The sequence below is a fragment of the Dendrobates tinctorius genome, unplaced genomic scaffold (genome assembly GCF_039654945.1).
Source record: "Dendrobates tinctorius isolate UK_male_01 unplaced genomic scaffold, ASM3965494v1 ptg000011l, whole genome shotgun sequence".
Lineage (NCBI taxonomy): Eukaryota > Metazoa > Chordata > Amphibia > Anura > Dendrobatidae > Dendrobates > Dendrobates tinctorius.
Genome location: NW_027361679.1, coordinates 99471908 through 99616086, shown reverse-complemented (window position 1 = coordinate 99616086; position 144179 = coordinate 99471908). Strand labels below are relative to the sequence as shown.

Genomic DNA, 144179 nt, shown 5'->3' with positions numbered 1-144179 from the left:
GTGATCCTACTTAATCGCCAATACACCATGGACATCTCAGTGTTTTGGTTGGAATTTCATTTGTAAAGTTGAACTGTCATCAAAAAATAGATTTTGTTTAAAGAGTACCGCAACGTTTTTTTTATTTATTGATTTATTTTTAATTCTGTCATGCTGTGGCTGCTGGCCACAGCATGACAGTAAGTTTTGTGCGGCGGGACGTCTGTCCACCAATGCCGCTGCACCGGTCGGGGGACCCCCTACCCCCGCCGAATCTGGTGAGTGGAAACCATCAATGACCTGGTGATGAACCAGGTCATTAGGCATAACGCCCACCGCCGCTGAAGCCCGCCCACCCACAGCCATTGAATGTGCCAAGAGCCGACATCACGTGACGCAGCAGTCTGCTGCATCATGTGATGTTGCATGGGGTGTGGCCTTCATTCCAGGAAGTGGCCTGGCCTGCCCCCGGCGCGGGGACCTTGACTCATTTAGCATTTTGCCAGATCAAACGATTTCTGGCTCTGGCGGTGGGAGGAGAGGGGACGTTGCATTTGCAGCAGCACGGCGGGCTGCAGGAGTCCTGGAGCACAGCTGCAGCTGCACACAGTGTTCTGTCATGCTGTGGGCATCAGCCACAGCATGACAGCATGACAGAATATAGAGTGAAGATTCAGGTGCTCTTTAACGCTGTGTCCATGCTCACAATTTTTCCCCATCAATGACTGCCATCATGGCAGGAAAGAAAAAAAGGTGAGGTGATAGTCCGATTCAGAGTGAATGGGACCATCATTACAATTTTCTGTTTCCCCACTACTTCACCGTCCCGTCATGTCATTGTAAGACTGGGTGGGAAAGTAGTGGGGAGAGAATGCTGCTAGCAGCATTATTCTTGCCGTCATTCACTGACGGTCAGAGCACTGCCTGTCGTCTGCCCCTCAGAGAATTAATAATTTTCAATGCAGTTTCAGGCCGCCGACTCTCATTTCTCTGGCACCTTCTCCTCTGGTTCATGAGCTGGAGGTGGTTGGATCGCTGACATCTGGCACACTCTTGTGTACTTGCAATTTGCACACGAGCCTGCATGGAAGTGAACAGTGCCAGCAGGGGAGATCATCAAGTATACTGGATGATGTCCGCCATCTGAACACATAAGCTGGAGGAGGAGACAGATGAGATAATTAGCTGCCTCAGACTGCCTGCCTCTGCACACCCATCAGGCTGGGAATGCCTCTTTAGTGGGCATCATGCTTCTTTTTCTTTTGGATTTATATATGTTGGTGTGCTTAAAGGGAATCTTCCACCTAATGCTACCCTATGCAGCTGTCAGGAGGCCTGTATTGTCCTGCAGACACACAGAATAATGACACCAGTGGCGCTCCACTCCGAGGTGCCGTCTGGGTGCTTTAGCACCCAGAACTAGGCGCATGCCAGCTATCTAATAGCACGACAAGGCTGGTCATGTGGTCACTAGCCCAGCTCTGCTGCCAGTTCTCAGCATTTCAGTGAAGCATTCAACACTCGTGTGAATGACTAATATCCTATATATGAATAAATTGGCCAACACAAATAACGTAATGGGGAGGCTTGAAGTTAAGGACTGGTTTGCAGCTACTTGGCACATTTTCCTATTGTGCACTTATGTGCTTAAAGTGGGATTTAATTTCCTAACACACGGCTCTCTACATCCATTCTCCTGCCGCCATCCATATCTGCATACATTGATCAGCAGATCCATACACACACTCATGCACGGATAGGACAATTACACACAGCAGATCAGACCTTCCTGCATAGAAATATGCCATACATAGGAAATCAATACCGACCTTCACATTTAGTGATCACACTTGTACGAGGATGTGTTTCTCTGCCTGCTCTTATGACTAAAGTGAAGCTGAACATCCAAAGAAAAGGGTCACACACAGGGTCAAACAGAGGGTGGGATCAAAATCACTCAAAAGTGGAGACATGGTGTTGATAAAACTACATGCAAATGTAAAAGGAGCTAAGTGGGTTTTCAAGCCATTGCCCCACCTGGTTTTTCCACATGTGGTTTTCAATGGCATCATGCAGTGCTTAGGGAGCTGATGAGCATGTGATCGGCTCCATCATGCTGCGTTCCTCTGTTCCGCCGCTATCCCACCTGTTGCTTTTCCTACCCTGTATTTAACTTTCAGGTAACTTTTGATGTCATAGAGGCATATCAAGTTTATATGCTGACGTAGGCTAAGTTCATACTGCTTAAATATGACACCTGTTTTGTCTGACCCGGAATTAAACTGAATGTGGTACTGCAGGGGTTCCTTGGTGTCTCCTGCTGGCGGGGTGACGTCGCCCCTCCAGTGTCCTATGCCAGGGAAACGCCAGGGAACCACAGACAAGTCCTGCAGTACAAGACCCACAGGTAGCCGACAGCAAGGGAGGCCGTGAGTACCCGTGCCGCTGCAGCGAAGCGGGAGGATGATGTGCAACGGAGCACTGCTCACCGGCATCCCTCTGTTATGGCACTGTAAGGATTCCCTGAGCTTTCCCGCTGGGGGGTGACGTCACCCCACCAGCGTTCTGCAGCCTGGGGAAATTCCAGGGAACCCCTTCAGCACCATACATCACATGCTCACATTGGATTACAGATCAGCTACTACCAGGGGTCAAGTTCTGGGAAAAAAATGTGGGAACTCACCCAAGATTTCCTACTTGCCCCCACTCTGATGAGAGTTACACCAACGTAGTAATGAAACAATACTGCCATACTGTGACTGAATAAAACACCATGCAAAGACCAATATTACTCCTATACAGTGACCATAGATAGGCAGAAACTAGCTACACGGGCGCTCTGCAGACCGCACTAGTGGTTATGTTACCTTTAGGCCTCTTTCACATGATCATATGCGTATTGCGCGCGTTAAAAATGCAGTGTTGTCACTGCGCATTTCCCATCATATTTCACGCAGCCCAGTGATTTGTATTAATGGGCTAATCGTGTAATATGCTACAGAATAGAACATCCTGTAATTGTTATTTTTTTTTACACGCATTTGCGTATGCGTGAATCTAACGAATATCTATCAGAATCCATCCAAAAAATGGCAAATTTCAAAGTTGGGGGGGCTAACCCGTACCTAACACCCCACCTGACACCCCCAATATCTCGGGAACGAAAGGAGATCTAACGTTAATTTTTGCTGATCAAACTGGATCTAACGAATATCTATCAGAATCCATCCAAAAAACGGCAAATTTCAAAGTTGGGGGGGCTAACCCGTACCTAACCCCCCACCTGACACCCCCAATATCTCGGGAACGAAAGGAGATCTAACGTTAATTTTTGCTGATCAAACCAGATCTAATGAATATCTACCAGAATCCATCCAAAAAACAGCAAATTTCAAATTAGGGGGGGCTAACCCGTACCTAACCCCCCACCTGACACCCCCAATATCTCGGGAACGAAAGGAGATCTAACGTTAATTTTTGCTGATCAAACCGGATCTAAAGAATATCTATCAGAATCCATCCAAAAAATGGCAAATTTCAAAGTTGGGGGGGCTAACCCATACCTAACCCCCCACCTGACACCCCCAATATCTCGGGAACGAAAGGAGTTCTAACGTTAATTTTTGCTGATCAAACCGGATCTAACGAATATCTATCAGAATCCATCCAAAAAATGGCAAATTTCAAATTAGGGGGGCTAACCCGTACCTAACCCCCCACCTGACACCCCCAATATCTCAGGAACAAAAGGAGATCTAATGTTAATTTTTGCTGATCAAACCGGATCTAACGAATATCTATTAGAATCCATCCAAAAAATGGGAAATTTCAAATTAGGGGGGCTAACCCGTACCTAACCCCCACCTGACACCCCCAATATCTCAGGAACGAAAGGAGATCTAATGTTAATTTTTGCTGATCAAACCGGATCTAACGAATATCTATCAGAATCCATCCAAAAAATGGGAAATTTCAAAGTTGGGGGGGCTAACCCGTACCTAACCCCCCACCTGACACCCCCAATATCTCGGGAACGAAAGGAGATCTAACGTTAATTTTTGCTGATCAAACCAGATCTAATGAATATCTATCAGAATCCATCCAAAAAACAGCAAATTTCAAATTAGGGGGGCTAACCCGTACCTAACCCCCCACCTGACACCCCCAATATCTCAGGAACGAAAGGAGATCAAACGTTAATTTTTGCTGATCAAACTGGATCTAACGAATATCTATCAGAATCCATCCAAAAAACGGCAAATTTCAAATTAGGGGGGGCTAACCCGTACCTAACCCCCCACCTGACACCCCCAATATCTCGGGAACGAAAGGAGATCTAACGTTAATTTTTGCTGATCAAACCAGATCTAAAGAATATCTATCAGAATCCATCCAAAAAATGGCAAATTTCAAAGTTGGGGGGCTAACCCGTACCTAACCCCCCACCTGACACCCCTAATATCTCGGGAACGAAAGGAGATCTAACGTTAATTTTTGCTGATCAAACCGGATCTAACGAATATCTATCAGAATCCATCCAAAAAACGGCAAATTTCAAAGTTGGGGGGGCTAACCCGTACCTAACCCCCCACCTGACACCCCCAATATCTCGGGAACGAAAGGAGATCTAACGTTAATTTTTGCTGATCAAACCGGATCTAACGAATATCTATCAGAATCCATCCAAAAAACGGCAAATTTCAAATTAGGGGGGGCTAACCCGTACCTAACCCCCCACCTGACACCCCCAATATCTCAGGAACGAAAGGAGATCAAACGTTAATTTTTGCTGATCAAACCGGATCTAATGAATATCTATCAGAATCCATCCAAAAAACGGCAAATTTCATAGTTGGGGGACTAGCTACGGGTTAGCCCCCCCCTGGAAAAGATCGTAAATATCTCATTTTGTAGGGGTGATCTAACGTTAGTTTTGGTTGATCAAACCGGATCTAACAAAGATCTAACGAATGTAATCATTTTTTACTCAAATTCTCACTAAGGGGGGGCTAACCCGAGGGTGGTCAGGAAGCTGGGCAGAGAATTTCTGAGGCAGAGGACAAAGTTATTCAGCTAGAAAAACAAGTCAGTGACTTAAAGAAACAAGCCTCCTACACTGTGAATAAACTAGAGAATCTGGAGAATAGGTCCCGCAGAAGCAATCTGAAAATGATAGGCCTCCCAGAGACAATAAACACACAGCAGCTAAATGATATCTATGAGGTGGAATTGCCAAAAGCACTGGGACTGTCACATAACTGCAGAGTGGAGCGTGTACACAGGATAGGCCCCCCAGAGAGGCCTCTGAGGCTGAGAGGGGCAGGAACAAACAGAATAACAAGGAAGCTCAGAGACCACGCCAGGCAGTGGCAAAGTACTTGAACTTTAAAGATAAGGAAGAAATACTCAGGGCTTATAAAGGAAGAAGGCGACCACTGATAATTCAGGGACATAAAGTCCTTTTATTTGGAGACTATTCAGCAGAGGTGACACGGAGAAGAAGAACATTCAGCGAAGCATGCACTCTGTTGTTTAAACACAACATCAGATTCCAGCTAAACTATCCAGCAACGCTGCATTTAATGACAAGAGATGGTGTGATGAGGTCATTTACAGATCCTAAGGAGGCCAAGAAAATTATGTCCCAGCAGCAACCTTCATCTGGCCAACAATCACCTGAATATACCAGTCCGCCGAGAGAGGAGACAGGGGAGATGCTGAGGATGAGAGGGGGAGACCCTATCCATATAGCCTGAGGTCAGATTTGCATTTGGAAGGAGATAATGAAAGAGAGACAATGGCTAAGGAACAAAGAACCCCAATGACAAGGGCGTTCAGGAAGAACCAAACAAGACAGAATACTAAATGATCTAATGCTTATGAGATTGTGTCAAGATATATCCTGGGGGTCAGCATAAGTGAAAAGTATGACTGGAATACCTCACATGAAGATGAAAGGGAGAAATTTTTGTGGTCCAGGTTGAGCTACAGAAAGACTACTTACACTCCCAATCACCTCAAATAGGAAGACGTACAGTAATAAGGGATATCATCTGTGAACCACATGGTGGTGTACAAAACTTACAAATTTACAGGTATATTCACCCGACCGGGTCAATATTAGACGGAACTATGTATGTTCAAGGAAGACTACAGGACAGCTGGTGGAGAGATCCCCCTTCTCCTATGTTTTTTTTATTTCCCATCTTCTTTCTTTTTACAGGTTCTGTTGGACTGAATGGAGAATTTGGGGTGCTGATTTAATTGGTCTACAAGCTGATCATACTGGCTGATGGCGAATTTGTGACTTCCAGGTTTATGGACATTGTGAGGTTTTCACAACAAAAAGACATATATAAAGTTAGGATAATGATGACCAGATGTGATGTATATACTAGGTAGAAGACAAGATCTTCATTGAATGTTGATGGGAGTATTTTGTGTTAAGTTAAGATATCTTCCAGGGGGAAAGTATCATACAAATGCTAGGTTCACATTGGGAGATATTGCTTGGGAGGATGAAGGGGGTGGGAGTAAAGTATTTTTATACCTCTCTGACATCAAAAAGGAGAGACGGAGAAGGACTTTAAGATAATATGGTTGTGAATATTAAGATGTTAGGAAATTGATAAGATAAATTAAGAGGAATAGATGTTGATCTAAGATTTCAGAGTTTCAAGGTTACATGAGGGTCAGGGCTCAGATAGAGAATGGATATAAAATAGGTACAACATGATAAATATGGGATAATAGGGCGGGAAATTGTTTCTCTTTTGGTTTGAATAATGGCGGAAAAAAGAGGAGTCAACAAAGAGGTTGTTATATGGAGAGAGGGTGAGATGAGAAGGGGGGAAAAAAGGGAGCGAGGGAAGTTAAAGTTCATGAGCCCACTGCTATTGTACTAATTAATTTATTACTGACGGAGATGACATTGACTGGCAGTCCATACCTGAGAGGGAGAAGCTTCACACGTCCTCGCAGAAGAAACCATTTAGCAATTAAAAATGGTTACATTAATAACATGGAATATAAAAGGGTTGCGCTCACCACATAAAAGGATGATGATACTTCGTCACCTGAAAAGATTGAAAGCAGATATAGCCTTGCATCAGGAGACACACTTGGGTAAAGAAGACATTTAGAATGAAGAAATTATGGGTGGGAGAAGTTTATGGTTCTAGCTCGGTAGATAGAAAAGCAGGAGTCCTAATACTTATACATAAAGCATTGGCACACAGAGTTTCATTCGTAGAAATGGACCAGGAGGGTAGAGTCATCCGTTTGAAATTAGAGATAAATAATGAAAGTATTACCCTGTACAATATATATGCCCTGAACATAAATCAAAAGAAATTTTATATGTCCTTACAGAACAAAATACTGGCTGATAGTGGCAACAACATAATCATAGGAGGAGATTGTAATTGGGTGCTTAAGGAGGAAGAGGACAGAAAAGGGAGCTTAATAAGATTAAGTCCAGGAGAAGGGAAGAGATATAGGGGGGAAAAAAGGTTATTTGGAAGATATGATATCGAATTGGCAGCTGAAAGATGCATGGAGAATGTCACACCCTATGGATCGGGAATTTTCACATTACTCTCATGCACACAAGACATGGTCGAGAATAGACATGTTCTTTGTGTCAGATAAGATACTACACAAAATGTGTGATGTCAATATTGAGGACATGGTGATATCTGATCATAGTCCTATATCTCTAGACTTAGCTGACGCACATCAGAAAGGGACGGACTATTTATGGTGGTTTCCAGGAAACATGACAAAAGAGCAAGAGTTTGTGAAATGGATGGGGGAATGGTGGACAGAGTTTGCAATGTATAATGAGGAGCACAAACCTAACCCGAGACTATATTGGAAACAGCGAAGGTGGTGATAAGGGGAAACATCATGGCTTACACGCACAGAATAAAAAAACAAATGAAAGAGCAGTACTTAGCAGCAAGCAGCGAAGTTAGGAGCACCTATACAAAATATAAGAACTCACTACTGGATGAGGATAAAGATAAATGGATGCGGGCCAAAAAAATTTTTGAAGAATGGGCGGAAAAGAGAGCAATTATATAGAAATCACTGGGAGATAGAATTAAATAGGTATGGTGACAAAGCAGGGAGAATACTGGCTAATTTGGCTAGGGGAAGATATGTTGGTACATCTATAATGGCAATTAGAGATAAAAAGGACAATGACTGACTAATCCCAAAGATATAAACAGAGTGCTGGGCAAATTCTATGCTAGGTTATACAAGGATGAGGATCATCAAGATGTAGTGGGGGAGACATGGCTGGGTAGAGTTGATATCCCTAAACTGACGGAGGAGGAATTACAGGATTTAAATGGTTGTATCACGGAGGAAGAAATTAGTATGGCAATAAAAGGACTGGGGGCCAATAAGGCTCCACGGCCCGATTGATTTAATGGTTCATTTTATAAGGCGCTGAGTGAGAAAATAGTTCCCACGCTTAAAGTTTTATATAATCATATTTTGCAAGGGGAAGCTATGTCAGAAGGGATGAATATGACCTACATAAAGCTTCTCCCGAAGGGAGGGAAGGATTTGGAAGACCCTTCAGGATATAGACCGATATCATTAATAAATCAAGATGTTAAACTTCTCTCAAAAATAATGGCAGACAGGCTGGCTAGGATACTGCCTAGATTGATATCAAAGCAACAAACAGGTTTTGTGAAGGGAAGATCAGCCGTTACTAATATAAGGAAAGCCATGTTATTGCTAGACAAGATTAGAGGGAAGCATTTGGATAAGGGAGAGGATCCAGCTATGGTCACACTGGACGCAGAAAAAGCGTTCGATAATGTGAGGTGGCCATGGCTGGGTCAAGTGTTGGATAAAATAAATCTGGTAGGTCCGTTTAGACAATTTTTGGTGGTACTATATCAGAATCCCAAAGCAAGGGTATACACACCAGGGTTTCTCTCAGATGCCTTCGAGCTGAGAAAGGGAACGAGGCAGGGGTGCCCGCTGTCCCCCTTACTGTTTAATTTGGCGATAGAACCTATGTCGAGATATTTAAGTGATTGCATTTCCTACAAAGGGATAAAGGTGGGAAATGAGACAGTCAAAAATGCCATATTTGCAGATGACAAAATTCTGTTCATGAACAACCCAGAGGAAGATCTCCCTATGTTGCTGCTTGAAATTGAAAACTTTGGAAAATTCTCAGGCTTTCGTTTAAATAAGTCTAAATGTGAGATTCTGTTCATGAGGAGTGAGGTAAAACGTGGCCAGGAGAGTAATATAATGGGTATCCCGAAAGCGACAACATCTATAAAGTACTTGGGAATTTATTTGGGGAGAACGCCGAAACAGACTTATGATCTCAATTATAAGCCTATCATAGACAAAATAGAGGAGTTGGAGAGGTGGGGAAATCTACCCCTCTCGCTGCTGGGTCGCTGCCACCTAATCGGGATGACAAGCTTTGCGAGACTACGGTACCCAATGCAAACTATCCCAATGTTAATTCGTCACGCAGATGTTCTCAGATTAAACAGGACCTTTTCTAAATGCATCTGGAGTGGTAAAAGAGCGAGGTTGGCTATAAGAACTCTAATGCACACAAAGGAGGGAGGGGGAGCGGGATTGCCAAATATTAGGGGATATAATTTATCGTGTTTAATGAGGAATGTAATAGACTGGATTAAAAAAACGGGGCGATATACTGACTACAAATTGGAAACAGAATTTTGTGGTTTATGGGACCTGACGGCGCTGCTACAAACGCCGCTGTCACACATACCGCCAAACATTAAATATTCGATAATATGTAAAGATACCATTGCCACATGGAAGGCAGTAAGAAAAAAACTATAAATGTCGTGGAGAGTGTCGAAACACCTGAATCCTTGGGCATTTCCTGCCTTTAGATTAGGAAGAGAAAATAAATTATACACAGAGTGGTTGGGGAAAGGTATACAGACGTTAGGGGACTTACTACATCTACAAGAAGGCCGCTGGTTGACGGGATTGGAAGTGATAGACAAATTTGAGCTGCCGAGATTTCATTTGATGTTATATAGTCAATTAAAGCAGGTGAAACAAGCCATCCTTAAGCTGCAAAACAGAAAAAAACCATCCGAGAAATTGCTACAACATTAGGAGTGGCAAAATATACAGTTTGGTACATCCTGAGAAAGAAAGAAAGCACAGGTGAACGTCCTGTTCCCTCTGGTCTGGACGATTCTATGTCATTAGCCATTCAGGTTGATCGGCGTTTACGTGAACGCAGGATTGCACGAGAGGTGTTGCCACCGGTTGAACAGACGTCTGAACCTATGCAATGTGATAGAGTTTTGTCTAAGGCGCAACGTCAGGAGTTCAGAAGGCGTAATAAGCTGTGTTTTTTTCTGTGGAGATGCCTCGCATATTATTTCTGTTTGTCCTAAACGAGAGAAACGCTTTGCACACACGTTTTCTGTTGGTGGTGTTCAACCTAAGTTTCTTCTGGCAATTACTCTGATCTGCTCCCTGTCCACATTTTCTGCCAAGGCTTTTGTGGATTCGGGAGCAGCGCTAAACCTAATGGACTTGGATTTTGCTAAACGTTGTGGATTTCCGATGACACCTCTGCAGACGCCTATCCCTTTGAGGGGGATTGATGCTACTCCTTTGGCTAAAAATAAACCTCAGTTTTGGACCCAGGTGGTCATGCGGGTCGCCCCAGACCATCAAGAACATTGCAGATTTTTGGTATTGCATGGTCTGCATGATGCCGTTGTTCTGGGGTTTCCCTGGTTGCAAATTCATAATCCAGTTTTGGATTGGAAATCTGTGTCTGTGGTGAGTTGGGGTTGTCGGTGTGCCTTTAGTGAGGCTCTGGTTTTTTCCACCTCTCCTCAGTCGCATGATGTTCCTGACTATTTGGCGGACTTTTATGATGTATTTAGTGAGAATGAGTCTGCGTCCTTGCCTCCTCATAGGAGTTATGAATGTGCAATTGAACTAAGCCCGGGGTGTAAATTTCCCAAGGGTCGGCTCTTCAATTTATCTGTACCCGAGCACGAGGCTATGCGGTCCTATATTAAGGAGGCGTTGGAGAAGGGTCATATTAGACCATCCTCTTCACCCTTAGGTGCCGTTTTTTTTGTGGCCAAAAAGGATGGTTCTTTAAGGCCTTGTATTGATTATCGTGCCCTCAATAAAATTACTATTAAATATCAGTATCCGTTACCCCTGATTTCTGATCTATTCTCTAGAGTTAGAGGTGCTTGCTGGTTTACCAAGCTTGACCTCAGGGGGGCGTATAATCTTATCCGCATTAAGCAGGGGGATGAATGGAAGATGGCGTTTAATACTCCGGAGGGACATTTTGAGTACCTGGTGATGCCTTTTGGGCTCACTAATGCCCCTTCTGTCTTCCAGTGCTTCATGAACGATATTTTCCGAGACTTTGTCGATAAATTTTTGATTATTTACCTGGATGATATTTTGATCTTCTCCAAGGATTGGGATTCTCATGTGGAACATATTCGGACTGTGTTCCGGATCTTGAGGGAGAATTCCCTGTATGTCGAAGGATCGAAATGCCTTTTTGGAGTAAGGAGGATTTCATTTTTGGGATTTATTTTGTCTCTGTTAACTATTGAAATGGACCTGGCCAAGGTACAGGCCATTTATGATTGGGTTCAGCCTACTTCTTTGAAGGCCCTCCAGAAGTTTTTGGGTTCTGCTAATTTTTATCGGAAATTTATAGCAAAATTTTCTAGTATTGCCAAGCCATTGACTGATTTGACTAAGAAGGGTGCTGATGTGTTGAATTGGTCTCCTGAGGCTGTTGCTTCCTTTCAGGAGCTGAAGCGAAGATTTACCTCCGCCCCGGTTTTGCGGCAACCTGAAGTCTCACTCCCGTTCCTGGTAGAGGTGGATGCTTCTGAGATTGGTGCAGGAGCTGTTTTGTCCCAAAAGGATCCTGTAACATCTAAAATGAATCCCTGTGCTTTCTTTTCCCGAAAGTTCTCTCCATCTGAACGTAACTATGATGTGGGGAATCGGGAACTGTTGGCCATGAAATGGGCATTTGAGGAGTGGAGACATTGGTTGGAGGGAGCTAAACATCAAGTTGTGGTCCTCACTGACCACAAGAATTTGATTTACCTAGAGTCGGCTAAACGCTTGAACCCTAGACAGGCCAGGTGGGCCTTGTTTTTTACACGTTTTGATTTTGTGGTCTCTTTTCTTCCTGGAACTAAGAATGTCAAGGCAGACGCCCTCTCTAGGAGTTTCTTTGCTGATTCTCCTGTGGTGACCAAGCCTGCTACCATCTTAGGCGAAGGGGTAGTTCTTTCTGCCATCTCGCCCGATTTGAGACTTGCTCTGCAAGAGTTCCAGGAGGACAAACCTGAGCGTTGTCCCAGTGGAAAGTTGTATGTTCCTGACCAGTGGAAGAAGAGAGTGATGTCTGAAGTTCATTGCTCTGCATTGGCTGGTCATCCAGATATTTTTGGTACTAGAGATCTGATGAGTCGCTCTTTTTGGTGGCCCACCTTGTCTCATGATGTCAGGAATTTTGTGCAGTCCTGTGGGACTTGCTCCCGGTCTAAATCTTGTTCTCGCTCTAGTGGGTTGTTGATGCCTTTGCCGGTCCCCAGGAGGCCATGGACCCATATTTCAATGGATTTCATCTCTAATATGCCGGTCTCTCAAAGAATGACTGTTATTTGGGTGATTTGTGATAGGTTCTCTAAGATGGTTCATCTTGTACCACTCCCTAAGTTGCCATCTTCCTCTGAGTTGGTGCCACTGTTTTTGCAACAGGTGGTTCGCTTACACGGGATTCCTGAGAACATTGTATCTGACAGAGGAGTTCAGTTTGTGTCTAGATTTTGGAGGACTTTCTGTTCCAAGCTGGGAATTCAGTTGTCCTTCTCCTCTGCTTTTCACCCTCAGACCAATGGGCAGACAGAGAGAACAAACCAGACCTTGGAGTCGTATTTGAGATGTTTTATTTCCGCTGATCAGGATGATTGGGTTTCTTTTTGCCCTTGGCCGAATTTGCTTTAAATAATAGAGCTAGTTCTGCCACTTTGATGTCACCTTTTTTTGTAACTTTGGGTTTCATCCTCGATTTTCTTCAGGGCAGGTGGAGCCTTCTGCCTGCCCAGGTGTTGACACTGTGGTGGAGAGAATGCACCAGATCTGGGACCAAGTGGTGGATAAGTTATCTCTCTCCCAGGAAAAGGCCCAGCGGTTTTCCAATCGACATAGGACCATTGGTCCCCAGTTTAAGATTGGTGATATGGTGTGGTTATCATCCAAAAATATTGCTATGAAGGTGGCTTCTCCTAAGTTTAAGCCTAGATTTATTGGACCTTACAAGATTTTGGAGATTATTAATCCGGTCTCTTTTCGTTTGGCTCTTCCTGTCACATTTAAAATCCATAATGTGTTCCATAAGTCCTTGTTGAAGAGGTTTGTTGAACCAGTTGTTCCTGGGGTGGCACCTCTAGACCCTGTATTGGTTGAAGGTAACATGGAATATGAGGTAGAGAAAATACTGGTGGAAGGGTTATGGTCAGGAGGATAATTCCTGGGTCTCTGCCTCTGATATTCATGCCAAAAGATTGGTGTGTGCATTTCATCGGGCTCACCCTAATCGCCCTGGTGGCGTGGTTGAGGGTTCGGTGACCCCTCCTCAAGGGGGAGGTACTGTTGTGAGTTCATTTTCCCCTTCGTCACTGGGGTCTGGTGAACTCCCTATTCTGGTGAAGGAAGGTAGTAAGCCTGATTATCAGGCACCTGAGTTTAATGAGGATGACTGGCTGAGTGGAGTCACAGACTGGATATAAGGCTGCCGGCGCCCTTCTGCCCTGCGGGCGAGTTCTCTGTGGACTTCTAGGACACCAGTCTGATTCCTGCTCCCTAAAGCTAAGTTTTCTGTTTTGGCTGTTAGCCTTTTTGTTTTGTTTTTTGTTTTCCTTGCTTTTCAGTATTCTGCCATCCCCTGCTGGGGTGAGCTGAATCTCCTTTTGCCTGTAGCTCTGTCTTCAGTATATTCCTGAGTGCTGACATAGCTTTTTGAAGCCTAGCGTCTTCAGGGCCTTTTTCACTGTCAGTTTGTTGGCTCCTATTTTCATAGGGTTTTTCACGGATTGCAGACAGCAGCCTTCCTGTCCTTTTCTATCAAGTTAGCTTGGGCCCCTCTTTGCTCAGTCTATCTTTCTGTCTGTGTTAGTATTTTCATCTTGCTTCACCGTCATTATATGTTGGGGGCTGCCTATTGCTTTGGGGTCTGCTCTGGGGCAGTTTAGATTTCCCCTTTCTTTCTTTAGGCCTATTTAATTCTCCGGCTGTGATCGAGGAGTCTAGGGCATCGTAGGAACCCCCCACGGCTACTGCTAGTTGTGTTGATAGGTTCAGGGGTCTGCAATCCGATAGCTGCCAACTTCTCTGGTTTTCTGGACTTAGCTAGCATTTCTGTTTTTGCCTCCTACGGTGACTCAATCATAACACCATAATATTTGGGCAGCCAGTGCAATGATGGCACAGAGCGGAGGCGTCCAAGTAGCGATTAGCCAGATAGATGACCCTGCGGAGAGACTCCCCCCCCATCTTTGTACTGCGCAGCCAGGGCTCACTGCAATCAGGCAGTGTTTACATTATTATGCCTTGGAGATCGCAGTCATACAGATCAAGAGTTGTGGACAGCTATCCATGCAAAGTTTGAGTAATGGCTGTCTCCACTGAACCTGGAGCCAGGGAAGGCCATGTGCAATAATGGTGCAGACCTGGTGCAACCTCACACACGTGCCTTTCATGGCTCACATCCTCAACCTGATGGTACAGAAATTCCTCTGCCACTGTCTCAGCCTGAATGCGCTGTTGCAGAAACCAGTCGTTGTTTGCTCACTTCCACCATTCCACTTACGTTGGTATATAGATTTTTCTGCCTACTGGTTAACCGGTTGATATGAGATGTGACCACGCCATCGAATTCAACTCTGCACATGTTGCAGCAGCGCCGAGACCTGGTGCAGTATGACATTTTAGTAGTAAATTTTTCAAGTTGCATCCCCTTGGAAAGGTACGCACCCATGTTGCAGCATCAAAACATGGTTGAAGACAATCTTGACAGTGGCTTTCCCCAACAGAGCAGTGAGGCACATACTGTGTATTGCGGTGATGGGCTTCCAACCCCGGGATCGTTGAGTTGTCAACACTAAAACATTAGCACCCCTGCGGTGCTAGAGTCCTGGGTTTCAATCCCACCAAGGACGACATTCGCAGTTTGCATGTTCTCCCTGTGTTTCCTCCGAGTACTCATTTTTCTTCCCACACGCCAAAGACATACGAATTGGAAATTGTGAGTAATGTCAGTAAATATCTGGAATTATTGGAGCTATGTGAGTAAAAAAAAATAAATAGAAATTGATGCGACTTTGTTAGTGGTATCTGGCTATAATTTTTGGAAACATTTGGTCTCCAAGTTGGGTCTCCTTCACTTGTGTTGCCTGAATTTGGCACAGCTCTCAGAGCACCATGCCTACACCTGTCTCTCATCTACCAGTTAAACTTTAAGCAAGAAATACTGGTCCAAACTCTGTCCAATGCTTAAATGTGTCATGGTTTAAGGTCTACGCTGTTAGCACAAAGAATTTATATTGTGAGATGTGCACTCATGACTGAAGCAAAATACCACAATAGGGTAGCACGGTGGCTCAGTGGTTCGCACTGCAGCCTTGCAGCGCAAGGGTCCAGTGTTGTGAGCTCATCTGTTCATTCATCTTTTGTGTCCGAGGATCTCCCTCTTCTGGTGAAGGAAGGTAGTGAGGCTGATTTAGATGAAAGAAACCAAACACCTGATCAGGTGGATGGTGACTGGGTAACGGGAACTTCAGACTGGATATAAGGCAGCTGACGCCCTTCTGAGTCGCTGGTGATTTCTCTGCTGGATTCTTGGAGACCAGTCTGATTCCTGCTTCCCAAAGATAAGTTTTTGCTCTGCTATTGAACTTATTAGTTTTGGTTTTGTTTACTTTGTTTTTTAGAGTTCAGCCATCCCCGGCCGGGGGTGTGCTGGATTCTTTTTCCTTGATCAGTGTTCTCTTTTGCTCTGCTTCCAGAATATTCTGAGTGCTGATACAGGGTTTGAAGTCTAGTGACTTCAGGGTCCTTTTTGCTTATCAGTTGTGTTGGTAACATTTTTAGCAGGGTTTTCTCGGATTGCAGACAGCAGCTTTTCTGTCCTGTCCTTTTTAGTTAGCTTGGGCCCCATTGTTTGCTCAACCTATCTTTCTATCTGTGTTAGTGTTTTCATCTTGCTTCACCGTCATTATATGTTGAGGGCTGCCTATTGCTTTGGGGTCTGCTCTGGGGCAGTCAGTTTTTCCCTTTTCTCTCTTTGGGCTTATGTAGATCTCCGGCTGTGACGAGGTGTCTAGGATCACTGTAGGAACACTCCACGGCTACTGCTAGTTGTGTGATAGGATTAGGGGTCTGCAATCCGCTAGTTTCCAACCTCTCTGATTTTCAGGGCTGAGCTTGTGTTTTGCTTTTTCCTCCTCGGTGACTCAATCATAACAGAGTCACCAGCCATACCGCAGATTCTAGGGTACTCAAAAGCAGGAAGGAATTGTTTAAAAAAAAAAAAAGGGTCAGAATTTTTTTTTTGTGTATATTTTTTCCTCTTTTTCTCTGAGGCCATAGGAGGAATATTTTTTTTTTTCTGATGGAGTTTAAGCAATTGTCTGATCATGTGGAGCAGCTTGCTGCTGAAGTGCGAGGAATTTCCGCCTATCTTGCTCATTCACACGCTGCTGAACCAAAAATCCCCACTCCTGATGTTTTTTGGGGATCGGACTAAATTTTTGAATTTTAAGAATAATTGTAAATTATTTCTTGCCTTGAAGCCTAACTCATCGGGGAGCTCTGCGCAGCAGGTTAAAATTGTCATCTCCTTGCTGCGCGGCGATCCCCAGGATTGGGCATTTTCTTTAGTACCAGATGATCCTATTCTAACTAATGTGGACGCATTTTTTCAGGCCTTGGGGTTGTTGTATGATGAACCTAATGCGATTGATCAAGCTGAAAAGACCCTGTTGGCATTGAGCCAGGGTCAAGATTCTGCAGAACTGTACTGTCAAAAATTCCGAAAGTGGGCGGTCCTCACCACTTGGAATGATGGTGCCTTGGCAGCTCTCTTTCGGAAGGGTTTGTCAGAAACCATAAAAGATACTATGGTGGGATTTCCTGTTCCCTCTGGTCTTGACGATTCTATGTCATTAGCCATTCAGGTTGATCGGCGTTTACGTGAACATAAAATTATATGGGAAATGCTGCCACCTGTTGAACAAATGTCTGAACCTATGCAATGTGATAGAGTTTTGTCTAGGGCGCAACGTCAGGAGTTCAGAAGGCGTAATAAGCTGTGTTTTTTTCTGTGGAGATGCCTCTCATATTATTTCTGTCTGCCCTAAATGAGAGAAACGCTTTGCACACACATTTGCTGTAGGTGGTGTACAGCCTAAGTTTCTTCTGGCAATTACTCTCTGTCCACATTTTCTGCTAAAGCCTTTGTGGATTCAGGTGCAGCCTTGAACCTAATGGATTTAGATTTTGCTAAACGTTGTGGTTTCCCTATGACACCCCTGCGGACGCCTATTCCTTTGAGGGGTATTGATGCTACTCCTTTGGCGAAGAATAAACCTCAGTTTTGGACCCAGTTGGTAATGCGGGTCACCCCAGACCATCAAGAAAACCGCAGATTTTTGGTGTTGCATAATTTGCATGATACCATCGTGCTGGGGTTCCCCTGGTTGCAAATCCATAATCCAGTTTTGGATTGGAAATCTCTGTCTGTGGTGAGTTGGGGTTGTTGGTGTGCTCTTAGTGACACTCCTGTTTTCTCCACCTCTCCCCAGTCGCATGAGGTTCCTGACTATTTGGCTGATTTTTATGATGTGTTTAGTGAGAGTAAGTCTGCGTCTTTGCCTCCTCATAGGAGTTATGACTGCACAATTGAGCTGAGTCCGGGGTGTAAATTTCCCAAGGGTCGACTTTTTAATTTATCTGTACCCGAACATGAGGCTATACGTTCTTATATTAAGGAGTCGTAGGAGAAGGGTCATATTGGACCATCCTCTTCACCCTTGGGTGCTGGGGTTTTTTTTGTGGCCAAGAAGGATGGTTCATTAAGGCCCTGTATTGACTATCGCTCCCTTAACAAAATTACTGTTAATTATCAGTATCCGTTACCCCTGATTTCTGACCTATTTTCTAGAGTTGAAGGTGCTTGCTGGTTTACCAAGCTTGACCTCAGGGGGGCGTATAATCTTATTCGCATTAAATATGGGGATGAATGGAAGACAGCGTTTAATACTCCGGAGGGACATTTTGAGTACCTGGTGATGCCTTTTGGGCTCACTAACGCCCCTTCTGTCTTCCAGTGCTTCATGAACGATATTTTCCGGGACTTTGTGGATAAGTTTCTGATCATCTATTTGGATGATATTTTGATCTTTTCCAGGGATTGGGACTCTCATGTGGAACATGTTTGGACTGTGTTCCGGATTTTGAGGGAAAACTCCCAGTATGTTAAGGGATCGAAATGTCTTTTTGGTGTACAGAGGATTTCATTTTTGGGATTTATTTTGTCTCCGTCAACTATTGAAATGGACCCGGCCAAGGTACAAGCCATTTATGATTGGGTGCAGCCCACGTCTTTGAAGGCTCTCCAGAAGTTTTTGGGTTTTGCTAATTTTTATCGTAAGTTTATAGCCAATTTTTCTGTTATTGCCAAACCATTGACTGATTTGACTAAGAAGGGCGCTGATTTGCCGAATTGATCTCCAGAGGCTGTTTCTTCTTTTCAGGAGCTGAAGTGGAGGTTCACTTCTTCTCCGGTTTTGCGACAACCCGATGTCTCACTTCCATTTCAGGTGGAGGTGGATGCTTCAGAGACTGGTGCAGGAGCTGTTTTGTCCCAAAAAGATCCTGTAACATCTAAAATGAACCCCTGTGCCTTCTTTTCCCGAAAGTTCTCTCCTTCGGAACGCAACTATGATGTGGGGAATCGAGAACTGTTGGCCATGAAGTGGGCATTTGAGGAGTGGAAACATTGGTTGGAGGGAGCTAGACATCAAGTTGTGGTCCTCACTGACCACAAGAATTTGATCTACCTTGAGTCGGCTAAACGCTTGAATCTGAGACAGGCCAGGTGGGCCTTGTTTTTCACACGTTTTGATTTTGTGGTCTCCTTTCTCCCGGGCACTAAGAACGTTAAGGCTGATGCCCTCTCTAGGAGTTTTTTGGCCGATTCTCCTATTGTGACCAAGCCTGCTACCATCTTAGGTGAGGGGGTGGTTCTTTCTGCCATCTCGCATGATTTGAGACGTGCTCTGGAGAAGTTTCAGGAGGATAAGCCTGAGCGCTGTCCCAGTGGTAGGTTATATGTTCCTGACCAGTGGAGGAGGAAAGTGATGTCTGAGGTTCATTGCTCCTCGTTGGCTGGTCATCCAGGTATTTTTGGTACTAGAGATTTGGTGAGTCGGTCTTTTTGGTGGCCTGCCTTGTCTCGTGATGTCAGAAATTTTGTGCAGTCCTGTGGGACTTGCTCCCGATCTAAGCCTTGTTCTCGTTCTAGTGGGTTGTTGATGCCTTTACCGGTGCCCAGGAGGCCATGGACCCATATTACAATGGATTTTATTTCTGATCTGCCTGTCTCTCAGAGGATGACTTATCTGGGTGATTTGTGATAGATTCTCTAAGATGGTCCATCTTGTACCACTCCCTAAGTTGCCATCTTCCTCAGAGTTGGTGCCCTTGTTTTTGCAACAGGTGGTTCGCTTGCACGGGATTCCTGAGAACATTGTATCGGACAGAGGAGTTCAGTTTGTCTCTAGATTCTGGAGGACCTTTTGTTCCAAGTTGGGAATTCAGATGTCCTTCTCCTCTGCATTTCACCCTCAGACCAATGGGCAGACGGAGAGAACAAACCAGACTTTGGAGGCTTATTTGAGATGTTTTCTATCTGCTGATCAGGATGATTGGGTCTCATTTTTACCCTTGGCCGAATTTGCTTTAAATAATAGAGCTAGTTCTGCCACTTTGATGTCACCCTTTTTTTTTTTAACTCTGGGTTTCATCCTCGATTTTCTTCAGGGCAGGTGGAGTCCTCTGCCTGTCCAGGGGTTGACACTGTGGTGGAAAGAATACAGCAGATTTGGGACCAAGTGGTGGATAAGTTGTCTCTTTCCCAGGAAAAGGCCCAGCGGTTTTCTAACCGGCATAGGACCATTGGTCCCCGGTTTAAGGTGGGTGATATGGTCTGGTTGTCATCAAAGAATATCTCTATGAAAGTGGCTTCTCCAAAGTTTAAACCTAGATTTATTGGACCTTACAAGATTTTGGAGATTATTAATCCGGTCTCTTTTTGGTTGGCTCTTCCTGTCACATTTAAGATTCATAATGTGTTTCATAAGTCCTTGTTGAAGAGGTTTGTTGAACCAGTGGTTCCTATGGCGGCACCTCCTGACCCTGTGTTGGTTGAAGGTAACATGGAATATGAGGTAGAGAAGATACTGGATTCCCATCTGGCTAGACGGAGACGCCAGTATTTGGTTAAGTGGAAGGGTTATGGTCAGGAGGGTAATTCCTGGGTCTCTGCCTCGGATATTCATGCCAAAAGATTGGTGCGTGCTTTTCATCGAGCTCATCCTGATCGGCCTGGTGGCTTGGATGAGGGTTCGGTGACCCCTCCTCAAGGGGGAGGTACTGTTGTGAGCTCATCTGTTCTTTCATCTTTTGTGTCAGAGGATCTCCCTCTTCTGGTGAAGGAAGTTAGTGAGGCTGATTTAGATGAAAGAAACCAAACACCTGATCATGTGGATGGTGACTGGGTAACGGGAACTTCAGACTGGATATAAGGCAGCTGACGCCCTTCTGAGTCGCTGGTGATTTCTCTGCTGGATTCTTGGAGACCAGTCTGATTCCTGCTTCCCAAAGATAAGTTTTTGCTCTGCTATTGATCTTATTAGTTTTGGTTTTGTTTACTTTGTTTTTTGGAGTTCAGCCATCCCCGGCCGGGGGTGTGCTGGATTCTTTTTCCTTGATCAGTGTTCTCTTTTGCTCTGCCTCCAGAATATTCTGAGTGCTGATATAGGGTTTTAGTGACTTCAGGGTCCTTTTTGCTTATCAGTTGTGTTGGTAATATTTTTAGCAGGGTTTTCTCGGATTGCAGACAGCAGCTTTTCTGTCCTGTCCTTTTTAGTTAGCTTGGGCCTCATTGTTTGCTCAACCTATCTTTCTATCTGTGTTAGTGTTTTCATCTTGCTTCACCGTCATTATATGTTGGGGGCTGCCTATTGCTTTGGGGTCTGCTCTGGGGCAGTCAGTTTTTCCCTTTTCTCTCTTTGGGCTTATGTAGATCTCCGGCTGTGACGAGGTGTCTAGGATCACCGTAGGAACACTCCACGGCTACTGCTAGTTGTGTGATAGGATTAGGGGTCTGTAATCCGCTAGTTTCCAACCTCTCTGATTTTCTGGGTTGAGCTTGTGTTTTGTTTTTTCCTCCTCGGTGACTCAGTTATAACAGTCCTGGGTTCAAATCTTATGTAAAGCGTTGCGGAATAAGATAGCGCTATATAAGCAAAGCATAATAAATACCAACCCAAAATAATTAAAAGAAAATGTAGCCTGCTTTATGTAGCACTGTAATAACAGAAAAAAATAGTTTTACTGTGGACGAGCCTTGGATACAGCAGAATCTGAGAACACAAGAATTACAACCTCAGATATGGCCACATTTTTGGAGCACGGTAGTAACAAATTTATATTTTATTATGTGTACCCATGTATGGAGAACAATATCAGCAGCAAAGAATGAAAAGATGAAATGCAGCCTGCTTTAGGTAGCATGATAGTAAGAAAACAAATTTTGATTTTAATCATGTGTACCACTGTATGGAGAACAAAATCAGCACCCAAAAATTTCAAAATGTATAAATTTACTAACAGAAGAAAGTACTTTTTAACTGAGGATGAAGCCAGTATACAATAGAATATATGGTCAAAACAATTTCAAACTCAGATCTAGCCTGATGTACAGATAGGTCCATATATATTTGCACAGAGACAACATTTTTCTAATTTTGGTTCTAGACATTACCACAATGAATTTTAAACAAAACAATTCAGATGCAGTTGAATTTCAGACTTTCAGCTTTCATTTGAGGGTATCCACATTAAAATTGGATGAAGGGTTTAGGAGTTTCAGCTCCTTAACATGTGCCACCCTGTTTTTAAAGGGACCAAAAGTAATTGTACAGATTAAATAATTGTAAATAAAATGTTCCTTTCTAGTACTTGGTTGAAAACGCTTTGTTGGCAATGACTGCCTGAAGTCTTGAACTCATGGACATCACCAGATGCTGTTTCCTCCTTTTTGATGCTCTGCCAGGCCTTCACTGCGGTGGTTTTCAGTTGCTGTTTGTTTGTGGGCCTTTTTGTCTGAAGTTTAGTCTAACAAGTGAAATGCATGCTCAATTGGGTTGAGAATAGGTGACTGACTTGGCCATTCAAGAATATTCCACTTCTTTGCTTTAATAAACTCCTGGGTTGCTTTGGCTTTATGTTTTGGGTCATTGTCCATCTGTAGTATGAAAAAACGACCAATCAGTTTGGCTGCATTTGGCTGGATCTGAGCACACAGTATGGCTCTGAATACCTCAGAATTCATTCAGCTGCTTCTGTCCTGTGTCACATCATCAATAAACACAAGTGACCCAGTGCCACTGGCAGCCATGCATGCCCAAGCCATTACACTGCCTCCGCCGTGTTTTACAGATGATGTGGTATGCTTTGGATCATGAGTTGTGCCACGCCTTCGCCATACTTTTCTCTTTCCATCATTCTGGTAGAGGTTGATCTTGGTTTCTTCTGTCCAAAGAATGTTCTTCCAGAACTGTGCTGGCTTTTTTAGATGTTTTTAGCAAAGTCCAGTCTAGCCTTTTTATTCTTGATGCTTATGAGTGGCTTGCACCGTGCAGTGAACCCTCTGTATTTGCTTTCATGCAGTCTTCTCTTTATAGTAGATTTGGATATTGATATGCCTACCTCCTGGAGAGTGTTGTTCACTTGGTTGGCTGTTGTGAAGGGGTTACTCTTCACCATGGAGATTATTCTGCGATCATCCACCACTGTTGTCTTCCGTGGGCGCCCAGGTCTTTTTGCATTGATGAGTTCACCAGTGCTTTCTTTCTTTCTCAGGATGTACCAAACTGTAGATTTTGCTACTCCTAATGTTGTAGCAATTTCTCAGATGGGTTTTTTCTGTTTTTGCAGCTTAAGGATGGCTTGTTTCACCTGCATGGAGAGCTCCTTTGACTGCATGTTTCCTTCACAGCAAAACCTTCCAAATGCAAGCACCACACCTCAAATCAACTCCAGGCCTTTTATCTGCTTAATTGAGAATGACATAACGAACGGATTGCCCACACCTGTCCATGAAATAGCCTTGGAGTCAATTGTCCAATTACTTTTGGTCCCTTTAAAAACAGGGTGGCACATGTTAAGGAGCTGAAACTCCTAAACCCTTCATCCAATTTTAATGTGGATACCCTCAAATGAAAGCTGAAAGTCTGAACTTCAACTGCATCTAAATTGTTTTGTTTAAAATTCATTGTGGTAATGTCTAGAACCGAAATTAGAAAAATGTTTTCTCTGTCCAAATATATATGGACCTAACTGTATCATGTTTGTAACAGAAAAAAATAGTTTTTTTAATCTGCATGAGCTCTGCAGACATCTGAATTTCACCGCCACTAACTGAAAAGGTGGGTTATGGTGTGCTGTATCACGTTAGCAATCGCCCCCCCCATTTTTTCTTACTGTGCAACAGCTCTGCACATAGAACAATTTATTTCACCGCCACAAAATTAAAAGGTGAGATATGGAATGCTGAATTACGTTAGCAGCTGACCAAAATATTATTTTTTACTGGCCAAAAGCTCAAATCACAGAACAATGTCACCACCACTACATAACAAGGTGACATATGCCTTGCTGTATCACATTAATCAACTGAAAAAATAAGATTTAGAATGGTGTACTTGTGCATGAAGCACAATAGAAGCAGTGCACAACACACTTCTATCAAATGTCTGTGGACCTCAGTAATGGCACAAAAAATCTGCTGGAAGGTCGATTTCACAGCCACACAGGACAGTAGCTATCTAAACTATTTGACTTAGCAACAACCGCCTAGCTAACTAGCTAAAATATTTCAGCACCCAGGCCCAGTGTCAGAAGCAGCCTCTTTGTGCTGTGCTAGTGACAAAATGGCGTTAAAACAAAATGTCCGCTCTTTATTTAGAGAGGGACATGTGATTTCAGCAGCCATTGACACAAACCGGTGTGACTGGACATTGTGGATGTTTCCTGTGCCCTGATGGCTAGCCGCAATGTGCACACATAAAATTAGAACAAATTTTTTTATACATCCCTTCCTCTCATCATACACTACCCATATCGTAGCCAAAGTGCTCAAAATACTTTAGTGGCAACGTAAATATTTTCCTGCAATTTTTAACGAATGTTACCAATTTTTTTCCCGATTTTATAAAAATGTGCTCGTGTTTCCGATCACGAATCCACATGTGCCATATTCATGCCGAATTTATGTTTCGTGATAGTTTTTCGAACATATTCGCTCATCTCTAAATATGACCTCTTTGTATTTTAATATTTTTAATATATGAAAACTGGTTCATGATCTCTGGTATGCGGTAAATAGGTCCGGCACCATAGTAAGAGAAACATGAGCATATCCTGATGCTTGCACCACCATGCTTCACTATCTTCAGAGTGTACTGTGGCTTGAATGCAGAGTTTAGAGGTCGTCTGATGAACTGTATGCGGCCCTTGGATCCAAAAAGAACGATTTCACTTTCATCAGTCCACAAAATGTTTCTCGATTTCTCTTTAGGCCAGTTGATGTGTTCTTTGGCAAATTGTATCCACTTCAGTACAAGTTTTTTTTTTTTTTTCACAGTGGGACTTTGTGGGGACTTCTTGCAAAGAGATTAGCTTCACATAGGCGTATTCTAACTGTCACAGTATTCACAAGCTAATTATGAAAATTGTCTCTTCAGAGAGGAAGAGGACTAGAACTCTAGTGCCACCTATTGGAAGTAGCAATCCTAAAAGTCAATGTTGACCCTTTAAAGAGTATCCACAAGTAACTGGAGACTATCTTTGATCATCCTGGAGCTGATCATTGGCTTCACAGAATGATAGGCCTCACTAATAGAACTGCTATTATTTTGAACACACACTAGGTGATGATTACAACCCACAACCTCAGATCCTCACAAGTGTTGGCAGTCGGTGGGGTCACCTATCTCTGGACTGCATACCAGGGAAAGTTACTGATCTGTGACTTGTCAGAAGAGATGACAGACTCCATCCAAAAGAGGCTCAGTGAGGAGGAGCTGAGAGCCCTTTGCTCAGAGAGAGCTAAAGTGGTTGCGGACAACAACCGGGCAACCCTAATACAACAATTGGATGACTGGGGCCATGAAGAACACACATGAGGATGGCAGAGGATCGACCGACTGAGCTGACATATTGATAGGGAATTTAGATTGTGAGCCCCATCGGGGACAGTGATGATAATGTGTGCAAACTGTAAAGCGCTGCGGAATATGTTAGCGCTATATAAAAATAAAGATTATTATTATTAGGTGAATGCTTGATGAGCTAGAAGAGCGGGCCACAGAGATAAAGCGGGCAGCAGTGTTAAGCAAATATCTGGGTATCTGGGTGTTCATGTAGCAGTACCCCTACCGGCCCAGAGGACAGTAGATAACAGGAGAGAGGGGCCCACATCTTTTAAGGTACCAGGATGTACCACAGTTCAATGAGGACACCTCGAAAATTCATAAACATCTCCGGTTATTTGAGAACTTCTGCCTACGGCATGAGGTGTTAGTCAGGGACTTGCCCAGATTTCTGAACATTGGCCTGACTGGAAAAGCAAGAGGCGCTTTTAATAACTTGTATTCTGGGGATCTGAGAAGTTACTTTACCATTTGCAGTGCATTACTAGAGAGGTATGCAGTCAAGCATGAAACCAGCACATTACTAATGAGGTATGCCGTCACACCTTAAACCAGCACATTACTAGAAAAGTACGCCTAGGAGCAGGGTTGGTGTGCCATTGGACCAATATCATAACCTGAAGCCAAGGAACGGTTCCCACTGAGTTAGTTGAGAGGGAACAGAGGGATTTCAGCATGCTGACTAACCCATACCAATGGTAGTACACAAAATGCAATGACTGTTGCCGTAACGAAATGTAACCTGGGGGAGGAAAATGACATCAGGGAGGAGGCCCAGAGACTTTGGGACACTGGGTGTATCATTACCCTGGTTAGCCCAGATATCCCCCAGAACACTATTACCAGGCCGCCAAGTGACCATCCCCCTAGCTGGTGGTCAGCACCCTGAGGTTGGATGCCATGGATACAAATTCGGTTCTATCGGTATGTGTGGAGTTTCCCAGGACAAACCGGGGATCAAGGGGTGGATATGTAGGACCCCGCTGGAGGAAGAGACCCCTGTCCCAGCGAACTTACAGAGTCCTTGTCTCAGGGCTTTCCAAATTAGGGAGTTGGCAGGATCTGAAAGATCATATGAGGAAAGCTGGAGATGTATACTATGCTGATGTTCATCAGGGTGAAATGGGGACTGTGGCGTTTTTGAGCAGGGAAGACATGGACTATGCTTTGAGGAAACTAGATGATTCAAAGTTTCATTCTCATGAAGGTGAAACCTCTTACATTTGTGTCAGTGCTGAAAAAGTGGGGAGGAGCGTGAGGAGCTGGTCACTTACTAAGGACTATAGGATGAATGGACGTAGAGCAGACTACACTGCTCTACGGGATGAAGACTTTTTCCAGCACAAAGCACCAGTTATGTCGATATTATTGTGTTTTAGTAGAGATTTACTTGCTTTGTCTTATTACAGATTAGCTTGCTCGTCAGTTCATCCTCAGGACTTAATGTTTCCATTCAGTGACAGCAAGCAGAGGAAGACGTGCTGGATGGATCTTATGTATACAAAAGGCCAGACAGAAGATTTCTAAAGGTAAATGTAAAGCAATCATAATCTCATCAGTAGCTCAGGGTCTCAAGCCATTTTTCTCCCAGCCTCTAGGCCCCTTGTTTGGATGGGGATAGCAGACCCAGGGAAGCAGTCACCACAGAGGGTCTCACATGCAATCCCAGGTGATGGGTCTCTGGAATATCCTTTGTTGTTTGAGCTAAAAGCAAATGTTTAAGGGGGAGGGTGTGAACACTTCTGCCCATTTAGGGGGCTGATCCCAGGGAGAGGGAAGAAGCCACATGTTTAGTCAGAAAGTGGGGAGAGTGACATTGAAGGGAGAGGATCGAGGATGTCGTCCTGGAGCACATGGATGGATGGCCTATGGAGCTCTGGAGATCAGTTGCCAGCTGGGCTGGACACAAAATCTGTGGGCCAACCAAAAGTTGAGAGACAGCGAGTATCACCTGGTACAGGGGCAGTGGGACTGTTGGCCCCAGGGAGGGGATATTGTGGACTAGGGACATTGTATTTTGGCCATATTAAGTTGGAGTTATTGGAAAACCATGGACATAAGGAATAAAAAAAAAATAGTTGCAACGTTACCCTGCCTAGGCGATTATTATAACTCACAACCTCAGTTCTTCACAATCAACCTTCTCCAAATTCTGAAGCATTTGACAAGGATCTTTAGGGTTAAGGTCCACAACAGACGGAGCTGAACAGGTGCAAAGTGATGTTCTTCCTCCTTTCTCTCTCTGAGTATTTTGCCAAGATAAATATTATCGTGATTACATAGTTGATTCCACGTTTCCCTATTGACAAATTGGGTCCACCTCTTCAAAAGGGCTTCGACATGCATCCCTCATCAGTTGTCAATGTCTGATCTCAAAGTCATATCTTTACCCTGTTTATGCACACATTGCAACATATAATGTTGAATTCCAGCAGGTTATGACTTCACATACTAGGTGAAGCTCTGGCAGCTTGTTTTTTTTTCCTGCAAGTCAGGAGGGCATGCTTTGCAACATAAGATCTATTGAAGTGTGTTGACACTTTTCAGTACATGCGTAATTGAGGAAGGTGGTGGCTATTTGTGAAATAAATATTGCACTATTAAATTAAGGATATGGATCATACATCGAGCACAAGTTACTTTGTCTGACAGTAAGGTAGCCACAATGTGTTGGGCATTATCTCTCATGCAGTAGCATAGCTACCAGGGGGGCAGAGGGTGCAGTCACCCAGGATGAATATATATGATAAAGAGCCAAATAGAAGAAAATACAAACAGCCAGTATGTGCATATAGATGATCACATGTAGGTGTAGGCCCCTGAACGTATAATCGGTCTGGACAACAAGACCCCCCCAAAGGCAGAAAAGGAAAAAAAAACAGAAGACATACCAGGGGACACACTTTCTTCTTTACATGAGTAATATTTTACCTCCCCCTCTTTTTCTGATTCCCTCTTTCTTTCTGTTTCCCTCTTTGGGATCTTATCCAGAGAAGAAAATTTCTTTTAGGGTCACCTGAATACATTCAGGGAGCTATACCCATATGCTGGCCTCTATACGCACCCATTAGCTGTTTCTATTTTCTTCAATTTAGCTCTTTGTCATATACAGTGGGTAGGGAAAGTATTCAGACCCCTTTAAATGGTAGAAATTTTTGCAAATTTATTAAAAAATAAAAACTGACATATCACATGGTCATAAGTATTCAGACCCTTTGCTCAGAGACTCACAATTAAGTCGCATGCTGTCCATTTCCTTGTGATCCTCCTTGAGATGGTTCTACTCCTTCACTGGAGTCCAGCTGTGTTTAATTAAACTGATAGTACTTGATTTGTAAAGGCACACACCTGTCTATATAAGACCTCACAACTCACAATGCATGTCAGACCAAATGAGAATCATGAGGTCAAAGATACTGGCCAAGGAGCTCAGAGACAGAATTGTGGCAAGGCACAGATCCGGTCAAGGTTACAAAAGAATTTCTGCAGTACTCAAGGTTCCTAACAGCACAGTGGCCTCCATAAACCTTAAATGGAAGAAGTTTGGGAACACCAGAAGTCTTCATAGACCTGGCCGTCCAGCCAAACTGAGCAATTGTGGGAGAAAAGCCTTGGTGAGAGAGGTAAAGAAGAACTCCAAGATCACTGTGGCTAAGCTCCACAGATGCAGTAAGGAGATTGGAGAAAGTTCCACAATGTCAACTATCATTGCAGCCCTCCACCAGTCAGGCCTTTATGGCAGAGTGGCCCGACGGAAGCCTCTCCTCAGTGCAAGACATATGAAAGCCCGCATAGAGTTTGCTAAAAAAAACACATGAGGGACTCCCAGATTCTCTGGTCTGATGAGATGAAGATAAAACTTTTTGGTGATAATTCTAATGTGTGGAGAAAACCAGGCACTGCTCATCACCTGCAAAATACAATCCCAACAGTGACATGATGGTGGCAGCATCATGCTATGGGAGTGTTTTTCAGCTGCAGCGACAGGACGACTGGTTGCAATTGAAGGTAACATGAATGCGGCCATGTACAGAGATATCCTGGATGAAAACCTCTTCCAGAGGGCTCTGGATCTCAGATTTGGCTGATGGTTCACTTTCCAACAAGACAATGACGTTAAGCACACCTCTAAAATAACAAAGGAGTGGCTTCAGAACAACTCTGTGACCACTCTTGACTGGCCCAGCCAGAGCCCTGACCTAAACCCAATTGAGCATCTCTGGAGAGTCCTGAAAATGGCTGTCCAACGACATTCACCATCCAACCTGATGGAACTGGAGAGGATCTGCAAGGAAGAATGACAGAGGATCCCCAAATCCAGGTGTGAAAAACTTGTTGCATCATACACAAGAAGACTCATGGGTGTACTAGCTCAAAAGGGTACTTCTACTGAATACTGAGCAAAGGGTCTGAATACTTATGACCATATGATATTTCAGTTTTTCATTTTTAATAAATTTGCAAAAATACCTACATTTCTGTTTATTTTTTTAAGTCAAGATGGGGTGCAGAGTGTACATTAATGAGAAAAAAATTAACTTTTTTTGAATTTAGCAAATGGCTGCAGTGAAACAAAGAGTGAAAAACTTTAAGGGGTCTGAATACTTTTCACACCCACTGTATATCAGGTCTGTGCAATTTGTAGCCCACAGACAGGGACAGACAGAGACCAGAATTAAAGAAATGGGAGCTACAGCCAGGGCCATTATACAGCGTGAGAACTAATGTGGGGGCCAGTATACAGCATGTTAGCTATTGCTGGGACCATTATACAGCGAATGAGCTCATGCGGGGGTCATTATACAGCATGGAAGCCAATGCCAGTGGTCATTATGCAGCATGAGAGCAAATGGGGGGGGGGGTTATTATGTAATATGCAGATGCTGGGATGCAGTAACACAAATGCTGCAGAGCAGGGGTTAACTAAAATTATTTAACAGCAATGAACTCCTCACAGGGAGATAGCAGGGGAAAAGGGGTACAAAGAGAAAACTAAACTGAATAACGGTTGTTTAACTAGACAGTCTTTTGAGAACTGTTCAGTTATTGTGGCTCCGCAGCCTGTCACTATCTGAAGGTCCCGTTGGTAGTACAATGCCGGCGGCGGTCGGTGCATCGTCTTCAGGCTTCCTCGGCCCAACACACGGTCCTGCTTCTGGCGGCAGCAGGCGGTTTCCGTTTTGCCCACTGAGCCCCTAGTCCATTTAACTATGGAGCAAAAGGGTAGAGCTCTCAACAAGGTTCCACTCAGCGCGTGTCTCTCTGAGCAGCTGCCGTCACCTGAATGGCTGCTCTGCACGGCTCTGCTCGGCGTGCGCTTTTTCTGTGTGCCAGCCAACACCCGGATGTCCGTGCTGTGATTCTCTGCCAGGCACGCGTTACCCGGCACACCCGCTGATATCAGTAAGTCTCTCAAGCAGCTGTCCCGTCTGTGTACGCTGCGGCTTAACGTACACCTCGCTGTATGGAAGCTAATGCCGGTGGTCATTATGCAGCATGAGGGCAAATGCGGGGGTCATTATACAGTATGGGAGTTAATGCGGGGGCCAGTATACAGCATGTTAGCTATTGCAAAAGCCATTATACAGTGTTAGAGATAATTCGAGGACCATTATACAGCAGACGAGCTAATGTGGAGGTCATTATACAACATGAAAGCTAATGCAGGGGTCAATATACAGCATGAGGGCAAATGCGGGGGTCATTATACAGTATGGGAGTTAATGCGGGGGCCAGTATACAGCATGTTAGCTATTGCAAAAGCCATTATACAGTGTTAGAGATAATTCGAGGACCATTATACAGCAGACGAGCTAATGTGGAGGTCATTATACAACATGAAAGCTAATGCAGGGGTCATTATACAGTATGGGAGCAAATGTGGGGGGGTCATTACACAGTACCGGAGCTAATGTGGGGGCCAGTATACAGCATGATAGCTATTGCAGGGGCCATTATACAGTGTTGGAGCTAATGCGAGGGCCATTATACAGTACAGTTTAAAGGCTAATGTGGGTGCCATCATACAGTATGGGTGCCTATATACAGTGTAGTGTTGGAGTTACTGTGGGGGCTGTCATAAACTGGGGTTTATATACAGTGTGAGGACTACTGTGGGGTCCTTTAGACAGTGTGGGAGCTACTGTGGAAGCTACTGTGAGAGCACAAAAGAGACATTCTACTATGTAAGGGGCAGAGTGGTGGGCATTAGTATGAGGCAGTAAGAAGTTACCTGCTTTTGTAACACAGAGCAGGTGCAGTAATAGGGACACATACAGCAGCAGCGGCTTAGTATTGGGGTGACAGCACGTTTATTCATTTGTACAGGTTGGGGATAGATGGGGGACGTGCTGGAAATGTGAAAGTCAAATGTGTCTTTGTTGTAACCTTTGCAGACAAGGTCTGGATGGAGAAGTTGTCATGTTGATCTGCGTAAGCTGTAAAAGTGAACGACTATCAGAAAGAACATCACCTGTAAGTTATCATCTGTAACTGTATTGTAAACGCTCGTATATTTGCAGGACTGGTATCTACAACTATGGAGTCACCATATGGCGGTAATATCAGTATTGGCCTTTGTATAGAGACTTTTTTGAGTTACAGTAGGATCATCTACTAAGATTCCCACTTCCCCTATACCCACGACTAGAGTGCGCCAACTGAGTTGTAATCAGGGTTACCGATTATTGGCCCACTCAGAATTCCCCCCCGAGCTGAACCCCTAGCTACGCCTCTGCTCTCATGACAATTCCAAGTTGCAATTCATGGTAAGTCGGCCAGCAGCAGAGTGTTCTGCTTGAAGGAGGGCAGTAACTATTCTGCAGTGACTTTTGTTGGGGATGGAGTTGTGTCACTTGAATAGTATACAAATGTGTAGGAGGAGAAAAATTTAGCTGCCAATCGCAGAGCCCTCACTACCTGTCAAAGAAACAGTGGTGAATCGCGGCCACTGAAAACATTGCCAAAGTTGTGAAGTACAGTACTCAGATGTACGGGACATCTTGTTCTCCGGGATCCATCTTTGTGCTTGCGACGCCATTTTGCTGTTTACGAGTTAAATTTTGTAACTTAACTAGATGAAAGTTCACGGCTGTTATGAAACCAGACTGTTCCAGCTTGTACAGGATATGAGATATGAGATGAGACCCTAAAAGAATGTGCTATTGTTCTATATTCTACGTCACGCAGCTAGGGACATATTCTGATTTTCTTGCAATACTATTGGCTTAAATGTATTACGACTCTATTGGTAGCTGTATACTTTGCATTATTAAGCAGAATGCTATGTAATGTGAGATTCAGTAAAGGGGCTCAGTGATCTGCCTCGATCCTCCCGTACAGAGACCCCCGTCTCCGTGTGGTCATTCCCAGTTGCTAGCAACGCCCTGTGAACTAACTTGGAAATCACTGGCTCAACCGTGAAGGTTTAATTTAGCCCTACCTCAACAGCTTGGCGCCGAACGTGGGGCCCCGGAACAGGGACACCTCTGCCCCCAGAGGACAACAAGACAAAGGACCCTCGGAGCGGACACAGGTGCTGGAAAATTGGGACTGATCACCCCCCCATGACAACCACGGTAAGTTGGCAGTTATACTGTTCAGACTGACCGTTGGTGTGGTTTTCCTGTGCTTGTTGCTGCAAAGAGGATCTGAGGTTTGTCCCCTGGTGGGGTGATTCATGGGTGGAATCATATAGAGGTGCAGTCCCGTTGGGGGCCCAGTGCTCGAACCATACCTCCTAAGGGACGGACACCCCGGATTGACCAGTGATTGTGACTCTCTTTATAGTCAAAATATCCTGAATTCCTCATCATTGTTAGTAATCAGGCATGGTCATGTGATCGAAGATGGGTAGGATACGTAACTCAGGTGTATATATATATATATATATATATATATATATATATATATAACCAGAGGTGTCCAGAGGGATAGTCTGAGACGCCCTCCTCCTTTCACTGAGTACCGTGAATTTTGGGCAATCCCTGAGGGGGATTATTGACCTGGTGGAACAAACTGAGACGGCCGCTCCAGTATTGTGCACAACTAAAGGATATTTAGCTCTAAATGAGAAAATCCGTGGAAGGAAAAGAAGAATTTTGTGGCTTGGCACATGAATTGTGTGACAAAGGTGTTAGGAAGAACAGAGGAAGTGAATTCTGATATTCTGATTGTTTCTGCTACTGCTATGTTGAAGAAGGAAAAATTGTCTATTATTATGGCAAGGACGGGATGTATTGAGGTTCAAGCAAGTGACTGTGGTGTGACGAAGTGATTAAAAGAAGGAACTGAGATTAATGATACTAATGTGTTAGGCAGACGAATAGTTAAAAGTGATGATTTGAAAGAGGTCTCCCTGCTAGATGACAATTGTACAAGAAGACCGAGAGGCAGCCCCCACCTTTTCTTTGTTAAATGCTCACAGTATCTATTATCAGCCACCGCTGCCAGCCTCAGTCCCCGCTAAAAAAAAAAAAAAAAAGTTTTCAGAAGAATTTAACCCGTCTGTTCAGCGTACAGAGAAAAGAAAAAAAAGCAAGCTAGCAGCTGCTCCAGCCCCCACCATTGAGCCCAGCAAGGCTGCGAGTTCACAGTCCCTTATCAGTATCAGTGTGCCCTTCAGCCCACACAGCAAACTGCCCCCCCTCAGACTTCAGCTACTGGGAAACCTGCTCCTCAGCCCCTCCCTGCTAATGCTGGCGCTGTGCCAGACTCGAACACTTTCAGAGATTGTCATTCCCCTGCTGTTTTAATCGGAGTAGATGGTAGACCCAATTAATATACTTTTATAAACCCTATTTCTGTGGGACCTTTTCCCAAGCTTACTGTTCAGTTAGTAATCTCTCCCATATGTCCAGTAAATTTACTAGGGGCAGATTTATTATCACAGTTCCGCTCCAGAATACAATTCCAAGATGATGGTCAGATGGCTCTTACATTATATAATCCCTATGTAGATGAAGACAGTGAGGAAATCTGTATTTTGCATGCCCTTCCTACTGTTATGATGGCCCTGATAGGCTCAGATCCACCCCCAATATTTCCTGAGGATCAATGACTCACCCCATACCTCTCAGAGATACCATCTAAACTCTGGTCAAAAGGGCCAAATGATATAGGGAAAATGCCTGTAGAACCAGTAAAAGTGTTTCTCAAACCTGGTGCCTAATCCTCATACTCTTTTGTCCCAAATACCCCAGGATGCTGCTTGGTTTACAGTTACTGATCTTACCAATGCCTTCTTTAGCATTCCGTTACACCCAGACTGCCAGTTTCTATTTGCATTCACTTATCAGGAACGACAGTTAATATGGACAGTTATGCCACAAGGGGCCCAAAACAGTCCCAACCAGTTTGCAAAAAAATATGAGCAGGTGTCTTTTGCCATTTCTGCCACTGTTAGCCTCCTTAAGTATCTGGCAGCACTGAACTGTCGGGTTTCGGCCTCGAGACTTCAGTTCTGCCTTGGTCAAGTGATATTCTTGGGTCACTATCTCCTTCAGGGTGTAAGACACCTCACAGAAAAAAGAAAAATAGCTGTCAGCTCCCTTCCTTTCCCGAAAGATGAAACTGAACTCCAGCGTTTTCCTGTGCACTTATTGTTGTCAGTGGATACCGGATGCATCCCGCATAATGCAACCCCTTTACAACGCCTTGAAAGACGGTATAATGAACTAGAAGGAGAGATGGCAGTGATGAGGATTACCTCCAATATGATTGTTCCCAACTTCTGACTGAAGAAACAGCTACTCCACCAAATGTCAGTGAAAATCCACTCCCAAATCCTGGTCTGGTGTTATACACGGATGGTTCAAGATATGCTGATGAGTTTGGTAGATTCCACACGGGATATGCTGTTACCACAGAGACAATGTAGTGCACGTAGCTGCACTCCCGCCCTCACAGTCAGCACAAGAAGCTAAACTCCAGGCTCTGTCTACTGCATGTACTTTGGCCAAGAACAGACGGGCTAATATATACATGGACTCACGGTATGCATTTGGTATTGCTCATGATTTTGGGACTCTATGGGCCAATCGAGGGTTTATTACTACTGCTGAAACCCCAGTGAAAAATGCTGAAGCTCTTAAAACCCTCATGGACTCGATCAAATTACCTACTCAGGTGGCCATTATCAAAGTTAAGGCACACGGTCTTAGGACCAGTCCTCAGACTGTTGGCAACGCATTTGCGGATATGCAAAAAGCCGCCGCTCTCTTACCCGTTGAACCAACCATACCTACTATGGTGACCACACGCTCTCAGCGTAAACAGTTACAAGAAGCACTGACCCTACAAGAACCTGATGATCTACAACAGACTGAAGTTTTCTGTCGAACCCTGCGAGACCTCTTAATGACGATGCAGAGAATGTCTCCAAAGGAAGAGGTGAAGCAATGGAAGACTGATGGGGCACGAATGGATAATGGTCTCTGGAAAAAGGACAGACTTGTGTGTCTCCCTAAGCGGATGTACCCTGCTATTGCCATATGGGCACATGGGCCTACACATAGAGGAAAGAATCAGGCCCTCGCACTGGTGCAAAAATTCTACTGGGCTCTGGGAATTTCCACAGTTTTGACAGCGCTCAACCGTTGTAATATCTGTCAGACTTGTAATCCCAGTCAACTTCAACGTGTGCCCCCGAAGCATCTTGCTAAGCCCGACTATCCTTTCCAAAGGTTCCAGGTGGACCATATCACGTTGCCTAAGTCTGGAAGGTATGAATACTGTTTGGTTGTTGTTGACATGTTCTCCAGTTGGCCGGAAGCATTCCCTGTTGCCAACATGACTGCAAAAACCACAGCGAAGAAACTGGTGATGGAAGTTATATGCAGATATGGGGTTCCAGAAGTTGTTGAAAGTGATCAAGGTCCGGCCTTTTCTTCTCATGTGTACCAAGAAGTTTTGACAATGCTTGGATCCACTGTAGCCCTCCATACTCCGTACCACCCACAATCCAGTGGGGAAATTGAGAGGCTGAGCGGCACACTGAAGGGACAATTGACCAAAATGATGCAGGAGACTACGGCTCCATGGCCAGAGCTCCTACCCATTGTACTATACCACATCCGTACTACCCCTATTGCAAAACCTGGCCTGTCCCCATATGAGATATTGTTTGGTGCTAGGCCCCCAGTTGCAAACTTCCAGCCTCAGCAGTTATCAGAAGAAACTGACCGTGCTGTTCAATGTGTTATTCAGCTTAGCAAGAATTTTTTACTAACACCTATGTTCTAGTTTCCTCTTCTTTTCCAGATTCAGCAGAAACCGACACCTGTTATAACCTGAAGCCTGGTGATTTGGTAATTGTGAAGAGACATGTCAGAAAGCATGGACTAGAACCCTTGTATGACGGTCCCTATGAAGTCCTCCTCATCACCCAACAAGCCAATAGCAAATAAAGGGGCATAATGTTTTGGTTTTTCGCATTTTTCAAATTATTATTGGTAACTGCATGGGACAGCCTAAATTCCCCAACGTCCTTGAATAATAAGTTTACACAACATCATGAAAAATTACTGAGAGATTTGTTGGACAATTCCCAGTCTCTAGCAGACTGTTGGATTTGCACGTATTTACCAGTGTCAGCCACAAGCATCCCCTTTTTGGCTATCCCTGTTCCACCCGAGGAGTTATTTGCTTGGACTGACTATTCTGACACACTCGCTAATAATGCCACACATAATGCTAAATTATGGAATTTAACTGTTGGTATACCTATTGTGGGATGGGTAGGATACCCCTGGTGGCAAGGTAACCTTTCAGGAAGTAATACACAACTTCAATATTTGATCTACAAAGGGGGGCTTGGGTCCCTAAGAATAAGACTAGTCTAACCAATCTGGGGCAAGTTCCAACGTATGGTCTACAAGTCAGTTTCAATGTAACTTCACACTCTACTGATGCCTTCAAACCAATGTTGCTAGAAAGAAGGTTACATAATACATCATGGGAATTTTCTAATTTGTTTCCCCAGGGTTCTAACGAAACCTGTGCCAGTATTCCTGGCAATATATCTTGTAATGAGTCCTCTGAATATGTGCCAGGAACCCCCACTTGTGGAAATCCTGATGTAGGTTATTGTAGTCCTTTAGGACAATCTCCAGCTTGGTGTATGCTTCAGAATGCATCTGCATTCATAGACTTAGTTCATAGATTGGTACTTCAACATTCAGCCCTATGGGATTTACCTGATGATATGTTCTGGGTATGTGGAGACAATGCTTATAAATGGTTGCCAGTAGGGGTAAGAGGTACTTGTACTCTGGGTCGCTTGACCCTGGCCACCTTTGTTATTCTGAACAAACAGTTGGATACACAGGCTATACCCAAACATACATTATACAAAAGAGCTGCGGCAAATTCACCCCGCCCTTCAGGGAGACCACATATAGTGCAGATGAGTGTGGCCAATAAAATTGTCAGTTCTATTTTCATTTACCCAATGATTACACAAATGTGGGATAAATTGGTTAGGGCCACAGACTATCTAGATGATCAAATTTGGGATATATTGGACATACTTAACTCTACTGTTGCTGTCCAAAATCAACTTATTATAGTCACTAATCAACATACAATAGTGCTGGACTACTTAACAGCAGCACAAGGTGGTATGTGTCAGGTCATTGGACCCGCTTGCTGTCATTATATAGATCCTAACAGTACTATGAAGTTAAAAGTTAAAGTTAGAAGATATTCAAAGACTCAGAGATCAATACGATAAACACAATGATCGTAATAAGGACAGTTGGTGGTCAGACACCTTCTCCTTTCTCAATCCAGCCAATTGATTTAAGGGAATTGGGGATCTTACAAAGCTTGTTACACACCGCTGCCTGTATCCTTGTTGTATATGTGATACTAAAACTTGTTCTTTGGTGTATTTCTGTATGTATTAGGAAATTCTACACTAAGACAGCTAATGATGATACAAAGGCGTCGTTGCCCCTGTTCTTCTCTGCACCGATCTCAAAAGGTTACTTGATGAAGATGTTGAAGCCAAGCACATGGCTACCTACAAAAGATCTCCACCACCGTCATCAAAAATTGTTATTCGTAAATTGTAGTATACAGGGGGGACGGGTGCGCCGCGACAGCCATGACTGATAACACGGCAGTCAGTCATGTGAAGACCAGTACCCCTCAAGCTGTTAGCTTGGGATAGCACCTCTGATGCTGCATATGTGTTATCAAAATTTATCTAGGGGGGAATTGTGAAGTACAGTATTCAGATGTACGGGACATCTTGTTCTCCGGGATCCATCTTTGTGCTTGTGACGCCATTTTGCTGTTTACGAGTTAAATTTTGTAACTTAACTAGATGAAAGTTCACGGCTGTTATGAAACCAGACTGTTCCAGCTTGTACAGGATATGAGATATGAGATGAGACCCTAAAAGAATGTGCTATTGTTCTATATTCTACATCACGCAGCTAGGGACATATTCTGACTTTCTTGCAATACTATTGGCTTAAATGTATTACGATTCTATTGGTAGCTGTATACTTTGCATAATTAAGCAGAATGCTATGTAATGTGAGATTCAGTAAAGGGGCTCAGTGATCTGCCTCGATCCTCCCGTACAGAGACCCCAGTCTCCGTGTGGTCATTCCCAGTTGCTAGCAACGCCCTGTGAACTAATTTGGAAATCACTGGCTCAACCATGAAGGGTCAATTTAGCCCTACCTCAACAAAGTGATCTGTGAAACTCATGTATTGTCTTTGGCTATAGTTGCTGCTCCAGGTATTTATAGTAAAGGGCAGAGCTCAGAGGCAAGTCCAGAGTGAAGCCTATGTTCTCCTGCACGTGATACAAGAGAGTGGGCATTCCTTTCTGTAAGAAATAATGGCAACTTGATATCCTTCAAAGAGGCTGAGCATACACTATAATTTCTCAAAAGACAGCAGAACTCATAAGCTGATAAGGCAGCAATTACACTACCCTACCAGTAACATGACAAACGGCGAAACAATAGATGACTGGGAGCGTACGCTTGTTTCCTTGACACATACCGTAATCGGGGATGGATATTTGCCATTATGCCAGAGGAGGAGGCGTACTTGAAGTGCAATGTCGATAATGATATTGACCAGGTTTTACTTTAGGGTGCACTTCACTGGTAGAAAGATGAGCGTGGCAAAAAGGGGAAGAACGACAACTTGAGACTTGATTTGATTCCTGGCCATTGTACAGACCTTGCAGGCACTATAGTCTCTTCTACGAGCAGCATGTACGTTATCATCTGCTCCAGAGGTAATGGCAGAAAAAGATGACTTTATGCCGTTGGTCCCAACTTTTTGTGAATTGGGATTATACACTACTAAAATCTTGAGTCTGCATGAACAGTGTTTAGCATTCTTGTAAGGGCAATGGTAATGATGCAAAAATAGATATCAACAAAACAAACACCAAACCTTCCTAGATAATTATAAATGTTATTTGACTGGACTAAGTTGTGCTAACAGTGTACAGTGGCTTGCAAAAAAATTCACTCCCTTTAGCATTTTTCGTGCTTTGCTACCTCGCTTATGCGCTAACTCAGAGAGACCCAGCAAAGCTGGCACCAAACCAGTAAAGGTGCAGCCACAGATGCACTTAGCGCAAGCTGCTCTGCTAGGTGAGCCCTTGAGGTCTGGAAATACTTTAAACCCAGCTCACAAAGATGGAAGGAGGACTCTGGCAGAGCCGTTCCCAGGTCCACTTGTTGTGAATTCCCTTGCTCGGAGTTCTGAGCCAAAGCTCCCTCTGCTCCCTCTGGTGGTTACGGAGGGTAGTGGAGCTGGCCAGGTTGATGGAAGTTCCCCACCTGACGACGATAATTGGGAACCTGGGATTACTGGCTGGGAGCATATAATTGAGTTGGCTGCTCTTGAAGGTTGCTGGTGATTTTTTCCTCCTTGTGCATTTGGAGTTCTTTTGTCCCCTGCCTGATCTGCATGGTTCAGCTAAGTGATTCTTTGGCTAATCCTTTGCATCTAATCTGGTTGTGTCTTTTTTGCTTTCTGCTTTGTTGCTAGGGTTCAGTGTGCTTCCTGCTTCATATGTTACAGTTTGTTCAATTCCCTGTTATGTTAGTAAATTTTTGATTTGCTTCCAGTTTATACCAGAGTGCTGATCTAGTGGGGAGGAGGTCGTGTGTGTCATGATCCCAGTGCAGGATTTTGAGCTGCACTTCATGGGTTAATGTCTGGAGCTCAGTGCAGGTTTTGGCCTGCACACCTGGGGTTAATGATTGTGGCCTCATTTTGGTTCTGGGAGAGCTTCTTAAACCCCTGGGAAGCTTCAATCCCTGCCAGTTATACTTTTGCCTTTGGCCGAGTGTGCTGACCTCTGTGTGCCTGTTCGTTGTTATAGCGTGTTCATATGGTTCTGACCCGGTTCCGTTTCCCGTTGTGAGTTTGCCTGTTGATTCTGTACTGTGCTATCCTCTCTGTGTATGACTCATTGCCTGTGATCTGACTACTCTCTGCTCGCCCCTCTTGTACCTTGCAGCTATCTCTGTGTATGACTCATTGGCTATGTCCTGACTATCCTCCCTGTCTATGCCCCTTGGTAACTGTCTCGCAGTTACCCTGCTAGTTCTCTTGCAGCTCCTAGCTCTCTGGAGTTTAGGCCACGCCCCTAGCAGTCACGTGCTTCAGGTCCTGCGGCTCTGAAGTACGCATCTACTCGGCTGCTGCCCGCTCCACAGGTATCTTTGAGCACAGTTCGCTTTACTCAGGACACGCGCACTGGCTCAGTGAGCAAGTTCAGTGCGGTGTTTCTGACATTATAACTGGCCTGCTATTTTTTTTTCTCTCCTCACTTCGGCAGCAGGGACCCAATGTGTGCTTTATCTGAGCAGGACAAATGCTTGACTCAGTCACTGCAGAAGCTTGGTTTGGAACACCAAGCTCTGGCCCAGTCCCAACGGCGGGTTGAGGACTCAGTTCAGGGGGTACTTTCCGCAGGCTTCCAGCAGGTGGGGAATAGAGATGTCATTTTATTCCCACCCGAATCCCCGGTTAAATTGCCAGATACGTTTTCTGGTAACAAAGATGATTTCAGAGCATTTAAGGAGGGCTGTAAGCTCTTTTTCTATTTGAGACCCCGCTCTTCTGGGGATGAGAAACAGAGGGTGGGGGTGGTTATGTCCCTGCTTAGGGGGTCCCCACAAGCCTGGGCATTTTCGCTTTCCTCTTCTGCCCCTGAGAGAATGTCTGTGGATGCGTTTTTGAAGCCTTGGGGCTTATTTATGATGAGCCTGATAGAGTGCGTTTGGCTGAGGACAAGGTGATGAGTGTCTGTCAGGGGGAGCATTCGGTCGAATGGTTCTGTACTGAATTCAGACGTTGGGCAGCCGAGATTTCCTGGAGTGATGCCGCCCTTCGGGGGCTGTTCCGCAGAGGCCTGTGTAAATGTCTGAAGGATGCTTTGGCACTCCGCCTGACTCCCTGGAGGATGCCATGACCCAAGCGGTTCGCATGGATCGCAGACTGCGGGCTAGAGGCGTTATGCAACGGGAAACACCATTATTCTTCACTGGAGATGAGACCCGGACTCTTCCTGTGGCTATGGAGGTGAGCGCTGTCACCTGTGAGGAAAAGGAGAGAAGACGCCACCGGGAGAAGCAGTTGTGCTTCTATTGTGGGGAATCTGGACACTGGAAGGACTGCCCCTCCTGTCCGTCATCCTCCAAGATGGCGGGAAACGACTAGGTCTGGGTAGTAGTCGAGGAGGCTACCTGGCCAGACCTTCAGGTACAATTTTCTTCACGTGCAAAAATGGTGCTGCAAGTGGAACTGGAACTTGGTAATGGTCCGGTTCAGACTACTGCTTTTGTTGACTGTGGTTCTGCTGTGAACCTGATACCAAAGTTATGACTCTTAATAAGATAGGGACAGTCAGGCTTCAGGATCCTGTTAAACTTGTGGCAATTGACTCATCTCCTCTTACCCAGGACGCTCTGTTGCAGGTCTGAACTTTTTTCCTACCATTGATTGGGTTACAGGGGAGATCCCTCAATGGGGATGTAAGGATAAATGTGGTAACCTGGGACATCTTCTTAACGCTGTGAAATCCGTATCTGTGTCATTTGTCGGTCTGGAAGTTTTTTTCCGAAAGTGAGGCTGAGGCGCTGCCACCACATAGACCCTACATTGTGCCATTGATTTAGTACCCGGAGCCAAGTTACCTAAGGGTCGATTGTTCAATTTGTCTGGGCCTGAACGCCAAGCCATGAAGGAGTACATAGCTGAGAGTCTCCGCAAAGGGCATATCAGGCCTTCTGTGTCACCTGTGGCAGCAGGATTCTTCTTTGTGTAGAAGATGGTGGTTTGTGGCCGTGCCTCGACTTTCGGGAACTGAACAAGATAACGGTTAGGAACACTTACCCGCTTCCCCTCATCCCAGACTTATGTAACCAGTTAGCTGGGGCCCGATGTGTTGTGAGTTCATTTTCCCCATCACTACTGAGGCCCGAGGAACTCCCTCTTCTGGTAAAGAAAGGTAGTGAGCCTGATTATCAAACACCTGAGCCTAATGATGATGACTGGCTGAGTGGAGTTACTGACTGGATATAAGGCTGCCAACGCCCTTCTGCCCTGCGGGTGATTTCTCTGTGGGATCCTTGGAGACCAGTCTGAATTCCTGCTCTTCTAAAGCTAAGTTTTCTGCTCGGCTTTTTGTATTTGTGCTTTAACTTTGTTTTGCTTTGTTTTTCTGGATTTCTGCCATTCCCTGCTGGTGTTAGCTGAATTCCATTAGCTCTGTCTTCTGAAAATACCTGAGTGCTGATTTAGTTTTTCAAGCCTAGCTGCTTCAGGGTCTTTTTCCATATCAGCTTGTTGGCTTATGTCTTTGATAGGGTTTTGGCAGATTGCAGACAGCAACCTTCCTTTCCTGTTCTGTTTAGTTAGCTTGGGCCCCATCGTTTGCTCAGCCTATCTTTCTATCTGTGTGAGTGTTTTTTCATCTTGCTTCACCGTCATTATATGTTGGGGGCTGCCTTTTACTTTGGGGTCTGCTCTGGGGCAGTTTAGATTTCCTTTTCTGTCTTTAGGCTATTTAGCTCTCCGGCTGTGATCGAGGGGTCTAGGGCACCGTAGGAACCCCCCACGGCTACTGCTAGTTGTGTTGATAGGTTCAGGGGTCTGCAATCTGATAGTTGCCAACTTCTCTGGTTTTCTGGACGTAGCTTCTATTTTTGTGTCTGCCTCCTACGGTGACTCAATCATAACACAGATGGTTCTCCAAGTTAGATGTGCGGGGGGGGCCTAGAATCTGATAAGGGTTCGAGAAGGGGACGAGTGGAAAACTGCGTTCCTCACATCAGAAGGTCTCTTTGAGAACCTGGTAATGCCGTTTGGGTTAACTAATGCACCCGCTATTTTCCAGAATTTTATCAATGTTGTGTTTTCTGACCTGATAGGCCGTTTTGTTATTATTTATTTGGATGACATTTTGGTGTATTCACCAGACAGCCAATCTCACTTGCAACATCTACAGACAGTTCTCCAGAGACTCAGGGAGAACCGATTGTTCGCTAAACTGGAAAAATGTTCGTTTTTTGTACAGGAACTGTCTTTTTTGGGGTTGATTGTGTCCTGTGAGGGGTTTCGTATGGATCCTAAGAAGGTGCTGGCGATCGCTGACTGGGTTCAGCCTCGAGATCTCAAGGGGCTCCAGCGCTTCTTAGGATTTGCGAACTATTATCGAAGATTCATTAAAGGCTTCTCACAAGTGGTTAAACCACTCACGGATCTTACCCAGAAGGGCGCTGATGTAAAAAATTGGTCTGTACTCGCTAAGGAGTCCTTCTCAGCGATTAAGAAATGTTTCATGTCTGCCCCGGTGTTGGTACAACCAGACCCATCCAAACCATTCATTGTGGAGGTGGATGCTTCTGAAGTGGGGGTGGGGGCTCTGCTGTCCCAGGGTCCGGCCACCCTTACCAATCTCAAACCCTGTGCCTTCTTCTCCAAGAAGTTCTCAGCTGAGAAAAACTATGATGTAGGCAATAGAAAGCTTCTTGCGGTTAAGCTGGCGTTTGAGGAATGGAGGCACTTTTTGGAAGAGGCGGCTCACCCTATCACGGTTGTAACGGATCACAAAAATTTGGCATATTTTGAATCTGCTAAGAGGCTTACTCCTAGACAAGCCCGTTGGTCACTTTTTTTTTTTTTTTTTTCACGATTTCAGTTCTCCATTACTTTTCGACCGGGGTCCAAAAATGTTAAAGCGGATGCCCTGTCCAGAAGTTTTCACCCAGAGTCTCCCCCTGAGCCGCCGTCCTCCATTCTTCCCCCAGGGGTGGTAGTGGCGGGGGTCTCAACTGAGTTGGAACAAGAAATTCTAAGGGCCCAGGCCCTAGCTCCGGCAACCAGGCCAGGGGATAAACTGTTTGTTCCAGATTCATTGCGGCCTAGACTTCTGCAGAAGTTTCATGAGTCTAGGCTCAGTGCTCATCCAGGTATCACGGCCACTAGAGAGGCAGTAGCCAGGGTTTTTTGGTGGCCTTCATTAAGGTCCGATGTCAAGGAATTTGTTTCTGCTTGTGGCGTGTGTGCCCGTTCCAAAAGCTTGCATAACCGACCGGCTGGGGAACTCATACCTTTACCGGTTCCTGATAGGCCATGGACTCATCTTTCCATGGATTTTATTACCGGCCTTCCACCTTCCAGGGGCAATACCGTGATCTGGGTGGTGGTGGATAGGTTTTCTAAACAGGCCCATTTCATTCCCTTGGCAGCATTACCCTCAGCAGAAACATTATCAAGGTTGTTTGTGCAGCATGTGGTCCGATTGCATGGGGTACCCCTGAATGTTGTGTCTGACAGAGGTGTGCAGTTTGTGGCCAAATTTTGGAGGGCGTCCTGTATGAAATTGGGCATCTCACTCTCCTTCTCGTTGGCATATCATCCGGAGAGTAAAGGTCAGTCAGAACGCACCAATCAATCCCTGGAACAAATTCTCAGGTCTCTGACCTCCGCCAGACAGGAGGATTGGTGTGATGCGTTACCGTTGGCGGAATTCGCTTTTAACAACCGGGTGAGTCAGTCCACCAACATGTCCCCATTCCTGATTAACTATGGGTTTAATCCGGCATTTTGGGGAGTTTTCACGGGTGGATTCCGGTTGTCCAGGGGTAGAGGGGTCCGTTGAATGGTTAAAAAACCTCTGGGCTGAAGTCCAGCGTAATATCTCTCGGTCCCAGGAGAGGTATAAATATTTTGCGAACAAAAAGAGAGCCTCGGGAGACATGTTTCAGGTGGGAGAGAAGGTTTGGCTTTCCACACGTAACATCAACTTAAAGGTACCATCAGCTAAGTTGGGACCAAAGTTCATTGGTCCATACGAGATTATGGAGATAGTTAACCCAGTGGCATATAGGTTGCGTCTCCCCGCCTCCTTAAAAATATCCAATGTGTTCCATAAATCTCTGTTGAAATCCGTAGGGTCTGTCAAAGAGGATTCCGAGCCTGTTGTTCCTCCAGTGCTGGTGGAAGGTCAATTGAAGTATGAGGTCGGACATACAGTTGTGGCCAAAAGTGTTGACACCCCTGCAATTCTGTCAGATAATACTCAGTTTCTTCCTGAAAATGATTGCAAACACAAATTCTTTGGTATTATTATCTTCATTTAATTTGTCTTAAATAAAAAACACAAAAAGAATTGTCCTAAAGCCAAATTGGATATAATTCCACACCAAACATAAGTAAGAGGGTGGACAAAAGTATTGGCACTGTTCGAAAAATCATGTGATGCTTCTCTAATTTGTGTAATTAACAGCACCTGTAACTTACCTGTGGCACCTAACAGGTGTTGGCAATAACTAAATCACACTTGCAGCCAGTTGACATGGATTAAAGTTGACTCAACCTCTGTCCTGTGTCCTTGTGTGTACCACATTGAGCATGGAGAAAAGAAAGAAGACCAAAGAACTGTCTGAGGACTTGAGAAACCAAATTATGAGGAAGAATGAGCAATCTCAAGGCTACAAGTCCATCTCCAAAGACCAGAATGTTCCTGTGTCTACCGTGCGCAGTGTCATCAAGAAGTTTAAAGCCCATGGCACTGTGGCTAACCTCACTAGATGTGGACGGAAAAGAAAAACTGACAAGAGATTTCAATGCAAGATTGTGCGGATGTTGGATAAAGAACCTCGACTAACATCCAAACAAGTTCAAGCTGCCCTGCAGTCCGAGGGTACAACAGTGTCAACCCATACTATCCGTCGGCGTCTGAATGAAAAGGGACTGTATGGTAGGAGACCCAGGAAGACCCCACTTCTTACCCCGAGACACAAAAAAGCCAGGCTGGAGTTTGCCAAAACTTACCTGAAAAAGCCTAAAACGTTTTGGAAGAATGATCTCTGGTCAGATGAGACAAAAGTAGAGCTTTTTGGGCAAAGGCATCAACATAGAGTTTACAGGAGAAAAAAAAAAAGAGGCATTCAAAGAAAAGAACACGGTTCCTACAGACAAACATGGCGGAGGTTCCCTGGTTTTGGGGTTGCTTTGCTGCCTCTGGCACTGGACTGCTTGACCGTGTGCATGGCATTATTTAATCTGAAGACTACCAACAAATTTTGCAGCATAATGTAGGGCCCAGTGTGAGAAAGTTGGGTCTCCCTCAGAGGTCATGGGTCTTCCAGCAGGACAATGACCCAAAACACACTTCAAAAAGCACTAGAAAATGGTTTGAGAGAAAGCACTGGAGACTTCTAAGGTGGCCAGCAATGAGTCCAGACCTGAATCCCATAGAACACCTGTGGAGAGATCTAAAAATGGCAGTTTGGAGAAGGCACCCTTCAAATATCAGGGACCCTTCAAATATCAGGGACCTGGAGCAGTTTGCCAAAGAAGAATGGTCTAAAATTCCAGCAGAGCATTGTAAGAAACTCATTGATGGTTACCGGAAGGGGTTAGTCGCAGTTATTTTGGCTAAAGGTTGTGCAACCAAGTATTAGGCTGAGGGTGCCAATACTTTTGTCTGGCCCATTTTTGGAGTTTTGTGTGAAATGATCAATGTTTTGCTTTTTGCTTCATTCTCTTTTGTGTTTTTTCATTTAAGACAAATTAAATGAAGATAATACCAAAGAATTTGTGCTTGTAATCATTTTCAGGAAGAAACTGAGTATTATCTGACAGAATTGCAGGGGTGACAATACTTTTGGCCACAACTGTATTGTGGACTCTCAGCGGGTGCGCCGCTCTTTGCAGTACCTGGTCCACTGGAAGGGATATGGACCAGAGGAGCGCTCATGGGTCCCTGCTCGCTCTGTACATGCAGATCGTCTCGTTCGGGTTTTCCATGCCAAGTACCCGGGGAAGCCTGAGAGTCCAGAGGCCCCCCGTTGAGATGGGGGTACTGTCATGATCCCAGTGCAGTTTTTGAGCTGCACGTCAGGGGTTAATGATTGTGGCCTGTTTCTGGGAGAGCTTCTTAAACCCCTGGGAAGCTCCAATCCCTGCCAGTTATACTTTTGCCTTTGGCCGAGTGTGCTGACCTCTGTGTGCCTATTCGTTGTTATAGTTTGTTTATATAGTTCTGACCCGGTTCTGTTTCCCGTTGTGAGTTTGCCTGTTGATTCTGTACTGTGCTATCCTCTCTGTGTATGACTCATTGCCTGTGATCTGACTACTCTCTGCTTGCCCCTCTTGTACCTTGCAGCTATCTCTGTGTATGACTCATTGGCTACATCCTGACTATCCTCCCTGTCTATGCCCCTTGGTAACTTTGTCTCGCAGTTACCCTGCTAGGAGTTCTCTTGCATCTCCTAGCTCTCTGGAGTTTAGGTCACGCCCCTAGCAGTCACGTGCTTCAGGTCCTGCGGCTTTGAAGTATGCATCTACTCGGCTGCTGCCCGCTCCACAGGTATCTTTGAGCACAGTTCGCTTTACTCAGGACACGCGCACTGGCTCAGTGAGCAAGTTCAGTGCGGTGTTTCTGACAGTGTGGCCTCAGGTTTTTTGTATATCAGAAGTGTTGGACTTTAGGGTTTTGTGCGTGATTGCAGACAGTATCTTTTCTGTCCTGTCTAGACAGCTTGGGCCCCACCGTTTGCTCAGTCTGTTTTCTGCCTGTGTTTGTGTCTCATCTTGTCTCACCGACAATATGTTTGGGGGCTGTCTATTCCTTTGGGGATCTGCTCCGGGGCAGTTTAGATTTCACCTGTCTTTAGGCTTAGTTAGTTCTCCGGCTGTGACGAAGCGTTTAGGGCATCGTAGGAATGCTCCACGGCTACTGCTAGTTGTATGGATAGGATCAGGGGTCTGCAATCCGCTTAATTACCAACCTCTCTGGCTTAGCCTGTTCCTGCCATCCTCCTTGGTGACCCATTCATAACAGCCACTGTCACCAGGTGACGTAGCCGATGCATAGTCAAGAACCACGTGGGCACCTCTGCAAGAGCCCCTGAAAGTGTAGAACAAACAGAAGAACCTTAAGAAAAACCCTGAACAGATAGCAATCAACAATGCTACCACCACTCACCTCCACAGTACATAGGAACTGAACTGCAATAAACAGCAACGGCCGGAGATTGGAGCAGTGTAAAACAGCCCACCCGATGCTGAAGGAAATGATCAGGTATTCAATACCACCCAATCATCCCCAGACAACCACTCCCTGCTAACTTGCACAGCAGAATGGATACAATCTCACCACTGCCTAGAAACAGACATAGCAGCATCCTGCATTGCCTGGCAACAGGGGAACATGTTCCCCGGGCACTGAAATCCGTGGGAGATACAGCATCCCAAATCCCCACACATCTTACTCCTCCAGAACATAACTCTCCATAAGATTGGAACAGTTTCCCTGCATGCGTGGTAGCTCGGTCTCCAGTCAGAACAATGGCGGGGCTTGTGACCAGAGTAGTGTAGCACTGGACCAGATACGTTCCAAGGTGGGTGCACAGAACCACAATTTCGAACAGTACCCCCCTCTCTAGGAAACACCTCAGGGCTTTCACCACCCACCTCTTATGAAGCTCAGCTTTGAGACGATTGGCATGTATTACCTTTCAAGACCCAGGACCTCTTCTTAGGACCGTACCCTTTAAAATGAATCAAACACTGAATACAGTTCAGAACTCTACGAGAGTCCACAATACTTTCTGTCTTAAAATCTTTAGTATTATCTACCAAAATAGGAGAAGGATCCTGGGTCACAAGCGGAGAAACCACATTCTTTAATAAAGTCTTGTGAAACACATTGGGAACCCACATAGAAGCCAACTTATTGACTACCTCGATAATGGAAAATGGTTCTATAAACCTGGGTGCGAGCTTAGGAGATGGCACCTTAATCTTAAGATTCTTAGGGGACACCCCAAATCTGTCACCCACTTTGAGTTTGCAACCTTGCTGATGACGATTATAGGCCTGCCTCTTCATGCTCTCCCCTGCTTTTTTGAGATGGATCAGGACCTCCCCCCAGACCTTCTGAAAGCGGTGAATAGTGGTAAAGACTGCTGGAAGTACATTGTCAAACCAATTGAGACCTAGGATGAAATCCTAGATTACAGAAGGAAGACATTCCTAGGCCCTCATGGCACCTATTTAGGGTGAAATCTGCCAAATATGATCTCCACTCATACTGAGTATGGGATCCAAAAAAATCTAACATAGAACTTAAGACACTGGTTGGTTGCTACATTTGCCTATTAGTTTGAGGATTGTACGCGGATGAAAACAAGCGTTCTGTCCAGAAGGGCTTACAGAAAGTCCTCCAGAATCTGGAGATGAACTGGGACCCACAGTAGGAGACAATATTCATGGGAACCCAATGTAATCTTACCACTTGAATAAGGAACAAATCAGCCAAATCCTGTGCAACAGAGCCAAAGGAACTAAATAGCATTGTTTATAAAATCTGTCAACAATAAACAACACCGCAGTTATACCCTTGGAGTAAGAGAAATCTGTAATGAAGTCCATGGATATGTGGTACCAAGGACGTACAGGAATGGGCAAAGGAAATTTTCCTGCCGGGGAAACACGGCACACCTTGTTCCTGGCACAGATCTTGTATGCCTTAACATAAACTTCAACATTCTTACCAAAGGGCGGCCACCAACACTTTCTGCTCAACAGGTGAAAAGTCCTCTTAATGATTGGGTGGCCCAATGTGACTGAGTCATGACTCTCTGAGTAAGCCCAACCTTAATTGCACCGGAATGAACAATTTATCATGAGGTGTGCTGAACGGAGCCATCCTGAGCCTTAACTAACTTGGAAGCTAAAATTGACAGAAGCGACTACAATGCCCCTTGGAAGAATGAAATCAGGTTCCATAATTTCTGACTCACTAGGATAAAGACCCGGAAAGGGGGCATCTACTTGAACATTCTTGGTCTCAGGGAGTTAAGAGGTCGAAAAATTGAATCTGGTAAAGAACAAGGCCCACAGGGATTGTCTCGAGTTCAATCTCTTAGGGCCCCATCACACATAGCGATCTTGCTAGCGAGATCGCTGCTGAGTCACAAGTTTTGTGACACAACAGCGATCTCACCAGCGAGATCGCTGTGTGTGACAGCGATCAGCCCCCCCTGCCGGTATCGCTGATCGCTGTAGGAAAGCCCAGGACTTTTCTTTGGTCGCTGGTCTCCCGCTGGCCAGCATGCATCGCTGCGTGACAGGCGGGAGACCAGCGATCAGCTGGTAACTAACGTACACATCGGGTATCCAAGGGACGTGCGTCCCTTAGAAACCCGATGTGTACGTTAGTTACCAGCGCGCTGATGCAGGGAGCTGGTAACTAACATACACATCGGGGATCTAAGGGACGCACGTCGCTTAGATACCCGATGTGTAGGTTAGTTACCAGCTCCCTGCATCAGCGCGCTGGTAACTAACGAACACAGCGACGCCGCACGCTCGGCATCGCTGTGCTAATCGCTGGTGGAGCTGTCTGTTTGACAGCTCACCAGCGATCACATAGCGACTTACCAGCGATCCTGACACGTTGATATCGTTGTCGGGATCGCTGGTGAGTCGTTATGTGTGACGGGGCCCTTAACATTCTGTAGAAAAAAACAAACAAACAGATTCTTATAAGCACTGTGAATGGGGTGCTTTGCTCGCTCAAGAAGATACCACCACTCTTCCAGAGAAAACTTGACGGCAAGAAGTTCACAATTGCTGATGTCATAATTGAGCTACGGAGGAGAGAATTTGAGGGAAAAAAAAAAAAATAAAAGGCCTCAAATAAGATCGAGTGGTTGAACCATGATAGAGCACCGCTACCATCCCTACCTCAGAGGCATCCACTTCCACCACAAAAGGCTTATTAACATCAGGCTGGACCAAAACTGGAGCAGAGGAAAAGGCCTTCTTAAGTGTATTAAAAGCCTTAACGGCCTCCCGTTACAAATTAGACACATCTGCCCCATTGTGGGCAAGATCAGTGAAAGGTTTCACCACCTTAGAAAAACCCTTAATATAAACATTTGGTAATGATTGGCCAAACCCAAAAAAGCTGCAATACCTTGAGGTTAACAGCTTGTGCCCACTCTAACACCGCTGTCACCTTTTCAGGGTCCATCTGAAACCTCATGAGAGAAAGAATGAGTCCCAGTAACCTCAACTCCTGCACTTCAAATCTACATTTATTATTTTTGGCAAAGCATGAACTTTCAAGCTTTTCAGGACGGTGAAAACATGGTCCCTATGCGGAACAGGTCTCTGGAGAAGAGGAATCATAGAATCATAGAATGGTAGAGTTGGAAGGGACCTCCGGGCCATCTGGTACAACCCCCTGCTCAAAGCAGGATTCACTAAATCATCCCAGACAGATGTCTGTCGAGCCTCTGTTTGAAGAATTCTATTGAAGGAGAACTCAACACCTCTCGTGGCAGCCTGTTCCACTCATTGATCACCCTGTCAAAAAGTTTTTTCTAATATCCAATTTGTGTCTCCTCCCATTCAGTTTCATCCCATTGCTTCTAGTCTTTCCTTGTGTAAATGAGAATAAAGATGATCCTTCTACAATGTGACAGCCCTACCGATATTTACAGACAGCTATTAAGTCTCCTCTCAATCTTCTCTTTTGCAAGATAAACATTCCCAAATCCTGCAACCGTTCCTCATAGGACATGGTTTGCAGAGCGGTCACCATTCTGGTTGCTCTTCTCTGAACTTACTCCAGTTTGTTGATGTCTTTTTTAAAATGTGGTGCCCAAAACTGGTCACAGTATTCTAGATGAGGTCTGACTAAAGAGGAGTAGAGGGCAATAATGACTTCACGTGATCTAGACTATGCTTCTGTTAATACATCCTAGAATTGTATTTGCCTTTTTTGCTGCTGCATCACACTATTGACTCATGTTCAGTCTGTGATCTATTAGTATACCCAAGTCTTTTTCATATAGGTGCTGTTGATTAGCCCTATTCCTCCCATTCTGTATATGCTTTTTCATTTTTATTGCCCAGATGTAGTACTTTGCATTTTTCCCTGTTAATAACCATTCTGTTAGTTGCTGCCCACTGCTCCAGTTTATTTATATTTCTTTAAATCCTCTCTCTCTCTTCTCTAGTATTAGCTATCCCTCCCAGCTTTGTGTCATCAGCAAATTTAAATCAGTTAACCCTCAATTCCTTCATCTAAAACATTAATAAAGATGTTGAACAATACAGGGCCCCGGACAGAGACATTCTTCCAACTGGATGTGCAGCCATTTATGACCACTCTTTGGGTCCGATCACTAAGCCAGTTATGAATCCACCTAACAGTTGCCTTGTCCATTCCATACTTATTAAAAAAAATGACTAAGGATTGTGTGAGATACTTTGTCAAATGCTTTGCTGAAGTCAAGATATAGCTACAGCATGAGGATATCATCGATGTAAACAAACACAAATACTCTAAAGATCACAGAAAATATCATTTATAAGCTTCCGAATTACAGCTGGAGCGTTAGGGAGCCCAAAGGGCATGACAATACTCAAAATGACCCTTGGGGATATTGAAGGCCATTTTCCACTCAACCCCTCCTTAATTCGAACAAGATTATAAGCCCAGCTAGGTAAACCAACTTGCCCCCACCACTTGGCTAAAGAAGTCAGGGATAAGTGGAAGTTATGCGATTGCGCTCACGATAGTCAATACACAATGTCAAGCCGCCATTCTTTTTGGCCACAAAAAAAAAAGCCTGCTCCAACCAAGGATTTATAAGGGCGGATAAACCCATTTTTCAAATTTTCCCAAATATATTCCCCCAAGGCATGCCTCTCGGGTTCTGACAGGTTAAATATTCTGCCCTTAGGCAACTTTGCCCCCTCAAGGAGCTGGATGGAACACTCATAAGTTCTATGTGGAGGTAATTTCTGGGAGGCCTCCTTGGAGAACACCTGTGGGAACTCTGCCACATCCAACATGTCACCGCTACTTAAGGCAATGAATATGCACTGATCTCCACCGCCATAGGCGTCGAATGCAATGAATATTCATTCCCTATAGAAGTGGCACAAGTGAAAGCTCGGCAGCTGCAGGAAGCCGCCGGCTGTGGCTAACATTGTGCTCGCTATTAAAGAGCAATGAATACTCACTGCCCTCCACGCACATAGTCCCGGTGTGCAGAGTAGTGAGTATTCCGGCAGCTGCCCTTTGGCTTGTAAGCAGAGCATGTCTCTTCCATGTGCTGCTTACAAGCATAAAGCAGCTGCTGGCACCAGAACAAGGCACTGCGAGGGAGCACAGGAAGGCAAGTGTAATGGTTTGTTTTTTTTCACGTTTTTCTGATAGGGCCCTGGATGCCAGGATGGGGATGGGGCTGTGCATATCAGGACGGGGATAGGGCTAGTCATACCATGATAAGGATGGGGCTGTGCATACCAGGACGGAGATGGGAGCCCTGCATATCGGGATAGAGATGAGGGGGGACCGTTCCTACCAGGAAAGGGATGAGGTGACCATTCCTACCAGGATAGGGATGGAGGGGCCATGCATACCAGGATAGGGGATATTAAGTACAGAATTGACCACATTTTTTGATTAAAATTTTCTTTTCCCCCAATATCCTCCTCTAAAAACCTAGGTGCGTCTTCTAGTCTGAAAAATACGGTATATTCTGACAGGACATTTGACAGATTGCACACCGGTGGACTTCCTTTCACTAAGCATGTGACTTATGAAGGTACCGTATATACTCGCGAATAAGCCGAGATTTTCAGCCCATTTTTTTGGGCTGAAAGTCCCCCTCTCGGCTTATACGCGAGTCATATACGCCAGGGGGAGGCGGGGGAGTGGGGGTGTCAGGTCATACTGACCCCCTCTGGCACATCACTGCAGCCCCCCTGCTTCTCCTGGTCTCAGGGGACTTCCTTCAGCGGTCACGTGGTACCGCTCACTAAAGTCATGGATATGCGCATATTCATGACTTTAATGAGTGATACCACGTGACCGTTGAAGGCAGGAAGAGCTGCCGGAGACGCAGGGGCTGCAGAGACCGCGCCAGGAAGGGGGTGAGTATATGTGATAATCACCTGTTCCCGGTCCATCGCTGCGTGCCGCTGTGTCTTCCGCGTCCTCTGGCTGTGATGTTCAGGTCAGAGGGCGAGATGACATAGTCAGTGCGCGCCCTCTGTCTGGACGTCACTGACAGAGGACCAGGAAGACGGAGGAGCGCGCAGCGATGGAACGGGGACAGGTGACTATCTCAGGTGCTGGGTTCTGAGCCAGCGGTGACACCGGCACCTGGCCCCCAGCGACGGAGAGGTGAGTATGTCTTTTTTTTTTTTTTTATTTGCAGCAGCAGCATATGGGGCCTATTCTATGACGCATCTTATTGGGCATATTCTATGGAGCATCTTATGGGGCATATTCTACGGAACATCTTATGGGGCATTTTCTATGGAGCATCTTATGGGGCCATAACCTTTATGGAGCAGCATATGGGGCATATTATTCTAGGGAGCATCTTGTGAGGCCATTATTAACCTTTGTGCAGCATTATATGGGGTGTAGTTTGTACAGAGCATTTTATGGGGCCCCATCATGAACTGTATGGAGCATTATATGGGGCTCCTGATTCAATATGATATTCAAAAACAGTTAACCTACTGATGTCTCAATTAATTTCTTTTATTGGTATCTATTTTTATTTTTGAAATTTACTGGTAGCTGCTGAATTTTCCACCCTAGGCTCATACGTGAATCAATAAGTTTTCCCAGTTTTTTTGTGGCAAAATTAGGGGGGGGTTGGCTTATACTCGGGACGGCTTATACACGAGTATATACGGTAATTGCTTGCACCAGAAATGTTTCAGGGCTTCATAGCAACAGGGGTGAATACATATGCACATGCCAATGTTTAGTTATCTGATCCAATAAATTTAATTTATGCCTATATTTTTCTCACTTGACCAACTTAGACTATTTAGCGCTGATGCATCACACACAAATAGGACTACAAGAATAAGTAAACATAAATTGTAATGTAACAAAAAGCCAAGGGGGTGGGGAGGGTGAATACTTTTGAAAGCCACTGTATAGTGTTTGTCTACTAGTTTGATATTGACAATTCTTAGGCTAAGTAATCAATATCATGAGCTGCACGCGAGTAAGGAATCATGCTGATCAACTCTGTACACTACATACATTTACCATCCGAAGAAGCCTATAGGTGGGATTTCCAGGTGTGGAACCCGCATCGATCTGATATTGATGATGTAGCCTACAAATGCTGTAAGTTATCAACATAATAAGTCTGGACAACTTATTTTAGTAAAACTTAAGTACATTAAATTATGTATGAATGATTATACTTTGTTACTTGGCTATACAAGTCATTTTATTGTATATAGTGGTTTACTTTATGTCACTGTTAACAATTACGTTGAAACTGGCTGACCTCAAATAGGTACGGTACTTCATCCTCTTTTCATTGTTACAAAAGGCATATAGATGAAAGGCGGATTTAGGCTACAATTTACTTTTCCATAAAATCATACAATGGGAATTCTATTGTGTTTGGATAACTGCAGAGAAAAATATATACATAAAAAAAGACTATTCCATAAAAAGCTAGAGCTGAGAACCATTTTTCTGCACAAAAATACGCCTGCTGTAATTGTAAAAGAGCATTATCATCTCATTAAAGTAACAATGGCATAAACAGGCAAAAGTAAACCCATACCCGACACACTGTACCATAAATTGCACAAGTTTGGGCAAGAAATTTAAACAAGGGATGGAGCATTTTGTTTCAGAGTATATGCAGCTTTACTAAAGTAATGAGAAATTACTATGCTAAACTCGCTATATACATGGGGCAACAATACATTTTTTTCAGTGTGAAAAGAGATATTTACAAAGATATTTTATAAGCATATCTAATATATATATATGTGTCCTACAACATTAAATACTATCTGAAAGAAAGCCCTATATTCTAAGTAAGGTGCAACTGACAGGAACTGCTTTCCAGTTCAAGCCATTTTTGTTTCAGAGATCAGAAGGACCTGACTTTTTTGAGGGCAGCAAAATGCGTCTTAAAGGGAATCTGTCCAAAGGCTCAACCCTCCTAAGCCGTTTTAGAAAGTTGAATAAAAGGATACCTTGATATCTGCAATGTGATGTCTAATTTCTGAGAAATTTCTCTTAATATGTAAATGACCTGCTAAAGACTTTGGGCGGGACATAGATCTACCCGAGAATCTGCCTCCAGAGATTATGTTAAATAAAAGTGGACGTTACCAGTGTGAGACAGTCTGCGGTCCTGATTTACATGTCTCATACTTGTTACGACTACTTTCATTTAAAATAAACTTTGCAGGCAAATTTGTGTCTGACCCATAGATCTTAATTGCTCATTTACATATGGATTTTTTTAGGAATAAAAAATTGGATCACAGATATCAGAGTATCATTTTATTCAACTTCCTTTGAGCTACAGGCCTACAGTGCCTACAAGTAGTATTCAACCCCCCTGCAGATTTAGCAGGTTTACACATTCGGAATTAACTTGGCATTGTGACATTTGGACTGTAGATCAGCCTGGAAGTGTGAAATGCACTGCAGCAAAAAAGAATGTTATTTCTTTGTTTAATTTTTTTTTAAATTGTGAAAAGTTTATTCAGAGGGTCATTTATTATTCAACCCCTCAAACCACCAGAATTCTGTTTGGTTCCCCTAAAGTATTAAGAAGTATTTCAGGCACAAAGAACAATGAGCTTCACATGTTTGGATTAATTTTCTCTTTTTCCAGCCTTTTCTGACTATTTAAGACCCTCCCCAAACTTGTGAACAGCACTCATACATGGTCAACATGGGAAAGACAAAGGAGCATTCCAAGGCCATCAGAGACAAGATCGTGGAGGGTCACAAGGCTGGCAAGGGGTACAAAACCCTTTCCAAGGAGTTGGGCCTACCTGTCTCCACTGTTGGGAGCATCATCCGGAAGTGGAAGGCTTATGGAACTACTGTTAGCCTTCCACGGCCTGGACAGCCTTTGAAAGTTTCCTCCCGTGCCGAGGCCAGGCTTGTCCGAAGAGTCAAGGCTAACCCAAGGACAACAAGGAAGGAGCTCCGGGAAGATCTCATGGCAGTGGGGACATTGGTTTCAGTCAATACCATAAGTAACGTACTCCACCGCAATGGTCTCCGTTCCAGACGAGCCCGTAAGGTACCTTTACTTTCAAAGCGTCATGTCAAGGCTTGTCTACAGTTTGCTCATGATCACTTGGAGGACTCTGAGACAGACTGGTTCAAGGTTCTCTGGTCTGATGAGACCAAGATCGAGATCTTTGATGCCAACCACACACGTGACGTTTGGAGACTGGATGGCACTGCATACGACCCCAAGAATACCATCCCTACAGTCAAGCATGGTGGTGGCAGCATCATGCTGTGGGGCTGTTTCTCAGCCAAGGGGCCTGGCCATCTGGTCCGCATCCATGGGAAGATGGATAGCACGGCCTACCTGGAGATTTTGGCCAAGAACCTCTGCTCCTCCATCAAGGATCTTAAGATGGGTCGTCATTTCATCTTCCAACAAGACAACGACCCAAAGCACACAGCCAAGAAAACCAAGGCCTGGTTCAAGAGGGAAAAAATCAAGGTGTTGGAGTGGCCTAGTCAGTCTCCTGACCTTAACCCAATTGAAAACTTGTGGAAGGAGCTCAAGATTAAAGTCCACATGAGACACCCAAAGAACCTAGATAACTTGGAGAAGATCTGCATGGAGGAGTGGGCCAAGATAACTCCAGAGACCTGTGCCGGCCTGATCAGGTCTTATAAAAGACGATTATTAGCTGTAATTGCAAACAAGGGTTATTCCACAAAATATTAAACCTAGGGGTTGAATAATAATTGACCCACACTTTTATGTTTAAAATTTATTAAAATTTAACTGAGCAACATAACTTTTTGGTTTGTAAGATTTATGCATCTGTTAATAAATCCTGCTCTTGTGTGAAGTTTGAAGGCTCTAACTTATTTGCATCTTATCAAACCTGCTAAATCTGCAGGGGGTTGAATACTACTTGTAGGCACTGTATATAGACAGTTTTGGAGGGTTGATCCCATGGATAGATTCCCTTTAAGTGGGTCATTGTCACAAATCGTTAACTGACTGCATTGTTGAAGGGGTTCCCTAGGTTTGAAAGTGAAGTCTGCAGTCATTAAATGTGACCTCAGACTTCTGAATCATGACGGTACAGTGCGCACACTGTCACAATGCCCCAGTATTGCCATTGCGAGCAAGCGGTCATGTGCCAAACTCTTCTTATCTAGCTTCCCTTAATAGAAGTGAATTGAGAGAAGCTGAAAGCATCTAGTGCGTACATTACTGCATCTATGAAAATCATGTGACCGTACGCTCACACTGACAATACCAGGGAATCATGACAGTTTGCACGTCACAAGCTGTCAGGATTCAGAAGTCTGCAGTCACAGAGTGACTGCATACTTGGCTCCCAAACCTGGACAGCCCCTTTAAGCTTGGTCAATTCAGGCTACATGGTCCGTTATTGGATATTATGGACTGATCCAGTGATCTCTACAGAAAGGCAACTGTAGCATTACGCTTCCTCGCACTCCTGCCATTTTCTTCTACTGATTCGCAGAGGTGAACTATTAAAGGATATGTTCTGCCCTCCTTGTCAAAGTTAAATAAGCAAAGGGGAAAAAAAAAAAAAAAAAAAGGATTCTGTTTGATCTGAGCGTTTGTTTTATAAGCTCCGATATAAATGCTTGATCTTATGACTAATTCAGTTTTGGAGATAAAGAATGCAAACCTGCATTGATTGAGGTCAAGTTTATTATATAACTTCATATAAAAATATGCTTTCCCCATACAGTTTACAAATACATTGATAGTATACATCTGTGCAAGTTTTAGAAGACTGTACAGAGAAAATAACATTGGTTTATTTTGCACAACCTGGATTTGTAGTTCCCGCAGGAATACGCCGACGACCATACACAAAATGAGGCTTCTAGTTGTTTTCACTAGGCTACTTAATAGGACCCAATATGAATCACCAACATTGCATATAGTGGATAGTGATGGGCGAACATGCTCGGATAAGGTCCTAACCGAGTGACTTCGTCAAGCTCGAAAAATATGTTTTTGTCCCTGCAGCTGCATGTCTCATGGCTGTTAGACAGCTGCAACACATGCAGGGATTGTGGCTGTCAAACAGCCGCGAGGACTCAAACATAGTATTCGAGCACGCCAAAGTCACTCAGCACATGTGCATCCTCGGATAACGCCTTATCCCAGCACGTGTGCTCACCACTAACAGTGGAACGTCATCCTGAACCCATAGCATCCAATTCACAGCCATTTCCATTACTGCAAGTCAAACCACGTAAGCAAATGATAAATTGTTTGCTGTCGTTTTTTGGACAGTGTTACTTGCGAACAATGCTAATTCACCTCATTTTCTTCCTACATTAAACTCTCGCTTGCAATCAGTCTCTCGTGTCTGCATACAATAGCATAAAGCTCATGAAAAGAAGTGTACAATCTAAAAATAATAAAATCCCAGAGATTCAATGGATAATTAAATAAAGAAGGTGAAGATACATACCAATTATTAACATGAACCTACCGTCCAATAAATACGTTGGTATCATAATGTGTAGGAGGTAGAGTTGAGCGACTTTGGTCGGATCGGGTTTCATGAAACAAAATTTGATTCAGATGTAACTGGTCCGACTAGGGCAAAAAAAGTCGGAGTTTCGTCCGAAACCTGACCCCAATGCAAGTCAATGGGAAATAAAAGTCTGCATTGAGCGGATGACATTCATTCACTCAATGCCGACTTTTATTCCCCATTGACTTGCATTGGGGTCAGGTTTTGTACGAAACTCTGACTTTTTTTGCCCTAGTCGGACCAGTTTCATCTGAAACAAATTTTGTTTCATGAAACCCGATCCGACCAAATTTGCTCAACTCTAGTAGGAGGTAAGGGACAGGGGTGAGGGAGGAGGTGGGGAAGATGGAGAAGTCGAGGCATGTGGAAAAAAAAGTGGTAAAAGTTTCATGGGTGGTTTTGTGACCTGGCTACACACAATTTAAAAGTAGATTCCACCCCAATAAGGGTCAAATATATTATCCCCCACATATACTAACATTTTTACAAAATGTTCAAGCTTGAGAATACAATGAAAGGAATTTTGTGACTTTAAAGCTCACAGTAGGCGGTCAGTGTGATTGCATTGGTGTTTGTTAAAAGACAGAAAACAGCCTGCAACCTATGTAAATCTTTGGAAAATAGCTAAAGCGATGGCTGAATGTCCACATAGTGAGGACCTGTCATCTGAATCAAGCTGCCCAAATGGCAGCGCCATTGCAGCCAGGCACATTTTTCTTTTCTCCAACTTTTCAGACAAAACAGTTTGAAAACCAGGCTGAGGACTAGAGAGGAGCGAATGTGTTCAGAAAATGATCACCGAATCCAAATGTGCCATATTTGTGCTGAATTTATGATTGGTTATGAACGTTCGGCGAATATTGCAAAAACAATATTTGGCCCCGATCATAATCGGAACCAAATTTTGAAAAATTCACTCAACTCTACTGAGGACTGCAGTGAAAGGCCTTACCATTCTGGTGCGGCCCCTTGATGGCTTTTTCCTCCTTACTCAAGTTGATTGATAGGGAGACACCAGTATATCAACTACAGCGTGCCGGACTAGTCTTCCATCTCCCTATAGACCCTGACTTTTTAACCCCTTCATGACTGAGGTATTTTCAGTTTAGCGGTTTCGTTTTTCGCTCAACTTCTTCCCAGAGCCGTAACTTTTTTAATTTTTCTGTCAATATGGCCATATGAGGACTCATTTTTTGCAGGACGAGTTGTACTTTTGAACAACTCCATTGGTTTTAACATACCGTGTACTGAAAAACGGAAATAAAATTCCAAGTGCGGTGAAATTGCAAAAAAAAGTGCAATTCTACAATTTTTTGTTTTGTTTTGCTTTTTTACTATGTTCACTAAATGCTAAAACTGACCTGCCATTTTGATTCTCCAGGTCATTACGAGTTCATAGACACCAAACATATCCAGGTTCTTTTTTATCCAAGTGGTGAAAAAAAAATTCCAAGCTTTGTTAAAAAAAAAAGTAAATATTGCACCATTTTCCGATACCCGTAGCATCTCTATTTTTCATGATATCGGGTTGGGTGAGGGCTTATTTTTTGCTTGCCGAGCTGACATTTTTAAATGTTACCATTTTGGTGCAGATACGATATTTTATTCATCTGCTACTGCATTTTAATGCAACGTTGCAGCGACAAGGTTAATTTTTCTTTTATATTGATAGATTGGGCGATTCTGAATACGACAATACAACTATGTGTATATATTTTTTTTATTGTTTTATTTTAAATGGAGCGAAAGGGGGTGATTTGAACTTTTCTATTTTTTTGAGTTTTTAAATACATTTTTTTTTTTAAACTTTTGGCATGCTTCAATAGACTCCATGAGAGACTAGAAGCTGCCATAAACTGATCGGCTCTGCTACATACAGGCGATGATCAGATCACCTGTATGTAGCAGAATTGCTGACTTGCTATGAGCGCCGACCACCGAGCTAAATGCTGCTTTCAGAGATTGAGGCTGTGTGCCCACGTAAGCGTTTTTTTTCGCATTTTTGAAACGTCTGTCCTGGCCAAAACGCTTTAAAAATGCATACAAGAAGCATCCCATTCATTTTAAATGAATTCCGCATTTTTTGTGCACATTAATGCGTTTTTTTTCAGCAAAAAAAAGCTTTGCGGTAAAAAACGCAGCGTGCTCATTAATTTTGCGGAAAAGTCCGCGTTTTTAGCTATTTTCTGAGTCAGAAGACGCGTGGAAAAAAACGCATCAAAAATGCGCAGTTTTTGCGCAAAAAACGCGCGTTTTCTGGGAAGGAGTCCGGTTTTGAAGCAGAAATTTTCTGCATACGTAGGCACATAGCCTGACAGCGGCATTTAACGAGTTAACAGCCGCAGGTGGATCACGATTCCACCTGCGGCTGTTAAAGGCACGTCAGCTGTTCAAAACAGCTGACAAGTGCCGAAAAAGATGTGGGCTCCGCGCCGGAGCCCACATCAAAGGGAATGTGTCCAGCATCGGCATATTATTACGCCCAATGTCGGAAAGGGGTTAAACTATGTTTTTTACTTAAACTTTGTACATGAGAAATACATACCTGGCAGCAATTTTGCAGCCAGGCTCTGATTCATATTGCCCGTGGTTTGGGCAGCATAAATCGACAGACAGTTTCCCTTTAACCTGATGACAAATGAGAGCAAAAAGATGTAAAGGGTATTTTCAGGACTTCAGTCTCAAGACTTGGTTAGGTTACCTCCGATCTCAAGATCGGTGGTGGTATCAGAGGCGAGAACTGTGCCCAGGATTGAATAACCCTTTAAGTAACAAGATGCAGGACTCGTTAGCCGATGATCTGTACAGCACACAATTTCACTACAAAGTTGTAAAGAGCTTTAAGAGCCCCATTAATACAAAATAAATAAGACCACTGCTCCCAGTCACAGAATGGAATCATTCTTGCTCACATGCATTAAACTGCGGTATATGTCAGACTCAATGAGCGCTCAGTCACTCAGCAATGAGTCATACACTTATGACAGCCGGACAGGACAATCCTTCAGCTACTGGATGGGAACAAGAATATTTCCATTCAGACAGACCAAGCAGAAGTTGCATAACTTTTCACTACATAGCAAATAAATTTGGGTCCTGCAAAGCCAAAACCTACCTTGAATTTTTCGTTGTAGTGGTCTTATATATTCTTTACGTTTAGAACATGCTTCTTTTTTTACCCTGGTATTTTGTCGAGCTTTAGAGGAAACCCTGTGATGTACCACTATCCTATCAATTTGTGGTTGAGAAGGACATGTCAACATTCAACTACCACATGAGGTGGGGGGGGGGGGCTGCTGGTACAGCCGAGTATGGTGGAGATGCGCCCTTTCTGTAACTTCCACACAAGTGAATGGGAGTTACAAAAACAGTGTAGCACAGCAGATGTGGGCAAACATTAAAGGGAATCGGTCATCAGGTTTTTACTACCCCATCAGATAGCAACATGATGAAGGAGCAAACACCAAGATTCCATTGATGTATCACTTAATGGGCTTTTTACTGTAGTTTTGATAAAATCACTGCTTTATCTACTGCTGATCTACTAGATCCCTGAAAGCTGAGACCTGTATAACCACACACACACCGCTGATTGGCAGCTTTCTGCCTATGCACAGTGGACAGGAAGCTGCCAATAAGTGGTGGAGTTATACGGAGCTCATGAATATGGAGGATTACACAGCAGCAGGTTTACTAATCCTCGATTGGCGATCTCCTGCTGATAAAACATAGATTTTATTGAAGCTGCAAAAAGCAGCTGGAATCAGGGTCTCTGTCTCTGCATCATGCTGCTCTCAGATTAGTTGACTAAAACCTGTGACAGCTTCCCTTTAATGTCTACCTTGTGTTGTAATTTTTTTGTCCATGTATCTTTTTTAAGAGGGAGTGTTGGTGTCTGATAGCAATGACAAAAAAGCATGCTGTCAAATAGTAGTCCATCTATAATATAACGGGCTAAGCGTCACTCTGTCTGAAGCCTCTATAGACTGCGCGACGCGCCTGCGCACTGCACAGTCTTGCTCCAGACAGGATGATGCATCCCCCCTCCAAGAGATCGCGGTATGCGTAAGCACTGAACGCATACCGCGATCTCTGCAACACCTTACCGAGCCGGTGTTGCTGTTCCCGCGGGGTCTTGCGCCATATGACGTCAGGAGAGGTCGGGTTGTGGCGCCGGAATCGGCGCTTGCGCAGTCCGCGCTTACCGCCGCCATTTTGTAGAAGACACACTGCACACTGTCTTCAAGAAAATGGTGGCGGAAAGCGAGGACTGCGCACGCGCCGAGTCCGGCGCCACAACCCGCCCTCTCCTGACGTCACATGAATCGGCGACTGCGCAGTCTGCCACCATGTTCTTGAAGACACACTGCAGTGTGTCTTCAAGAACATGGTGGCAGAAAGCGAGGACTGCGCAGGCGCCCAGTCAGGCACCACAACACGCCCAGAACAGGACAGCGCTGGACACAGGGAAGAAAGGTGAGCATAAATTTTTTTTTTTTTTTTTTTTAATGTGTGCAGTTTAATAGGGGTGAGGGGGACCATTCATATCAGGATTGGGGGGTAGGGGACCATGCATACCAGGAAAGGGGGGTGAGAGGACCATGCATACCAGGATTGGGGGGTGAGGGGACCATGCATACCAGGATTGGGGGGTGAGGGGACCATGAATACCAGGATTGGGGGGTGAGAGGACCATGCATACCAGGATTGGGGGGGGTGAGAGGACCATGCATACCAGGATTGGGGGGGGTGAGAGGACCATGCATACCAGGATTGGGGGGGGGGGTGAGAGGACCATGCATACCAGGATTGGGGGGGGGTGAGAGGACCATGCATACCAGGATTGGGGGGGGGGGTGAGAGGACCATGCATACCAGGATAGGGGGGGTGGGAGGACCATGCATACCAGGATTGGGGGGGGTGAGAGGACCATGCATACCAGGATTGGGGGGTGAGGGGACCATGCATACCAGGAAAGGGGGGTGAGAGGACCATGCATACCAGGATTGGGGGGTGAGGGGACCATGAATACCAGGATTGGGGGGTGAGGGGACCATGCATACCAGGATTGGGGGGGATGAGAGGACCATGCATAATAGGATTGGGGGGGGGGTGAGAGGACCATGCATACCAGGATTGGGGGGGGGGGGTGAGAGGACCATGCATACCACGATTGGGGGGTGAGAGGACCATGCATACCAGGATAGGGGGGGTGAGAGGACCATGCATACCAGGTTAGGGGGGGTGATGGGACCATGCATACCAGGTTAGGGGGGGTGATGGGACCATGCATACCAGGATTGGGGGGTGATGGGACCATGCATACAAGGATAGGGGGGTGAGGGGACCATGCATTCCAGTATAGGGGGGGTGAGAGGACCATGCATACCAGGATTGAGGGGTGAGAGGATCATACATACCAGGATTGGGGGGGGTGAGGGGGACAATGCATACAAGGATAGGGGGGTGAGGGGACCATGCATACCAGGATAGGGGGGTGAGGGGACCATGCATAACAGGATAGGGGGGAGAGGGGACCATGCATACCAGGATCAGGGGGTGAGGGGACCATGCATATCAGGATTGGGGGGTGAGAGGACCATACATACCAGGATTGGGGGTGAGGGCACCATGCATACCACGATAGGGATCAGGGGGTACCATGCATACCACAATAGGGATGAGGGGGGTGCCATGTATACCACGATAGGGATGAGAGGGGTGCCATGCATACCAGGATTGGGGGGTGAGGGAACCATGAATACCAGTATATGGATAAGGGGGTACCATGCATACCAGAATTGGGGGGTGAGGGTACCATACATACCAGGATAGGGATGAGGGGTGCAGCACATACGAGGATGGGAGACCATATACCAATAAAATGCACGCCATCCGGGCGTCGAACGGGTTCATAGCCAGTATAGATGTAACAAGGTATGAAAAATATATATATTTGTATTCACTGACAAACAGCCTAGAACATTTGTATTACTGGTAACAAAAGCCTTTCATATGGATTCCTTCAAAAGGTGCTTGAAAATACTTTGACAAAAAAAGCATGTTGTCAAATGGTAGCCTATCTATAATATAACGGGCGTCACTCTGTCTGAAGCCTCTATAGACTGCGCGACGCGCCTGCGCACTGCACAGTCTTGCTAAAGACAAAGTGATGCATCCCCACCCCCCCCACAAGAGATCGCGGTATGTGTAAGCACTGAACGCATACCGCGATATCTGCAACACCTTACCGAGCCGGCGTTGCTGTTGCCGCGGGGTCTTGCGCCATGTGACGTCAGGAGAGGGTTGCGCAGTCCGCTCTTACAGACGCCATTTTGTATTAGACACACTGCAGTGTGTCTTCAAGAAAATGGCGGCGGAAAGCGAGGACTGCGCACGCGCCAAGTCTGGCGCCACAACCCGCCCTCTCCTGAAGTCACATGAATCGGCGCCTGCGCAGTCCGCGCTTGCAGCCACTAGAACAGGACAGCGCTGGACACAGGGAAGAAAGGTGAGTATAAATGTTTGTTTTTTTTTTTTTTAATGTGTGCAGTTTAATAGGGGTGAGGGGACCATGCATACCAGGATTGGGGGGTGAGGGGACCATATATACCAGGATAGGGGGGGTGAAGGGACTATGCATACCAGGATTGGGGGGTGAGGGGACCATGCGTACCAGGATAGGGGGGTGAGGGGACCATGCGTACCAGGATTGGGGGGTGAGAAGACCATGCATACCAGGATTGGGGGGGTGAGGGCACCATGCATACCAGGATAGGGGGGTGAGGGGGACCATGCATACCAGGATAGGGGGGTGAGGGGATCATGCATACCAGGATTGGGGGGTGAGGGGACCATGCACACCAGGATCGGGGGGTGAGGGGACCATGCATACCAGGATCGTGGGGTGAGAGGAATATGCATACCAGTATAGGGGGGGTGAGAGGATCATGCATACCACGATAGGGATCAGGGGGTACCATGCATACCACGATAGGGATGAGGGGGGTGCCATGCATACCAGGATTGGGGGGTGAGGGAACCATGAATACCAGTATATGGATAAGGGGGTACCATGCATACCAGAATTGGGGGGTGAGGGTACCATACATACCAGGATAGGGATGAGGGGTGCAGCACATACCAGGATGAGAGACCATATACCAATAAAATGCACGCCACCCGGGCGTAGAACGGGTTCATAGCTAGTATAGATGTAACAAGGTATGAAAAATATATATATTTGTATTCACTGACAAACAGCCTAGAACATTTGTATTACTGGTAACAAAAGCCTTTCATATGGATTCCTTCAAAAGGTGCTTGAAGATACTTTGGCTCACAGGGCTCGTCCTGTTGGAAAGGCCACCATCGGAAGATAAGGCATCTCAGTTTGTAAACACAGAAATGACATAGCAGCGGCATACAGCAATACATTCAAGTTATTTGTTGCTTTTTTTTTTTTCCAGCATATGGCTTTCTGAAGCGGTCAAATAAAATAATCTGCATGTGCCAAATATACTGAATATGCAAATCTGTAAAATGTCCATTTAAAAAAAAAAAAAAATACACTTGAACGTCAAGTCACCATACCAGCATGGTGAGACCAGTCCGTGAGTTTCTAAGCCACATTGTGTTAGCTTGGCAAAGGTCCAACGTCAACAGTTATTATGGTGTACAAAGGAAGCTTTTCGGTCTTGAGGACGTTGTATTTAAGAGAATTTATCCCATCAGAATTCATGGTTTGTCTTGTATGGGCAATCAAATCAAATCTGCAAAGAAAACCATTTCATGTTAATGGTCATCATACAATTACTTATGGTTGTATTTGGTCAGCACAATCCTAAAACTGAGACTCGTAACACCCACATTTCTGAACAGATCCATAACCATGTAATACCAATGGCACAGACATGAAATACCTTCTAGGATTTGGGTCATTCTTTGCATCTCTTTCATGTCGTATCATCCTACACCTTCCAGTAACAGCATCTGGTCGGGAGATTGACATGCCTCGGGAGGCAATCCTGTGGGGGACAAGCAAGGCAGGACAAAAACATCAATTAATTGGTGCTTAAACCATATTCCTAGTATTGTTTACCCAGCTGGGTTACGCTCATTAGGCATACCAAGAGTTAACATTACATACAAAGGAAATAAAGAATACAGGCATCTCAAACAGAAATAATTTGTTCCTTAAAGGGAAGCCATCAGATAAGACCTACTGTTTAAATCATGCTTTTGTGGAAAATTTATTTTTTGGCTTTTTTTTTTCTTCCCGTTACATATCACAATCTGTATTAAAAAAATGATAATATATTTTATATACACACACACACGTATTGTTTCCTACATGCATGTATTGTTTCCTAAAACCACAGTAAATTGGTCTACAAAAGAAAGCACCAGTGGACAGTGTGAAAATTGCAATAGATGAAAGTGGACCCCTTGACGTGTTTCTCCTAAACGTGGCAATACCCCATATTTGTTAAGAAACTACTGTTTGGCAACACAGCAGGACTCCAAAGGAAAAAAATGCCATCTGAGGTTTTCCAAAACCAGTAAGTGAAAATGACAAATATGCCAGCTTAGTACCCAGTTTGTGCTTCTGAAGACTCGCACTCTGTAAATTGGTAACGTGGGCTCTCACCTCTAAATTATAAAAAAAAGGGGAAACTAACAGTAGTGGAAGATGGGGAGGTGCCCCTGAAATGTTGCAGCGGCGTGCAGGGGTCTTGATCTTCTGCCCTCACAGCAATGTCAGTACAAACCCATGTGAAATTATTTATATAGCTTCTGAGTTGAATATTTGGAAGCACAATCAATAACTGCGATTCAAGAAGGAATTGGATGTGCGCTTTATTTTATACACAAAAAAAATGACTTGCATCGCCATATTCTGAGAACTATAGCATTTTTATTTTTGCACTGACAGCAGATCGAGGGATGAAAAGACATTTTTCTTTACAGATGACTTTTTGATTGTATTTTAGTCCAGTTTTTGTACATTGGGATGAAGAAAAAAAACAGCTTTTTTTACTGTGCTATTTATTATTTTTTACAGTGTTCACTTTAGGGTAAAATAGTATAAGAAGAAAAAAAAAACTGACAAAATACCAGATCACCCTTACATTGTCAATTCAAACCATGGGGAAGCCTGAAACCACGCTACTGCATGAGGTTAAGATATGCATGCTGAAGGAAAAAAAGTCAAGCTTCCAGATCAGGTTGAACATTTTAAAATGTGAGTCTATTGTATGTACACCAAGATTAAATACCCAGATAGCGTTCAAAACGTTTTTTTTCTTTGCAGTGTGTGCACTTTTAAAAGGATGACTAACAAAAACTCAAATTTTTAAGTATCCAACCTGACCTTGAAGCTGGACTTTTTCTCCCTCAGCAGTTAAATAGTAAGACAGGTTTACAGATTTGGTTTGGATGTGGCGACACAAAGCACCTGTTTTTTTTTATCATAATTTTTTTTTTTAACTAAGACCAAACTAAAATGTTTAAGGCCGGTAAAGGGACTAACGTGTTGCAGGGTATTAGACCTGTCACGTCACACACTACTTATGGAGGCCCAACAGGCCCCCAGTACTTGCCAGACTCGGAGGTTATTTTGAACAACCATTGGCACACCATAATTGCGTTGCAGTGGAGCCGATGGGCTGAGACATGGAGCCCTCTCTTAGGCCGGGGTCACACTGGCGAGGAATACGGGAGAGTGAGAGGCGCAAAAAGCACGCATTAGACACGGACCAATGATTCGCTATGAGGCAGCTCCCATCAGCCGTATATTTCTCCTCCGTAACCTATTCTCCGTACCACTCGCAGCATGCTGCGATTGTCAGCGTACTACGGCCGTAGTACGCCATTGCAAGTCTATGGGTGCGCAAAAAATACGGATTACACACGGACCACACATGTGACTTGCGAGAAATACGCACCCGGTGTCTTTTAGAAACCCTGTCATAGGGCTCCATTATATGTTCATTTTGCAAGCCTGCGAGAAAATCTCGCCATACGGATGCCATACGGATGCTGACATGCGCAAAATACGCGACCACACCTTGATTACGGATGACATACGGAGCACTATTTAGGGGTCTGTCATCCGTATTACGCATGTAAAATACTGACCGTATTTTGCGCTGGTTAGTGTGACTCCAGCCTTAGCTTAAATTCTGTGGTCACTGATGACCACGACATCTAGATGGTTAGCCAGGGGTGGCAGTGTTCTGGCACCATTCCAGTCCATCCTACACTCTGCTGCCCGACTAATCCACCTGTCTCCTCACTATTCCCCAGCCTCCCCCCTATGCGAGGCTCTTCACTGGCTTCCTATTGCCCAGAAGCTCCAGTTCAAAACCCTAACCATGACATACAAAGCCATCCACAACCTGTCTCCTCCATACATCCGTGACATGGTCTCCCGGTACCTACCCACACGCAACCTTTGATCATCTCAAGATCTCCTTCTCTACTCCCCCCTTATCTCTTCTTCCCACAACCGCATAAAAGACTTCTCCCGTGCTTCCCCCATACTCTGGAAATCTCTGCCGCAACACATCAGACTCTCACCAACAACAGAAACCTTCAAGAAGAACCCGAAGACCCACCTGTTTCGACAAGCGTACAGCCTGCAATAATCCTCGGTCTACTGAACCACCGCACAACCAGCTCTATCCTCTCCTACTGTATCCTCACTCATCCCTGTAGACTGTGAGCCCTCGCGGGCAGGGTCCCCTCTCCTTATGTACTTGTGTGTCCCTTGTCTTGCACATGTTTATTGTACTTGTCTATATTTCCCCCTTTCCCATGTAAAGCGCCATGGAATAAATGGCGCTATATAAATGCATAATAATAATAATAATAATAATAATAATTTGGCTTTCAGTTAAGCGGAGCTTACGGTGGTTGTGCCGTGCACAGGTCCCATGTCTGCACGATCACCTGAACGTAGCAGTACATACATTGTTGGGAAGGGGTTAAACTTTGTGAAGGAATAATTACAGGGACCAAATAAGACTTGCATCAACAGTATAGATTTCTAGGAATGTGGAGTCAAGAGGCTAGCCCAAGCGTGACACCTGTGGATAGCTGCCAAGTGTCTGATGAGTGGGGATCTGATTGGTTCCTTTCATTCAAAGTAGGTCAAACAAAAAACCCCAAACTAATGATCTAAAAGGAAATACCGGACTAGCAGATATTTGAATCAAATTACCTTTATTAAACAGAAATGGTAAACGGTAGTACTACATCAAAGTATGTGCCCTTACTAGGAATATAAAATCAATAATACAAAAAAATATATATTTAATTAAAAAGATACAAAAAGGGAAGGACGGCGGACCAAAAAAAGTAATAAAAAGGTAAATAATTACATATCAGCTATGATCACATGAATGAGGCCCCAAGGGAGCGGGTGTGCGCTGTACTTGGACGGCAGATTTTAAAAAGGTACAGGCCCCCTTTTATTGCTCCAGCACCGTTGTGTTTGCACACTAAGCACCTTATTGTGCTTTATTGCCCCTGCACTATTGCCTTGCAACCAAGCACCTTATTAGCTACTGCAATTTGTGATTTTTCCACTTTTTTTGTATTTACAATTGCGCTCTTGTTTTTCACCACTGCAGGTCCCCCCTTTTTTGGGCACGTGCCCCTTTTTGGACTTGTTTTAGTGAATTTACCTGAGTATACTGTGTTCCCAAAGATTTAACACACTTTTTTATGATATACACAATCCCTTGTCCATTTCCCCTTTTTTTCAACTCCCTTGGGGCCTCATTCATGTGATAATAACTGATATATAATTATTTACCTTTTTATTACTTTTTTTGGGTCCGCCGTCCTTCCCTTTTTTGCATGTTTTTAATTATACAAATGTATGGCTCATTTTTTGATGTAGTACTATCGTTTACCATTTCTGTTTAATAAAGGTCATTTTATTCAAATATCTGCTAGTCCGGTATTTATTTTACACCATTAGTTTGTTTTTTTTGTTTGGTTCTTTTGATGTTCGAGTGGTCTGCCGCTCATTCACAGAGCACCTATGTGTCATTCACTATAGAAATATATTGACTGCTGTGCTATTTTATTCTGTGATCTATAGGTGTTGGTGGTCGTGTCTAATTTGAATGAAGCAGCAGGTGAGCATATGCAATGTTGCTCTATTCGTACAGCACTTTAAACTACATGTAGGAAAACACCTGAAAATTAGCCTGGTCACAAATAGGAAACAATCCCCCGATCTTTTGATTAAAGGACCTGTCACACTAAGCGATATCGCTAGCAATATCGCTATAACGTCACTGGTTTTTATGACGTTATAGCGATATCGCTATGTCTGATACTTACCTACGACTGCTCCCCCGCTAGTTATCGCTGATCGCACGAGAACGTCCTGGACCATTTCTCGTCGTCAGCTTCCTGCTGGGCTTCCTGTGGCGCCGACGAGCGACGCGTGGATGCGGGCGGGAGGACGTCAGGATCACCTCGTCTGACAGGTAAGTAGCGACCCCCGACCCCTGCTATGTCGCTGGTGAGATCTGCCTGTGTGGCAGCTCAATAGCGACCACTTAGCGATGTACCAGCGATCCTGACCGCGTCATATCACTGGTCGGGATCGCTGGTGCATTGCTAAGTGTGACAGTACCTTAAGAAATAGGCTTGTTTATGATAAACACTCAAGGCTGCAAATAAAGGCAACCAAAACTATACCAGTTAAGTTTATCAAAGGAGGGAACATTATGTTGAAATCACCAGAGCAAACATTTTCACCAATAGGACACACAGGAAAAACAGCTATCTAGCATACACATTTCAAAAGAAGAGTAATTTACAAGTGACCTTTGGATACACCAGATATCTGTCCTTATCAGCCTGAACAGGTTGTGTTATTACAGAGGCATACCATCTGTTATAACTCTGCCCTTCATCTGGCCAAACAATCCTACTTCACCACCCTCATAACTTCACTAGCCAACAATCCGAAATTACTTTTTAAAACCTTACACTCCCTCCTGAACCCTAAAGCACAGGCAGCCCCTTATTTCCTAGAGAAAAAAAAAAAACAATCATATCCACCAGGACATTTCTGCCCCATCTCCTCAGTGCCTGGATCCCCTTTCCTGCCACACTTCAAGCTCCCTTGCCATCTTTAAGCCTGTTACAGAAGAAGGTACTCGGCTACATGCTTCTTCTCGGCCTCCGACCTGCAACAGTGACCCTATTCCCCCACATCTCCTGCAGTCTCTCACAGGTGGTCACTGCTCACCTAAATAAAATATTTAACCTGTCTCTCTTCCAGTATCTTTCCCTCTACAATCTGGTTTCTGCTCTTTAAACTCTACTGAAACTACCCTCACTAAAGTCTCTAATTAAAAACAGCTAAATCCAATGGTCATTGCTCACTGCTGATGCTCCTGGATCTCTCTGCTGCATTTGACACCATGGATCACCAGCTCCACCTGCCTATGCTCTATCAGGCTCAAGGACACTGTTCTCTCCTGGTTCTCCTCCACTATCTATTGCTAAATCTTACTCCTCTCCTTGTCCCCTTACTATCGGAGTTCCTCAGAGCTCAGTGCTAGACCCCCTCCTCTTCTCTCTATACACAGCCCCTCTTGGACAATCAGTAGATTTGAGTTCAAGTATCATCTCTATGCTGACAATTATACACTTCTTCCCCTGACATCACCCCCCCAACCTAATACAAGTTACCAAGTATTGTTTGTCCGCTGTCTCTCACATCATGTCCTCCCTTATCTCTCCAAAACGGAACTTCTTGTGTATCCTCCCTATACTAACCTAACTCTACCTGACATTGGGGTTATATTTGACACAGAACTTTCCTTTATTCCCTATATCCAATCGCTCACGTCACATGCATCCTAAAAACATCTCCAGAATACGACCTTTTCTCTTGGTTGACCATTCCTTACAGGATCCAATATAAACTTCTTTCTCTCACCCAGAAAGCTGTCCACTGTTCTGCACTACCCTATATCTCCTCCCTAATCTCTCTCTAGCACCCTACATGTGCCCTCTGTTCTACAAATGACCCAAGGCTAACATCCTCCATAATCCAAACCTCGCACCTCTGTCTCCTCTAGTGCTGCACCAGTTCTCTGGAATGGAGCATCCCAGATGTCTAAACATTTTTAAGCATGCTTTAAAAACCCATCTGCTCAAACAAGTCTATCACCTTAACTCACTAACCTAACTCCCCTGTTCCCTCCTTCTACATACTGTTCAGAACCTGCTCGCTTCTATTCATCTGTCTCCATACCCTCCATGCACATGATAACTGCACTTAAACATATTGACTAACCGAATAATACAGCTTTATATGAAAATCCCCATTTATTATAATTGCAGGACCTGAAATAAGTAGAGATGGGTGAACCCAAACAGTAAAGTTCGGCATCCACACTGAACGCCTACTGTTCAGGCACGGACACCAAACACTGTCTTCACCAGGAAGTCCGTGTTACTGTTCGGGTTTGGCTGCCCGAACACCGCTTCTGATCGGCGGTAAAATCATTACCGCCGGTCAGATAAAAGAATAGTCTTTATTTATATAACGCCAACATATTCAGCAGCGCTTTACAATTCAACAGTTCATATACAACAGTCATAAAAAGTTAACGATAATACAATAATTAATGCAAAGATAATGATGACCCTGCCCACAAGAGCTTACAATCTGCAATGAAGTGGGGGTGACAAAGTACAGGTGCTTATTTACAATGATGGTCCAGCCATCTTGAGGAAATTGGGGATAGATAAAGGCTGCATGAGCTAGTCACAAGCCAATATTTGGGGTGCTTTTGGAGCGATTGAGTTTGATGAAGGGATATGATCAGAGAAGTAGAGGATGTACTAAACAGATGTGTTCCATTTTTTTTTTTTTTTTTTAAGAGTAGAGCATTCCAGAGGACTGGTGCAACTTGTGAGAAGTCTTGGAGTTAGGAGTGGTAAATATGGATAATTGTGGATGTTAGTCAAAGGTCACTTGTGGAGCGTAACGAGTAGGTGGATAAACAGAAATAAGGGAGGAGATATAGGGGGTGCCGCACTGTGGAGAACTGTGGTGCTAAAATGCGACCATCCAGGCTGAGAACCACTGATGAATGGAGCTGTTGCGAACGCAGCGACAGTGACTAGCGGTGACGTCATCAAGGTTACTGCCGATCATTGAGGCTGAGTTCACCGCAGTTCAAATTCACAGCAGTGGAATTCTCCCTATGAACTGCGGTGAACTTGCCTCTGCACCGTGAGACTTTTTCTCACAGTGCAGAGGTCACCGCAGTTCATTTGCTGGCTGGGAACGCAGCCTCTGTGACCGACAATAACCTTGATAACGTCACCGTTTGTCACTGACGCTGCACTCGCAGCAGCTCATTCCCCAGTGGTTCTCAGCCTGAATGGTCGCATCTTGGCACCATCCAGGTTGAAAACAAATTATCCCCCAGACATAGATTACGGTGTGGGACAGAACAACGCACAGAATCATAGAATGGTAGAGTTGGAAGGGACCTCCTGGGCCATCTGGTCCAACCCCCTGCTCAAAGCAGGATTCGCTAAATCATCCCAGTCAGATGTCTGTCCAGCCTCTGTTTGGAGACTTCCATTGAAGGAGAACTCACCACTTCTCGTGGCAGCCTGTTCCACTCATTGATCACTCTGTCAAAAAGTTTTTTCTAATATCTAATCTGTGTCTCCTCCCATTCAGTTTCATCCCATTGCTTCTAGTCTTTGCTTGTGCAAATGAGAATAAAGTTGATCCTTCTACAATGTGACAGCCCTTTAGATATTTGTAGACAGCTATTAAGTCACAGGTGAGGGATATTGTTGTTTTTTATTTTAGGTATATTACAGGAGACGAGGGATTCAGTGGAATTAGGCGTTATACTCACCTAGCTGAGTTTGTTATTTTTAATTTAAAAAAGTACAACAATATTTTCTTTTATTTCAAATAAAAGACTTTATTCTGGCTATGTGTTTATTTAAAATGCAACTATAGGATTAGGATCTCCATTACTAAGCCGTAGGCTTGATGTCACCTGACAATACAAAGGTGACATCAACCCCACAAATATGAACCCCACTTGACACCGCTACAGGGCAAGTGGGAAGAGCCGGGAAAAGCGCCAGAATTGGCGCATCTGATACATGTGCCTTTCTGGGTGGTTGCGGGATGCTATTTTTAGGCTGGGAAGGGCATATCCATGACTCCTTACCAGTCTTAGAATATCTGCCCCATACGGTCTGCTTATTTAAATAAATACAATGTGGGGAGCCCTCTATTCTTGATAACCAGCCTTGCTGAAGCTTACAGCTGAGGGTTGCAGCCCCCAGCTGTGAGTTTTGTCTGGCTGGTTATCAAAACTATAGGGGAATACACGCCGTTTTTTTTTTAAATTAATTACAGTGCAGGAGCCGGCTAATAAATACTCCCATTAGCTGCTCCTGCTCTCACTGCTATTAGCTGCAGTGGGCGTCGGTTGATGGAAGCTGTAGTGACATTAGCTGACAGCAGTGACCAGAGGAAAACTTTATACCTCCGATCACAGCTGCAGGCTCGCTGTCTTTTGACAGCGTGGGAACCGCGGTTCTCTGACCGGTGGTGATGATTTTACAGCCAATCAGAAGCGGTGTTTGCCGCGCTGTCATGCACATGACAGCATGCCAAACACTGGATGTTCGGGTCCCCCATTCAGGTGAGTAGGGTCTGGGTTCGGGTACTCTTCTGGTACCCGAAACCAAACTTTTTGTAACGGCTCAACCAAACCCGCTGAACCCAAATACCCAGGTGACCGCCCATCTCTAGAAATAAGCACTTTTCACCTATGCTGTCCCCCCTATTCTGGTATAATGCCTTTGCTCCTTCCGTTCGGCTCTAGCACATTTTAAAAATAAACAGAATGATTCTACTCACTTTCCCCTGCTCCCACACTACACGGTGTACTCTCCTGTAGCCGGCGCAGGAGTCAGCAACTTCAGTACAGGCACTGCATGACATGCCATGCACCAATGGCAAGCAGACGTCTGCTGTTAACCGCTGATTGGCTGGCGGCAAGTATTGCAGGGCAGGGGCCCGGCAGATCTCTGCGCCGCAATACATTTCACCTGAATGTGGGATCTGACACACATCCAGGTGAAATTGGCAAAGGAATATTCTCCTCTTGCACAGGACTGGTCGCACCATCTGCAAAATTGATCGTTACTTCCCTGGATGCTGGGGTAATGGCACGCATGCCCACAGAGAGCTGTGAGCTCCCCTTCTGCGATGTGTACCATAGGTTCACCACCACTGGTCTAGATGTTCATATCAAGGGCATTATGCAGGACAAAGGGGCACCAAATAATAGCTATCTATCTGGGGATGCTTTGCAGCTCTCTCTCCCCCAACTCCTCCATACACAGGAGTGCTCGCTCTACCATGTGCTTCTACATGTTCTAGAAGAGGCGCTTGCTGCTAGACATCTCTGGTGGCTGTTTCTCGCCGAGAAGAAAAGGATAGGTAGACCGAAGTCACAGACTGCCGCTCATGCTTTTTTTTTTTTTTTTTGGCGGCTTCAGTCCAATTTAAATTAACGTGCATGGGAGCCTTAACATATTTATGACCGATCTGTACGATCGACCAGCAAAAAATATCAATAGGATAGGCCATCAATGTAATCTACTGCATCAACGGCTGAATGTAAATAATGTATGGTGCTGGAACGGAGCTATGCCATACATGGATTAGTGGGGGCTTCAGGACAATCTCTAATTTTTATACAGGGAATTTATTGCTTTCAATTAATTACGGTAGCTAAATAAAATAAAGAACAAAAACAAAACCAAAACACACAATTAACTACCTATTGTATATGTCATCATCTTCTCCACCCCATCCCCAGTAATTGTTGGGAAATCCATTGATTTTTTCAAATTGTTCTTTGCTTAAGGCAGACACACCTCCGAAATACTGTTTGTATGGTAACCTGAAAAAAAATATATAGAAACTTCGTTACACAACATTTGTTACCAGACTCCAGAGTATATCTCACCGAGTGTGAGGAGCAGGAAATTCTGAAGCAAATGGAGCCTAAAGCCCTACCCAGATAAAACATGTTTTTCCCCTCTTCTCTTCTGCATTCCTTAGATTTTATCTTAGCTGTGTGCCGTCTTTTCTGTGTGCAGGGCGAGTTGTCTTTTTTCAGTGACACCATTTTGTAAAACACTTGATTAACATGCCTCTGTTATCTTCTATGAGGCGTATACGTATGGCTGACATTTTCATGCAGTTTTCTTTTGACTCCACTAATAGTTTGAAGAAACTCCATGAAAAGAGCAACATCGGGTGCTATAGTCACAATTGTCTTCACCGCTCCCAGCTGTTCATTTGGCACATACAAATATCCTGATCCCTCAGTGACTAGTGAGGGGTATATGTGTTGATGGGCAATGTCCAATTCTGCTTAGCATCAAAAATACCCATCAGTGGGTTGTTACTGGTATTAATACATCAAAGCTATATTTCCACTGGAAGGTGATTAAAGGGAATCCGTCAGCATGTTTTTGCTTTGAAAGAAGCATGATGTAGAGGATGAGATCCTTATTCCAGTGATCCATCACTTACTGGACTGTGTGTTGCTATTGCAATAAAATCAATGTTTTACCAGCAGGAGATTATCACTACAGGACTAGGTGTCTCATGCCCCTAAAGGGCCAGTCACACTAAGCGATATCTCTAGCAATATCGCTATAACTTGTGACGTTATAGCGATATTGCTAGCGATATCGCTATGTGTGATACTTACCTCCGACCGCTCCCCCGCTGGTTATCGCTGATCGCGCGAGAACGTCCTGGACCGTTTCTCGTCGTCAGCTTCCTGCGGCGCTTCCTGTAGAGAGACGAGCGACGAGCGTGGAGCCCGGCGGGAGGACGCAGGATCGCCGTGTCTGACAGGTAAGTAGCGACCCCCGCCCCCTGCGATGTCGCTGGTGAGATCTGCCTGTGTGGCAGCTCACTAGCGACCACTTAGCGATGCACCAGCGATCCTGACCGCGTCATATCGCTGGTCGGGATCGCTGGTGCATCGCTAAGTGTGACAGTACCTTTAGTCAAGTGTTATGTGCAACCCTGCCCCATCACAGACTATAAGTTTTCTGTCAATGTACACAGAAAGCTGCCAATCGGTGGTGTGAGCGGGGTTAAACAGGGCTCAGAATTTGAACACGACTAGATCTTAAGCAGAGAAAACAGTGATTGTTTCAAAATGACAGAATTCAGACTAGCAAGCTATATTCTGGAATCAGGCTCTCCGCCGTAGATCATGCTGTTCTCAAATGCATAGCAAACACTTGCTGACAGATTGCCTTTAACCTTTTGGAACTGTTTATCTTTGCATATCCCGGAAGAGAACATGTTCTTTTGGCCTTGTTTTCCCCTGCATGATGCCTTTCACTTATGATTGGTCAATGTCATGCAGGAGCAAAAGTACACACCCCCAGAGAAGAATCTCTGGTAACACACAGTTGGACTTATCATAAATAAGGAATCTAATCTTTACAAGCTAATATTTCAGCAATAAATTCTACCCTTTACTCAGCTCTGCAGCCACTATTCCATTAAGTTTAAACATGCTCAAACTGGTGAAAGGCCCTCTTTAAGAGTAGCACTGGTAAAATAAAACAATGGCTGTATGATGACCCTAGACCTTTGTAAAGCACATCTTTAAACTAAATAACAGATGATCCCTTACCCAAAGCCAAATTTATCCATAGATACAGACAAGTGTCTGGGTTGGCTGTAACATTTGTAGATGTTCCGGTCATCCATAGGGATCAGGTCAACATCGCTGAATACAAAGCAGTTATAATCATATTCTTTCAAAGCTTCCATATAGCCAATATTGAGCAATTTAGCACGGTTAAAAGTTGTATCTCCATCCTTGAAGAGTGGGGGGAAAAAAACAACAAAAAGTTATTTGGGTAATTTGATGTACTGTGTTTTGCTAAAGTGGACTGCACATATTATTAAATGGATCTCTAGACCTGATGAGGCTGGTATTTTGAAAATCCTTCTGTAAAATGCATATTTTAACAGCAGGCGTAGAGATTTATAGCTAAACTCAAAAAGATAAAATTTTAATATCACAAAGAAACATTTTCAAAATGGATTAATCAGCCATTCTGAAATGGATTTTCAAAGTAAGTACACCAGTTTTGTCCGGCATAATATATATTTAATAATGTACGCCGTCGGTAGTCATTATAAAAATAAACTGTTCTACAACTGATTTGATGTTTTTATATGCCTATGCTCTCAGATTTGGTTTTCAGCTCATTGCTGTCTAGGAGAAGCACTTGCCAAAACATGAGCATTCCTACTGTTCTCTTTGTAAGGCCTGGATCACGCATGCGAGAAACACGGCCGAGTATTGCATGTTAATGCTGAGCGTTCAGCTGCATGTATTGCTATGCGGCCGCACGCTCCACTCCTGAGTGCCGGCAGCCGGGTATTAACATGCGAGACTTGGACGTGTTTCTCGCATGTGTGATCCCGGCCTAAGAGCTGCATTGATCCCTGCCGCTGTTAGTGCTTATTCTTGGCTTGTTTGAATTTTCAAAGTAAGTACACCAGCCTGATCAGATCTATTTAATAATGTATGCATAATATAGTATCCATAAGCAGCATTTGATATATTTGGCCTCTTTGTCAACCACATTTCTACATAAAAGACAAACGTTTATCAGAGCAAATCATGGTGAGACCAAGCATTATACACGTAGGTGTTTTAGTTTTCATTTGTGCAATGCCAGAAGCATATGAACCATCTGCCAGGTGGGATGGGCAAGATTAATCAACCACTAACTAGACTTCAGCAGGGTGTGGACGCCTTATAAAGAAGACAGTCATTTTCTGACACATTTATTTATTTATTTTTAAGAGCGCAAGTCACTAAGAATAAAAATATAGAGAATCCATGAACCTGTGAAATTAGCTCAGTGTTTAGAGGGTGCAAAATAACTCCTGGGATAGCTGTGCACTGGATTACAGAAAATTACAGGCTAATTATACATGGTACAGGGTGCCAATTAGCAGCAGTTCTGCCTAGGCTTCAGACAGGTATGATCCTTACTGAGAATGTGTACAGGACAGTCCGGCTGAACACGGCCTTCTGCACCACCATTAGATATTCATAGCTGACAAGACAACTGGCACAGGACCATGGTACAAATAATTAGGCATTTTCCCAAGAACGGATATGCCTAAACTGGGAGGCGTCTTCTCAAGATCAGTCTCGGCAATGCATGCCTGCTTTCTATCCCATGATGAGGTCATAGAACAACATCAAGCATTTCCCTATACTCATCCCAAGAGAGAAAAAGACACAAACCCTTTAATTGCAGGTTTCTAAAGGAACACATTCCTTAGAGAGTCCATTACAAAGGCTCCTTTTGTGATGGGCTAAACTTTGTGATGCCTTACATGGCTACAGGTGATGTACAGCTAGAAAAGTGCAACGCCGCCACTTCACACAACTTACGTCAAAGAAGAGAAGATTTCCATTTTTGCATTGAGCAATGGCAAAGAAATGTCTCATACAGATGGAAAAGAACATAATGTGGCAGCTGCACATACGCTGGGGAGAGACAATATGCACGTCCCACATTATTTGTACATGCAGTAATGGAAGTTAAACAACATCGGGCAAAAAAAATAAAAATATATCATAGATAGATATATATATATATATATATCTCCGCGCTGGACAAGGGAACATATACCATAGGAGCAGCTGGTTTCTCATACACTTATAAATGACAGGCAGCTTTAGTTTCTTTCATCTGCACCATTGTGCTGACGCTCGTCTTGCAGGTGGGTACAGGACACCGAGAAACCCCCACTTTACAGCTGAGCTCTTCAGTGTCTCCTCCTTGATTATCTACAGACAGAAAGAGCAGAAGGGAAAGAGGGAAGAAAGATAGGGAAAATACAGATGAGGAAAGTCAGTGCAGCAGAGAAAAAAAACAGAACAGCAAAAAGCCTCTCTCCCCTCCAAGTACATGACACGTCAGCAGTGTACGACCCATCATATGAGGAAGCAGCTGAAATAATTGGGTCCGTTAAGCAAATGGAGATTTCAGAGTGATTCTGTATAGCGGCCTCATAGACAGTGCCCTAACATCTTCTCCATAGCAAGTAGCGGCTGCCCGCACAGAACAGAACTACATGCAAAGCGTTGATGGCACCAGAAAGGGTTATTCTCATCCCGGAAAGTAAAAGCATATGGCCAGGAGGTCATTCCTTTCTGATTTCTAGGATGGAGGGAAGAATTTGCTTTGGCGACACACCCCCATTACAGCAATTGGCCAGTGTGCCGCCATGCAGGGAAATATGAAGCGGATGCAGTGCACAGCAATGCCCTGACAATACTAAATTTCCCCATCTTATCGCAATAAGGGTTCTAGAAGGATGGAATATTTAAAGCAGTACGCCAGCCAGCGTCCGCCTACATCCGCATTGCCTGCGTACCCAGTGTTAAAGATGGGTACGCATGCTGCATGCAGACGTAGGCGGAGCTGAACAGAGGAGGTGCGGCAGTGGACGGAGCGGAACGGAGGAACTACGCAGCCCTCCGCAGCTCTGACATCCGCAAATCTGAAACCAGCCTTAGACACTGGCTCTCCTGGGGCTTGCGTGACATTGTTATGTGAAGTGATCCCTGCAGCCAATTAGCAGCCACTTCACTCGATCCACCTTTGAACAAATAGGATATCCGGAGGAAGCGAAAGAGCAGTGTCACACGAGCCCCGGGTGAGCCAGTGACAGCATTGCTGGAATGGTGCCGATAATGGAGTGGAAAATAGCGGTAACTTTACCGAAAGGGGAATAGTGATTGAGAGCGAGTTGTGAACAACCCTTGTAAAGAGTACATGAATTCCACTGTTGCTATACATAAACAGAAGTGAGGTACTGCGTTAATAATCTATATTTATATAATTGCCTTGTAATGTTTTCACTTCCTGTTCTGTCCAGATGTCACCGTATCCCAGAATTCCAAACGGAGGAAGTTCACCGACCGCCATATTGGGACACCCAAGTGATGGGTGTCTCAATATAGAAACTGCTGCTGGTACCAACCTATTGCGCGGTACCACCAGCGGAACACCGTCGCACCACACACACACAGTCTATACGCCGTACGTACCTCACACTCACTCTCTCACACACACTCAGGCAGCCTCTTGCGCGGTACCACCTGTGGAACACCGTCGCACTGCACCTGCACGAATTCCGCGCAGGCGCAGTGAATCATTCGGCTGATCCCTGTGGCAGATGCGCAACGTGTCTACAGGCAGAACGAAAGTTCATTTTAAAAATGGTCTGTGTCTGACCGTGTATGGAGCATACCACATCTCCTGGGCAGGGGAGGAAGTAAAAGACAATACTGACATTATAGCAGAGGATTCATTTTGTGAGGTAAAATATTTCACTGACTGTTTTTAAACAATATTTTCCCTCACAAAATGTATCCTCTGCGATCTCCTGCTGTAATGTCAGTATTGTCTATTGCTTCCTCCTATGCCCAGGAGCTGTGGTATGTTCTGTACACGGTCAGACACAGGGGTGAGAGAGACAGAGCACAGGGGGGAGACAGCTCAAATGGGACAGCACATAAGGGGCGAACACAGCACAGGAAGGAGAGACACAGCAGATAAGGGGGATAGCACATGGGGTAGACGGGACAAAAAAGAGAGCACAGATGGGAGAAGTCAGCACATGGGGAAAGAGAGAGTGGACAGGTGGGTGAGCACATGGGGGGAGAGATTCTCAACGCAGCAAAGCCTGCCCCTATCGTGACATTACCGACCTCCCGATGCGGTAGCATCGGGCCCACATCTAGTTAAACCATATCTACCCAACGTACCCAGAAAAGTTTTACTAACGAGAGACGACTTGTTCTAGGTCTCCCCCAGATCAGTTGAAGCCTGGCTAGGTACATTAAGAGGTTAGACATTAGTGATAGGGTGACCTCATATGAGGTCACCTTGTCGTCTAAACTTGTTAGATGGCTTTTTCATTTCTTGATCAAAAACGTTTAACAAAGTACCTCATGTTTTCTACACATATAGCAACAGTGGAATTCACATATTCCTTAAGTGTGTGCGTGCTTTATAAAGTATCTGTATACCTGCATATTCAGTTAATACTAAAAAAGGTGTGTGGACTTTTGTGTTCTTTTGTCTACTGACAATGGCACCTGCAGAACCATAGAATGTTACAGTTGGAAGGGACTTCCAGGGTCATCGTGTCCAAACCCCCTGCTTAATTCACTAAACCATCTCAGACTTTCCAGCTTCAGTTTGAAGACTTCCATTGAAGGAGAACTCACCACCTGTTGTTGCAGCCTGTTCCACTCATTGATCACCCTCACTGTCAAAGTTTTTTCTAATGTCTAATCTGTATCTTCTCCCTTTCAGTTTCATTCCATTGCTTCTAGTCTTTCTTGTGCAAATGAGAATAAGGATGATCCCCTTCTACACTGAGACATCCCTTCAGACAGCTATCAAGTCTCCTCTTAGCCTTCTTTTTTGCAAGCTAAACATTCCCAGATCCTTTAACTGTTCCTCGTTGGTCATACTTTGTGGTCCGCTCTCAATCCTGGTAGCTCTTCTCTGAACTTGCACCAGTTTTTCAGTGTCTTTTTTAAAATATGGTGCCCAGAACTGGACACAGAGGTGTGCAATGTATTAGGAATCCATTCTTAAAGATGTGGTGGAAACATGAGTGGCAAGATTTGGAGTTCTTTACGTCTCAAAGGCTGACATTTGTTCACTTCATTTTTTAAAATGTTTTTTAGGCCTCCTAAAAAAAAAGAAAAAAGAAAAAAAAAAACCTCTACACATCCCAGTAAACCTAATATTGAAGTCCTTGGTGGAGTGATTTTGAAAATAATAAAAATAAAACTGATAAGATGGAACACTTTTCCTCCAAACCAATGTAGGGTAGGTCACCCCATATCTTTATTCTCCCACTCTTCTTTGATATGGAGAAAAGAAAGTTGATCCTAACAGATCCTACAAAGAATTGTATAAACAATGACAACAATGGTGCCTTAATCATGTCACTGGAATAAGAGCAAACTGCAGTCAAGCACCTGGCCTTTGTAGTAAAGCCTAAACTGACATCAGAAAACTCAGACTGGGAAAGGCCCAACATAAATTCACAAATCCAGGAAGTTTTTGTTGCACCATGCTGGACAATGTATATTGTACGGTAACCAAATTTCAGAACTACACCATATCAAGAATGGAAAATGCATTTTCAGATGAAACAATGTTATCTGTTCCTAAGCCTTTGACCAGGGTCAAAAGAGCACAAGTGCAATTATCAGGAATGATAAAGTAAAAAACAGAGGGATAGGCTGCAACGCAACGTCATAGTCTTAAAGGAACACTAACTGGTAGAAAAAAATAGATCTGAACACTTCCTCTAGGTTTAGATTTCCTTTAGTCCTAAGTAGTGTGATGTTATCCTTTGAGTTTACGGATTGACCTTTATGGTAGGTTCACATGAGCATATAAAAATAATACATAGATTTATAATTAGATATAAAAGATATATATAACAAATAAATCTTTACTGAAAATTTGTTAAATGGTATGAGACACAGTCAAACTATTTGATAAAAATAGCATCACACTAACAGGGAGGGTAGGCATAATAAAAAATATATCTATCCATCTATCTCGCAATGAATCACAATATGCCTCCAGCAGAAGTAGGCATTAGCGCCGAAACACACGTCGGGGTGGGGCAGTCACATCCATTATCAGTAATACCAACATACAGCTCTGGCAAAAATTAAGAGACCACCACATTAAAACCCTGTCAAGGGCAGCTCATTCTCCAGACCTGAACTCCATTAAAAGCCTCAAGAGGATGTTAGATAGTCACAAGCCATCAAACAGCTTATATTTTTGGGCCAGAAACAGTGTGAAAGGCTGGTGGCAAGCATGCCAAGATGCATGAAAGTTGTAATTAAAAATCATGGTTATTCCACAAAATATTGATTTCTGAACTCTTCCTGAGGTAAAACATTAGTATTGTTGTTTATAAATGATTATGAGCTTGTTTTCTTAGCATTATTTGAGGTCTGCAAGCATTGCATTTTTTTATTTTGACCATTTCTTATTTTCTGAAAATAAATACAAAATTTAGTGCTTGGAAATTCGGAGACATGTTGTCAGTAGTTTATAGAATAAGAGAGAAATTTACATTTTACTTAAATATACCTATAAAGAGAAAATTCGGACAAACTGAACATTTGAAAGTGGTCTCAATTTTTGCCAGTTACTAAGGATTGTCAGATCAACTTCCATTTCGTCTACATTTACACATTGTGATACTTACATTGCTTTTTTATATCATGTAATCATGTCTTTCTAATCCAGAATATTGTGATTCATGCCCAGCACTTGAACCGACAATATAGTCGTGTGAATTATAAAATTGTAGACAATTTTTAACTAGTAAGTAATCATACACTCACTGGCCACTTTATTAGGTACACCTGTCCAACTGTGTGTTAAGACTTAATTTCTAATCAGCCAATCACATGGCGGCATCTCAGTGCATTTAGGCATGTAGACATGGTCAAGACAATCTCCAGCAGTTCAAACCGAGCATCAGTATGGGGAAGAAAGGTGATTTGAGTGCCTTTGAACGTGGCATGATTGTTGGTGCCAGAAGGGCTGGTCTGAGAATTTCAGAAACTGCTGATCTACTGGGATTTTCACGCACAACCATCTCTAGGGTTTACAGAGAATGGTCCGAAAAAGAAAAAAAATCCAGTGAGCGGCAGTTCTGTGGCCGGAAATGCCATGTTGATGCCAGAGGTCAGAGGAGAATGGGCAGACTGGTTCGAGCTGATAGAAAGGCAACAGTGACTCAAATTGCCACCCGTTACAACCAAGGTAGGCAGAAGAGCATCTCTGAACGCACAGTGCGTCGAACTTTGAGGCAGATGGGCTACAGCAGCAGAAGACCACACTGGGTACCACTCCTCTCAGCTAAGAACAGGAAACTGAGGCTACAATTTGCACAAGCTCATCGAAATTGGACAGTAGAAGATTGGAAAAACGTTGCCTGGTCTGATGAGTCTCGATTTCTGCTGCGACATTCGGATGGTAGGGTCAGAATTTGGCGTAAACAACATGAAAGCATGGATCCATCCTGCCTTGTATCAACGGTTCAGGCTGGTGGTGGTGGTGTCATGGTGTGGGGAATTTTTTCTTGGCACTCTTTGGGCCCCTTGGTACCAATTGAGCATCGTTGCAACGCCACAGCCTACCTGAGTATTGTTGCTGACCATGTCCATCCCTTTATGACCACAATGTACCCAACATCTGATGGCTACTTTCAGCAGGATAATGCGCCATGTCATAAAGCTCGAATCATCTCAGATTGGTTTCTTGAACATGACAATGAGTTTACTGTACTCAAATGGCCTCCTCAGTCACCAGATCTCAATCCAATAGAGCATCTTTGGGATGTGGTGGAACGGGAGATTCGCATCAGGGATGTGCAGCCGACAAATCTGCGCCAACTGTGTGATGCCATCATGTCAATATGGTCCAAAATCTCTGAGGAATGCTTCCAGCACCTTGTTGAATCTCTGCCACGAAGAATTGAGGCAGTTCTGAAGGCAAAAGGGGGTCCAACCCCTTACTAGCATGGTGTACCTAATAAAGTGGCCAGTGAGTGTATATTGCAAATTTTTGTGGAGCATGTCAATTTTTTTTTGTTCCAGGAACGGCACTGGAAGTTGTCTAAACAAAGAAAAAAAACCCACCCCCCTCACCCACAGGAAATACTTTACCAAAGACGTTGCTAGGAATTGATTATAGTACCTGTTCTGACGGGACCTGACAAAAAAAAACATACATCTCCTAAGCCGAGTCATGTAATGACAGTCTTCTAGGTGCTTCCAGACCCTAGCGCCATGTTTGCTTGTGGAAAATCTGCTGTATATTACATATTTTGGATGGATCACTTAAGCTGCTTTCACATATCAGTTTTTTGACATAAGTCACAATCCGTTGCAGATTGTGAAAAACTGATGCAACGGATCCGCTTTTTCGCCGGATCTGCTAGCTGGATCCATAAAAAAAAAAATGGATCCGTCGCATCCATTTTTTTAATCTGTTTGACGAATACGTTTTTAAAAACGCCCACAGACAGATGGATAGACAGATCTATAGATAGATTTGGGACAAATAGAATATATATATATATATATATATATATATATATATATATATATATATATATATATATATATATATATATACACACACACACATACATACACACATACACACACCCCTGCACAGCTCCGCATACCCCCACACAGACCTGCATACCCCAACACAGCTCCACATACCCCCACACACGCACACACACATAGCCCGCACACATCATACAGGCATACAGTGTTGGCGCATGCGCAGTTAAAAAAAAACGGAATCATTTGCCAAAAACTGTCATTTGTCAGACAGTGAGGCTTCCATTCTAGCAAAAATCGGACAGCGATGGGTCCGTCGCTGTCCGATTTTTCGATGTACGCAAAAAATGTTCCTATGTCAGTTGTCACCGGCCGACGGACAAAGAATTTCCGATGGATGAAATGTGCGACCATCCGTCGCATATACAAGTCTATGAGAAAAAAACGGATCCAGCGACATCAGTCGCCGGATCCGTTTTTTTTTTAAATTTGACGGATTGTGACTGATGGCAAAAAACTAATATGTGAAAGGGGCCTAACACGCTGTGAAGTAAGTAGGGTAACGGGACTAGCACTACAGATCTGAACGCTGCACCGTATGAATTCATGCTGAGGATCTTGCAATGCAAAAGGGTGAAACGTGCAGTAAATTCACATTCCCTGCAGTGTTATTTGCCACTACGGAGGGGAAAGGAGCAGTGAAAATGTACCCAAGGAGTACCAACATTTTTATGTCAGGCATTCAGCTAACTGAAGCCCATTGTTCTCCAGCAGGATCTTGCTTCCAACTATGAGGGAACAGATTAAGTCATGTCTAACATCTGGTTTTTAAAGTGCTGACAATTAAAAGCATACATTCAAACTAATTATTTCAACAGTCTGACATAACATGCATACAAAGAGGGAGAACAACAAGGGAAGAAGAGTACTGCAGCATTTATTATTCTCTATCTGCAACTCTATGGACAAAAAGTATTTCATGTAGGACAACCCCTTTAGGCCTGTTTCACACTTCCGTTTTTTGATGTTAGTCAAAATCCGCCAATTTTCGAAAAAAAACGGATCAGCCAAAAAAGTGGCGGATCCTTTTTTTTCCCTCATAGACTTACATTAGTGGCGGATCTTGACTGACGGTCGTCTGTCCCACCCGGTTTAGCATCTCCCGGGCGGATGAGACGAACTCTACAACGTTTTTTCCGAGCGGCGGTCAGCTCTCTCTCTCTTTTCCAGGCCGCGGTCGCTTTAAATTTCCAGGCACTTTGCATCTTCGGCGGATCCTTCCTAAAAACCGATCCGCTGACATCACAAAACGGAGGCGGATCCGTTTTTTCCCTTTTGGCGGATTTCAGCTGACCGCCGACAACGGAAATGTGAAAGAGGCCTTAAGTATCTACCGACATGTCATATTGGGGCAGCACAGATTGGACTACATAAGGTCATATTTAATGGGATCTTGGAAATATATACTATGTATACTCTATATAATTACACAAAGCTGCTGAGCTGACTGCCACTGAAGAAGCCACCATGACAATTCTATATGGGCATGTACCGTAGGTCATAGGAAGCTGAATACAACTATACCTTGATATCTGCGATCTGATGTCTTATTCCAGAGAAATCCATGTTTTTCTTGCCTGTCAATGAGCTGTTAAGATCTATGGGCCGAGCACAGATCTGCATGAGAATCTGCCTCCAGAGCTTAGTTTAAATAAAAGGGGACAATACCAGTGTGACGCTTGTAATGACTGACAGTCTGCAATCCTGATCTACAGTCATGGCCAAAAGTATTGACACCCCTGCAATTCTGTCAGATAATATTCAGTTTCTTCCTGAAAATGATTGCAAACACAAATTCTTTGGTATTATTATCTTCATTTAATTTGTCTTAAATGAAAAAACACAAAAGAGAATGAAGCAAAAAGCAAAACATTGATCATTTCACACAAAACTCCAAAAATGGTCCGGACAAAAGTATTGGCACCCTCAGCCTAATACTTGATTGCACAACCTTTAGCCAAAATAACTGCTGCCAACCACTTCCGGTAACCATCAATGAGTTTCTTACAATGCTCTGCTGGAATTTTAGACCATTCTTCTTTGGCAAACTACTCCAGGTCCCTGATATTTGAAGGGTGCCTTCTCCAAACTGCCATTTTTAGATCTCTCCACAGGTGTTCTATGGGATTCAGGTCTGAACTCATTGCTGGCCACCTAAGAAGTCTCCAGTGCTTTCTCTCAAACCATTTTCTAGTGCTTTTTGAAGTGTGTTTTGGGTCATTGTCCTGCTGGAAGACCCATGACCTCTGAGGGAGACCCAGCTTTCTCACACTGGGCTCTAAATTATGCTGCAAAATTTGTTGGTAGTCTTCTGACTTCATAATGCCATGCACACGGTCAAGCAGTCCAGTGCCAGAGGCAGCAAAGCAACCCCAAAACATCAGGGAACCTCCGCCATGTTTGACTGTAGGGACCGTGTACTTTTCTTTGAATGCCTCTTTTTTCTCCTGTAAACTCTATGTTGATGCTTTTGCCCTAAAAGCTCTACTTTTGTCTCATCTGACCAGAGAACATTCTTCCAAAATGTTTTCGGCTTTTTCAGGTAAGTTTTGGCAAACTCCAGCCTGGCTTTTTTATGTCTCGGGGTAAGAAGTGGAGTCTTCCTGGGTCTCCTACCATACAGTCCCTTTTCATTCAGATGCCGACGGATAGTACGGGTTGACACCGTTGTACCCTCGGACTGCAGGGCAGCTTGAACTTGTTTGGATGTTAGTGGAGGTTCTTTATCCAACATCCGCACAATCTTGCGTTGAAATCTCTTGTCAATTTTTCTTTTCCGTCCACATCTAGGGAGGTTAGCCACAGTGCCATGGGCTTTAAACTTCTTGATGACACTGCGCACGGTAGACCAGGAACATTCAGGTCTTTGGAGATTGACTTGTAGCCTTGAGATTGCTCATGCTTCCTCACAATTTGGTTTCTCAAGTCCTCAGACAGTTCTTTGGTCTTCTTTCTTTTCTCCATGCTCAATGTGGTACACACAAGGACACAGGACAGAGGTTGAGTCAACTTTAATCCATGTCAACTGGCTGCAAGTGTGATTTAGTTATTGCCAACACCTGTTAGGTGCCACAGGTAAGTTATAGGTGCTGTTAATTACACAAATTAGAGAAGCATCACATGATTTTTCGAACAGTGCCAATACTTTTGTCCACCCTCTTTGTTATGTTTGGTGTGGAATTATATCCAATTTGGCTTTAGGACAATTCTTTTTGTGTTTTTTCATTTAAGACAAATTAAATGAAGATAATAATACCAAAGAATTTGTGTTTGCAATCATTTTCAGGAAGAAACTGAGTATTATCTGACAGAATTGCAGGGGTGTCAATACTTTTGGCCATGACTGTATAGTCCACACACTGGTAATGCCCCATTTCACTTATACTAATCTTTGGAGGCAGATTCTCGAGGAGATCTATGTCCGGCCCATAGATCTTAACAGCTCATTTACAAATTAACAAAAATGTGGATTTCTTGGGCATAAAGACATCACATCATAGATATCAAGGTATCATTTTATTGAACTTTTTTTCCTACATGCCTGTCTCGAGTGAATATGGTCCAGTTGCCACCCGTAAAATGCCAGATATCTAGACATTCCGGATCTCCCATTAGCGTGCAACGCAGCATCATGAAGCAGCCATTTGGCTGTGTGATGTGTCACGCACCCAGGTAAATAAAGATGGCTAATTAATGGATGATTACTGGACTTGTGAATATAGCCCAAGATGAAAGGGTGGCCTTAGCGTCACTCCAACTAGTTGTTACACTATTTTTATTTATTGGCTGCTGCTATATATTTCACCTATAAAAACAGGAGTGGGCAGAGAGACTGACAAAGGTACATTATCAATTAATCATGGCTAGGTTATTCAACACAGTGGAAATATGGATGCTTTAAAATGATCAAAGACTACCAGCTATTCTTGTCAAGAGGAGACGTTTCCTCTGTTTTGCGGGGATAGCTATCTAGACACAAATCCCTGTAGGTCAATTTACAAAGAACATTTCATCATCGTAATATAAGTCTTGTGCAATGTCCTCTAAAAGTTAACATTCCCCTCATTAGTATGCATGTAGACACCCACAGCGGCATTTTGCACAGTCATCATGTTGTGCTTCTAGGAGCAGAAACATACAAATATTAGAGGTAACTCCAGGAATCATCTTGAGGCACCTGTACACAAGGCTATATCTTTGTCACAAGGTAAAACATGGCTACAGGTAATAGGCAAGAGATCTTCTGTTAATGTGTAACATCATACTTCAAAACAGAGGACAAGTATAATAAAATATATATCTATCCATCTGTCTATATCTCAATGAATGACAAAATGCTTCTAGCAGAAGAAGACATTAGTGGTGAAATGCGCGTCGGGGTGGGGCAGTCACCTCCATTATCAGTAATATCAACACATGTCCCTTTATATATAGGTATTGATCTATACTCTATTCTATGTTTCACTATGTTACTAAGAATTATCAGCCCTACTTCCATTTCGTCTACAATTACTTATTGCGATACTTACATTGCTTGCTCTTTTATGATGATGTAGTCAGGTCTTTCTAATACTGCATATGGTGATTCACGTCCAGAACTTGAACCGAAGATACAGTTGTGTGAATTATAAAATTGTGGATGATTTTTAACTAGTAATCGTATATTGCAAATTTTTAATGGAGCATGTCAGAATTTTTTCTTTTGTGTGCCAGCAATGGCATTGGAAGACTAAATAAACAAAAAAAACAAGCCCCCACAGGGAATACTTCAAAGACTTTCCGCATTAATATCTTCTGTATTAATACGGAACTTACGAACGATCTACTGTACTAAAACTTCTCTGTGGAGAAGAGTGGAGAGTACGTTTAGCTCCCAGGCTGTACTTCTACACCATAATGGCAGGTGCAGATGACTGTATATTCTCTCATCCGAGAGAGATCGGGCAGATTATGTAAATCACACTCTGATCATAGTGTGTGCAGATACGCTCAGAAGAGGAGAAGATGGCAAATAAATTTCTCCTTGTTCTCCTTTGTGCAGGTGTGTGGAAATTGGACTGCACTCAGATGTCATCCGAGTGCAGTCCTATACTTTCAACCCACTCATTGACTTGCATGGCCGAGTACGATTCGAATATAAAAATAATTGAACATGTGCACGGCCCGATAGAATAATATTGGTCTGGGTGCTATCTGATGTTTTGTCGGATCGCACTTGGATCGAAAATAAACTCGCCGGCATCTGACCCAAGGCTCAGACATGAGGATTTTTTATCTTATCCTACACTAGCTTATCTAGCAAGTATTGAGATAAACAATACATTATACAAAGAGGATGTATTAGTTCCACATAATTTACTTGTTCCAGCACATGTTCCAAGTCATCTTGAGCAGACAGGAATAAATGCAATGTTCCAGGCCAATGAGATGTTACACCTATCCAAGAGCAACTCACAATGGATAGGTGAGAAGTTGCTTCATCCAAGCACCAGCAACTTTCCCGCAGGGTATAGCCGCTGGACCACCGATGGCACACTGGGGGGGTTATAAAGTAGCCAAATCTTAGATATTGAAGAATTTCATTATCTGAAGGAGCAGGCTCCATGTGTTAGGAGTCAGCAACATCAAGTAGAGACAGGCAAACACTAGGATGAAGAGCCACAATAAAGTCAATAATTGCAGATGTCCATCTTTATGAAAGGTGTTGTCCCTCTTCGGAGAAAAACAAACAAAAAAAAAAAACAGGCTGGTCTTGTTGGATTAAAACACTGTTTTCCCCTTCCTTGGGTGGATCACATCAGACATTGTATAAGCAAATGTCAGCATTTCCGTCTCAATGCTTTATATATTATATACACACAGTGGCCATGATTCATCAAGACCGACGATGTTCACTCCAGCCTTGATGAGGAGGCGTGCTGGAGCCAGACTGTCCTGGTTCATTAATAGGTGCACACTTCTTAATCAACAGACTGCCACGTGACATTCGCCTCCAAGTGCACCCCTTCCAAACACTACTCCAGCCGGGGACTGGAGTAAGAATCTCTGGCGTAGTGAATGTCATGCTAAGCCACCTGTCCTGAACTGGACGAGCGGGGCTTGCCATGCTTCTGGTCTGCCCCAGCTCAGAACACTTCATCAGTGGGTCAGTGTAATATATAAAAAAGACAATCCAGACCACCAGGTTTTTTTTATTTTTTTTTTTTCAAACCCCAATGTACAATAAAAATAAAGATAGACATTGTGTAATAAAAAAAACTAACACAACTGTGGGTCTGGATTGACTGACACTCTCCTGGTGGGAATGTGGGGTCAGGATGTTACATGGGGGAAAACAATCTGGACAAAAAGGACAATGCCAGTAAACACAATGGTACTTGTCCATATAACTGTAAAAATAAAAGTATCAGTGTGGTCGAAAAGGAACCAGAACTACCATTTTTACAGAATAGGTTTACTTATAGTCCTGTATTTTAGCAGGAAACATCAAGAATGACATAACGCCTTTTTATGTTAGTATCTTACAATTAAAAGGTCTTAGACCATTGCCACACTGGGGTCACCGATTAGCTGCAGTGGTCACGTGCCAGATCATAGCTGGCAGCCTGTAAACAGACCTCTAGTTCCTATCCAACAGGCGGTTCTACCACAAATCCTTGCTTTTGAAGATACAAAGCAATATAAAAAAAGCAAACCAAATCACGTAATAACTTGTCAAAGTAGTCATCCAAATAGACACTCCGACCAAGATGTCTGCCCCATTACGTCACATGTTTGTGTACTTTACTATGTTGGGGGGGCAAGATATATTGGCCAAACATGGCAACTAATTTGCATACACTTTGCCTTTGTTTTCTTTCGTACCGATGCCAGATATTATTGGCTTTACTCAGTCTTTTGCTTCCCTTATAACTGGCTTTCAAGCTGCTATTCCAGAATGTCCGACCTTGAATGGATATTTTTTGCTCATTTTTTTTTTCTTTTTTGCCTGAGCAATCTGCAAAAAAGGCATTCTCCGCTAATTAACCCTTCAGTTCACCCTTCATTCTAGTGTATCAACTGTCTACAGTAATGTTTTCCAACCGCACCATCATGGGAGGACTTATTAAACAGAGGTTTACTGCCACGTTATATTACCCCCTCGCTTTAAGTGGGGAATAAAAATCATAAGTGCAAGTTTATCCTTGCACCATCACTTAGCACACTTTAATAGAGAATAATGCAAAAAAAAAAAAAAAAAGGAAGCAGGGCAGTCAGGAAACTGCAGCTTGTGCAGCGTTTCTAGGTATCTGAACAGTGGTTTCAGTCAGGTTTCAATATGAAAATTAAAATGACTTCTCTTAACCGCCTGTCTGATGCAATGAAGAATCATAACATAAAAAGACTAACCTGATTTATGACAAAGACACCATAGTCAAGCTGTTGGCGCTGCAAAATGGGGTGCAGGTAATGTAGCCAGTACTTGAGATGTTCCTCACGTTTCCGAAATGGTATAATAATGGCCACTTTCTGTAGTGCCTTGCAGTCCTTTGGCTTGTACCGACCACCTTCCATTACATTTGGGTTGGTCTTCCTCACTTGCTCCAGATCCACCGATACTGAAAACTCGATCCTTAGAGGGCCCACTGGAAAACAAAAACGACAACTGTGGCTGTTAACTAGGAATACAAGAAATAGCTTCTGAAAGATAAAAGGTTAACGTGTACCCATTACCAATCTGGGGCTGCCCTTTTTAAAGAAGTATTCCTCCCATCAAAGTTTATCTACTTAGTATACTGCAGTCATCATATTATAAGGCACTGTGTACTTACAATTGCTCATTTTGCCTTTCTACCCAGCTAATTCTTCTATTTTCTATTTTCCATTAGGTCTCTGACATAACAGACTAGCCGAATCCTTCTAAGCTCTACGTAGAAACAGGGGGGGCTCTTTTCCCCGCATGAGTCATCATTAGAACTACAATTCTACATCACTGCAATGTCCCTGACAGCCCAGCGCCACGTCCTCTTCAATTCCTGACCCAGCTGGTCTGCTCCTCCTAGTGATGGACAGTGTCTCTTTTTGGTGATCTGACTCACTTGGCTATGCTTACCAAAAAGAGCTGGCTCTTTTGGATCCTAAATGGATGTTAGAGTGGATGGTCTGGAGCCGGAAACTCCAGGAGTGGACCCTCTGGACTGTGGCACCGAGGGGCCCCGGGCGAACTGCCAGGTGGAACCGACCCCTATACAGGGACCGTTAGGAGCAGGCCCAGGGGTTCGAGTACCACAGTAGCCGGTACCGAGAGGGACGGCTCACAGGAGACACGGGTGGGTATGACTGAGGGACGGTACTGGATACTAGGAACACCAGGTGTGTACACGGAAGTGCGCTAACTACAGGATAGTGCGAGACAGGTACACGTGAGCACGTATGGCATGTGGCGAGTAATACGTCCGGAGGTAAACCAAGCAAGACGCATGCAAGGAGCACGACAGAGTACAGAATGGAGCAGCAGTCGTGCCAGGAGGAGTATTAGAGTATAGGGACAGAGAGAGTGCCCAGAGGCACAGCGGAGCAAGAGACAGAGCATAAGATCCGAGTGGATGCCAGAGGGCACGACTGAGCAAAGACAGAGCGGAATGGAAGTTCAGAAAGGGTTCCCTGGGAGCACCAAGAACACAAGGCGGAACAGAGGACCTGAGTACAGTGAACAGCCAGGAAGCACAACAATAATCAGGCACCTCCCATAGGGGAAGGTAGCCTGATATAGCACATGACCATGACAGGCTCCGGGTCAGATCCTAGCCAGAAAGCACATGACCACTACAGTTTCCAGGTCAAGTCCTCCATTACCATAGAGAGGACCGACCCGGAGACAGCACTGACAGGAGCGCGCAAGTGCAAACTTGACATGGAGGAGGAGCTCCGGGGACGAAAGCTGCGCGTGCGCACCCGGCGGGAGCCCCCGAGGGACCGCCGAACCGGAGGGAGTGACGTCGGGACCGAAGCCCCGCCTCCTGGTGAGCGCGCCATAACAATGGAATCCTATTAAATATGGGTTCACATATGAGTAAACATATGTTTAAATGACGTTAACGTCCACTTGCCTGCCAGCCAATTACACTGATGAGTGGGTTGGGCTTTGTCCGCCGAACAGTGGAAATGAACCCCAGGGAAAGCAAATAAGAGAATTTAGTGGCTCTCACTGACTCCCATCGCTCACAGGAGGGACTTGGCATTCATACAGGTACATTCTACTATGGGTGCATTTTTGCTCTTTATTGAAATCAGGTTTAGTATTTAGAATCCTGTTCATGTTATACGGCACTCTCTCTTCTGACAGGCCGTGGATCATTACTATAGTTATGCACGGTGTGTCCATATTTCTATACAACTAATGCTACACAGCCACCGGGCCATGTTGACAGGTGGCCCTGCAGTGGAATTTAAAAAAAGGAGACTCGTACAAATAATTTTTTAAATTTTGCGCTAGCGTACATTCAAGTCAATGCGGTCTCCAGCAAAATGGCTGGCTCAGATTAACCTCCATCGGTTTCCAGCAAAGTGGCACTGGTGGCTGCGCAATCGCAGATTGAGTTCTCGGCTCATTTACGCCATCCTACTGTAGACTGCTGCCGACTTTCTGCCTCCCATTTTCCTCCCAAACTTGGGGGGTAGGGGGGGCATCTTACAGTTTGAAAGATACTGTGATATGCTTTTTCCAATCTATTTTCTGACTGTAGATTTTTTAATGTACAGGATTACAGGGGACACCATTTTTCTTATTTTATTTAACAGCCATCAGCTCGATCTCAGGCCACGGTGATTTGATGGATGAACGCTCTTGTAGGAAGATAGACCTTGTACAAGCCTAGATAGGTCCACCAGGGTCTTCTTTGCCGTTATCGTGCTATTATCAGGGCCCCGTCACACATAGCGATCTCGTTAGTGAGATCGCTGCTGAGTCACAAGTTTTGTGACACAATAGCGATCTCACCAGCGAGATCACTGTGTGTGACATCGATCAGCGACCGGCCCCCCTGCCGGTATCGCTGATTGCTGTAGGAAAGCCCAGGACTTTTCTTTGGTCGCTCGTCACCCGCTGGCCAGCACGCATCGCTGCGTGTGACAGGCGGGAGACCAGCGATCAGCTGGTACTGTAACTAACGTACACATCGGGTATCCAAGGGACATGCAGCTCCCTGCATCAGCGCGCTTGTAACTAACGAACACAGCGACACCGTGCGCTCGGCGTCGCTGTGCTGATCGCTGGTGAAGCTGTCTGTTTGACAGCTCACCAGCGATCACATAGCGACTTACCAGCGATCCTGACACGTTGATATCGTTGTCGGGATCGCTGGTGAGTTGTTATGTGTGACGGGGCTTTCAGGCTATCAGGTTGCTGGTCTTCCCCTTCGCCCTTGTTCCTTCTATTCCTTGACCATGATGTCCTTCTTAAGTGATTGATCCCTTCCTATGAAAGTGTCCAAGTAGGCAAGTCGTAGTTTGGTGAACCTTATTTCGAGTGACATGTCTGGCTTGATTTGTTTGTTCTTCTTGCCATCCATGGTATTGAGAGAATCTTTCTCCAGCACCATATTACAAAGGTGTCGATTCTTCTTTTTCTCCATCTTGCTTAATCCTCTCTTATTAGCACTTACATCTGTGTTTTCCTGCAGCCACGTTGCCCATAGCCAGCAGCAGTCAGGATCTGACACTTCAGAGTTTTCTAGGCTTACTGGGATGTGGGCAAAGTTCACTGTACTGGGAGGGATGAGCGGTGACCATCACCTATTGTTAATTGTGTGATCTTACTGATTGTAAGGACAATGACAGACTGCTGAAAAGTGATCTGGACAGAAGAGGAATCTTCAGGTTAAGGTTAGCGGCCAGTGAAATCTGCAATTACAGCTCAGGCCTCATTCCGACCATGTTTGCCATACGTTTTATTTCTTTGCTGCAGATCAATGGTCCACAAATGAAAAAGCAAACATGTCTGATTTAAATCTTATTGACACATTAAAAATGCCCATTCATGTCAATGATCAAAGCTGACTGCACATGGAAACCATTTATGTTGCATCCTAGTCCTGTTTGTTCTTCACTAAAAGGGTAGGAGAAACAAAAAAAATAAAAAATTACGCTACATTGCTGGTATAAACAGACACATGGCCCCAAATGACTGAAAATCGTGATGCTGCAGAGAAAAGGTGAAAAACTTTGTGTAAAAAAAAACAAAAAAAAACCACAAAACAAACAGACCTAGATCCCTAAATTAGGCCTTATGCCATAAACAAGGGAGCTGAAATGCCTGTAAAAGCCAATTTATGCCTAGATTGAATCAGAATCCAATTGATCTGACACTGCACCTGTGCACTTGGCCTACAGTATACGTCAGGAGGTTTACTGCAACGTAGCAATAGTTCTCCATTCACCAGATAGAGGCCAAGAGTGTGTTCCAGTAAGCAACAACAGATCCGTTACAAATAGAAAAAATAAACAAGAACGGATGACCATTTAACAGATCCGTTTTCATAGACTTCAATTTGGGAAAAAAACAACCAAAAAACTGATCCAGCAGCCCCCGGACCCCACAATTTATACTTCTGACCAGTGACGAGTGAACTTGCTGGGATAACGCATTATCGGAGCATGGTCGGGTGCTAACCGAGTGTCTTCGGAGTGCCCAAAAAATATGTTCTAGTCCTCACGTGGCTGCATGTCTCGCAACTGTTCAACAGCCGCAACACATGTACGGAGTGCCTGTTTGTTAGACAGCCGCAACACATGTAGGGATTGCCTGTTTGTTAGACAGCCGCAACACACGTACGGAGTGCCTGTTTGTTAGACAGCCGCAACACATGTACGGAGTGCTTGTTTGTTAGACAGCCGCAACACATGTAGGGATTGCCTGTTTGTTAGACAGCCGTAACACACGTACGGAGTGCCTGTTTGTTAGACAGCCGCAACACATGTACGGAGTGCCTGTTTGTTAGACAGTCCCAGCATGTGTTGTGGCTGTCGAACAGCCGCGAGGACTAGAAAATATTAGTTGAGCATGCCAAAGTCACTCAGTTAGCACTGAGTATGCTCAGATAAGACCTTATCCCAGCACGAGCGCTCATCACTACTTCTGACGTATCACTAGGACAAGTCAAAAAAGTTTTTTTGTTTGTTTTTTTTTTAACTGCTCCTTATATTTTAGCCTCATCCATACAACTGGTGACTAACTAAAAAAAAAAAAAAATGAACTTGTGTTCTCTGTAGGATTTCTACAAGACAACATGCAGGAAATCCTGCTAAACACCCAGAGCTGCTCATATTCTACTTTTATCCTTAAGTCTGTGGATCTTAAATATATAAGAAACAGAAAATTGGAATGAAAAGATTATAAAGACTCAAACACGTGACACCTCTTGAATATGCTGCCAGTGTAATTCATTTGCGTTTCCCCTTTAAGTGACAATTCCTGAATTTATTCCAGAAATACAAGTGAGTGGCTTCCTGCCCTTCAATCATTTCCTGTGTGAAAAAGGAAGTATGGGTGGAAAGGAGCGTGCTGACACAATGTTATCGGCTAATTTGTTTGTGTAGGGTTCAGAACGCAAAAAAAACACTACTAAAAGTGCATGTACACTACACAAAGGTGGTACAAGACCACCGAGCGGCCACTTACAAGCCTACAGGTGGTCGCTTTCTAAGTAATAGATCGTTCTGTGCGCAGAGGTTTGTCATTCTCGGCAGCACACGTCCTGTTTACACGGGATGAAATGCTGGCGAGAAAAATATATTTTTTTTAGCTTGCTGCAAAATTAAGTTAAGTTAATAAAAGCTAATAAAAAATAAGTGATAAAATTGTGGCTTCCTGCTCATTCCCGGGTGATTGGCAGCCTGCTTATCCGGACTGATTACTAAGCATTCCTAAGAAGTGTCATTCACGATAATTCACCAGTATAAATGCGCCTTAAGAGCAAAGCACATGAATTCAATCATATCAGAACACATTTAGAAAATTCTTTCCTCCCCATAGTTTTAATATATACGGTAGGTGATTTTAGAATATGGTATTTAGAAGATTGTCTCTGCAGCTTAAAAGAAAAAAAAAATCCCACATGCCTGGCCCATCCCCGTCACAAGGAAAAGTCAGGTGCCCTTCACAAACATTAGATCATTAACTGATCCCACCATGTTTGGTCTAAAGTGTAAATCACTGAGGAATATGCTGGTGCTATATAAAGATTACTAACTGAAGAGCCCAGAGTTGCCCAAGCATAGTAACTGACACAGTTAGCGATGCACCAGTGATCCCGACCAGTGATATGACGCGGTCAGGATCGCTGGTACATCGCTAAGTGGTCGCTAGTGAGCTGCCACACAGGCAGATCTCACCAGCGACATCACAGGGGTCGGGGGTCGCTACTTACCTGTCACACCAGGCGATACTGCGTCCTCCCGCCCGGCTCCACGCTCGTCTCTCCACAGGAAGCGCCGCAGGAAGCTGACGATGAGAAACGGTCCAGGACGTTCTTGCGCGATCAGCGATAACCAGCGGGGGAGCCGGTCGTAGGTAAGTATCAGACACAGCGATATCGCTAGGAATATCGCTATAACGTCACTAGTTATAGCGATATTGCTAGCAATATCCACAGGCCCTTTAGTGTGGTTAGTTGTATCAAATTATATTCCCCCCCTCACTCCTCTCATTTCCCTTCACTCCTCCCATTTTCCCCTCACACATTCACAGCAACTTCCTGTTATGAGCACAGCGGTGTAATCCATGAGGCTCCTCCCTTTCCCTTGACATCATGCCTCACAGGAGCAACTCCATTCTAGACACGATGGAGCTAGATGTGGCCTGTGTCTACTGCGCACTGATACTCGGAAGGCAGCGCGCAGCAGCTGGGACGTCGCAGCCGGTGAGTTTTGCAGGGTGGCTTTCGAGGTGAATGTCTCCGCTCATATGCGCCAATAACGTGAGCCATGTGGACGGGGCTTTGAATGTGGAGTGAGTGTGGCTATGTGAAGTGGGTGTGGCTTGATACATACACACACACATACTCAGCTATATATATATATATATATTTATATAGATTATTATGGGGTATCTTTTTGTTTAGTGCAGTTTCCTTATAATAACATTTTAATGTTTTGCTATGGCTGATGACATATCTTGGGCATCTGGCCTGGTGCAGCTTCTCATGTTAGAGTCTATAATAAAACAAATGCCATCAGCACATAATACTACCAGGCAAAAGACAAAATATTAGCGTTTTGGACATCAAATAGTAAGGATGCAGAGGAGTTATCTGCAGAGAGCCAAAAAGTCACTGTGTGTAGGCAGAAAGCTCCCAATCAGTGGTGTGGGTGCGGTTATGCAGAGCTCAGCATTCAGAAAACTGATAGAGTAGCAGAAGATAAAATAATGATTGTATTAAAATAATACCATGCAGACGAGTAAGTGATATATTGTTGGAATCGGGGTCTCTGCCCCTACATTACTAGCAAAAAACCTGGTGACAGATTCCCTTTAAGCTTTAAAACAGGTTAAAAAGAATTTGAACAGGGTTTGCTTTTAGGAAATGGAAAAACAAAATTGCCACAAGAAAGTAATACAAGAAGACCAATTACCTGGCCTACTGGCACCACTCCACTTTAGAAGCTCCAACATCAATTTCTATTATGCTAATTTCATTTTACAGATGATTATTATTTTGGCAATACCATAAATTCTTTAACAGGTTTTTAAAATACTACTACTTTCTACCGCTCACTGTGCAGGCTCATTTTAGATTTTGATAGACCAGGCTTTTACAGATGGGGAAATATGAAATATATTTATTTCTTTATTTTCAATGAGGGATAAGGAAGGGATTCAACTTTATATTTAATTCAACGCTATTTTCTAGTCCCTTCAGGGGACTTTTGTGGTCACCAGATCGCTTATACTGTATGCAAGTTCCGGTCTTCCTAGTAGCACCATCTGTTGCTGCACCTCACAGAAGTAACAAGATGGCACAGTGGGGTGTTCAGCAGTCATGGTGCATTAAGCAGAAGCAGCCATGGTTTGATACATGCTGCCTGCAGATCAGAAAGCATGCATAAGCTGTCAGGTCCCCTTTAAGAATTTAAAGGGGAGTGTTAAGCCTTCATACACACAAGTTATACTTTTATTTACAGTATTTGTATTTTGAATTAGTAAAAATGAAGTGTTTCAAACAGTGAGAAAAACCATAATCACAACTGTTCTGGCTTTAGTGTGTGTCAATACAACTGCTGGTACTGGCACATACAAATGCTGATGGAACATGAACCAAAACTGAAGGGCTGTACATGAGCATACACATGCCTTATAAAACGGCACAACATTTATCAGAGATGTACAATACAATGGAGGGACTATATCAACTAAATGATTTTAGCTCTTCTGTGATAGCATAGGTACAGACTGTGCCAAAAATTCATTGACTACATCTCAATGGGATTTTTACACACCACAACGTACATTTGGGATGTTTTTTAGTTGCAGACCCCAGTACAGAACGCAACTCTTACACATTCTGTAACAGGTTCAGACGGTCATTTATTTTGGTCAGTAAAACCAAACCGAGTGCAAAAGGTACTAGTGAAAAGGGAGTGAAACCCGCAAAGTACTGTATTATTTAAAGAAGAATTCACTGTACACTAGAGTTGTGATGCAGAAGGTACAGGCAGAACATCCAAATGGAAAGGAAAGTTTCTGGTGACAATGGACGTTTCAATTAAAGGAATCTTTTTAAAAAAAAGTTGCAGAGTGTGTGGAGCGAGGGATCTGCCAGATATCTTATATGTCATGAGTGTCTTTCGATCAGTGCGATGTCTGTGCTCAATGGTCCAAAAATAAACACCAATGATTTTCTACCCAAGAATCACAGCATCCACTAGTTTAGTCCGAATTACAGACTAGAGCATAACAGTGTACTGTATGTCCTGTCGGGTTTTGGAGTCCGTTAGCTAAACTAGAGCCTTCAACCCTACAGCACTGGTCACTACTAAGCATGTACCTAAAGTGCAGCACAGATTCATCTCATCTACAACTCCACAGCACTGGTCACTACTGAGCATGTACCTAAAGTGCAGCACAGATTCATCTCATCTACGACTCCACAGCACTGGTCACTACTGAGCATGTACATAAATAAAGTGCAGCACAGATTCATCTCATCTACATCTCCACAGCACTGGTCACTACTGAGCATGTACATAAATAAAGTGCAGCACAGATTCATCTCATCTACAACTCCACAGCACTGGTCACTACTAAGCATGTACCTAAAGTGCAGCACAGATTCATCTCATCTACATCCCCACAGCACTGGTCACTACTAAGCATGTACCTAAAGTGCAGCACAGATTCATCTCATCTACATCCCCACAGCACTGGTCACTACTGAGCATGTACATAAAGTGCAGCACAGATTCATCTCATCTACAACCCCACAGCACTGGTCACTACTGAGCATGCACATAAAGTGCAGCACAGATTCATCTCCCCTCCGGCCCCACAGCACTGGTCACTACTGAGCATGTGCATAAAGTGCAGCACAGATTCATCTTATCTATGACTCCACAGCACTGGTCACTACTGAGCATGTACATAAAGTGCAGCACAGATTCATCTCATCTACAACCCCACAGCACTGGTCACTACTGAGCATGCACATAAAGTGCAGCACAGATTCATCTCCCCTCCGGCCCCACAGCACTGGTCACTACTGAGCATGTGCATAAAGTGCAGCACAGATTCATCTCATCTATGACTCCACAGCACTGGTCACTACTGAGCATGTACATAAAGTGCAGCACAGATTCATCTCATCTCCGACCCCACAGCACTGGTCACTACTGAGCATGTACATAAAGTGCAGCACAGAGTCATCTCCACTACGACTCCACAGCACTGGTCACTGCTGAGCATCTTCATAAAGTGCAGCACAGATTCATCTCACCTCCGACTCCACAGCCCTGGTCACTACTGAGCATGTACATAAAGTGCAGCACAGAGTCATCTCATCTACGACTCCACAGCCCTGGTCACTACAGAGCATGTGCATAAAGTGCAGCACAGATTCATCTCATCTATGACTCCACAGCACTGGTCACTACTGAGCATGTACATAAATAAAGTGCAGCACAGATTCATCTCATCTACATCTCCACAGCACTGGTCACTACTGAGCATGTACATAAAGTGCAGCACAGATTCATCTCATCTATGACTCCACAGCACTGGTCACTACAGAGCATGTACATAAAGTGCAGCACAGATTCATCTAATCTAAGACCCCAAAGCACTGGTCACTACTGAGCATGTAGATAAAGTGCAGCACAGATTCATCTCATCTATGACATCACAGCACTGGTCACTACTGAGCATGTAAATAAAGTGCAACACAGATTCATCTCAACTACATCTCCACAGCACTGGTCACTACTGAGCATGTACATAAAGTGCAGCACAGATTCATCTCATCTACGACTCCACAGCACTGGTCACTACTGAGCATGTACATAAAGTGCAGCACAGATTCATCTCATCTATGACATCACAGCACTGGTCACTACTGAGCATGTACATAAAGTGCAACACAGATTCATCTCAACTACATCTCCACAGCACTGGTCACTACTGAGCATGTACATAAAGTGCAGCACAGATTCATCTCATCTACGACTCCACAGCACTGGTCACTACTGAGCATGTACATAAAGTGCAGCACAGATTCATCTCATCTACAACTCCACAGCACTGGTCACTACTGAGCATGTACATAAAGTGCAGCACAGATTCATCTCATCTACGACCCCACAGCACTGGTCACTACTGAGCATGTACATAAAGTGCAGCACAGATTCATCTCACCTCTGACATCACAGCACTGGTCACTACTGAGCATGTACATAAAGTGCAACACAGATTCATCTCAACTACATCTCCACAGCACTAGTCACTACTGAGCATGTACATAAAGTGCAGCACAGATTCATCTCACCTCCGACTCCACAGCATTAGTCACTACTGAGCATGTACATAAAGTGCAGCACAGATTCATCTCATCTATGACTCCACAGCACTGGTCACTACTGAGCATGTAAATAAAGTGTAGCACAGATTCATCTCAACTAAAAGCCGAGATCCTTAGATCAGGAACAGAACAGGCATTTAATAACTTTCCCAAATTATGATGAAAACATTTACAACAGCACATCCTGCATTGAACTACTGAACCCAATTTGTCATACTGCATATATTTTAGGAGTCGGAGTTGGTCCATTTTACTCTGACTCCAACTCCACACCCATGTGTCCTGTCCTCGGACAAACAAGAAAAGATGCAATTTGAAAATGTAATTAGCTCCAATTTTTGTCTGAACCCACTATATAATAAGTACATAGTAAACCTATTATTTTGGCCTGAATTGGGCTGGTAAACACTGCTTTTACCAGTTTTATGCTGTAGGAAAAACCCCATTCTACTGTGCTATTCCATACAGCTTTGGTGGCATGAGCTGACAATAGTCACTTGGTGGCCATTTATCCTGCAATCTAGAACTAATTGTCTTTAGGCTTGGGCTACATATCAGTGCAATACACGTGAATGGGGTTGCATTGTAACCCTGAGGGGACTGAAACAAACAAGTCACAAGAAGTCCAAGGTCACAATACCCTCGGGTGACAATGTGACCCTTTCACCTGTATTGTGATGCATCAGCAACACCTAGCAAACTTTGGAAAAGGACTTAAAAGTGCTTCTTCACTTTTAAAAAAGAATACACCACAGGTTATAGTAATGGCACATCTGGTTACCACACGGGTCTTGATCCTTTCATTAATCACTGTATTGTGTATTATAATTACCAATTTCCCTTTTCACTAAACTCCACATCTGACAGCGCAGTTATCATTACAAAGACATTATACAACTAGTTAAATGCATAAGAGGAGTTACTGGATAAACAATGGGTGAAGGAAACGATATAATGACTTGGAAATGGTTGTGTAATTCTAGATAGAGGACACAGCTCAGATCATGTCATCTCATCACACCACAGTACGCAATACAATGTTGCCGAACTGTTGGGAAATTCTAGATGATTACATTTAAAGGGAACCAGTAATGTTCTCAAGCGCTAACTGCAGATATGGGGTAATCTGCAGGCAATGGGAGTTCTAAAACTGTGCAATCACCGCACTGAAAGCTGGCTACTGGAAAGAAATTAACTCTCTCTCCCAGTAGCCTCCGGCTTTTAGTCATCGAGACGTTCTGGCGTGGCAGCAGTCACTGCTCAGTATACAGACACTGAATGACAGCTGGTTTTGCAGTGTACTACTAGGGCATGCTTATAGCCACCGCTTAGCGTATTCTGAGTGGTGACTGAAGCCACACCGACACAACCACTATGACTGACGGTCGGAGGAATGAAGATCATTTCCTTCTTGTAGCCAGGCAGCTTTGGAAACCATTAACCTGAAGATTAACCGCTTATCTGTAGAATGATAGGATTTGGGGACATCCCTTTAAAGGTAATATGTCAGCATGGTTTTGCTTCCTAATCTGAAAGCATTATGATGTGGGGAAGGGGCAGATACTCAGATTCCAATGATGTATCACTTGGTTGTTTGCTGTAGTGTTTAATAAGCAGGAGATTATCACTAGAAGACTAGTTGCCTCGTGCAAAGTAGTCCTCCCGATTGGCAGATTTTGGCCAGGATACACAGTAAGCCATCAGTTGTGTGGGTGGGGTTATATAGAGCTCAGCATTCAGAGAACTGCCAAATCTGCAGCAGATAAGTGATTTTATTGAAACTGCAGTAAGCAGTCAAGTGACATCACTGGAATAAGGGTCTCTGGCACTACATTATGATGTTCTCAGATAAAATAGAAAACACCTTGTGACAGATTCCCTTTAAGGACAAACTTAGTAATTATGCAAATACATTCACCAATCTGACCATGTCAAGAATTCCAAAAATTGAGGCGCTAATCCTATACGTAACCTCGACTCTACCCAGAATGTAATGGTGAAATGCTCTATAAACCCTTTATATAGCAGCCAAAGAAAATAAAACATCCCTATTTCAAAATGCTATATCAGTGCTAAAGTCTAATTATTATAAGCTTGGAAAAACAAAACAGCAAGAACATCCATGTGGCATTATGTGATGCCCCACATGAATCAGTTTCTTACAACTAGGATAAGCATCAGATGAAACCATTACCACCCTGGATTTAGTGACAGTGGCAGCAGCAATCTCTTTTCTCACTGGGGAGGACACGTACACATTTTTTTTTTACTTGTGTACTTCTATTATGCATTTTTAATATGGTGTTTACTAACTGGCTTCTGCATTTTTACATAGTGGAAATGGTTACATTAATAAACTGAACAATAAGAGTTGTTCAGCGGCTGCATTTTTACACTATAAACATGCCTAGGGATCCCTGTATTTACCGCCTGTTGAGATAAGAGCCGGTAGGCCCCACACACAGGTGGATTTGGGGCGACATTTAACAATTATTTATGGGGGCCATTAACTTGCAATCAGCAATTAGTTTTAGTGGGAAAGATTGAAAGAAAGGAATAACTGATATACATTATTAACATTACATACCGATTTTTTCGGACTATAAGACGCACCGAGCCATAAGACGCACCCCAAATTTTCAGAAGGAAAATAGGGGAAAAAATGGGGGTCCGTCTTACAGTCTGAATTCAGCACACCGGGGGGGAATTTATCGGCACAGGTGGAGGAGTGGTCACAGGGGTTGTTCGGTGGTCCAGTCTGGTGCGGTGGCCTCCGGTAAATCCCATCCCAGGCTAATGTAGTGGTGGTGCTCTGGGGATCCCGGTAGTTCCGTCGGTATATTGCGACAGGTTCGGCGGGGTTCCGCTGGCATTTTGCGACAGGTGCGGTGGTGGTGCTCTTTGGTGCTGCGGGGCTCCGCCACTCAGGACAAGATCTCGGTGCCAAGATCTCAATCTGAGCATGCGCCACCCTCATGGGCCATTTTCCCAGAGGCCCCCGCAGATCCATTGCTGCGATGCAATCAATAAATTAGCAAAGTACCGTATATACTCTTTTTTTTTTGTGTGCTGAAAACGCCCCCCTCGGCTAGCGAGGAGGGGGAGCGGCATGAGCCAGCGGCTGTCAAATCATACTCACCCCCTCCTGGCGCGGTCGATGCACGCCCTCACTGCATCTCTTCTATCCCGGTGAGGCAGCTTCTTCCTGTGTTCAGCGGTCACGTGGTACCGCTCATTAAACTAATGAATATGCACGCGTCCCCACTCCCATAGGCATGGAGCAATCATTACTTTAATGAGCGGTACCACGTGACCGCTGAACACAGGAAGAAGCTGCCTCGCCGCGACAACGGAGACAAAACAGTCACAGCTAGGAAGTGCAGAGATTGCGCAAGGAGGGGGTGAGTATGACGAGGAGGACGGAGGGAGGACAGGGAGGACGCTGAGCCATGTAACAAGGGGGAGGACGCTGAGACATGTAACAAGGGGTGGACAGGGAGGACGCTGAGACATGTAACAAGGGGGAGGACAGGGAAGACGCTAAGCCATGTAACAAGGGGGAGGACAGGGAAGACACTAAGCCATGTAACAAGGGGGAGGACAGGGAGGATGCTGAGCCATGTAACAAGGGGGAGGATGCTGAGCCATGTATCAAGGGGGAGGACAGGGAGCCATGCATACAACAGGGTGAGCCACACATACCAGGACAGGGATGAGTGGACAATGCATACCTGGCTTATACTCGAGTCAATAAGCCTACCCAGGTTTCCGTGGCAAAATTAGATGCCTTGGCTTACATTATACTTGGGTCGGCTTATACTCGAGTATATACGGTACTTGGCACCTAATGAGTTAAAAAAGATATTAATATGTAGTAGGAGTAATATTAGCAAATACCTCAAATTAGAAATGTAGTATCGTTTTTCTAATTCTCAGGTTTAAGTGCAAGTGGGTGTTACAGTTTTCCCTGTGGAAGTACATTCTTCCCTCCTCTATGATGGTAACCAATCATAAGCCAGCAGCAACACACATATAAAAGAAGAATACACCCCCACCATAGCTTAGAGCAGGTTTCCAAGGGATCAAAAGAGTAAATATGTATAAGAATGGCTGAGGGATTAATCTACTACTGACAAAAGTAATTATAATATAATATAAATAAATGCTCCATATAGAATACCTAGTATTCTAGCTATAAAAAAAAAAAATCATTGCAGTCTACCCCAATGGAGGACATACAATCGGTGTCATAATGAGACCATCTGAGGAAATGGTATGGAGACCGCAATAATTTTTGCCCTGTGTCTGGTTAATGGGGACCTATGGGCCCATTACAATATATGTCAGGAACAGATGTAATGTGTACCTAGTTTTACTGCACGCGCAAAGATCATGCAGACCACAACTGTACACACCTTTGGGAACGAGGCTATAAATTTGCATACATATGTACCATAGTCTTCTACAATTGAAATATGGCTACTGTGGCACTCAGGCTGGAATACAATTACCAAGGCTGAGATAGAATTGAGCTTAATTCTTGTTTATACAGTCCAGCAGCACAGCATAAAGCTGAACAACATCTTCAGGAAGTAACTAAGGACAATGAACTTCCAGGGTCACCAGTATGGAAAATCTCACTTTCAATCACTGGAAAGTGTCCCCGAGAGCTGTAAACTGAAGATCATATCCAATGTATGTCGTGTCAATGATATTGTGTATAATCTCAATATTGCAATATAAGAACAAAAACAAGAAATTCAGGCCCAACTTTTCTGTCTTGCTCATTTTTACAATTATAGTACACTGGTAATGCAGCAAGAGAGGCCAGCAAGAGCCCAGGAGAGAAGTATGAAGTTGTTTTTTGTTCCATCAGAGGGTGTATTATACGATTTGCCTGACTGGGGCACTTATTTCTGCATTTTCCCTGTAAAGTTGAACAGTGCGGCCGGTCCATTCTTTGCCAATGGCGGTGGCAATAATAAATCAAGTAGCTTACCCCCCTGCTCCAAAGGACCCTGTCAGTGATGACATTCTGCCAATCATTTACTTGATCGCAGCAGCCAAAACATTTTTAAATTTCTCTTCTCCATTGTGGAGAAATTAGTAATCAAAATATTTGGTATCTAACGAGTTAAGAAAAAAAAAATTAAGTCCCAGTAGGTGATATAGACCAATTTCACTGGTGGTATGTACTTCTCCCTGGTAGGCAGCAACACAGCAGAAAAAGAACACATCATAGCTTGGGCTTCTCAATGCGAGATGTAATGATACAGCTTTTTTTTCAATAACTAATTTTCATAAAATTTTACAATCAGAAATAAGACAAAACAATCACAATTTGGCTTACAATTTAGAGGATCAGAAAAAATGGAGTACAACTAGAATGATCTCTGGGAAGGCGTTTCCACTAGTTGCATCAAAGCTACTGATGAGCGAGTATACTCGTTGCTCGGGTGTCCTCCGAGTATTGTGGCGTGCTCAGAGATTTAGTTTTCATCGCCTCAGCTGCATGATTTGCGACTGCTGGACAGCCTGAATACACGTGAGGAATGCCTGTTTGTTAGGAAATCCCCACATGTATTCCGGCTGTGCTTAATCTGCGTGAACTGAAAGAACTCTAGTGGACCATTGTCTGTTCTAAACTATTTGGTATCAGAGGCTGGTATATAAAAGATATCATTGGGGAATTGGGAGAGACCAAGCCAAAAGCCTTGCACATAGAGGCAAAGATCCCTCAAACTGTAGAGGGCCCAACAAAGTAAATGGTATCTTAATAGACTTAAGGGCCGGTTACACGTAGCGATATCGCTAGCAATATCGCTGTAACATCACTGTTTTTGTGACGTAGCAGCGATATTGCTAGTGATATCTCTACATGTGACACTTACCTCTGACCGCTCCCCCGCGATGATCGCTGATCGCGCGAGAACGGCCTGGGCCATTTCTCGTTGGCCGATTCCTGCGGCGCCGACGAGCGACGCGTGGACGCGGGCGGGAGGACGTCAGGATCGCCTCGTCTGACAGGTAAGTAGCGATCCCCGACCACTGCTATGTCGCTGGTGAGATCTGCCTGTGTGGCAGCTCACTAGCGACCACTTAGCGATGCACCAGCGATCGATATCGTTGTCGGGATCGCTGGTGCATCGCTACGTGTAACAGTACCCTTAGTCGACCATAAAAAGGGAGTTCAGGTGGATAGGAGCCAACCATATCTTTTCCATATCAGTCCACATATTTTGTATATTCTATTATTATTATTTATTTATATAGCGCCATTAATTCCATGGTGCTGTACATGGGAAGGGGTTACATACAAAATTATAGATATCGTTAACAGTAAACAAATTTACAATGACAGACTGGTACAGAGGGGAGAGGACCCTGTCCTTGCGGACTTACATTCTACGGGATAGTGGGAAGAGACAGAAGGTCGGGGGTGCAGCAGCTCTGGTGGTGATGAGGCGACAGAATAGTTATTGCAGGCTGTAAGCTTTCCTGAAAAGATAGGTTTTCAGGTTCCGTTTGAAGCATCCGAGGGTGGTGGATAATGGGACGTGTTGAGGCATGGAATTCCAGAGGATAGGGGATATTCGGGAGAAATCTTGGAGGTGATTGTGTGAGGAACGAATAAGTGTAGAGGAGAGTAGGAGGTCTTGGGAGGATCGAAGATTACGTAAGGGAAGATATTGGGAGATTATTTCAGAGATATAGGGAGGGGAAAGGTTGTGGATGGCTTTGTAGGTCAGTGTTAGTAGCTTGAACTGGATTTGTTGGGGAATTGGGAGCCAATGGAGGGATTTGCAGAGGGGAGAGACAGGGGAGTAGCGAGGAGAGAGGTGGATTAGTCGGGCAGCAGAATTGAGGACAGACTGGAGTTGTGCAAGAGAGTTAGCAGGGAGGCCACTGAGGAGAGTGTTGCAGTAGTCAAGGTGGGAGATGATGAGGGCATGTACAAGAGTTTTAGTAGATTGAGGGCTGAGGAAGGGACGGATTCTGGAAATATTTTTGAGTTGGAGGGGACAGGAGGTGGCAAGAGTTTGGATGTGTGGTTTGAAGGACAGGGCAGAGAGTTACTCCGAGGCAGCGGATTTCAGGTGCGGGAGAAAGCGTGATGCAGTTTACCATAATAGAAAGATCGGGTAGGGAAGATACGTGAGATGGAGGAAAGATAATGAGTTCAGTTTTGTCTACATTAAGTTTTAGGAAGCGAGAGGTGAAAAAGGAGGATATGGCTGATAGACACTCAGGGATTCTGGACAGCAGAGAGGTGACATCTGGGTAGATCTGAGTGTCATCTGCATACAGGTGGTACTGGAAGCCATGGGACTTTATGAGTTGTCCTAGGCCCCAGGACAGAGCCTTGGGGGACTCCAACAGAGAGGGGGCGGGATGAGGAGGTAGTGTGGGAGTGGGAAATGCTGAATGTGCGGTCAGAAAGGTATTAGGAAATCCAGGACAGGGCAAGGTCTTTGATGCCAAGGGAAGAAAGGATCTGTAGCAGTAGGAAGTGGTCAACTGTGTCAAAGGCAGAGGACAGGTCGAGAAGGAGGATGGAGAACTGTCTGTTAGCTTTGGCTGTAAGTCATTAGTAATTTTGGTCAGGGCAGTTTCAGTGGAGTGGTGGGGGCGGAAGCCAGATTGTAGGATGTCAAGGAGGGAGTTAGATGACAGGTGGGAGGAAAGTTGAGCATGGACATGCTGTTCAAGGAGTTTGGAAGCAAACGGAAGCAGTGATATGGGGCTATAGCGGGGCATAGAAGTTGGGTTAAGGTTTGATTTTTTTGAGGATGGGTGTTATGGTGGCATGTTTGAAGGCAGAGGGGAAGTTACCAGAAGTTAGGGATAGGTTGAAAAGATGGGTTAGGCCTGGAATGATCATGTTAATGAGGTTGGAGAGCAGGTGGGAAGGGATAGGGTCAAGTGCACAGGTGGTGAGGTGTGATTTGGAAAGGAGATGAGTAAGCTCTCCTTCAGTGATGTTGGAGAGGGAGGTTATTAGGGAAGGGCAGAGGTCTGGTATGTGGGGTGGTGGAACTGTAAAGGTTTGCCTTGTTTGGTCGATCTTGTTTTTGAAGTAGGTGGCAAAGTCCTCAGCAGATGAGGGGAGTTGGAGGTGGCAGTGGTGGGCGGAGGAGAGAGTTAAATGTGCTGAACAGTTGTTTTGGGTTGTGGGATAATGAAGATACAAAATAGGTCTGTTTAGCAGAGGTGAGGGCTGATTTAAAGGCAAGTGTAGCTTGTTTGAAAGCAGTAAAGTCGTCTGGCAGGCGTGTTTTCTTCCAATGCCGCCGCTATGGTGTCTTTCGTTCCATATGAACTTCATTATAGCAGCTTGGAGAGACCTAAGTTGCTCAAGTTACTCCCCTTAATGGGGAGAGTCTCAAAATAATAAAGTAGCTTAGGCAGGAGAGACATCTTAAATGAAGCTATCCGGCCAATCAGTATACCGTTTCGAGCGGTATACGCTCTTAGACTTTAGATTCTGAGTCTAAGAGCGTATACCGCTCGAAACGCGTACAGAACCTCCTGGGCACTCTCTGTGCAGCTATCCCATGTCAGGGTAAAAACCGCAATGATGACTATAGCAGCCATGCTTGTATTTTAATGAAATAAAGAAAGAAAATTCTGGATTTTACTCCTTGAGCTGGACTTTCCTTTTTCTGTGAAATAAAGCGCAGATGACTTACCGTATTTTTCGGACCATAAGACACGCTTTTCCTCAAAATTTGGGAGGAAAGTGTGGGGTGCGTTTTATGGTCCGAATGTAACATCTGGTCAGAGGGCAGAGGAGGAGAGGGATCGCACTCGCAGGAGGCAGGAAAATGTCACTGCTGCAGGAATCCAGCTCTGGGGAAACCACGTGGTCCCGATGTTTAAAGTGAAGGAATATTCATTAGCCGCTTCCCCGCCCACCTGTCAGCGCCGAGCAGTGGTCGGGGAGCAGCAAATGAATATTCCTTCACTTAAACAGCAGACCCATATGGTTCCCCATTGCCGGATTCCTGCATCCATGCATTCCGCACATGCTGTGCTAATGCTGCGATTTTTTCCGCGGCTGAATCGCATAGCAGAAAAAAAATGCAGCATGCTCATTCTTTTTGCGGAATCGCTGCAATTCCGAAAAGAATTGCCGTGATTCCGCACCCATAGGAATGCATGAGATCTGCTTACTTCCCGCATGTGACTATGCCCACCATGCACAAAGTGAGCGGCTCATGTGCGGATGGTACCCACGGTGTGGAGGAGAGGAGACTGTCCTCCAGGCCCTGGGTACCATATCCCTGTAAAAAAAAAAAAAAAATGAATAAAAAAAACGGGTTATATTCACCTTCCGGCGTCCCGCGCAGCCTTCCCGGGCCTCAGCGATGCTTCCGTTCCCAGTAATGCCTTGCGAGACCTTTGATGACGTCGCGGTCTAGCGATAATGTAGCGGTCCCTATTCCTCGCGAGAACGCTACAGCATCGCGAGACCGCGACATCATCAAAGGACTCGCAAGGCATTACTGGGAACGGGAGCATCGCTGAGGCCCGGGAAGGCTGCGCGGGACGCCGAAAGGTGAATATAACACCATTTTTTTTTATTATTTTTAACATTAGATCTTTTACTATTGATGCTGCATAGGCAGCCTCAGTAGTAAAAAGTTGGTCACACTAGTCAAACACTATGTTTGACGAGTGTAACCAATCTGTCAATCACATTCCAAGCGATGCTTCAAATCGCTTGGAAAGTGCTTGAATTTCACACCTGAAAATCGCGGGAAAAACGCGAAAAAAAGTGCAAAAATCGCGCAAAAACGCGGAAAAAGATGCAAAAAAAACCCCACACGTTTTTCCTGGGAAGAAGAACGTTTTTTTTCTGCATACGTGGGCACATAGCCTTATAGTCTTCCCATGGGATCTTAAAGCAGCAATCCAGTGTTATTTTTAAGTGCTGGAGTGGTGCTTTAAATATAAGCCCTGTGCCCCCATTCTTATACTCACCTTCCAGCGTCTTTACGTAGTACTTTACAACAGAAACCACACTGGTCCCGCAGCACCATCTTCTACCCATAGCTTCCAACATAATAACATACTATTATATATAATAACACCACATATAATAGTATGTTATTAAATACTTTACCACATTTTTGCTTCAAATATTTTTATCCCTATTTTCCATCTCTAAAACCTGGGTTGCATCTTAGGCTTCTTTTACACTTGCCATGTTTTTTGTGGGCCTTATTTGCGGACCGTATTGCCGTAATTTTCACGGTCCGCCGCAAAAATCTTCTCGGATTTCTGCAGACCTTTGAAGTGATAAACAGGAAGCACATGGGAGTGTCCTAGTAAAAATACGGCGTTCCGCAAATACGGTCTTCATGGTGTACCGCAAAATCAACACACTGGGCAAGCTTCCGTTGTTTTTGCGGCTCCATTGATTTCAATGGGGGCCGTGTCCGTAAGCTGTGAAAAATATCGAGCAGGCACAATATTTTTTCACAGTCGTAAATACGGCCCTCACGGCCGTACAGCGTACCAACGAATTTTTACGGCCAGTTTTTGCGGCCCCATAGAAATCTATTGGGGCCGCAAAAACGGCCCTCAAAAACACGACAAGTGTAAAAGAAGCCTATGGCTGGAGTCACACACAACCATTAAAAAAACGGTCCCATTTTAACGGTCCAAAATCGCACAAAGGTATCTTAACCATTGATCTGTTTTTGATGCGATTTTTCTTAATTGATGCGATTTTAATCGCATGTAAGGATCCGTTTGACATCCGTCTGGCGAGATTTTCTCGCAGGGTAGCTAAATGGACATATAATGGAGCCCAATGACAGGTTTCCCCACACAAAGAATGAATAGATCTAGACACATACGGTATATATATTATACATGTCATGGAGACACATTAATATACATATTACAAATTCATACAGTTCATCATAGCAGAATAGCCGCAGAAACATTTGCCGGCTTTTGTATAATTATTCTCCTGCCCGACATGAAATGACACATGGTTTACATATAGTTAACCATTTCATGTTTTTTTTGTTATGTCTATCACTATTAACTAGATGAGGGTTTGTGGGTAAAATTTTGGACTTGTAGGTGTTAATTTAAGGGGTTAATTCGTTGTATGAAATTACGGGGACTCCCTGCAGCCTCAGTGACATCAGCAGGAGTCCCTGCAATTTAATCCAACGAATTAACCCCTTAAATTAACCCCTACAAGTCCAAAATTTTACCCACAAACCCTCATCTAATTAATAGTGATAGACATAACAAAAAAAACATGAAATGAAATGGTTAACTATATGTAAACCATGTGTCATTTCATGTCGGGCAGGAGGATAATTATACAAAAGCCGGCAAATGTTTCTGCGGCTATTCTGCTATGATGAACTGTATGAATTCGAAATATATATATATATAAATGTGTCTCTATGACTAATATATATATATATATATATATATATATATATATATATATATATATATATATATATATATATATATATAATGTGTCTAGATCTATTCATTCTTTATTTAACCGGTCTCTGTGATTTTTCTGTATTGGAAGAATTGCCGGCTTTTGCTGAAGGACACCGGGTGCGACTTTATCGCAAGTCACACGTGTGGTCTGTTTTTAGTCCCATTTTTTCTCGCCCCCATAGACTTGTATTGTCGAATCCGATCCGAAAATCGGTGACAATCGCAGCATGCTGCGATTGTCTCGGTCCGAGGATCGGATCCGCTCAAAAATCGCATGATGGGAGCTGCCCCATAGAATAACATTGGGACGAATGCAATGCGATTTTTTATCGCATTGCATTCGTCCGATTTAATCGCCAGTGTGACCCCGGCCTTATAGTCCGGAAAATACGGTATATCTTTCAGAAATAGCTCCCATGGGGGAAGGGACAGCAGAGCAGCTTAAGTGCATTACATTGCAAACCCATCTATCAGCTCTCCTCTTCTCAGCACTGTCAGCTCTGCTGTACTGCACTGTCAAAAATGCAATGAAAAAACAAAATGTAGCCTAATCAACCTAGTAAGTGCAGTAAATCTAAAATCTCAGAACTCAAATACTCATATTGGAAAGGTTGCCTTAGGGTGTTCACACAGTTTTAGGATCAGAAACTCTCCAAAACCAGTGAGATTTGAGGGGAGAGTTTATGCCCCGAAAACGGAGCAAAAAATAAAACCTCATTATGAACACCTTCATATAGTGGCAAAAGACAGCTACTTCCCACATGGCATAGCTGTTGATTTTGATTTTAAAGAAGCCATTCCATTAGTAACATGTAGAGTACTGAATTAAAGAAAACCTTCTCTACAATCCTTGTGTGGTGCAGTCAGCCCGAGGAGAGCTGCCAGTTACCAGCATGCTTTACTAAAAACAGAAGGCATTCTCTACACTAAGTGGTTTTTGAGGTCGCTTGCTTAGATCACTGGAGCCCGGAAATGTTTCATTGCTTTCTCTTACAGTTTTAGTTTCATCCGCCATGCAGGTGTTCCACCAAACTAAGATTTTTGTTTTCAAATTTCACATCCCCAGCCTGACAGAGGCAGGATGATGCCTTCTTGACTGGCAGGTTTGGGGCCTTTTTCCCCACAGCAATATTTCACTTTATGGAAGGCAGAATTCTAAAAGGGATTTTCCCTTAGCTCTGAAATGTCCCCGTCAGAATATGTCTATGGGACGGCAGGATACAACTGTACAGCCCTGGGCTGTCTCTGGCAATCCCACAATTTCCATATGGGGCCACCAGTCCATTCTAGTAGGGCATCTCAGCCCCAGCGATCAGAAAGATTACCTGTGCCGTGAACATCTTAGAACTTGCCAACATGGAAATAGCACTTTAGAAGGGGTTGCCCAGGTTGTTTGTAATTAACCCCTTAGTGACCTATGCTTGACATTTTTATCAAAAGAAAGCGGTAGTTAACCACTCAGTTATGGATATATTTCTTGACTACTCCATGTGGCTGGAATGGCAATTTAACCACTTAGATGCCAGTGTCAGTGATATCCAAGGTATTTAACCCCTTTACTACCAAGGGTGGTTTGCACGTTAACTCCCAGGCCAATTTTTACAATTCTGACCACTGTCCCTTTATGAGGTAATAACTCTGGAACGCTTCAACAGATCTAGGCGATTTTCTCATGACATATTGTACTTCACTTTAGTGATAAAATTTCTTCGCTATAACTTGCGTTTATTTACGAAAAAAACGGAAAAATTGCGAAAATTTAGAAAATTCTGCGATTTTCAAACTTTGGATTTTTATGCCCTTAAACCACAGAGTTATGTGACACAAAATAGTTAATAAATAACATTTCCCACATGTCTACTTTACATCAGCACAATCTTGGAAACAAGTTTTTTTTTTTTGTTAGGAAGTTATAAGGGTTAAAAGTTGACCAGCGATTTCTCATTTTTACAACAAAATTTACAAAACCATTTTTTAGGGACCACATAACATTTGAAGTCACTTTGAGGGGACTGTATGGCAGAAAATACCCAAAAGTGACACCATTCTAAAAACTGCACCCCTCAAGCTACTCAAAACTACATTCAAGAAGATTATTAACCATTCAGGCGCTTCACAGGAGCAGAAGCAACATGGAAGGAAAAAATTAACATTTAACTTTTTAGTCACAAAAATGATCTGTTAGCAACAATTTTTTAATTTTCCCAAGGGTAACAGGAGAAATTGGACCACAAAAGTTGTTGTCCAATTTGTCCTGAGTACGCTGATACCCTATATGTGGGGGGGGGGACCACTGTTTGGGCGCATGGCAGGGCTCGGAAGAGAAGCAGCGCAGTTTGACTTTTTCAACCTAAAATTGGCTGGAATTGAGATTGGACACCATGTTGCGTTTGACGAGCCCCCAATGTGCCCAAACAGTGGAAACCCCCCACAAGTGACCCCATTCTGGAAACTAGACCCCCTAAGGAACTTATCTAGATGTGTGGTGAGCACCTTGAACCCCCTAAGGCTTCACAGGAGTTTATAACGCCCGGGCGTGAAAATAAAAAAATCATTTTTTCCACAAATATGATCGTTTAGTCCCCAATTTTTTATTCTCCCAAAAGTAGCAGGGGAAATTGGACCCCAAAAGTTGTTGTCCAATTTGTCCTGAGTACGCTGGGACCCCATATGTGGGAGAAAACTACTGTTTGGGCACACATCGGGGCTCAGAAGGGAAGAAGTGACACTTTGGAATGCAGACTTTGATGGAATGGTCTGCGGGCGTCATGTTCCGTTTGCAGAGCCCCGGATGTGGTTAAACAGTAGAAACCCCCCACAAGTGACTCCATTTTGGAAACTAGACCCCCTAAGGAACTTATCTAGATATGTGGTGAGAACTTTGAACCCCCAAGTGTTTCACTAAAGTTTATACTGCCCAGGCGTGAAAATAAAAAATCCTATTTTGTGCCCACAAAAATGATCGTTTAGTCCACAATTTTTAATTTTCCCAAGGGTAACAGGATAAATTGGACTCCAAAAGTTGTTGTCCAATTTGTCCTGAGTACGCTGGTCCCCACTGTTTAGGCACACGTCGGGGATCGGAAGGGAGTGACGTTTTGGAATGCAGACTTAGATGGAATGGTCTGCGGCCATCATTTTCCATTTGCAGAGCCCCTGATGTGCCTAAACAGTAAAAAAAAAAACCCACAAGTGACATTGTTTTGGAAACTAGACCCCCAACCAATCTAATGTTTCCAGTAAAGTAATTTAGTAGTGCATTGAGGTGTGGTACAATTTGAAGCAATCCTTCATACACAGGCCAGGTTTTTCGGGGCAGGTGTCGCATTGATAAATGGTTTCCTTGCGTATTCTGTTTTTGTAACACACTCGGCACCTTTTTTGCGATTTACCTTTTTTTTTTCCAGTTAGCGGGACCTCCCCCGGGAAATGCTGACCTGGTACAATACGAGCACTTTCAGTTCCGGAAGTTCTGGGGCCCGCTCCTTCCAGAGTGCCAAACATCAGGGCCTTAACCACTACCTCCTGGAACTCAAGGTACGACGTATCGGTGTGGTGTGCACATTGTGACAGCAGGAATGCGTTGAGCATTGCCAATTGGACGATGTGTACGGCCAGCTTTTTGTACCACACCTTGGCCTTTCTCAAAACATTGTACGGTTGGAGGAGTTGATCGGAGCGATCAACGCCCCCCATGTTTTTATTGTACTGCAAGGAGTTTGTATGTTCTCCCCGTGTTTGCGTGGGTTTCCTCCGGGCACTCCGGTTTCCTCCCACATTCCAAAGACATACTGATAGGGAATTTAGATTGTGAGCCCCATCGGGGACAGTGATGATGATGTGTGCAAACTGTAAAGCGCTGCGGAATATGTTAGCGCTATATAAAAATAAAGATTATTATTATTATTATTACCCCAGCACCCATTCAGGTTTGCTGACCTGTGCAGAAGTACCCCGTACAGTGCTGAGGGCGCTGCCATCACCGTGTATGGTGGTCAAGAGAAGGACATCCCTCCTGTCCTTGACCACCAGCAGGTGGTCGCTATATTGGGCCCTGCTCTCACCTTTTCGGAGCATCTGCCCAAGTAGCGTCTTCGGGAGGCCTCTCTGATTTTTGCGGACAGTAACGCAAGCTGCGGTACCTCGCGCAGAGAGGGATTTGTAGAGTGGGAAACTGGTATAAAAGTTATCAGTGTAGAGGTGATAACCTTTATCCAGCAGTGGGTGCACCAAATCCCACATAATTTTCCCACTCACTCCCAGGTCAGGAGGACACTCAGGGGGTTCAATCCTCTTGTCCTTTCCTTCGTACACTCTAAACCTGTGGGTGTACCCTGAGGTACTCTCACACAGCTTATAGAGTTTGATTCCGTACCTGGCCCTCTTACTGGGCAGGTATTGACGGAATCTGAGTCTGCCCTTAAAATGGACCAAGGACCCATCCACGCAGATGTTCCTTTGGGGCACATACACTTAAGCAAACTTTTTGTTGAAGTATTCGATGACCGGCTGAACTTTGAACAGACGGTCAAAGTTGGGGTCATCTCGTGTGGGACACTGTGCATTATCGTTATAATGCAGAAACTTGTGGATGGCCTGAAAACGTGCCCGGACCATGATCATTCGGAACACTGGAGTGTTGTATAAAATATCAACACTCCAATATTGCGGAATTTCAGGCTTCTTCAGGATACCCATGTGGAGGACCAAGCCCCAAAACTGCGTCATTTCAACTGTGTCCACAGGCGGCCAGTTAGTATAGGATGGACGCGGGTTTTGCTCCAAAAATTGCCGAGCGTACAAATTAGTTTGCTCCACCATGAGGTTAACAAAATCCTCAGAGAAAAAGACTTTGAAAAAGTCAATTTCTGTGAGGCCGGTGGTGTAAAACTTGATTCCTGATTCTGCCACAAAATCAGGAATCAGTGGCTCGTAATTTTCGGGGGGCGAGGGCCATACAGGGTCTGCTGAAACAGTTGCAGGCATGGTGGGCTCTGCCTCATCTTCTGTCCTGGAGCGTTTGCGTTGCGGTTCCGCAGGACCCGAGGAGGAAGATGAGGAGGGGGAAGAGGAAGAGGATGAAGAATCCGAAAAATAAAGAAAAGTCGGATCGTCATCCTCGCTATCAGTGTCGGAGGCAAGTAAAGCATATGCCTCCTCCATTGAATAGCGCTGTTGGGAGGAACGTGATGGGCGGGACATTTTTTTGTGTAAATATGGTGCTTGGGTGTACTTTATTTATAACTGTGTATGTTGTGTGTGTGTGTGTGTGTGGGGGGGGCTAGTGATTGGTGCACACTATCCTGTAAGAAAAAGCTAAAAGGAAATGGGGAGCAAAATACCTGTGAAAAAAGTCTAAAACAGCAGCTCCTAGATATAAGTGAACGGCGTCACTTATCAAAATTTAGTGGCTGCTTGATGTGTGCACAGGGGTGGCTCAAAGGAGGGGGGAGGTGAAAAAGAAAAATGGAAAACAGCCGGCACGAACTTTGATAAGTGAATTGCGTCACTTATCAAAATTCGGCGGCTGCTAAATGTGCACACGGAAATGGCGCAGAGGGGGGTAAAAAGAGAGGGCTGGGGATTGGGGTGGATGAATAGAGATCGGGCAGGGATCAACAGTTAGGGTTGTAGTTAGGTGGCACAGAAAGGGGTGATAAAAATGAAAAATGGCAGGCACAAGCTCTGATAAGTGATGTGCGTCACTTATCAAAGTTTTGCGGCTGTGGGATGTGTGTGCGGAGGTGGCGCAAAGTGGGCTAAGGAAAAAAAAGCGAGCACGAGTGTTGATCGGTGAACTGCGTCACTGATCAACGCTCGGCGGCTGCGCACGGAGGTGGCGCAAAAGTGGGGTGGAGGGGGGTAAAAATAGTGGGATGGGGGGATTGGGGTGGATGAAGAGAGATTGGGCAGGGATCAGTTAGGGGTTGTAGTTAGGTGGCACAAATGGGGGTGAAAAAAATGAAAAGCGGCAGGCACAAGCTCACAGCTCCGATTCCTAGGCAGGTCATGGCCAGGTCATCAGCAGGGCACAGAGTAGTCACAGCGTGACCGCAGCTGTGCCCTGTGGCTGGCGCGATCGCCGATCTAATCGATCGCGCCAACCACTTCCTGCAGGCCCTGCTGGGCCTGTCCTAGGCTCCGGCCAAGGATCGGTGCTATTACAGCATCGATCTGGGCCGGTACCGGCAGGGCACAGCGGTGATATTGCGTCGCTGTGTGCTGCAATTGGCGGGATCGATTAGATCGGCGATCGCGCCAATCTGGGGCCTTTTCTCCTAGGATCACCTCCCCTTCACCTCCCCCCTCCTAGGATCGAGGGCACCGGTCCTAGGATTGAGTACATCGGTACTCGATCCTAGCCTAGGATCCTGTTGTTTCAGCCAATCTGATTGGCTGAAACAAAGAGAAGCGCTGTGTTTGGCTGTTCTGAATTGAACAGCCAATCACAGCTCACAGAGGGGCGGGCCAGGGCGGAGACTGCCCGGGATAACGAGGCCATCTATCCTGAGGTAAGATGGCACGGCATTTTAATGCGATCACCGCGACTTGCGTCGCAATGTCGCATTAAAGGGCATGACGTAATATTCCGTCCATGGGATTTAGGTCCCATGTCACATGAAAGGGGTTAATGACCGTTGGATCAAATGACTAAGAACTGGTTTATAGCTTGAAACACGTAGGTTCGTATTGTACTGTTGGATGTAAATTTCATCACTTTGTGGCACTTATAAATTAAGCAACTTATTAACGCCTTCTTTGGGAGGGTTATAGAGAAGAGAATAAAAAGCAGGAAAGTCGCTTTTTTTTATTACAGTACTAGCTGAAGAGCCCGGCGCTGCCCGGGCATAGTAACTAACTGTGGTTAGTTATAGCAAATTATAATTATCCTCCATCCCATAGTCCCGTGCTCATATACCCATCATACATATCCACGATCCCATAGGCCCGTGCCCATATACCCATCATACATATCCTCCATCCCATAGCCCCATGCCCATATACCCATCATACATATTCTCCATCCCATAGTCCCATGCTCATATACCCATCATACATATTCGCCATCCCATAGTCGAGTGCCCATATACCCACACATCCTTCTTCATCTCATAGTCCTATGCTCATATACCCGTCATACATATCCTCCATCCCATAGTCCCATGCCCATATACCCAGCATACATATTCTCCATCCCATAGTCCCATGCCCATATACCCATCACACATCCTCCATCCCATAGTCCCGTGCCCATATACCCATCATACATATCCACCATCCCATAGTCCCGTGCCCATATACCCGTCATACATATCCTCCATCCCATAGTCCAGTGCCCATATACCCATCACACATCCTCCATCCCATAGTCCCGTGCCCATATACATATCCGCCATCCCATAGTCCCGTGCCCATATACCCATCACACATCCTCCATCCCATAGGCCCGTGCCCATATACCCATCATACATCCTTCATCTCATAGTCCCATGCCCATATACCCATCATACATATCCTCCATCCCATAGTCCCATCATACATATCCACCATCCCATAGTCCAGTGCCCATATACCCATCACACATCCTCCATCCCATAGTCAACCATTATGACATCATAATGAGCGGCGGGGCTTGCAATCTATGATGACATCAGCGTCGCCATGGCAACCATTATGACATAATGAGGGGCAGGGCTTGATACGCACACACTGTTTCCCCATTATGCAAATAGAGGCATTATGACATCATAATGAGGGGCAGGGCTTGACACACACACACTTTTTCCCCAGTATGTAGATAGGGGCAAAATTGTTTGGTAACTTGGAACGCGTGAGGTTAAAATTTCGCCTCACAACATAGCTTAGGACGCTCTCGGGGTCCAGACGTGTGACTGTGCCAAATTTTGTGGCTGTAGCTGCGATGGTGCGGATGCCTATCCCGGACATACACACATACATACACACTTTGAGCTTTATATATTAGATTTCTGTACAGCATAACAGACCCAACTATGGCAGTGTTCAATAAATTTATAATAATTTAAACTTTGGTTTCTCAGTACAGGAGTGTCAAAGGTTCATGTGGATGCCCTGTCACGCACCCATGTGGGGTGGTAACAAGTGTTCAATTTCACAGGTTTGAACAGGGGAGGTTATGTGAGGCAGTGGCCAGTGTCACATGTAGGGGTCGCTGTGTGTTCCCTTCAGGATGCGCACGGAGGAGTATTGATGCTACGAGAGTGCATTGCAGTCACAGGCGTAGCGGTGGTTGCAATGCAGACTAAAAGTGAGTATAGGTCTTCGACATGCTGGTTGTCCAAGGCAGACTTGGGCAAAACCAGCTCTGGGCTTTTAATGTTTTGAAACGGACTACAGGATGGTAGTGGTGCAGTCCTTTTCCTTCCTTACCCCCATCCCGGGTTTTCCATGTGGCCCATGGCCACAGATTTCAGTTAAAAGCCCTACAGTAAAGGGTTTGGGGGTGTCAGGATCAGAGACAGTGTTAGTTTGGTCTGGCAAGCGTACAGAGCAGAAGGCTCCGCAGCGCTCCACCTGTGTGAGGCAACACAGGCAAGCGGAGCTGAAAGGCCTGGCACCCACATGAACTGTCTTGTGCCCAGCGGTAAACCGAAGGAGGACTGGCGTGTTTATTGACTGCAACCAAGAGGATATGGTTCCCGGCTGCGATCGGGAGGATATTGTGTGCTGTGTTTTGCTATAAGTTGAACATTAAAGAGACTTTTGTACCTGTATAAGAGCTTGTTTTTAGTGGGATGGGCTGCAGTTTTCATTATGATCTTGATGTCAATAAGACTAGCACTTTTTAATTCAGTTTTTGGAAAAAGGGGTGACTAAAAAATATATATGTATTTTTTATATAATACATAATGTAGCATCCACCGTGTAGAATAAGTAATGTATTTGTTTAACAGTACAGGTTGTTAAGGACACATCTTTCAGATGAAACGTGACTGCTGTCATGAGCCCACGCCATTGATCCACTATGGGAAGCAGTCACCATTAGAGCCATACATGTACAGCTGGATGACAATAGTGAATTTAATTTGTTGTCCAGCTTAAAAAAAAGTGTTTTATGCGTTTAGTTAAAGTAAAGAACATTTCTATACTTTCAGTAAGAAAGTTATTCCAATGTCAAGCAAACAGAGACAGTCACAAAATCTCCACTTTTGTCTTAACACAGAAGAGTCTTGTAGACTCCCTGTGTCTGACATTTAAACATGGTATGGAGATTAGTTTCTGGAACTGCTCCATACATCCGCACCCATCCTGAGACTTAGATTACATACCGTATTTTTGGCACAATAAGACGCACTTTACCTTTAGAAACACCCCGGGTATAGACAGCAGAAAATAGGAAAAAAACATTTTTCCCCATTAACCCCTTTCTGCCAGCTGACGGAATAGTACGCCCAGCTGGCAGCATCCCCTGCTTTGAGGAGGGCTCCGGCGGTGAGCCTGGATCAAAGCCGGGACATGTCAGCTGTTTTGAAAAAAGCCCTCACCCAACCAGAGATCACGAAAAATGGAGACGCTACGGGTCTCGAAAAATTGCGCAATTTTTTTTTTTATTTTTAGCAAAATTTGGATTTTTTTTTACCACTTAAGATAAAAAAGAACCTAGACATGTTTGGTTTCTATGAACTCGTAATGACCTGGAGAATCATAATGGCAGGTCAGTTTTAGCATTTAGTGAATCTAGCAAAAAAGCCAATCAAAAAACAAGTTTGGTATTGAACTTTTTTTTGCAATTTCACCGCACTTGGAATTTTTTCCCCTTTTTCGAGTACACGACATGGTAAAAACCAATGGTGTCATTCAAAAGTACAACTCGTCCCGCAAAAAATAAGCCCTCACATGGCCATATTGACGGAAAAATAAAAAAGTTATGGCTCTGGAAAGAAGGGGAGCGAAAAACTGAAAAAAGGGGTTAATTAAAACTTCCCTAACAGTGTAAAGTGGAAGGATCATTATAACTAATTTAAATTCACTTGGGTAGAATAGAGATAATAAGTCTATTGTAGGTGTCTCTTTGCAGTGCGTATTAGGCCTCTTTCACACTTCAGTTTTTTACAATCAGTCACAATCCGCCAGGTTTTGAAAAAAAACGGATCCTCAATTTTCTTTTGAGGATCCGTTTTTTTTCCCCATTGACGGCGGATTGTGACGAATTGCTGTCCGTTGCATCTGTTTTTTTTGAGGATCCGCCAAAAGTTGCTGTCCGTCACCATTCTCAAAGATTTCAAAACGGAGCTTGCAACATTTTTTTTCTCTGGCGGATCCTCCAGACACTCATTTAACACGAAATTCTTTCTGGGTGCCGGAGAAAAAAAAAATTCTCATATTCTCTCTCTCTCTCGCCAGCGCTTCCTTTAAATTCCCTGATTTTCAGGATCCGTCTAAAAACGGATCCTGTGCCATCCGTTCACATCAGTTGAGAACGGATCCGCTTGTCTGACTTTTTGGCGGATTTGAACGGATGCAAAAAACTGAAGTGTGAAAGAGGCCTTACACACACACACAGCTCTGCTACATATAAACAGCTGACACACACACAGCCACATTTTGCGGTTCCTGATCGGAGGCTGCACGAGCTGAGCAGCTGAAGGACCTGCCAAACACAATTGACTCAAGGACCTTTCAGGGGCGTCCCAGACCCCTCTTCCACCCATCAGCTGACGTGATGATGTCATTTAAATTGCGTCAACTGAGCACTGCAGAGTTTTTGTGCATCAGACACAAGAACAAAGGCAGAGCAGTGGGGGGAAAGGGAGCAAGGTGAGTATGCGTTTTTTTTTTTTTTAATCATGTGTATGGGATGCTTGTTTGTACATAGGAGGCTAAGTGAGGGCTCAAGCTGTACATAAGAGGTTATGCGGGGTTCATACTGTATATAACGTGATGTTGGCATACTTAATCCTGCTCAGTGATAACTGATTATGTTATACTAATATTGTATGTTAAGATTAATATTGAGCAGAATTAATATCAGCGTATTGGTTCGGCTGTCCACAACAGTCATGGTCTCAGGTGGCCCATGGGAAAATTAATTGTGCACCCATGCCCTAATGTAAGCAAATGGAGTTCTCTAATTGCCAATTATCCATTTAGATACCAAAGTCAATCTAAGTGGAGGCTACAAATAAAATAAGCATCTTTGGTATCACCACCAATGTACAAGTCTATGTTCTCATAATATAATGTTAAGTACTCATGCTGTGCAGAAAAAAATCTAAAAAATGCAGAATTACAGGTTTTCAGAAAAACTTCCCTCCCCCAAAAATGATTGATCAAAACATTGTATGTACCCCAAAATGGATCTAATAAAAGCTATAAATCAGAACAAAAGCCTTCATGAGATTGTCCACTACTTTTGCATTGATACCTTGTACTTAGGGATAAGTCATCATGATCGGCCAGGGTCAGGCACCCGGCACTCCTGGCGATCAGCTGATATTGGTGGGGTGTTTGCCACCTGGAAGTACTTATTTGCGGAGGTACATATTTGCCTTCTATTGAAATCAATACGAGGTGCATGTGTAGTACATGGCCGTGGCCACTATTAGAAGGTAGCCAGCTCCGCAAGAGAGTACTTCCGGACGGCGATCGCCGATGCCAATAACAGCTGATCGTGGGGGGTGCCAGACCCCGACCGATCAGACATTGATTACCTATCCTAAGTATGGACGATGAATGCGAAAGTAGTGGACAACCTCTTTAATACAGGGCCATTAATGAGAAAAAAAAATTATGCAAATATGCCCGGCTCGATTAAGTGAGTGGTCTTTCCCTGCATGCCTGTATACAGCATGAAATCACGTAGGCAGTGTCTGAAACACATGTAGCCCGTGGTTTGGTCGGCATGTATTCACTGTCAGGTACTCTTTAACGGCTTTTCAGTATACCTTATAGTAAAGTGATTAGTGCCATTCAAAATTACAATTCATTCTGCAACAAGCCCTCATGGCGCTGTATACAGGAAAAAGAAAAAAAAAAAAAAAAAAGAAGAAAATATGGTTCCAGTAAGAAAAAACAAAAATAAAAAAAGCCTTGCACTTTAAGGGGTTAAGTACATTAAAAAAAATCTTTTTCTTCAAGCCGGAACCACCTATCCACAAAGAGGCAATTAAAATGCCTGTAAATGATCTATTGGTTGAAGCAGTCATTGACCTATGTAAATGAGTTTGTGCAATGTTGGCTCTTATAACAATTATTACCGAGATCGGACGGGCACATGAGGAGGAAATATTGCAGAGTTTAAATGGTTAATCTGCGCAGTTAAAATGTGCATCGAACCAACACCAGTTATGTGAATAAGATGTTATCAAATCTTTTCTACATGCTTTGGCGTTTTATACATGGGAAGTGACCTGTGATCTGAATTTTATCTGCCAGATGTCAATTTCTTAAGATTTTCACTTCTTCCAACAGGAGGCGTGAAATCCATTGGGAGCCCCACGTCACATGTCTGATCCTCTAGTTGTGGGCACGGCTGTGGATCAGTATTTGTGAGCCAACGCTAGGACTGGGGCCTACACGGAAAATAAAAGCAGAATGGAAACACTTGCACGTTTTTCTCTTTTCTTATTTTGGACACACTTCTGATTGCGATAACCCACAAGAGAGACCGTAGACTCACATGTGCAAGAAATGGCAATAATGGTTCCCCCTCTGATCTAAGACACCAGTCTTGATGAATTGTGGCACAATCCAAGCACAAACTGTGATACACTGACTGTCAGAGAGTCCCCTGACCCGAACTTAACAGCCTCACATACGAGGGTCCCACAGGAGACCACGGACAGTCTGTGCATTGGGGCCTCCTGGCTCAAAGTTGACCAAATGTCATATGAGGCTGTCAAGTTCTTGTCAAAAGACCAGCGGACAGACACAGGGATGTGCGAATGTGAAATTTGTCTTATGTGAGCAAGTCTTTAGTGACGAGCGACCGTGCTGGGATGAGGTGTTATCTGAGCATGCTCGGGTGCTAACCGAGTGACTTCGTCTCGCTAAAAAAAAAAAAAAATATATATGTTTGAGTCCTCACGGCAGAGATTGCCTGTTTGTTAGAAAATCCCTGTATGTGTTACGGCTGTCTAACAGCGGCGAGATATTCAGCTCCGCGGGGATTTGAACATATTATCCAAGCACGCCGAAGACACTCTGTTAGCGCACGAGCATTCTCCGATAATGTCATATCTGAGCACATAATAAATAAATGTAGAGACAGGGTCATTCCATGTCAAGTGATCCAAATCTGAAGATCGTTCAGCTTAGCTCCTTTCATCATAAGCTTAGTGTACTGGTGTGCTGTACACACACATACTGGGAACCACTCCCACCAGTTAGGACAATTCTTAGGTCGATGGGCAGCCCATTTTGGCAGAAATATCCTCTCATGGAATGAGTTTTCTTACCGTTCACTTTCATAGACAGTGTCTTTCTTTCCAGGTATAATTCGGCTCACTTCATCACTATTGTAAAAACCTTTCGTATGGATTTATCCAATGATTTCCCTGGCTTAAGATCAGGACAAGTCATTAAACTTTATTTTGCTATATTTAATTTGGAAAATATAGACCCTGGCCTACACGTTCAGCCCACGGGCTGAACAGATCTGAATTGGGGACTTTCAAATTGACACTGATCATATAGTTATTTTTGGAAGCATGATCCCTTGGAGATCCCAACTTGAATTGTGGTATAGATGTGGCTGGGAGCATAAGAGGCACATGTGAGTTGCTGGAAAATGTAATATCTTTGTTTTTTTGGAAATTCTATTCAAAATGTTGCATTTGAGCCCGCAAGGCTAAAATATTAACCAAGATACTCTTGTGACATATCGGGTGGAAGCCTGTACAGGTCGGAGTGGAATGGGGGTTTTTACATTCCTCTATCAGGTTCTGGCCTGACTTATGAGGAGAAACGTAAAGGCACGTAACACAGAAATTCACAGTTTTTTCAAAACTTTGAAAATTCATTAAAAATTTTTTTTTAAAGAATATTGACTATTTCTTCTTCATATTTGGCATTCTCTAACACACTATTACCAGAGAACAAAATTTCAAAAGAATTAAAAACAGAGGAAAATTGCATTGGTTCACTTGAAGTGGAATGGCCCATATTCACTTTTCAGACCAGCGCTGTCCTGCATCTCCCACCGGTCTGCTGGTATCAACATTCAGTGTCACATGAGCACTGCAGCCAATCAGCAGTGGCTGATTGGACTGGACAAACCGAATACTGCAGCCAGTCAGGCGACGCCTCGGCTGATGCCAGCAGACTGACGGAGGGCGCAATGCTAAGGAGGAGTGGCGATGGTCAAGAAAGTTATTTTTTTTTCTCCTGTCCCTGGACCTACTAATATGGGGTTGGACATGATCACAGTGAGTATTTGTGTAAGGCCGGGGGTCACGCTTTCGAGTGCGATGGGAGAAACTCGCACCTTAATACCCAGCACTGCCACCGCTTGTTCGGACCCGAGCGTTCAGCTGCATAGAAAGACATGCAGTCGCACACTCCAGTCCCGAGTGCCGGCGGCAGTGCCGGGGATTGAGGTGTGAGTTTCTCGTATCGCACTCGAAAGCGTGACCCCGGCTTAATATTCACAAACAAAATGCTTCAAATGCTCACTGAGGTAGATTTTGAGGAAGACCCTCTTCAAAACCATGTCAGACACTCAGAACATACCCCAAACGGACCCCTTCAGAAGTCTTGGTGGAAAACGAATTACGTCACTGGGTTGGGTTGAATCCCTATGCAAATGTTGTCACCGATGAGTGAAATTTATAACGTATACTATGGATATTCCAGAAATGCATAACAAGGAAGTCCACTAACAATTTATGTAGCACCTTTTCCAAAGATGAAAGGAACAAAAAAATCCACCAGAGACGCCCCACTTGGACGGGGGGGGGATTGCTGTGTGAAGGAGTTTGTGACACGCTGGCCAACCATTTCTCCACTGCTAGGTGGTCTTCTCAGTTCTCGGGAACGAGGGCAGTCCGTGTACTCAAACTAAACTGTGTTCCAAATTATTATGCAAAAAGAGTTTAGGAGTGATAAGGTTAGAATTTTTTTGTTTGTCATTTAAACTCATTGATGGTGATGTGTGTCAGGGCTCTTTCTATCACTGAAAGCAATTGCAGATACCTGTGCAAATCAGTTTGGCAGGTGTGTCCAAATAAAGGCAAGACTACTTAAGAAGGCTGTTCCACATTATTAAGCAGCCTACATTTTTTGCCAAAATGGGAAAGAAAAAGGATGTGTCAGCTGCTGAGAAGCAACAAATTGTGGAGTATTTAGGTCAAGGCATGACTACAATCAACATTGCCAAGACACTTCATCGTGATCATTGCACAATCAAGAAGTACGTAGCTGATTCCCAGCACACACGTGTGTGCGCTGATAAGGAAAAATTGAGGACTCTTTCCAACAGGCAATTGCGTCAGGTTAAAAGAGCAGCTGCAAAAATGTCTTGTCATAGCAGCAGACAAGTTTTTGAAGCTGCTGGTGCCTCCAACGTCCCCCGAACAACAAGATGCAGGGTCCTTCAGAGGTTCGTAGCTGTGCGTAAGCCATCCTGTCGACCATCTCTATCCACTGCACACAAGCAGAAATGGCTCCAGTGGGCCAAACGATACATGAAGACTGACTTCCAAACTGTTTTGTTCACCGATGAGTGCAGTGCAACGCTCGATGGTCCAGATGGATGGAGTGGAGGATGGCTGGTTGATGGACACCCCATGAAAACACGGCTAAGGTGCCAACAAGGAGGAGGTGGAGTAATGTTTTGGGCTGGAATCATGGGGAGAGAGATTGTCGGCCCCTTTAGGATCCCTGAAGGGGTAAAGATGAAAACAGCACTTCCTGCCATGGTTCAAGAGGAAGAACCGTGCTTTCCGCAGCAAGATCATTTTCATGCATGATAATGCACCGTCTCATGCTGCAAATAACACATCTGCATCTCTGGCTGCTATGGGCATAAAAGAGGACAAACTTATAGGTGTGGCCACCATCTTCCCCTGACCTCAACCCCATTGAGAACCTCTGGAGCATCATCAAAAGGAGTGTCTCTGATGGCGGGAGGCAGTTCACATCTAAGCAACAGCTCTGGGAGGGTATTCTGTCCACATGCAAAACAATTGAAGCACAAACCATCCAAAAACTGACAAATTCAATGGACGAGAGAGTTCAGAAGCTTCTTTCGAGCAAGGGGTCCTATGTGCAAATGTAACATCACCTAGAATAAAGTTTTGACTTGGAAACTGTTTGATTTCATTTTGTAATAAGCTGATAATGATTATAATTTCACAATTGACCATTTTTTTGTTCAAAATAAAAATAAAAAGTTTGAAAACTCTGCTGTGCATAATAATTTGGAACATGCATTTTGAGTGTTTCTTAGTTTTAAAAATATACTGTTTTCATAGGCAGTTTGTTCAAAAACATTGCAATTATACTAGAATATTAGATGACTGGAAAATAACAATGACTGCAATTCATATAGGTAATTTAGAGAAAATATGAGGAAATATTATTTGCATAATAATTTGGAACACAGTGTAGTAAAACCCGTCTGACTGGGGACATAATAATCTATTATGAGGCAAGAGGAGATGCTGACTTCTGAGAGGCGTTCGCTCGTTTTCCATCATTTTATGTATTCCTCTCGCCGGTACAAATTCGGACATCTCCTTCAGCTCACAAGAAAAGCGTCATCAATGTTTCCCTTAGGTTACATAAAAGTGTACATCATTTGTGGTGAGTGGGAGGTTTAAGTTACTATTTCTTTTTTTTTTATCTTGTGGTATTTGTTGAAGTTTTCCCTCCATTTTGTAAAAAAAAAAAGTCAGAAATTATTTTTATTTTGCTCTTCAACCTTTATGACACTTTAGCACAAAAAAAAAATAAATAAAATAAGAGGCTTGTTGTGCCAAAATATAGCAAAAACTGAACCGGCATACAGAAAATCACTCTGGGAGGGCTGAAGTCCATTTGTGTCAAATTTTGTGACTTTTGGAAATGTCGCTAATGACGAATCAGGGTGAAAACATCTAAAAACCCTAAACTCTGCCCACAGTGGTGAAATAAATTCACATGAAATGGAGTTACAAAAAGGTGCAAACCAATGATGAATTGGCCGCATGGAGCGGTGTTACGTAGTGCTTGGCAGTCATGCCGCAATTATTGACATATAGTACAGATAGTAAAAAAAGACGTACATGGTTTTTCCTGAATTGCCAGGTTTTCTGCTCTTTGTGAACCTAGGGATATATCGGTATTTGTCCTGTAGTGTTAAACAGCCCCCGATTAATAAACTTCCGATCCTTAAAGGGTTAATGACGACTGTGTCAATGGGCAGCTAAACCTGGCACTGCGGCACAACCTCCCAGCTGCATTGAAAAGCAGGACATTTACAGCACATCGGTGACGTGAAAGCCATAATCCATAGTACGCCCTAAAAATCACACACTTAAATGGTTGTCAACTTTTTTTTTTTTACTTAAATCGTGATTTTATTACCAAAAATCATTATTGCAATTGGGATTCATTTAAAAAAAAGTTACACCGTGTGGCTTTTTGTTTCCCTGCATATTCAATTTTGATGTGGTCCGAGGTCATAAACAGAGGAGATGAAAAAAAAAACGACAATTGATCAGAAGGCGCTCACTGACTAATTCTCTGTTGACTCATTCTGCAGCCAGCAATCGTTGTCATACAGAGGCTATAGAAAGCAACATTTTTAATGAAACCCAATTGCAAAAATGATTTTTCAGCCCAAAATTCATGCATTTAAAAAAAAAAAAAAAAATCCCCTAAGGCCCTCATCACATGTCAGTGTTTCCGGCACGTGTGAAGCCTGTTTTCACGCATACCTGAGACACCCACGTAGATACGTCATCCATGCTGCCAGAAAAAAAAAAACCAGGACAAAACATACTACTCGCACGCACATGGATGATATACGTGTGCCGTCCGTGTGAAATTAAAGATCTTTAGGTGTTAAAGATGGGCAAACATCGAGATAGTTACACATGAGGTTAATAGAGGAATATCTGTGAGATATATAATTTGGGGATTCCCTGGACTGCCAATAGTGGTGAGCCAAGGAAGGGTTTGGGGAATTGGGTAGGATCAGAGGCAAAGCGTCGGAATTGGTGCATCTCATGTGATGGGCTAGGGCGGCTGAGGGCTGGTATTTTTAGGCTGGGAAAGGGCCCAATAACCAGGCACCTTCCCAGCGTTACAATATCAGCCCCCAGCTGTCTGCTTTACCTTGGCTGGTTATCAGAAATAGGGAGGAATGCCCCACGGATTTTTATTTCTATTCATGTAGTGAATGGCTGTAACTTTACCACATTGTGTTGTGAAACTAGATATCTATGCATAAATGTACTTTGCAAAGCTGTAACACCTAAAAATCATTATTTTCGTCAAGGCAACAAAGGATAACCCCAGAGTCCAGGTTTTTCCAGGGCCTAAGGTGGACAGCTAGGGAACACAAGCGAGCGTCTCACAGCCTGTAAGTCACATGTAAAGCGCCATGGAATAAACCAGATTATTCAGCTCTTACCGGGAAAAGACACATATGCCTGAATAACTGTTTGCTAGCCAAACGTATTGATTTCTGTGCGATACTGCTGGGAAGTGTGAGGGCCAGTCATGGGCACGTAAAGGGGGGCACTGACCTGGCCAGAAGTCGTGCCCTCTGACCCCATGGCTTCATAGGGACCCAGGTTTCTGGCATTATCTGGCCATGGGCACATTTCTGTGCCACTGATGGGAAGGAACTGCGAGCCATCTGGGTCACCCTGTCCCTGAGGGCACTGCCCGGTAGACCCCGTGCACCGAGGAAACAGCTTACCTAGGAGCGGAGAGGTGTCCGGGCAGCCCACTAGCTCCACGGCGGGGGTGCTGCTGCTGGGGGGCGCCGGACTGGCACGTTGCTCTGCTGTGGCCAGCACAGAGACCAGGGGGCCAACAGAAGAGTTCACTTTCTGCCGGAACTGCTGGTGCTCAATGATGAGGGTCGTCTCCCCTCCGAACATGTAGTAGAGCAGCGTAATGCTGAGGTGCAGGGCGCAGTAGAGCACCAGGAACTTGCAGGCTCGCTGTAAGGAGGCGCCCGGCAGAACGGCAGCAGAGCCCTGTAATAGCGGATCTTTCATCATGGTGAGCGCGCACAGCCCGCAGGCTCCAGCACTAGGTCCGCAGCAGTGTACCAGCGCCCGGGCTCATCCAGCACAATGCAGCGGAGCCGCTCCACGTGACGTCACCGAGCCCAGGGTGTCATGGTGGAAGAAGGGCAGGTCTGTGAGGAGACCCTAGGCTTGTGCTTTCCAGCCCGCCCATCTCTGCATCTCCTCCTAACGTTCAGCCTGTCTCTGTCTGGGGCGTCAGGAGCTACTTCGGCAAACTTTTAGGACATTTCCTCAAGTAGACTGTCCCCACCAACCAAGTGACCCCCACTATGAAGGATGGCATTCAGGAATGGCCAATGGTGCTGACGGGGAGATCATGGTGGGCTGGCGGGGAGAGAGTGGTGGGCTGGCGAGGAGAGAGTGGTGGGCAGGCGGGGAGAGAGTGGTGGGCTGGCGGGGAGAGAGTGGTGGGCTGGCGGGGAGAGAGTGGTGGGCAGGCGGGGAGAGAGTGGTGGGCTGGCGGGGAGAGAGTGGTGGGCAGGCGGGGAGAGAGTGGTGGGCTGGCGGGGAGAGAGTGGTGGGCTGGCGGGGAGAGAGTGGTGGGCAGGCGGGGAGAGAGTGGTGGGCTGGCGGGGAGAGAGTGGTGGGCAGGCGGGGAGAGAGTGGTGGGCTGGCGGGGAGAGAGTGGTGGGCAGGCGGGGAGAGAGTGGTGGGCTGGCGGGGAGAGAGTGGTGGGCTGGCGGGGAGAGAGTGGTGGGCAGGCGGGGAGAGAGTGGTGGGCTGACGGGGAGATCATGGTGGGCTGGCGAGGAGAGAGTGGTGGGCTGACGGGGAGATCATGGTGGGCTGGCGAGGAGAGAGTGGTGGGCTGACGGGGAGATCATGGTGGGCTGGCGAGGAGAGCGTGGTGGGCTGGCGGGGAGAGCGTGGTGGGCTGGCGGGGAGAGCGTGGTGGGCTGGCGGGGAGAGAGTGGTGGGCAGGCGGGGAGAGCGTGGTGGGCTGGCGGGGAGAGCGTGGTGGGCTGGCGGGGAGAGAGTGGTGGGCAGGCGGGGAGAGCGTGGTGGGCTGGTAAGGAAAGTGTTGTGTGCTGCCTGCATGCAAGGGAAACAGCTATTCCCTCTTGTTACGGTATTTTATCTGGGTTTTTTTTTAGGCTGTGTTCACACACAGCGGTTTTTTTTGCGTTTTTCCCGCGGATTTACCAAAAAAAAAAAACACGCTTAAAAGAAGCTTCCCATTCATTTTAATGTATTTTGCACTTTTTGTGCATATTGATGCGTTTTTTCAGCAAAAAAAACGCTTTGCGATAAACGCAGCATGCTCATTAATTTCGCTGAAAATTCCGCATTTCTAGCTATTTTCTGTGTGTCTGGGGACGCGCGGCAAAAACGAGTGGAAAAAAAATGAACGTTTTCTGGGAAGGAGTCCGGTTTTTATGCAGAAATTTTCTGCATACGTGTGCACATAACCTAACAGTTCATTTTCTTGCTAGGTTTTATAGTTTCAGGTTTTACTACCTGCACAATCACTTTTCTGCCCAATAAACTTATTTTTATCTTTATAAAAAGAAATAGTTTTTGTGTGGCCTCATTCCAAGAGCCATAACAATTTTATGTTGTCTCCGTGGCCGTGCCAGGGCTTGTTTTTATAGTTTTGAGTTGTATTTTTTATTATTATAATTTTGGCATCTTTTTAAATACTCTTTTTAATTTGTTTTTCCATTTTATATTATTTTTAGTCTCACATATTTAGTAACATAGCAAGGCCAAAAAAAGACATCTGTATATCAAGTTCAGCCTATATTCCATCAGAATAAATCCCCTGATCTACGTCCTTCTAAAGAACCTAATCACTGTAAGATACAATATTGTTACGCTCCAGGAAGACATCCAGGCCGCTCTTGAAGCCCTCTACTGAGATCGCCATCACCACCTCCTCAGGCAAGGAATTCGAGAGTGTCACTGCCCTAACAGTAAAGAATCCTCTTTTATGTTGGTGGGAAAATCTTCTCTCCTCCAGACGCAGAGAATGCCCCCTTGTGATCGTCACCTTCCTTGGTATAAACAGATCCTTGGAGAGATATTTGTATTGTCCCCTTATAGACTTATACATGGTTATTAGATCGCCCCACAGTCGTCTTTTTTCTAGACTAAATAATCCTAATTTTGCTCATCTCTCTGGGTATTGTAGTCCCCATCCCCTTCATTAATTTTGTTGCCTTCTTTTGTACTCACTCTACTTCCATTATATCCTTCTTGAGCACCGGTGCCCAAAACTGTACACAGTACTCCAAGTGTGGTCTAACCAGAGATTTGTACAGAGGCAGTATAATGCTCTCATCATGTGTAGCCAGACCTCTTTTAATGCACCCCATGATCCTGTTTACATTGGCAGCCGCTGCCTGGCCCTGGCTGCTCCAGGTAAGTTTATCATTAACTAGGATCCCCAAGTCCTTCTCCATGTCAGATTTACCCAGTGCTCTCCCGTTCAGTGTGTAATAGTGATATTGATTCCTTCTTCCCATGTGTATCACCTTACATTTATCAATGTTAAACCACATCTGCCACTTTCGGCCCAAGTTTCCAACTTATCCAGATCCATCTGTAGCAGAATACTATCTTCTTTTGTATTGGCTGCTTTACGTAGTTTTGTATCATCTGCAAATATTGATATTTTACTGTGTAAACCATCTACCAGATCATTAATAAATATGTTGAATGGAATAGGTCCCAACAACGACCCCTGCGGTACCCCACTGGTCACAGCGACCCAGTTAGAGAATATACTATTGATAGAAAGCAGAGGGTGGTTATCAGTAAGCCAGTACTTACCCATTTACACACATTTTCCCCCAGACCCAGCATTCTCATTTTGTGTACCAACCTCTTGTGTGGCACGGTATCAAATGCTTTGGAAAAATCAAGATATACCACGTCCAATGACTCACCTTGGTCCAGTCTAGTGCTTACCTCTTCATAAAAACTGATTAGATTGGTTTGACAGGACCGATTCCTCATAAACCCATGCTGATATGGAGTTTAAGGGAACCTGTCACCCCACAGGGCCTATTAAAGTAAAAGAGCCACCTTCAGCAGCACTAAAGCTGCATTCTGAACGCTGAAATATAGACTTTTATGAATTTCTCGCCATACCTCTTGTGTCATGGAGGTATGTTTTCTCCCCCCGGTGTCAACCGCCTTGCAGTCGTCCATCATCCCCCTCTTGCCTCTGTGCCGCCTCCTCTGTTCCTTGTTACGTGACCGTCGCTCTGCAAACATTTCTCGGGCATGCGCTGTGGGCGCTGCCCATGAGCTTACATCAGGTGATGATGTAATGATATCGCAACTGCATGTAGTGGAGACCCCAGATCCCGCCCCGCAGTGTGTTATGATGTATTCACACTGTGGGGCTGGGAATCTGGCGCCTGCACAGTGAGGATCTCTGCGCCTGTCCCCATCTCCTTCCTCCTCTTTCCTCCACCGTAATACGTCGGCACTTCTGCTCACTAAGACTGCGAGGCGGTTGACATGGGGAGAAAACATACCTCCAGGACACAATAGAGGTATGGCAGACAATTTATAAAAGTCTTTATTTCAGCGTTCCTAGCGATGATAAACAAGAGCCACCTTCACAGAATGCAGCCTTAGTGCTGCTGAAGGTGGCTCTTTTACTTAAAAAGGCCTGGGGTGGTGACAGGTTCCCTTTAAACAGTTATTCTCATTGAGATAATCCAGAATAACATCCCTCAGAAACCCTTCAAATATTTTACCAACAATAGAGGTTAGACTTACTGGCCTATAAGTTCCAGGTTCACTTTTAGAGCCCTTTTTGAACATTGGTACCACATTTGCTATGCGCCAGTCCTGTGGAACAGACCCCGTCACTATAGAGGACCTACATATAAGAAATAATGATTTGTCTATTACATTACTTAGTTCTCTTAGTATGCCATCCGACCTAGAGATTTATCTATTTTAATCTTATTTAGCTGATTTCGCACCTCTTGGGTTACATTGGTGACTCAATATAGGGTTTTCTTTGTCTCTCAGCATTTCACATAGCATTTTATTTTCCACCGTGGAGAAGGTGTCCGTCATTTTAGGATTGCATAAAATTGCTAAAGAGAGGCCAGACGGAATCCAGAGTAACTCTGCTGCCTCATTATAGTGAATGGATCCTTTGGGAGTTTCATCCGAATCACGTCATTCAGAGATTTAGATGGAAACCCCAAAGTAAGTGCTCAGTGTAGAGCACCGGATAAATGTGATCCCAAACGTTAAGTAAAATGTTCCCAATAAAAGCTTAATAATAATTTTTATTTATATAGCGCCAACATATTCCGCAGCACTTTACAATTAAGCGGGGACATGTACAGACAATAAATTCAATACAAGTTAAGACAATTTAAACAGTGACATTAGGAGTGAGGTCCCTGCTCGCAAGCTTACAATCTACAAGGAAATGGGGGGGGGGGGGACACAGTAGGTGAAAAGTGCTTGTTATTTCAGGTCTGGCAATTATAATAAATAGGGATTTTCATATAAAGCTGCATGATCCGGTCATCAGCCCGTGTGTTTAAGTGTAATAGTCAAGTATCAAGTGCAGTTATCGTGTGCATGGAGGGTGTGGAGACAGATGAATAGTAGGGTGCAGATTCAGAATAATATTTGGAAGGAGGGAACAGGGCAAAGTTAGTTTACTGATTAGTTGATGTGGTAGGCTTGTTTGAAGAGATGGGTTTTCAAAGCGCACTTGAATAGGTCAAGGCTAGGTATCATCTGATCGTCTGGGGAAGTGCATTCCAGAGAGCTGGCATAGCACGAGAGAAGTCTTGGAGACGGAGGTGCGAGGTTCGGATTACAGGGGATGTTAGTCTTAGGTCATTTGTAGAATGGAGGGCACGTGTAGGGCGATAGACAGAGATGAAAGAGGATATATAAAGCGGTGCAGAACTGTGGAGAGCTTTGTGGGTGAGAGAGATGAGTTTATACTGGACCCTGTAGCGAATAGGTAGCCAGTATAATGACTGGCACAAGATGGAGGCATCGGTGAAGCGGCTGGACAGAAATACTACCCTGGCTGCCACATTCAAGATGGATTGGAGAGGAGAAAGTTTGGTAAGAGGGAGACCGATCAGAAGAGAGTTGCAGTAGTCCAGTCGAGAATGAATAAGAGCGACAGTAAGAGTCTTAGCAGTTTCAAAGGTGAGAAAAGGTCAGATTCTGGAGAGGTTTTTAAGATGCAGGTGACAAGAGCGAGTGAGTGATCGGATATAGGGAGTAAAGGAAAGTTCGTTGTCGAATATGACCCCAAGACAGCAGGCATGCTGCTTGGGAGTTATGGTTGAACCCTCCAGGGTTATTTTGATGTTAGGTAGAGTGAGGTTAGTAGAGGGGAGAAACACAAGAAGTTCAGTTTTGGAGAGATTTAGTTTCAGATAGAGGGAGGACATGATGTTAGAGACAGCAGACAGACAATCCTTGGTATTTTGAATTAGGGTAGAGGTGATATCAGGGGAAGAAGTGTATAATTGGGTGTCATCAGCATAGAGATGATACTGGAACCCAAATCTGCTGATTGTTTGTCCAATAGGGGCAGTGTATAGAGAGAAGAAGAGGGGGCCTAGGACTGAGCCCTGCGGGACCCCGATAGTAAGGGGACGAGGAGAGGAAGAGGAGCCGGCAAAAGATACAGTGAAGGAGCGGTCAGAGAGGTAGGAGGAGAACCAGGAGAAGGCTGAGTTCTTGAGGCCTATAGAGCGGAGCATAGTGAGGAGGAGCTGGTGATCCACAGTGTCAAATGCGGCAAAAGCTTCAACTCAGTCGCATGAGGCCCTGTAGAGCAGTGACGTCACTCGATGTCACTGATCTACAGGGGAGATCGTCGTGGGACACTCATTATTAATTGGATTATGTCAGACAGGGAGTATTTGTGTTTATTTTTTTTTTGCAGGAGATCGAGGGCGTTGCCTGTTAGGCGTATAATAAAGATGAAGAAAAAAAAAAACTACCATGTGATGTACACGAACCACAAATGAATAATTGTGTAAATGTAAATAAAGAAAATCCAAGGAATGTATGAAGAGAATAATGTTTATTGATATAAATTCTAGCACAATGTACAACAATATAAAAGACAAATAAAATAATTAAAAAATGTGGCACAAAAAGACCCCAATATATTGGTAATAAACTGTTTTTATATTTTTACCACTGCAAAAGGACAATTTATTTGTATGGTCAGGAACAAAATTCTGTAGTAATCCCCAATAGAACAGCAGAAAAAATATATGTATATATATATATATCAGTATACGTGCATAAAAATATAAATAAAGTGAAAAAGAAAGAAAAAATTGAAAAATAATTGTGAAAAAGTACACAATGAAAAAATATATTAAATACTATGTGACGATAGTGATGATATATGTGTTATTAAATGTGTGTAAAAAACCATAATGTAATAAAAAAATTTTTTGA

At 44.2% G+C, this 144179-nt stretch overlaps 1 protein-coding gene across 1 annotated transcript; it reads right to left on the bottom strand.

Moving 5' to 3' along the window:
* Positions 1 to 67887: 67887 nt before the first annotated feature.
* On the bottom strand, positions 67888 to 137883 carry B4GALT1 (beta-1,4-galactosyltransferase 1). The gene is made up of 6 exons (XM_073545246.1): positions 137423 to 137883; positions 96401 to 96636; positions 80420 to 80607; positions 78533 to 78655; positions 68585 to 68689; positions 67888 to 68434 (listed from the first exon to the last, which is right to left on the bottom strand). Exons 1-6 carry the CDS (start codon positions 137727 to 137729, stop codon positions 68299 to 68301), a joined length of 1095 nt encoding a protein of 364 aa, XP_073401347.1. The 5' UTR covers positions 137730 to 137883; the 3' UTR covers positions 67888 to 68298.
* Between the last annotated feature and the right edge of the window lie 6296 nt (positions 137884 to 144179).

What these genes read in the sequence shown, in the direction of transcription:
- B4GALT1 (XM_073545246.1), bottom strand. Translation starts at nt 137,729, where the DNA reads ATGATGAAAGATCCGCTATTACAGGGCTCTGCTGCCGTTCTGCCGGGC. An exon ending in GTGTCTTTGTCATAAATCAG is followed by an intron (nt 80,608 to 96,400) that starts GTTAGTCTTTTT and finishes CCACTCTTCAAG; the next exon opens with GATGGAGATACAACTTTTAA. An exon ending in ATGGATAAATTTGGCTTTGG is followed by an intron (nt 78,656 to 80,419) that starts GTAAGGGATCAT and finishes ATTTTTTTTCAG; the next exon opens with GTTACCATACAAACAGTATT.